This window comes from Oncorhynchus tshawytscha, linkage group LG14 (genome assembly GCF_018296145.1).
Source record: "Oncorhynchus tshawytscha isolate Ot180627B linkage group LG14, Otsh_v2.0, whole genome shotgun sequence".
Classification (NCBI taxonomy): Eukaryota; Metazoa; Chordata; class Actinopteri; order Salmoniformes; family Salmonidae; genus Oncorhynchus; species Oncorhynchus tshawytscha.
Window position 1 is genome coordinate 58,595,136 of NC_056442.1, and position 137,500 is coordinate 58,732,635.

At 45.3% G+C, this 137,500-nt stretch overlaps 6 protein-coding genes across 6 annotated transcripts in view; 3 read left to right on the plus strand and 3 right to left on the minus strand.

The window, feature by feature from the left end:
- The window catches only part of tmem91 (transmembrane protein 91), a 19,779-nt gene extending 10,211 nt beyond the window's left edge, over nucleotides 1–9,568 (plus strand). The window contains exons 2-3 of the mRNA XM_042296628.1: nucleotides 99–248; nucleotides 9,285–9,568. Coding sequence (XP_042152562.1) covers nucleotides 99–248; nucleotides 9,285–9,440 — 306 coding nt within the window. The 3' untranslated portion in view covers nucleotides 9,441–9,568. The remainder of the gene's footprint in view (nucleotides 1–98; nucleotides 249–9,284) is intronic.
- A 7,935-nt stretch (nucleotides 9,569–17,503) lies between these two features.
- On the minus strand, nucleotides 17,504–22,750 carry exosc5 (exosome component 5). The gene is made up of 6 exons (XM_042297757.1): nucleotides 22,590–22,750; nucleotides 22,249–22,362; nucleotides 21,420–21,541; nucleotides 20,789–20,929; nucleotides 19,444–19,533; nucleotides 17,504–17,709 (listed from the first exon to the last, which is right to left on the minus strand). The coding sequence occupies exons 1-6, from the start codon at nucleotides 22,684–22,686 to the stop codon at nucleotides 17,614–17,616; spliced, it is 660 nt and encodes a 219-aa protein (XP_042153691.1). The 5' UTR covers nucleotides 22,687–22,750; the 3' UTR covers nucleotides 17,504–17,613.
- Nucleotides 22,751–22,805: 55 nt separating this feature from the next.
- bckdha (branched chain keto acid dehydrogenase E1 subunit alpha) lies at nucleotides 22,806–56,233 on the plus strand. The gene is made up of 8 exons (XM_042296583.1): nucleotides 22,806–23,102; nucleotides 26,525–26,701; nucleotides 27,919–28,005; nucleotides 30,855–30,963; nucleotides 35,435–35,596; nucleotides 37,534–37,803; nucleotides 42,784–42,868; nucleotides 54,671–56,233. Exons 1-8 carry the CDS (start codon nucleotides 22,989–22,991, stop codon nucleotides 55,014–55,016), a joined length of 1,350 nt encoding a protein of 449 aa, XP_042152517.1. The 5' UTR covers nucleotides 22,806–22,988; the 3' UTR covers nucleotides 55,017–56,233.
- An 897-nt stretch (nucleotides 56,234–57,130) lies between these two features.
- b3gnt2l (UDP-GlcNAc:betaGal beta-1,3-N-acetylglucosaminyltransferase 2, like) lies at nucleotides 57,131–70,202 on the minus strand. The gene is made up of 2 exons (XM_024407495.2): nucleotides 69,982–70,202; nucleotides 57,131–59,922 (listed from the first exon to the last, which is right to left on the minus strand). Exon 2 carries the CDS (start codon nucleotides 59,754–59,756, stop codon nucleotides 58,443–58,445), a length of 1,314 nt encoding a protein of 437 aa, XP_024263263.2. The 5' UTR covers nucleotides 59,757–59,922; nucleotides 69,982–70,202; the 3' UTR covers nucleotides 57,131–58,442.
- Nucleotides 70,203–80,566: 10,364 nt separating this feature from the next.
- napab (N-ethylmaleimide-sensitive factor attachment protein, alpha b) lies at nucleotides 80,567–95,718 on the minus strand. The gene is made up of 11 exons (XM_042297758.1): nucleotides 95,519–95,718; nucleotides 93,507–93,586; nucleotides 88,959–89,075; nucleotides 88,518–88,564; nucleotides 87,563–87,640; nucleotides 86,061–86,116; nucleotides 85,260–85,344; nucleotides 84,887–84,991; nucleotides 84,720–84,788; nucleotides 84,530–84,580; nucleotides 80,567–83,089 (listed from the first exon to the last, which is right to left on the minus strand). Exons 1-11 carry the CDS (start codon nucleotides 95,614–95,616, stop codon nucleotides 82,988–82,990), a joined length of 888 nt encoding a protein of 295 aa, XP_042153692.1. The 5' UTR covers nucleotides 95,617–95,718; the 3' UTR covers nucleotides 80,567–82,987.
- Nucleotides 95,719–108,251: 12,533 nt separating this feature from the next.
- Nucleotides 108,252–137,500, plus strand: part of bicra (BRD4 interacting chromatin remodeling complex associated protein) — a 67,925-nt gene continuing 38,676 nt past the window's right edge. Inside the window, exons 1-7 of the mRNA XM_042296584.1 lie at nucleotides 108,252–108,355; nucleotides 110,925–110,970; nucleotides 121,429–121,474; nucleotides 122,601–122,666; nucleotides 123,831–125,732; nucleotides 132,364–132,507; nucleotides 136,173–136,707. Of these exons, the coding sequence (XP_042152518.1) occupies nucleotides 108,295–108,355; nucleotides 110,925–110,970; nucleotides 121,429–121,474; nucleotides 122,601–122,666; nucleotides 123,831–125,732; nucleotides 132,364–132,507; nucleotides 136,173–136,707 (2,800 nt within the window). The 5' untranslated portion in view covers nucleotides 108,252–108,294. The remainder of the gene's footprint in view (nucleotides 108,356–110,924; nucleotides 110,971–121,428; nucleotides 121,475–122,600; nucleotides 122,667–123,830; nucleotides 125,733–132,363; nucleotides 132,508–136,172; nucleotides 136,708–137,500) is intronic.

A 137,500-nucleotide genomic window follows, 5' to 3' on the forward strand; every position in this document is an offset into this window, starting at 1 on the left:
ACACACTAATCCCCACCCTACAGATGAATTGTAATATCCCCCTGTGTGTCTGTGTTGTATTTCATAATATAATTCCGTGTATCTTCCTGTGGCCCCAGGACTCGTCCAGCGATGAAGATTTCAGTGATACGGACAGTGACAGTAACTTCCCCCTGATGATTCCTCAGGATTACCTGGGTATTGCCTTCTTCTCCATGCTCTGTTGTTTCTGGCCTCTAGGCATCGCTGCCTTCTACCTGTCTCAGAAGGTACAGTACTAACTTCACTGTGTACTAGTATATCTATGTTAGTACATTATACAGTACATTATACTCCACTATACTGCCCTATCAAGCAAAAAGGCAGTAACTGCTCATAGTGTTGAACTGACAAAAATGGCATAGATGTTGGATCATTGCTGAGGGGACTTGTTTCCATTCAGACACAAGAGCATTAGTGAGATTGGGGTACTGATGTAGGGTGATTAGGCCTGGCTCGCAGGCGACGTTCCAATACATCCCAATGGTGTTCGATGTGGTTGAGGTCAGGGCTCTGTGCTGGCCAGTCAAGTTCTTCCATGCCAATCTCAACAAAACATTTCTGTATGGACCTCGCTTTGTGCCAGGGGGACATTGTCATGCTGAAACAGGAAAGGGCCTTCCCCAACCTGTTGGCATAAAGTTGGAAGCACAGAATAGTCTAGAATGTCTTGTATGCTGTAGCGTTTAGATTTCCCTTCACTGGAACTAAGGGGCCCGAACCATGAAAAACAGCCCCAGACCATTATTCCTCCTCCACCAAACTTTACAGTTGGCACTGTGCATTCAGGCAGTTAGCGTTCTCCTGGCATCCGCCAAAATCAGATTTGTCTGAGGCACAGATACAGACTCTCTCACGTAAATCTCTCCACACAAAAACCCTGATGGTTATTAAAAAATCAAATCAAATCAAATTTTATTTGTCACATACACATGGTTAGCAGATGTTAATGCGAGTGTAGCGAAATGCTTGTGCTTCTAGTTCCGACAATGCAGTAATAACGAGCAAGTAATCTAACTAACAATTCCAAAAAAACTACTGTCTTATACACAGTGTAAGGGGATAAAGAATATGTACATAAGGATATATGAATGAGTGATGGTACAGAGCAGCATAGGCAAGATACAGTAGATGATATCGAGTACAGTATATACATATGAGATAAGTATGTAAACCAAGTGGCATAGTTAAAGTGGCTAGTGATACATGTATTACATAAGGATTCAGTCGATGATATAGAGTACAGTATCAACGTATGCATATGAGATGAACAATGTAGGGTAAGTAACATTATATAAGGTAGCATTGTTTAAAGTGGCTAGTGATATATTTACATCATTTCCCATCAATTCCCATGATTAAAGTGGCTGGAGTAGAGTCAGTGTCATTGACAGTGTGTTGGCAGTAGCCACTCAATGTTAGTGGTGGCTGTTTAACAGTCTGATGGCCTTGAGATAGAAGCTGTTTTTCAGTCTCTCGGTCCCAGCTTTGATGCACCTGTACTGACCTCGCCTTCTGGATGACAGCGGGGTGAACAGGCAGTGGCTCGGGTGGTTGATGTCCTTGATGATCTTTATGGCCTTCCTGTAGCATCGGGTGGTGTAGGTGTCCTGGAGGGCAGGTAGTTTGCCCCGGTGATGCGTTGTGCAGACCTCACTACCCTCTGGAGAGCCTTACGGTTGAGGGCGGTGCAGTTGCCATACCAGGCGGTGATACAGCCCGCCAGGATGCTCTCGATTGTGCATCTGTAGAAGTTTGTGAGTGCTTTTGGTGACAAGCCGAATTTCTTCAGCCTCCTGAGGTTGAAGAGGCGCTGCTGCGCCTTCCTCACAATGCTGTCTGTGTGAGTGGACCAATTCAGTTTGTCTGTGATGTGTATGCCGAGGAACTTAAAACTTGCTACCCTCTCCACTACTGTTCCATCGATGTGGATGGGGGTGTTCCCTCTGCTGTTTCCTGAAGTCCACAATCATCTCCTTAGTTTTGTTGACGTTGAGTGTGAGGTTATTTTCCTGACACCACACTCCGAGGGCCCTCACCTCCTCCCTGTAGGCCGTCTCGTTGTTGTTGGTAATCAAGCCTACCACTGTTGTGTCGTCCACAAACTTGATGATTGAGTTGGAGGCGTGCATGGCCACGCAGTCGTGGGTGAACAGGGAGTACAGGAGAGGGCTCAGAACGCACCCTTGTGGGGCCCCAGTGTTGAGGATCAGCGGGGAGGAGATGTTGTTGCCTACCCTCACCACCTGGGGGCGGCCCGTCAGGAAGTCCAGTACCCAGTTGCACAGGGCGGGGTCGAGACCCAGGGTCTCGAGCTTGATGACGAGCTTGGAGGGTACTATGGTGTTGAATGCCGAGCTGTAGTCGATGAACAGCATTCTCACATAGGTATTCCTCTTGTCCAGATGGGTTAGGGCAGTGTGCAGTGTGGTTGAGATTGCATCGTCTGTGGACCTATTTGGGCGGTAAGCAAATTGGAGTGGGTCAAGGGTGTCAGGTAGGGTGGAGGTGATATGGTCCTTGACTAGTCTCTCAAAGCACTTCATGATGACGGATGTGAGTGCTACGGGCGGTAGTCGTTTAGCTCAGTTACCTTAGCTTTCTTGGGAACAGGAACAATGGTGGCCCTCTTGAAGCATGTGGGAACAGCAGACTGGTATAGGGATTGATTGAATATGTCCGTAAACACACCGGCCAGCTGGTCTGCGCATGCTCTGAGGGCGCGGCTGGGGATGCCGTCTGGGCCTGCAGCCTTGCGAGGGTTAACACGTTTAAATGTCTTACTCACTTCGGCTGCAGTGAAGGAGAGTCCGCATGTTTCCGTTGCAGGCCGTGTCAGTGGCACTGTATTGTCCTCAAAGCGGGCAAAAAGTTATTTAGTCTGCCTGGGAGCAAGACATCCTGGTCCGTGACTGGGCTGGGTTTCTTCCTGTAGTCCGTGATTGACTGTAGACCCTGCCACATGCCTCTTGTGTCTGAGCCGTTGAATTGAGATTCTACTTTGTCTCTGTACTGGCGCTTAGCTTGTTTGATAGCCTTGCGGAGGGAATAGCTGCACTGTTTGTATTCAGTCATGTTACCAGACACCTTGCTCTGATTAAAAGCAGTGGTTCGTGCCTTCAGTTTCACACGAATGCTGCCATCAATCCAAGGTTTCTGGTTAGGGAATGTTTTAATCGTTGCTATGGGAACGACATCTTCAACGCACGTTCTAATGAACTCGCACACCGTATCAGCGTATTCGTCAATGTTGTTGTCTGACGCAATACGAAACATCTCCCAGTCCACGTGATGGAAGCAGTCTTGGAGTGTGGAGTCAGCTTGGTCGGACCAGCGTTGGACAGACCTCAGCGTGGGAGCTTCTTGTTTTAGTTTCTGTCTGTAGGCAGGGATCAACAAAATGGAGTCGTGGTCAGCTTTTCCGAAAGGGGGGCGGGGCAGGGCCTTATATGCGTCGCGGAAGTTTGAGTAACAATGATCCAGGGTCTTTCCACCCCTGGTTGCGCAATCGATATGCTGATAAAATTTAGGTAGATAGTCCGTGTCACTGAAGGACACTAGAACATTCTGTGTGTTTTACTGTGAGCATTCTCTCTCTCTCTCCTCTAGTGTCACGCAGAGTTTAGGAAAAAGGCTGTTACATCTGCGAATACTGCATTCTGAAGCAGAGTAGAGGACATTACCATCCAGTCACTCAGAGACAGTGTTCAGAGTAGAGGACATTACCATCAAGTCACCCAGAGACAATGTTCAGAGTAGAGGACATTACCATCCAGTCACCCAGAGACAATGTTCAGACAGAGTAGAAGACATTACCATCCAGTCACCCAGAGACAATGTTCAGACAGAGTAGAAGACATTACCATCCAGTCACCCAGAGACAATGTTCAGAGTAGAGGACATTACCATCCAGTCACCCAGAGACAGTGTTCAGAGTAGAGGACATTACCATCCAGTCACCCAGAGACAATGTTCAGACAGACAGTGTTAGAAGACATTACCATCCAGTCACCCAGAGACAATGTTCAGACAGAGTAGAGACATTACCATCCAGTCACCCAGAGACAGTGTTCAGACAGAGTAGAAGACATTACCATCCAGTCACCCAGAGACAATGTTCAGACAGACAGTGTTAGAAGACATTACCATCCAGTCACCCAGAGACAATGTTCAGACAGAGTAGAAGACATTACCATCCAGTCACCCAGAGACAATGTTCAGAGTAGAGGACATTACCATCCAGTCACCCAGAGACAATGTTCAGACAGAGTAGAGGACATTACCATCCAATCACCCAGGTACAATGTTCAGAGTAGAGGACATTACCATCAGGTCACCCAGAGACAGTGTTCAGAGTAGAGGACATTACCATCCAGTCACCCAGAGACAATGTTCAGACAGAGTAGAGGACATTACCATCCAGTCACCCAGAGACAGTGTTCAGAGTAGAGGACATTACCATCCAGTCACCCAGAGACAATGTTCAGACAGAGTAGAAGACATTACCATCCAGTCACTCAGAGACAATGTTCAGAGTAGAGGACATTACCATCCAGTCACCCAGAGACAATGTTCAGAGTAGAGGACATTACCATCCAGTCACCCAGAGACAATGTTCAGACAGAGTAGAGGACATTACCATCCAGTCACCCAGAGACAGTGTTCAGAGTAGAGGACATTACCATCAGGTCACCCAGAGACAGTGTTCAGAGTAGAGGACATTACCATCCAGTCACCCTGAGTTCAGGCAGTTTTAACTAACCAATGAGCAGGGTGTTACACCCCACCTTGGCTTGGGCCTTTAACTTTGAAGTGTTATTCACCATTAACGTGTGTGTGTGTGTGTGTGTGTGTTAGAGCTAACCAGCAGCGAGGCTCAGGCAGTGCACCGATCAATGGCCTTCATTAGGCTTTCATTACACTCATAACAAGCAGCACATGGATTTCCAATAGTGTTGAGAGCATACCTGGAATGGAGGACCCCGGGAAGGGCTCTGGATGGGGAGGAGGGGGGCTCTGATGGGGGGAGGGAGGAGGAGGGGGGGAAGGGCTCTGGATGGGGGAGGAGGGGGCTCTGGATGGGGGAGGGGGGGGGGGGGGGGGCTCTGGATGGGGGAGGAGGCTCTGGAGGGGGGAAGGGCTCTGGATGGGGGAGGAGGGGGGAAGGGCTCTGGATGGGGGGGGGAGGGGGGCTCTGGATGGGGGGAGGAGGGGGGCTCTGGATGGGGGAGGAGGAGGGGGGGGAAGGGCTCTGGATGGGGGGAGGAGGGAGGAGGAGGGAGGGGGCTCTGGATGGGGGGGGAGGGGGAGGGGGAGGAGGAGGGGGAAGGGCTCTGGATGGGGAGGAGGGAGGAGGGAGGAGGAGGGGGAAGGGCTCTGGATGGGGGGGAGGAGGGAGGAGGAGGGAGGGGGCTCTGGATGGGGGAGGAGGGAGGAGGAGGGGGGGAAGGGCTCTGGATGGGGGGAGGAGGGAGGAGGGGGCTCTGGATGGGGGGAGGGGGGAGGAGGAGGAGGGGGGGGGGCTCTGGATGGGGGGGAGGAGGGAGGAGGAGGGGAGGGGGAAGGGCTCTGGATGGGGGAGGAGGGAGGAGGAGGAGGGGGCTCTGGATGGGGGAGGGGGGAGGAGGGAGGAGGAGGAGGGGAAGGGCTCTGGATGGGGGGGAGGAGGAGGAGGGGGGCTCTGGATGGGGGAGGAGGGAGGAGGAGGGGGGGGGCTCTGGATGGGGGGGGAGGAGGAGGGGGGGGCTCTGGAGGAGGAGAGGAAGGGCTCTGGATGGGGGAGGAAGGAGGAGGAGGAGGGGGGGCTCTGGATGGGGAGGAGGGAGGAGGAGGAAGGGCTCTGGATGGAGGAGGAGGGGGGCTCTGATGGGGAGGAGGGAGGAGGGGGAGGGGGCTCTGGATGGGGGATGAGGGAGGAAGAGGAGGGGGGCTCTGGATGGAGGGATGAGCAAGGAGGAGGAGGGTGGGCTCTGGATGGGGTGGGAGGGAGGAGGAGGAGGGGGGCTCTGGATGGAGGGGTGAGGGAGGAAGGGGAGGGGGGATGATGGGGGGAGGTGGAGGGGGAAGGGCTCTGGATGGGGGGGGGGATGGGGAGGAGGGAGGAGGGGGGGGGCTCTGGATGGGGAGGAGGGAGGGGGAGGATGGAGGGGAAGGGCTCTGGAGGGTGGGGGAGGAGGGAGGGAGGAGGAGGAGGGGGGGCTCTGGATGGGGAGGAGGAAGGGGAGGGGGAGGAGGAGGGGGCTCTGGATGGGGGAGGAGGGAGGAGGAGGAGGGGGCTCTGGATGGGGGAGGAAGGAGGAGGAGGAGGAGGGAGGGGGCGCTCTGGATGGGGGAGGAGGGAGGAGGAGGAAGGGCTCTGGATGGAGGAGGAGGAGGGGGCTCTGTATGGGGAGGAGGGAGGAGGGGGGGATGGGGGGCTCTGGATGGGGAGGAGGGAGGAGGGGGAGGGGGGCTCTGGATGGAGGGAGGGGGCTCTGGATGGAGGGATGGAGGGTGGGCTCTGGATGGGGTGGGAGGGAGGAGGAGGAGGGGGGCTCTGGATGGAGGGGTGAGGGAGGAAGGGGAGGGGGATGAGGGAGGTGGTGGGGATCTGGATGGAGGGATGAGGGAGGAGGGGGCTCTGGATGGGGAATGAGGGAGGAGGGGAGTTTCTGGATGGAGGGATGAGGAGGAGGGGGGCTCTGGATGGAGGGATGGGGGGGGGATGATGGGGGAGGAGGAGCAGGGGGCTCTGGATGGGGGATGAGGGAGGAGGAGGAGGGGGCTCTGGATGGGGAGGAGGGAGGAGGAGGGGGGAAGGGCTCTGGATGGGGGGGGGGAGGAGGGAGGAGGAGGGGGCTCTGGATGGGGGAGGAGGAGGAGGAGGGGGAAGGACTCTGGATGGGGAGGAGGGAGGAGGAGGATGGGGGAGGAGGGGGGAAGGGCTCTGGATGGGGGGGAGGAGGAGGAGGGGGCTCTGGATGGGGGGGAGGAGGGAGGAGGAGGAGGGGGGCTCTGGATGGGGAGGAGGGAGGAGGAGGGGGGTCTCTGGATGGGGAGGAGGGGAGGGAGGAGGGGGGGCTCTGGATGGGGGGGAGGGAGGGAGGAGGCTCTGGATGGAGGGAGGGGGAGGAGGAGGGGGGGCTCTGGATGGGGGGGAGGAGGACGGGGGGCTCTGGATGGAGGAGGAGGAGGCTCTGGATGGAGGGATGAGAGAGGAGGAGGAGGAGGGGGGCTCTGGAAAGAGGGATGGGGAGGAGGAGGAGGACGGGGGCTCTGGATGGAGGGATGGGGGAGGAGGAGGGGGGCTCTGGATGGGGGAGGAGGAGGACGGGGGGCTCTGGATGGAGGAGGAGGAGGCTCTGGATGGGGAATGAGGGAGGAGGGGAGTTTCTGGATGGAGGGATGAGGAGGAGGGGGGGCTCTGGATGGAGGGATGGGGGATGGGGAGGAGGAGCAGGGGGCTCTGGATGGGGGATGAGGGAGGAGGAGGAGGGGGGCTCTGGATGGAGGGATGAGGGAGGAGAAGGAGGTGGGCTCTGGATGGAGGGATGAGAGAGGAGGAGGAGGCGGGGCTCTGGAAAGAGGGATGGGGGAGGAGGAGGACGGGGGGCTCTGGATGGAGGAGGAGGAGGCTCTGGATGGAGGGATGGGGAGGAGGAGGGGGGCTCTGGATGGGGGGGAGGAGGACGGGGGGCTCTGGATGGAGGAGGAGGAGGCTCTGGATGGAGGGATGAGAGAGGAGGAGGAGGCGGGGCTCTGGAAAGAGGGATGGGGGAGGAGGAGGACGGGGGGCTCTGGATGGAGGAGGAGGAGGCTCTGGATGGAGGGATGGGGGAGGAGGAGGGGGCTCTGGATGGGGGGGAGGAGGACGGGGGGCTCTGGATGGAGGAGGAGGAGGCTCTGGATGGAGGGATGGGGGAGGAGGAGGAGGGGGCTCTGGATGGGGATGAGGAGGGGCTCTGGATGGAGGGATGGGGGAGGAGGAGGAGGGGGGGCTCTGGATGGAGGAGGAGGGGAAGGGGAAGAGAAGAAACAGAATGTGATGAATGAGCGATAAGCAGTGGGAGTGTCAGAGAAAAGAGATGAATTCAGCGAACAGTCATCCTCCGTCCTGTTATCAGTGTCAGCTTATGTTGGTTCATTACAGGATAGGACAAAATAAATGACCAAATATTATACATTTTTACATTTTGTAATTGTATAACAGTATGATTGAAAATTGAAAGACTGGAGGCAGGGAAAGAGGACAGAGAGACAGAGAGACAGACAGACAGAGAGACAGACAGACAGAGACACATTACTTGACACATTGGAAAGAATTAATAAAAAAACTGAGCAAACTAGAATGCTATTTGACCCTAAACAGAGAGCACACAGCGGCAGAATACCAGACCACTGTGACTGACCCAAAATTAAAGAAAGCTTTGCCTATGTACAGCCTCAGTGAGCATAGCCTTGCTATTGAGAAAGGCCGCCGTAGGCAGACATGGCTCTCAAGAGAAGACAGGCTATGTGCTCACTGCCCACAAAATGAGGTGGAAACTGAGCTGCACTTCCTAACCTCCTGCCCAATGTATGACCATATTAGAGAGACATATTTCCCTCAGATTACACAGATCCACAAAGAATTCGACAACAAATCCAATTTTGATAAACTCCCATATCTACTGGGTGAAATTCCACAGTGTGCCATCACAGCAGCAAGATTTGTGACCTGTTGCCACGAGAAAAGGGCAACCAGTGAAGAACAAACACCATTGTAAATACAACCCATATTTATGCTTATTTATTTTATCTTGTGTCCTTTAACCATTTGTACATTGTTAAAACACTGTATATATATATATAATATGACATTTGTAATGTCTTTATTGTTTTGAAACTTCTGTATGTGTAATGTTTACTGTTCATTTTTATTGTTTATTTCACTTTATACATTCACTTTATATATTATCTACCTCACTTGCTTTGGCAATGTTAACACGTTTCCCATGCCAATAAAGCCCTTGAATTGAATTGAGACAGACAGACAGACAGAGGGAGAGAGAGACAGACAGACAGAGGAGACAGACAGACAGACAGACAGACAGAGGGAGAGAGAGACAGAGAGGGAGAGAGAGACAGAGAGGAGAGAGACAGACAGACAGACAGAAGGAGGGAGAGCAAGAGGACAGAGAAAGTGGACAGTAAAAGGACAGACAGACAGGGATACTGTACATGTTTTTCTCTTTTCTATTCTGACCATCTCTCTGTTCTCTGTCCCACTCTTCTCTCTGTGTTTTCAGACCAACAAGGCATCGGCTCAGGGGGACATCCAGGGAGCGAGCACAGCGTCCCGCCAAGCCCTGTGGCTCTCTGTCCTCTCCATGGTGTTTGGGATCATCACGTACATCTGTGCTATCGCTGCTCTCATCTCCTATCTGTCTGGGAACCCACCGTAATCCCTGGCTGGAGACACACACACACAGTATACACACAGAATATACACACACACACACACAAATAGTATACACACAGTATATACACACACACACACACAGTATACACACACACACACACACAAATAGTATACACACAGTATATACACACACACACACAAATAGTATACACACAGTATATACACACAATATATACACACACACACAGTATACACACAGAATATACACACACAAATAGTATACACACACACACACAAATAGTATACACACACACACACAAATAGTATACACACACACAAACAAATAGAACACACACAGTATATACACATAAGTACAAACACCCACACACACAGTATATACATACTTTTATACAAGAGTGGCTCAAATCCTTGACGCTGATTGGTTAAAAGCGCAATCCAGCCGGTGTTTATTCCACAAGTTACCACCGGCTAAATCTTTGATATTAAAATGTCTATTTACTCTGTTCCATCTGACTGCGCAATTCACTGTCTCAGCAGCCCAGCCAGGCAATTTATAAACTTGATCTCATATATAAAATGCATTTAAACTCAGTGTTTTCACAATTCCTGACATTTAATCCTAGTAAAAATTCCCTGTCTCAGGTCAGTTAGGGTCACCACTTTATTTTAAGAACGTGAAATGTCAGAATAATAGTAGAGAGAATTCTTTATTTCAGCTTTTATTTCTTTCATCACATTCCCAGTGGGTCAGAAGTTTACATACACTCAATTAGTATTTGGTAGCATTGCCTTTAAATTGTTTAACTTGGGTCAAACTTTTCGGGTAGCCTTCCACAAGCTTCCCACAATACGTTGGGTGAATTTTGTCCCATTCCTCCTGACAGAGCTGGTGTAACAGAGTCAGGTTTGTTGGCCTCCTTGCTCGCACATGCTTTTTCAGTTCTGCCCACAAATGTTCTATAGGATTGAGGTCAGGGCTTTGCAATGGCAACTCCAATACCTTGACTTTGTTGTCCTTAAGCCATTTTGCCACAACTTTGGAAGTATGCTTGAGGTCATTGTCCATTTGGAAGACCCATTTGCGACCAAGCTTTAACTGATGTCTTGAGACGTTGCTTCAATATCCACATCATTTTCCTGCCTCATGATGCCATCTATTTTGTGAAGTGCACCAGTCCCTTCTGCAGCAAAGCACCCCCACAACATGATGCTGCCACCCCTGTGCTTCACGGTTGGGATGGTGTTCTTCGGCTTGCAAGCCTCCCCCTTTTTCTTCCAAACATAACGATGGCCATTATGGCCAAACAGTTCTATTTTTGTTTCATCAGACCAGAGGACATTTCTCCAAAAAATATGGTATTTGTCCCCATGTGCAGTTGCAAACCGTAGTCTGGCTTTTTTTTTTTTTGTCGTTTTACTGTGGATATAGATACTTTTGTACCTGTTTCCTCCAGCATCTTCACAAGGTCCTTTGCTGTTGTTCTGGGATTGAATTGCACTTTTCGCACCAAAGTACGTTCATCTCTAGGAGACAGAACGCGTCTCCTTCATGAGAGGTATGGAGGCTGCGTGGTCCCATGGTGTTTATACTTGCGTAATATTGTTTGTACAGATGAACGTGGTACCTTCAGGCGTTTGGAAATTGGTCCCAAGGATGAACTTGTGGAGGTCTACAATTTATTTTCTGAGGTCTTGGCTGATTCCTTTTGATTTTCCCGTGATGTCAAGCAAAGAGGCACTGAGTTTGAAGGTAGGCCTTGAAATACATCCACAAGTACACCTCCAATTGACTCAAATGATGTCAATTAGCCTATCAGAAGCTTCTAAAGCCATGATATAATTTTCTGGAATTTTCCAAGCGGTTTAAAGCCACAGTCAACTTAGTGCATGTAAACTTCTGACCCACTGGAATTATGATACATTGAGCTGTAAGTGAAATAATCTGTCTGTAAACAATTGTTGGAAAAATTACTTGTGTCATGGACAACCAACTTGCCAAAACTATAGTTTGTTAACAATAAATTTGTGAATTATAAGTGACATAATCTGTCGATAAACAATTGTTGGACTAGTAGATGTCCTAAACGACTCGCCAAAACTATAGTTTGTTATCAAGAAATGTGTGGAGTGGTTGAAAAACGAGTTTTAATGACTCCAACCTAAGTGTATGTAAACTTCCGACTTCAACTGTAGTTTTTAACAGTGGAGATTTGTATAAGCTGTCTGTCTCGCCGACATTTACATTGTTTCAAAATGTTAATTAGATCGCCAGCTGTCTCATGATAATGTGTTGGGACGAGACAGAGGCAGGCAGCCGGAACCAGCTGGTATCATTTTTATGGATATATACAAAAAAATTGTAAATTGAAAAAATGTTCAAATGAAACAGAGTGCAGCAAGTTTAGTCTTTCCATCTTCAGTTTGAAGTGATTGTGTTAGCTGTGTTGTTGGCTGTGTTGTTGGCTGTGTTGTTGGCTGTGTTGTTGGCTGTGTTGTTGGCTAGCTCCTCTGAACAACAGTGTCCTGAAGAGTGAGCACATTTTCTACACCAGGTAAAAAGCTACTTTGTTGTTATTCTGGCTGCACTTGGACACGACCCAGTTTGACGTGACTGTAAGTTCGTCGTAGTTGGCTAGTTAGCAAGCAACAAGTAAGCAAGGGATAAGAACATTACCAGCCATTCTGGCAATGGAACATTTATAACAAACAACTGGGTCGTGTCCATTGATACAGAACAAAAAGACTGAACGACTGGGTCGTGTCCATTGATACAGAACAAAAAGACTGAACGACTGGGTCGTGTCCATTGATACAGAACAAAAAGACTGAACGACTGGGTCGTGTCCATTGATACAGAACAAAAAGACTGAACGACTGGGTCGTGTCCATTGATACAGAACAAAAAGACTGACTGGGTTGCGTCTCGGCAACCGAACCGATAGAATGAACGACCAGCCGGCTTAGGGAGCAACCATAGATTTGTATCGGGACTATATCTTGTGGAAGGATGAAATAGTATGAATAAATTAATCAAAATAATATGTTTAATATAATATAAATATACAGTCAAAATGTTGGACACCTTCTCATTCAAGGGGTTTTCCTTATTTTTTACTATTTTCTACATTGTAGAATAATAGTGAAGACATCAAAACTATGAAATAACACATATGGAATCATGTAGTAACCAAAAAAGTGTTAAACAAATCCAAATTTATTTGAGATTATTCAAAGTATTCACCCTTTGCCTTGATGACAGCTTTGCACATTCTTGGCATTCTCTCAACCAGCTTCACCTGGAATGCTTTTCCAACAGTCTTGAAGGAGTTCCCACATATGCTGAGCACTTGTTGGCTGCTTTTCCTTCACTCTCCGGTCCAACTCATCCCAAACCATCTCAATTGGGTTGAGGTTGGGTGATTGTGGAGGCCAGGTCATCTGATGCAGCACTCCATCACTCTCCTTCTTGGTCAAATAGCCTTTATACAGCCTGGAGGTGTGTTGGGTCATTGTCTTGTTGAAAAACAAATGATAGTCCCACTAAGCCCAAACCAGATGGGATGGCATATCGCTGCAGAATGCTGTGGAAGCCATGCTGGTTAAGTGTGCCTTGAATTCAAAATAAATCAGACTGTGTCACTAGCAAAGCACCCCCACACCTCCTCCTCCATGCTTCATGGTAGGAACCACACATGCAGAGATCACCCATTCACCTACTCTGCTTCTCACAAAGACACAGGGGTTGGAACCAAAAATATCAAATTTGGACTCATCAGACTTAAGGACAGATTTACACCGGTCTAATGTCCATTGCTCGTGTTTCTTGGCCCAAGCAAGTCTCTTCTTCTTATTGGTGTCCTTTAGTAGTGGTTTCTTTGCAGCAATTTGACCATGAAGGCCTGATTTACACAGTCTCCTCTGAACAGTTGATGTTGAGATTTGTCTGTTACTAGCATTTATTTGGGCTGCAATCTGAGGCTGGTAACTCTAGTGAACTTATCCTCTGCAGCAGAGGTACCTCTGGGTCTTCCTTTCCTGTGTCGGTCCTCCTGAGAGACAGTTAACTCTAATGAACTTATCCTCTGCAGAAGAGGTAACTCTGGGTCTTCCTTTCCTGTGTCGGTCCTCCTGAGAGACAGTTAACGCTAATGAACTTATCCTCTGTAGAAGAGGTAACTCTGGGTCTTCCTTTCCTGTGTCGGTCCTCCTGAGAGACAGTTAACGCTAATGAACTTATCCTCTGTAGAAGAGGTAACTCTGGGTCTTCCTTTCCTGTGTCGGTCCTCATGAGAACCAGTTTCATCATAGCGCTTGACGTTTTTTGTGACTGCACTTGAAGAGACGTTCAAAGTTCTTGAACTTTTCCAGATTGACTGACCTTCATGTCTTAAAGTAACGATTGACTGTTTGACCTTTCTCTGTTCTTGCCATAGTTATGGACTTGGTCTTTAACCAAACATGGAGATCTTCTGTACACCACCCCTACCTTGTCACAACAGATTGGCTCAAATGCATTAAGGAATGAAATTGCACAAATGAACTTTTAACAAGGCACACCTGTTAATTGAAATACATTCCAGGTGACTACCTCATGAAGCTGGTTGAGAGAAAGCCAAGAGTATGCAGAGCTGTCATCAAGGCAAAGGATGGCTACTTTGAAGAATCTCAAATATAAAATATATTATATTAACACTCCTTTGGTTACGACATGATTCCATAGTTGACGTCTTCACTATAATTCTACAATGTAGAAAATAGAAAAAAATAAAAGGTAAAAATCCTGGAATGAGTAGGTGTGTCCAAACTGTTGACTGGTACTGTATATACTGAACACCCCCCACCTGGATTTATGTTGAAGATCAGTCACCCTCTGACCTTAGCATGAAGGAGCAATCATCGACATGATGACTGAGGAACCATCACATGATGTAAAGGATATTCATCACAGAAAGGTACAATACACTGTCTGTTCACGAGACATTACAAGGACATGGGGATATACTCTAGACTAGACTGTCAATGGACCTCTTCTGTGGTCCTCTTGAGTGGGACGGCCTGGGAGTGACCCCGACAGGGATGACGGAGTCCTGTGATGGCCTGGGAGTGACCCGACAGGGATGACGGAGTCCTGTGATGGCCTGGGAGTGACCCGACAGGGATGACTGAGTCCTGTGATGGCCTGGGAGTGACCCGACAGGGATGACTGAGTCCTGTGATGGCCTGGGAGTGACCCGACAGGGATGACTGAGTCCTGTGATGGCCTGGGAGTGACCCGACAGGGATGACGGAGTCCTGTGATGGCCTGGGAGTGACCCGACAGGGATGACGGAGTCCTGTGATGGCCTGGGAGTGACCCGACAGGGATGACTGAGTCCTGTGATGGCCTGGGAGTTACCCGACAGGGATGACTGAGTCCTGTGATGGCCTGGGAGTGACCCGACAGGGATGACTGAGTCCTGTGATGGCCTGGGAGTGACCCGACAGGGATGACTGAGTCCTGTGATGGCCTGGGAGTGACCCGACAGGGATGACTGAGTCCTGTGATGGCCTGGGAGTGACCCGACAGGGATGACTGAGTCCTGTGATGGCCTGGGAGTGACCCGACAGGGATGACGGAGTCCTGTGATGGCCTGGGAGTGACCCGACAGGGATGACGGAGTCCTGTGATGGCCTGGGAGTGACCCGACAGGGATGACTGAGTCCTGTGATGGCCTGGGAGTGACCCGACAGGGATGACTGAGTCCTGTGATGGCCTGGGAGTGACCCGACAGGAATGACTGAGTCCTGTGATGGCCTGGGAGTGACCCGACAGGGATGACGGAGTCCTGTGATGGCCTGGGAGTGACCCGACAGGGATGACGGAGTCCTGTGATGGCCTGGGAGTGACCCGACAGGGATGACGGAGTCCTGTGATGGCCTGCCTGGGAGTGACCCGACAGGGATGACTGAGTCCTGTGATGGCCTGGGAGTGACCCGACAGGGATGACGGAGTCCTGTGATGGCCTGGGAGTGACCCGACAGGGATGACGGAGTCCTGTGATGGCCTGGGAGTGACCCGACAGGGATGATGGAGTCCTGTGATGGCCTGGGAGTGACCCGACAGGGATGACGGGTCTGTGTGAAGGCCGTGAACATGAAGGGGAGGTAGTAGGAATTCTAATGGTCCTGACTGACTGTAGGGGACAAGACAGGAGCAGGATAGGTCCTGACTGACTGGGTGTAGATTGAGAGAGGGGTGTAGAGAGGGAGAGAGGGGTGTAGAGGGTGAGAGGGGTGTAGAGGGTGAGAGGGGTGTAGATTGAGAGAGGGGTGTAGAGGGTGAGAGGGGTGTAGAGGGTGAGAGGGGTGTAGAGAGGGAGAGAGGGGTGTAGAGGGTGAGAGGGGTGTAGAGAGGGTGAGAGGGGTGTAGAGGGTGAGAGGGGTGCAGAGAGGGTAAGAAAGGGCTAGACCCTGCTGCCTGCGTGGCAGCGATGACTCATTCCATTAAGAGAAGCTACTCCAGCAGGACACCGTCCTCTCCCCGCTCCCCAAATATAGACCGGCTATTCTCTCCTCCGTATGCAGCCACTTTGGGGGATTGCCATGCACCTACGAGACTCTCTCTCTCTGCTAGACAGGATGGGAATGTTTAAACAACCATCATAACATGAAGCAATTCTTCTATGACGGCCATATTCAGCCGATGTCACTATTTGTCCCTACAGAAAGCTGAAGGGTACATACAGTTTGTTACAAACCACAACACGATGTCACAGCAGCCTGGTATGTTCTCCGTGGACAATCTAATCTACACAGTGAGACGGGAGTGACTGGGCACAGCCTTCTTGTATACTAACTAACTCAATGCCAAGCACGCATCCTTTCCTTCTACACTTAAACAGGTAGACTCAGCGATATGACGTAGATGCAGAAAGTAAACAACGAGTCCAATTTCCACAACAACTAAGAACCTTGAAGTGCGAGTCTCAACTTCTCAGGACGTTTTGGTCCCGTGGCTAACACGTTGTTATAATGTATGAAGCAAACCATTGAACAGATTCTGTCTGACAAGTGTTTAGAGCGAATTGGAGCTTTGCAATTTTTTTGTTCAACTGCTGATCGTGACTACGTCATTTTGCGGAGTCAACCTTGAAAAGTCAACCTGCATGGTGAATTAGCACTTTGACATGTTTCCCTTGTTAGGTGCTTCAATGGCCCTTCTCTGTCTGGAATGATCCTAACAATGACAAGATGTCTAGCCACTTCAGTGCTCAGTTCTTCAGGAGCTCAGTGTGCCATAAAGACAGACTAAACACACTGACATTTTCTAATTACATATCTAGGTTTTAGAGATCAAGTGGGTCACCGGTTGTTTCTTTCGAATGAAAGGAATGTTTTTTTTTCCAGAGAATCAGTGTTTCATGAAAAACACTGGAATAATAAATGAGAAGAAAAAAAACGCTTTAGAAACCATAACTAAATGTGACTGGTGACATACTACTGAGGAGGTCTGTCGACGCGCTACTGACGAGGTCTGTCGACGCGCTACTGACGAGGTCTGTCGACGCGCTACTGACGAGGTCTGTCGACGCGCTACTGACGAGGTCTGTCGACGCGCTACTGACGAGGTCTGTCGACAATACTGATGAGGTCTGTCGACGCGCTACTGACGAGGTCTGACGACAATTCTGACGAGGTCTGTCGACACACTACTGGGGAGGTCTGTCACACTACTGGGGAAGTCTGTCGACACACTACTGAGGAGGTCTGTCAACACTGGCCGGGGTTAGACAGAGAAAACAACAAAGTACTTTTGAGATTCACCCCATGTGTTGATCATTCAGTCTAGTCAGAGGTCAGGTGTCAGGTGAACGAGCGTGAGCTGATCAGGTGTACCTGTACTGTTGCCGTTCACAACCCTTTGTGTTATGATGAAATGTACATAGAAAAAGACTACCAACGTAAATAAAAGACACTTGACTAAACTTGTAGCTTTGCTTTCCATGTTTGACAATATCATTCATATTTTGGTTCATTTTGTGGTGTTCGTTTCATTAAGGAAATATGAATTCTTTAAAAACGCAAGAAAAAGAAAAGTTTTTTTTCCAACCAATTCCAAATATTTTTATTTAAAAAACAACAATGGTTTGGTCTGTAAAATTAAAAAACAACAACAAAGCTGAAAAAAAGGAAGATATAGGCAGAATCCTGGATAATCAGAGTGTCTTGGAATATCTTCGTCTGACAGAATCTCTGTAGAACTGGAAAATCTTGTCCGATGCTTTCTGACTGACAGCTATACACTGTTGCAGCTGTGGGGAAGAAAGACAGGACACACTACTGGGGAGGTCTCGTACAGGGGAATATTCATTGGCTATTGATATTTGTCGTGTACTGTTGAGGGAGCTCGCAAAGTAAGCATTCCACTGCACTGTTTATACCTGCTGAAAAACTGTGTAGCCCACATTAAAAATAAATAAAAAATACTAGTTTACTAAAGGATATTATAGTATTCTGTAGTAAACTGCAGAATACTATACTGCACACGGTAGTATCCCTCGATCGTGTAGTGTTTACTATCCAATTTTGTAGTATACTGTAGAATACTATACACTAGTATCCCTCGATTGTGTATTTCTGACTATTGAATTTGTAGTATACTATACTATTCTTTGATAACGTAGTGCTTACTTTTGAATGTTCTAGTGTTCTAGTGTCCTGAATAATTATAATACACTCTGTAGTATCCCTCAATCATGTGTAGTATACTGTAGAATATTAAATACAGTATTATACCCCCTGTAGAAAAAAAACAGTATTGTCTGCAAAAACACTACAGTAATTAGTATATACTAGTTTTTACTACAGTATTTAGTTAGCATATACTCCACCCATTTCCATATCCCCAGGTTATAGAAAAGAGCAGAATCTCTGAATTTCCGTTCAGGGTCCAGTCCTACCTACTGGTTATGGAAAATCTGCTCTTAGTATTTGCCCAGTAGGCTTCCTCAAGGAGAAAGCCCCCACTTCTATGTCAAAGATGATAAAACACAATAGTAAATACTACAAAACACTACAGTAATTATATACTATAGTATATACTACCATATGTATACTATAGTAAACTTTACTACAGTAATTATATACTATAGTATATACTACCATATGTATACTATAGTAAACTTTACTACAGTAATTATATACTATAGTTATATAATCTCTATGTATACTATAGTAAACTTTACTACAGTAATTATATACTATATACTACCGTATGTATACTATAGTAAACTTTACTACAGTAATTATATACTATAGTATATACTACCATATGTATACTATAGTAAACTTTACTACAGTAATTATATACTGTAGTATATACTACCGTATGTATACTATAGTAAACTTTACTAAAGTAATTATATACTATATACTACCGTATGTATACTATAGTAAACTTTACTACAGTATACTAGTCATGTCCATACATATATTTTTTAATCTACAGTAAATACTAAAGTATACTACAGTCAAGTCCACAAAACCATTACAGTGAATACTATAGTATATAAATACTACAGTATTTAGAGCATAGTATACTACAGAATGTATTTCACACGGGAGGAGATGACTAAATTTTGATAAATAGAAGCTATGTGAAAAAGCTAGCTTTTTAATTGAAGCTATGTGACATCACCATAGGCAAATTAATTTATTATTAATTAAGCGGGTGCTTATAGAATATAGTTCTATTTCACACATGTATAAGTGTTAAAACGCGTGTGTGAATTGGAAATGCATTTTATTTTTATTTTTTAATATCCCCCTTCTCCCTGAGACACCCTCAGAGAGTGGGGTCACAGCCAGGGTCAACCATTATCAACTGGCCCAACGCTCCTAACGGCTTCCTGCCGGCTTCATGCAAAGTCAGTTTGTTTAGAGCCGTTAACGACACTGCTGGTGCTTCGGCGATCAATAAAATTATACCATTCTTCCAAACACCACTGAAAAGAAATGTGTGATTTAAGAGGTGGATATTTACTGACCTCATGAACTGTAAAAGACCCTCTGGTGGATGACATCATCACTCTGCGCTCGGTACTGTCAATAGCGAAGGTCATCAAAGCTCGACTTTCCTGAGAGAGGAAACACAAACCAGTAGGTTCAGGCTCAATTAGGGACTACTTACCCAATGTGCTGCAGTTCCTAGTACGTGACACACAGCTTTTCTCTTCAAACTTTTCTATTTACTATAATGTGGAGTAAAAGGAAATGAATGTAATGTCAAAAGCAAAAAACAAATTTCATTCTGTGGTGATGATGGTAGTAATGATGATGGTAGTAATGATGATGGTAGTAATGATGATGGTAGTAATGGTGGTAGTAATGGTGGTAGTAGTATGATGATGATGGTAGTAATGGTGGTAGTAGTAATGATGATGGTAGTAATGATGGTACTAATTATGGTAGTAATGGTGATAGTAGTAATGATGATGGTAGTAATGATGGTAGTAGTAATGATGGTGGTAGTAGTAGTAATGATGGTAGTAGTAGTAATGATGGTAGTAGTAGTAATGATGGTAGTAGTAGTAATGATGGTAGTAGTAGTAATAATGATGGTAGTAATGATGGTAGTAATGATGATGGTAGTAGTGATGGTAGTAGTGATGGTAGTAATGATGGTAGTAATGATGATGGTAGTAGTAATGATGGTGGTAGTAGTAATGATGGTGGTAGTAGTAGCAATGATGGTAGTAGTAGTAATGATGGTAGCAATGGTGGTAGTAATGGTGGTAGTAGTAATGGTGGTTGTAGTAATGATGGTGGTTGTAGTAATGATGGTGGTAGTAGTAATGATGATGGTAGTAATGATATGGTAGTAATGATGATGGTAGTAGTAATGATGATGGTAGTAATGATATGGTAGTAATGATGATGGTAGTAATGATGATGGTAGTAATGATGATGGTAGTAGTAATGATGATGGTAGTAATGATATGGTAGTAATGATGATGGTAGTAATGATGATGGTAGTAGTGATGATGGTAGTAGTGATGGTAGTAATGATGGTAGTAATGGTGGTAGTAGTATGATGATGGTAGTAATGATAGTAGTAATGGTGGTAGTAGTAGTAATGATAGTAGTAATGATGATGGTAGTAATGGTGGTTGTAATAATGGTGGTAGTAGTAATGATGGTTGTAGTGATGATGGTGGTAGTAATGATGGTAGTAGCAGTAATGATGGTAGTAGTAGTAATGATGGTAGTATCAAATCAAATTTTATTTGTCACATACACATGGTTAGCAGATGTTAATGCGAGTGTAGCGAAATGCTTGTCCAGTAGTAGTAATGATGGTAGTAATGATGGTAATAATGAACAATCATCTACCTTCTCCTGTGCTGCATTGGGGTCGGTAATGACCTGGCCATCTGTATCGATGGCACAGGTGACCCCAGCGAACAGGCAGCTCATAGGCAGGCCTGCATCCATCAGGGCCATACAGGCTGAATTCAGAAAGCAGGACAACAGCTGTGGGAGGGGGAGGGATAAGGAACAACACTACTGACACACATAATAATAATGATAAGACGCTATCTACTGTCCCGTCCTCTGCACCTTCTCCACAGACCTGAAGTCTACGGTCCCTGAATGAATTCTGTTCGCAGCCAAACTCCCTCAAAGTAGGACACCAAGATCCACACACATCCATCGTGCAAAGAAAAAACTAGAAGACTGTCGCGGGAACTTTGACGTAGCTTGTTTGTGTGTTTTAATTTTGGGTCTCTGAATGAGTGTGACTTCAGGGAGTGTAAGGTGCCCCAGGAGGTTGTGTGTGTGTTGAGGGGGACTGAGGGGGGACTGAGGGGGGGCACGGAAGCCCACTTCACAGGCGGAATAAACACCTGACTGCAGTCTTAGTGCAACATGAGGAAAAGCTCAGTCCTTAGAGAAAAGGCAATGGGACTGGTAGGCTAACACACACACACACACACACACACGTTATTTCACTAAAGGATACTGAACCGTCATCATGGACCACTTGTAGGACAAGAGTGAGGGAGGAGCGTGGATGAAGGGTGGAGAGAAGAGACGCCTCGCATGTTTCCCTCACACACTGTTCTCTGGCTCGCTCTCTGACACCTGAGGAAGAATGAAAATGAGGTTTGACACTGCCATCTTGTGGTGTTCTGTGGAAGTGTATTGTGTGTGTCTTTTAGGTGTAATGTAATAAGGCACTTCATCTCGGGCCTAACAGCAGTGGGATGCTAGTAGTAAGGAGAGTAGTAAGGAGAGTAGCGTGCATCGGTCAGTAAAGGAAAAGGAAGGAAGTGGGGAGGGGTTTATTTTAGTTTGACTACAGGTTTGAATGCCACGTTATGACACAGGTCAGTAAAGGAAAAGTTGAAGGAACTGAGGCAAGTCAGTTAAGAACAAATTCTTAGCTAGGAACACTAGGAACAGTGGGTTAACTGGTTTGACAGTGGGTTAACTGGTCTAGGGACAGGTCTGTGTGATGAGTGTTTAGTGGAGGAAATGGTAGACCACGTTGATATTTTGTGAACTGTATTTTATTTAACTAGGCAAGTCAGTTAAGAACAAATGAAAAAGAGAGATTGTGTGAAAGGGTTTTAGAGAGGCTGGACGGTGTTGGGGTGTAGTGGGGGGAGGAAAGGGAAGTGGTGTCTAGGGATCTATTTCACTTTCTTAGAGGAACGGGACTAATGAAGATCATTTAATGTAGGTAGGCTGTGACTGGCCTCACACTCCTGTACAGTAGGTGGCGATGTATGCCCCTTAAACGTTGCTATCTGCCAACCTAATCCCAAATAAGAAAATGTCTTACTCACCTGGTAGTCCCACTTTGGGCTGCATCACCACCTCCAGGGTAGCTCTGTCATAGATCTCCTTACTGACCTTCACCTCCGCCGGGCCATACACTCCAGCTAATACACTGGTGTCTCCTGCAGAAAGACAGACCCAATGACACATACATTAACATAATCCATATCTGAGACAAAGCGATGTAACGCAGCACAGCTCGGATGAGTATAGTTGGGTCACATCTGTCTTGTTGGTCAAGGAGGGGAGGGGAGGGGAGGGGAGGGGGGGGCAGCGTGAGAGCAGCTACGGTAATAGTTTGATACATTTCCTTTCAACAGTATCTTGTTCTGATATACTGCTAACATACCTTGGACGAAGGACGACGATCCATCAGGTCGTGATAGTAAATTCTGTTCGCAGCCAAACTCCCTCAAAGTAGGACTCGAAGATGCACACACATCCATCGTGCTTGTAAAAAGAAAACTAGAAGACTGTCGCGGGGATTTGACGTAGCTTATTTGTGTTGTCATTTGGACGCTCAATGATGACGGCATTTACCCCAGTCCCCTCTTTTGTCTGTATCGCAGATCTCACAAAAATGGTTAGGTAATAAGCAATAAGACCTAAACCCAGATAGCGGTTTCATGGAGCTGCTGAGACCAACACAATTATTTTAGATCTACAAAGGCTTCAGGGGATCGATTTAGTCGCTGTTAGCTACTGTAATTTGCAACGAGCAGAGGTAGCTAGCTAAACAGTGAAGAAGATGGCGACGCTAAACAGTATTAAGAACATGTATGGGATCTGTTCTCATGTCATCCGCCAAACGACTGGATTGAGAGCAGCAAAACTCATTCAGCAGAGGGCGTTCAGAGTCAATGTGAGTTAATAAGATATATATATATATATTTTTTTTTTATAGCTAACCCATTAGTTGATGTGAGGAATTGTTGCTTGACATTGCACAAGTTAGCTAACGTTATGGCTAGTTGTGGCTAGCGAGCTCAACGTCATTTAGCGCACATGAATTAGTTGGATATATTCAGTGCACATCCATCCAAATGATTTAAATGTTAAATAACATTCTTGTTTTGCATGTTTTCATTACTCTACATATAACTAGCAAGTAAGCTAGCCAACTTGGTAACACGTTTGTTTAGCACCCACTGGAACAAATAGTTAGCTAACATGCTAATGTGTCATTAATTTGCTAGTCTGGAAACCCTATTGTGTGTTGCTTTCATTTTGATATTAGTTACTTTGATATTAGTTGATCACTGCTAAATAGTGACGCTTCATTTTCCTGCATCCTGATTGGTCGATTGTGGGGAGTGGAGAACTGCAGACGTCATTTGTGATCGACGCAAAGTCGAACTTCTGCGTAACTATCAATACTTTCTGAGTGATGATGATGATCATACACCAATGTTTCAGAAGAGAAAGTGAGAGCCTTCTATTTGACCTGTCTAATCTTGCTAGCTATGTAAGAGCGCTGGTCTGATTTCAAACCTTCACAAGCATACACATCACCTCTAGGACCAGCTGGAAGGTCAGAGAATTAAAAACAAAAAAGCTACAGGGTAGACTGTTGTGTGTAGCTGCGGTTTGTGATTACTGCAGTAAACAGTGCCTACTAACTGCGTCACTAAACCATTCCTAAGGAACCCGTCAGACTGCAGGCTTGGTGTGTGTGTGTGTGTGTGTGTGTGTGTATGTCACTCTAAGTCGTTCGAACGTCTGCAAAATGACTCAAATGTAGTAAAACCCTCTCTCTGAAAATCAAAAAGCTTTATTGGCATCAATGCTTGTCAAGGCTCCCGAGTGGCTCAGCGGTCTAAGGTACTTAGCATCTCAGTGCTAGAGGCATCTCTACAAACCCCGGTTCGATTCCAGGCTGTATCACAACAGGCCTTGATTGAGAGTTCCGTAGGGCGGTGCAAAACATTTGGCCCAGCGTTGTCCGGGGCGGGGTTTGGCCGTCATTGTAAATAGGAATTTGTTCTTAACTAGCTTGCCTAGTTAAATAAAGTTTTAAAAAAAAAAGGTTTTTAAATTAAATATATATATTGCCAAAGCAACAATGTATACAATATAGATTGTAATAAAATAATGGAGAATAATATAAAATGGTAGTAAAAAATACAAACAAATAAATAACAATAATAATAATATGGTAACAGTCAATAGATGAAATATAATATAATACATACAACAGGCTTAACATAGAAAATGGAACTATATGTAACTAACTGTCATCCTGACCATTACATCAGTACTACAAATACCATCATCACTACTACCATCATCATTACTACTACCAGTACTACTACCATCATCATGACTACTACTACCATCATGACTACTATCATCATTACTACCATCATCATGACTACTACCACCACCATGACTACTACTACCATCATGACTACTATCATCATTACTACCATCATCATTACTACTACTACCATCATTACTATCATTATTACTACCATAATTTCTATCATCGTTACAACTACCATCATCACTACTACTACCATGATTACTACTACTACCATCATTACTACTACTACCATCACTACCATCACTACCACTATCACCATCACTACTACTACTACTACCATCATTACTACTACTACCATCATTACTACTACTACTACCATCATTACTACTACTACCATCATTACTACTACTACCACCATTACTACTACTACCATCATTACTACTACTACCATCATTACTACTACTACCACCACCATTACTACTACTACCATCATTACTACTACTACCACCATTACTACTACTACCACCACCATTACTACTACTACCATCATTACTACTACTACCACCATTACTACTACTACCACCACCATTACTACTACTACTACCATCATCATTACCACCATCATTACTACCATCATTACTATCATCATCATCATTACTATCATCATAAAAAATTTGTTATCTTTTCATGACCGCTGGAAAGTGGCCTAATTCTGCCCTATTTCTTTGGACTTGTAGAATTTCTGATATAACTCTGTAAGTAGGGCTTCAATTGGAGGCTTGTCCCACATATTAAAGTCCAATTTACTGATTGGCCCCTAAACCTCACTTCCGTAAAGCGCTATTGGAGGGATTACACTGTCAAATTACACTGGGGCGGCAGGGTAGCCTAGTGGTTAGAGCGTTGAACTAGTAACCAAAAGGTTGCAAGTTCAAACCCCCGAGCTGACAAGGTACAAATCTGTCATTCTGCCCCTGAACAGGCAGTTAACCCACTGTTCCTAGGCTGTCATTGAAAATAAGAATTTGTTCTTCACTGACTTGCCTAGTTAAATAAAGGTCAAATAAAAAATATATATATTTTGGTCCAAATTCTAATTGGGATGTTGATTTTGAATAATTAAATTTTTGTTGCAAAACAATGCTCTGCGGGTTTTGTCTTTGAGTGCATTAACTTCCACGTTAAAGTTTCCCGATGCAGATATGGTCAGACCAGGGTAGGAGTCATTTCTACTGTGTTCAATTATGGTGTTGTTCAATGGGAATTTATATTTGTGTTTCTGACATGTTTTCTCTCTCCTTCTGTCTTTCTCTGTCTCTCCTCTTTCTCTGTCTCTCCTCTCTCTCTCCTTCTGTCTTTCTCTGTCTCTCCTCTCTCTCTCCTTCTGTCTCTCTGTCTCTCTCCTTCTCTCTGTCTTTCTCTCTCTCTCCTTCTGTCTTTCTCTGTCTCTCTCTCTCTCTCTCCTTCTCTGTCTCTCTCTCCTTCTCTGTCTCTCTCCTTCTCTCCTTCTGTCTTTCTCTCTCTCTCTCTCTCTCTCTCTCCTTCTCTCTCTCTCTCTCTCTCTCTCTCTCTCCTTCTCTGTCTCTCTCTCTCTCCTTCTGTCTTTCTCTCTCTCTCTCCTTCTGTCTTTCTCTGTCTCTCTCTCTCTCTCCTTCTGTCTTTCTCTGTCTCTCCCTCTCTCTCCTTCTGTCTTTCTCTGTCTCTCCTCTCTCTCCTTCTGTCTTTCTCTGTCTCTCCTCTCTCTCCTTCTGTCTTTCTCTGTCTCTCCTCTCTCTCCTTCTGTCTTTCTCTGTCTCTCTCTCTCTCTCCTTCTCTCTTTCTCTGTCTTTCTCTCTCTCTCTCTCTCCTTCTGTCTTTCTCTCTCTCTTCTCTCTCTCTCTCCTTCTGTCTTTCTCTGTCTCTCTTCTCTCTCTCTCTCCTTCTGTCTTTCTCTGTCTCTCTTCTCTCTCTCTCTCCTTCTGTCTTTGTCTGTCTCTCCTCTCTCTCTCCTTCTGTCTTTCTCTGTCTCTCCTCTCTCTCAGGGAGCCCTCAGGCAGCAGCCGTTTGACTCCTCGGAAGAGAAGCCCCAGTTCCCAGGAGCATCGGCAGAGTTTATTGATCACCTGGAGTTCATCCAACCTAACGTGATCTCTGGGATCCCCGTCTACAGGGTCATGGACCGGGCCGGGAAAATCATTAACCCTTCAGAGGACCCACAGGTAACAATACACACTCTACTAGTTCATACTTTACAGGTTATTAACCCCTCAGAGGACCCACAGGTAACAATACACACTCTACTAGTTCATACTACACAGGTCATTAACCCCTCAGAGGACCCATAGTACTAGTTGATACTACACAGGTCATTAACCCCTCAGAGGACCCATAGTACTAGTTGATACTACACAGGTCATTAACCCCTCAGAGGACCCATAGTACTAGTTGATACTACACAGGTCATTAACCCCTCAGAGGACCCATAGTACTAGTTGATACTACACAGGTCATTAACCCCTCAGAGGACCCATAGTACTAGTTGATACTACACAGGTCATTAACCCCTCAGAGGACCCACAGAACTAGTTGATACTACACAGGTCATTAACCCCTCAGAGGACCCATAGTACTAGTTGATACTACACAGGTCATTAACCCCTCAGAGGACCCATAGAACTAGTTGATACTACACAGGTCATTAACCCCTCAGAGGACCCATAGTACTAGTTGATACTACACAGGTCATTAACCCCTCAGAGGACCCATAGTACTAGTTGATACTACACAGGTCAGTAACCCCTCAGAGGACCCATAGTACTAGTTGATACTACACAGGTCATTAACCCCTCAGAGGACCCATAGTACTAGTTGATACTACACAGGTCATTAACCCCTCAGAGGACCCACAGAACTAGTTGATACTACACAGGTCAGTAACCCCTCAGAGGACCCATCAGTACAGTATGATACTACACAGGTCATTAACCCCTCAGAGGACCCATAGTACTAGTTGACTACCACAGGTCATTAACCCCTCAGAGGACCCACAGAACTAGTTGATACTGATTGGCTGATTGTCATTGGCCCCCTCACAGGACCCATAGAACTAGTTGATACTACACAGGTCATTAACCCCTCAGAGGACCCATAGTACTAGTTGATACTACACAGGTCATTAACCCCTCAGAGGACCCACAGAACTAGTTGATACTACACAGGTCAGTAAACCGTAGGCTATTACTGCAGGTGTCAGTACAGTATACAACATAATACCCAAGGCGTACACAGTTTACAGCACCTTGCCAAGGGCCCAGAGAACCTCTATCTCTATGACTACCACAGTATTATACAGCACCTTGTCAATAGAATTAGATTCCCTATCTCTATGACTACGCTCCCTGTCTGATTGGCTGATTGTGTTGGCCCTCCCCCACAGCTCTCCAAGGAACAAGTGTTGAACTTCTACCAGAAGATGACCCTTCTGAACACCATGGACCGTATCCTGTATGAGTCTCAGAGACAGGTGACTGAGAGCTACCACCTGACAGGACTCTAATGATGAGGTCTTTTAACAAATGGCATCCCTAGACAGGACTCTAATGGGTGTGTGTTTTGGACCTGGGCTCTTAGACAGGACTCTAATGATGTGACATCTCTAGACAGGACTCTAATGATGTGACATCTCTAGACAGGACTCTAATGATGTGTGTGTTGTAGGGTGGTACATCTCTAGACAGGACTCTAATGATGTGACATCTCTAGACAGGACTCTAATGATGTGTGTGTTGTAGGGTGGTACATCTCTAGACAGGACTCTAATGATGTGACATCTCTAGACAGGACTCTAATGATGTGACATCTCTAGACAGGACTCTAATGAGGACTCTAATGATGTGACATCTCTAGACAGGACTCTAATGATGTGTGTGTTTTAGGGTGGTACATCTCTAGACAGGACTCTAATGATGTGTGTGTTGTAGGGTGGTACATCTCTAGACAGGACTCTAATGATGTGACATCTCTAGACAGGACTCTAATGATGTGTGTGTTTTAGGGTGGTACATCTCTAGACAGGACTCTAATGATGTGTGTGTTTTAGGGTGGTACATCTCTTGACAGGACTCTAATGATGTGTGTGTTTTAGGGTGGTACATCTCTAGACAGGACTCTAATGATGTGACATCTCTAGACAGGACTCTAATGGTGTGTGTGTTTTAGGGTGGTACAGCTCTAGACAGGACTCTAATGATGTGTGTGTTTTAGGGTGGTACATCTCTAGACAGGACTCTAAATCAAATCAAATCAAATGTATTTATATAGCCCTTCGTACATCAGCTGATATCTCAAAGTGCTGTACAGAAACCCAGCCTAAAACCCCAAACAGCAAGCAATGCAGGTGTAGAAGCACGGTGGCTAGGAAAAACTCCCTAGAAAGGCCAAAACCTAGGAAGAAACCTAGAGAGGAACCAGGCTATGTGGGGTGGCCAGTCCTCTTCTGGCTGTGCCGGGTGGAGATTATAACAGAACATGGCCAAGATGTTCAAATGTTCATAAATGACCAGCATGGTCGTATAATAATAAGGCAGAACAGTTGAAACTGGAGCAGCAGCACGGTCAGGTGGACTGGGGACAGCAAGGAGTCATCATGTCAGGTAGTCCTGGGGCATGGTCCTAGGGCTCAGGTCCTCCGAGAGAGAGAAAGAAAGAGAGAAGGAGAGAATTAGAGAACGCACACTTAGATTCACACAGGACACCGAATAGGACAGGAGAAGTACTCCAGATATAACAAACTGACCCTAGCCCCCCGACACATAAACTACTGCAGCATAAATACTGGAGGCTGAGACAGGAGGGGTCAGGAGACACTGTGGCCCCATCCGAGGACACCCCCGGACAGGGCCAAACAGGAAGGATATAACCCCACCCACTTTGCCAAAGCACAGCCCCCACACCACTAGAGGGATATCTTCAACCACCAACTTACCATCCTGAGACAAGGCTGAGTATAGCCCACAAGGATCTCCGCCATGGCACAACCCAAGGGGGGGCGCCAACCCAGACAGGATGACCACATCAGTGAATCAACCCACTCAGGTGACGCACCCCTTTCCAGGGACGGCATGAGAGAGCCCCAGTAAGCCAGTGACCCAGCCCCTGTAATAGGGTTAGAGGCAGAAAATCCCAGTGGAAAGAGGGGAACCGGCCAGGCAGAGACAGCAAGGGCGGTTCGTTGCTCCAGAGCCTTTCCGTTCACCTTCCCACTCCTGGACCAGACTACACTCAATCATATGACCCACTGAAGAGATGAGTCTTCAGTAAAGACTTAAAGGTTGAGACCAAGTTTGCGTCTCTGACATGGGTAGGCAGACCATTCCATAAAAATGGAGCTCTATAGGAGAAAGCCCTGCCTCCAGCTGTTTGCTTAGAAATTCTAGGGACAATTAGGAGGCCTGCGTCTTGTGACGGTAGCGTACGTGTAGGTATGTACGGCAGGACCAAATCAGAAAGATAGGTAGGAGCAAGCCCATGTAATGCTTTATAGGTTAGCAGTAAAACCTTGAAATCAGCCCTTGCTTTGACAGGAAGCCAGTGTAGGGAGGCTAGCACTGGAGTAATATGATCAAATTTTTTGGTTCTAGTCAGGATTCTAGCAGCCGTATTTAGCACTAACTGAAGTTTATTTAGTGCTTTATCCGGGTAGCCGGAAAATAGAGCATTGCAGTAGTCTAACCTAGAAGTGACAAAAGCATGGATTCATTTTTCTGCATCATTTTTGGACAGAAAGTTTCTGATTTTTGCAATGTTACGTAGATGGAAAAAAGCTGTCCTTGAAATGGTCTTGATATGTTCTTCAAAAGAGAGATCAGGGTCCAGAGTAACGCCGAGGTCCTTCACAGTTTTATTTGAGACGACTGTACAACCATTAAGATTAATTGTCAGAATCAACAGAAGATCTCTTTGTTTCTTGGGACCTAGAACAAGCATCTCTGTTTTGTCTGAGTTTAAAAGTAGAAAGTTTGCAGCCATCCACTTCCTTATGTCTGAAACACAGGCTTCTAGCGAGGGCAATTTTGGGGCTTCACCATGTTTCATTGAAATGTACAGCTGTGTGTCATCCGCATAGCAGTGAAAGTTAACATTATGTTTTCGAATAACATCCCCAAGAGGTAAAATATATAGTGAAAACAATATATTAGAGTTGAATCTTTACCTGCTCTAATGATGTGTGTGTGTTTTAGGGTGGTACATCTCTAGACAGGACTCTAATGATGTGACATCTCTAGACAGGACTCTAATGATGTGTGTGTGTTTTAGGGTGGTACATCTCTAGACAGGACTCTAATGATGCGTGTGTGTGTGTGTGTGTTGTAGGGTCGTATATCCTTCTACATGACTAACTATGGAGAGGAGGGGACACACATCGGCAGCGCTGCAGCTCTCGACCCAAGGGACTTGGTCTTCGGCCAGTACAGGGAAGCAGGTAAAGATTCAGCTCTCGACCCAAGGGACTTGGTCTTCGGCCAGTACAGGGAAGCGGGTAAAGATTCAGCTCTTGACCCAAGGGACTTGGTCTTCGGCCAGTACAGGGAAGCAGGTAAAGATTCAAGCTCTCGACCCAAGGGACTTGGTCTTCGGCCAGTACAGGGAAGCAGATAAAGATTCAAGCTCTCGACCCAAGGAACTTGGTCTTCGGCCATTACAGGGAAGCAGGTAAAGATTCAGCTCTCGACCCAAGGAACTTGGTCTTCGGCCAGTACAGGGAAGCAGGTAAAGATTCAGCTCTCGACCCAAGGAGGGACTTGGTCTTCGGCCAACAGGGAAGCAGGTAAAGATTCAGCTCGACCCAAGGAACTTGGTCTTCGGCCAGTACAGGGAAGCAGGTAAAGATTCAGCTCTCGACCCAAGGGACTTGGTCTTCGGCCAGTACAGGGAAGCAGGTAAAGATTCAGCTCTCGACCCAAGGAACTTGGTCTTCGGCCAGTATAGGGAAGCAGGTAAAGATTCAGCTCTTGACCCAAGGCCAGTACAGGGAAGCAGGTGAAGATTCAGCTCTTGACCCAAGGGACTTGGTCTTCGGCCAGTACAGGGAAGCAGGTAAAGATTCAGCTCTCGACCCAAGGCCAGTACAGGGAAGCAGGTAAAGATTCAGCTCTCGACCCAAGGGACTTGGTCTTCGGCCAGTACAGGGAAGCAGGTGAAGATTCAGCTCTCGACCCAAGGCCAGTACAGGGAAGCAGGTAAAGATTCAGCTCTTGACCCAAGGCCAGTACAGGGAAGCAGGTAAAGATTCAGCTCTCGACCCAAGGCCAGTACAGGGAAGCAGGTGAAGATTCAGCTCTCGACCCAAGGCCAGTACAGGGAAGCAGGTGAAGTTTCAGCTCTCGACCCAAGGCCAGTACAGGGAAGCAGGTAAAGATTCAGCTCTCGACCCAAGGCCAGTACAGGGAAGCAGGTAAAGATTCAGCTCTTGACCCAAGGCCAGTACAGGGAAGCAGGTGAAGATTCAGCTCTCGACCCAAGGGACTTGGTCTTCGGCCAGTACAGGGAAGCAGGTAAAGATTCAGCTCTCGACCCAAGGCCAGTACAGGGAAGCAGGTAAAGATTCAGCTCTCGACCCAAGGCCAGTACAGGGAAGCAGGTAAGGCTTCAATAGGGTTTAATGAGAGGAAGACCTGTTGACATCTCATCCACTGTTTAAGGATGCTCTGAGTCGATATTCATGTAATAAGGAGTTCCCCTCGACCCCTTGTGTAGAAAAGCCAACTCTTCTCAGAAATAACAAAACATAACAAAAAAAAGCTGTTGTGTGTAACTAGGTCAAAAATCTCAAGTTATGGTTCACAATGGCTCCACGCAGGGACATAGAGCCTGCGAGGAGAACCCTGTAGCTTCAGGCTGTACCACGTGACCCGGTATCCTTGTATGTTACATGTAACGAGAGCACCGTGTGTAGACGCTGACACAGGTTAGACGTTTCACTTGTTCAGTAATAGTCCGTTTTATAACTCTGTTCTCTACTTGTAGCTGTGTAGTTTGTTGTTGGTCTTGGCTAGCTTAATGCTCCTGTTGTTAGCTAGCTAGTGGCTGCTAGCTTCGTCATGAAAAGAGGCGCGAGGGAAGCCCTTACGATATTTTTATTTTATTTCACCTTTATTTAACCAGGTAGGCCAGTTGAGAACACCTTTATTTAACCAGGTAGGCTAGTTGAGAACACCTTTATTTAACCAGGTAGGCTAGTTGAGAACACCTTTATTTAACCAGATAGGCTAGTTGAGAACACCTTTATTTAACCAGGTAGGCCAGTTGAGAACACCTTTATTTAACCAGGTAGGCCAGTTGAGAACACCTTTATTTAACCAGGTAGGCTAGTTGAGAACACCTTTATTTAACCAGGTAGGCCAGTTGAGAACACCTTTATTTAACCAGGTAGGCCACTTGAGAACACCTTTATTTAACCAGGTAGGCTAGTTGAGAACACCTTTATTTAACCAGGTAGGCTAGTTGAGAACACCTTTATTTAACCAGGTAGGCTAGTTGAGAACACCTTTATTTAACCAGGTAGGCTAGTTGAGAACACCTTTATTTAACCAGGCTAGTTGGAACACCTTTATTTAACCAGGTAGGCACCTTTATTTAACCAGGTAGGCTAGTTGAGAACACCTTTATTTAACCAGGTAGGCTAGTTGAGAACACCTTTATTTAACCAGGTAGGCTAGTTGAGAACACCTTTATTTAACCAGGTAGGCCAGTTGAGAACAAGTTCTCATTTACAATTGCGATCTGGCCAAGATAAAGCAGAGCAGTTCGACCCATATAACAACAGAGTTACACATGGAGTAAAACAAACATACAGTCAATAATACAGTAGAAAAATAAGTCTATATACAATGTGAGCAAATGAGGTGAGAAGGGAGGTAAAGGCAAAAAAGGCCATGGTGGCAAAGTAAATACAATATAGCAAGTAAAACACTGGAATGGTAGTTTTGCAATGGAAGAATGTGCAAAGTAGAAATAAAAATAATGGGGTGCAAAGGAGCAAAATAAATAAATGAAATACAGTAGGGAAAGAGGTAGTTGTTTGGGCTAAATTATAGGTGGTCTATGTATATGGCATGTTTTCTAAGTAGCGAGAACGCTCTGGAGCAGGAAGTGTTGAAAAGTCATCTTCAAACATGTACTTCTCTTAAATCTAGTTTTGTAATTGACTAAAACAAGCAGACATCAAATATTTTTTTAAAGGTCAAGTTGTTTGCTGTGAGCCAATGTGGTAACCTAGGTAACCGCGTGTTGTTGTTTTTTTGGGTTGGGGCCGCGACGGTCTATCTAATAACGACTGGGACTATTCAACAGGGGGGTTTAGTGAGAGAACAAACTGTTTCACATCTCACCCCCCCCCGTTCCGCCTCATTGGTTGGACTGTAATTTGATACAGTTTTGCTTCAAAGCTAAGTGAAACGCTGATGAAACTAACATGATGCTTTAACTCGGGCCAATAACAAACCATTAATTAGAGGTGATCCCTCCCTGTTTTAATGGACGCGTGCGGTTGATCCTAGTGAATACGACCATATTATCAAACTATTCAAACTATTTAACAGACGGTGCTAATTCTGATTCTGAATAATACATTGACTCTCATTCAATGTTTAACAACCCTCTGTGTCCTCTAGGGTTTAACAGCCCTCTGTGTCCTCTAGGGTTTAACAGCCCTCTGTGTCCTGTAGGGTTTAACAGCCCTCTGTGTCCTCCTAGGGTTTAACAGCCCTCTGTGTCCTCTAGGGTTTAACAGCCCTCTGTGTCCTGTAGGGTTTAACAGCCCTCTGTGTCCTCTAGGGTTTAACAGCCCTCTGTGTCCTCTAGGGTTTAACAGCCCTCTGTGTCCTCTAGGGTTTAACAGCCCTCTGTGTCCTCTAGGTTTAACAGCCCTCTGTGTCCTCTAGGGTTTAACAGCCCTCTGTGTCCTCCTAGGGTTTAACAGCCCTCTGTGTCCTCCTAGGGTTTAACAGCCCTCTGTGTCCTGTAGGGTTTAACAGCCCTCTGTGTCCTCTAGGGTTTAACAGCCCTCTGTGTCCTGTAGGGTTTAACAGCCCTCTGTGTCCTGTAGGGTTTAACAGCCCTCTGTGTCCTGTAGGGTTTAACAGCCCTCTGTGTCCTGTAGGGTTTAACAGCCCTCTGTGTCCTGTAGGGTTTAACAGCCCTCTGTGTCCTCTAGGGTTTAACAGCCCTCTGTGTCCTCTAGGGTTTAACAGCCCTCTGTGTCCTCTAGGGTTTAACAGCCCTCTGTGTCCTGTAGGGTTTAACAGCCCTCTGTGTCCTGTAGGGTTTAACAGCCCTCTGTGTCCTGTAGGGTTTAACAGCCCTCTGTGTCCTCTAGGGTTTAACAGCCCTCTGTGTCCTCTAGGGTTTAACAGCCCTCTGTGTCCTCTAGGGTTTAACAGCCCTCTGTGTCCTCTAGGGTTTAACAGCCCTCTGTGTCCTGTAGGGTTTAACAGCCCTCTGTGTCCTGTAGGGTTTAACAGCCCTCTGTGTCCTCCTAGGGTTTAACAGCCCTCTGTGTCCTCCTAGGGTTTAACAGCCCTCTGTGTCCTCCTAGGGTTTAACAGCCCTCTGTGTCCTCCTAGGGTTTAACAGCCCTCTGTGTCCTCTAGGGTTTAACAGCCCTCTGTGTCCTCCTAGGGTTTAACAGCCCTCTGTGTCCTCCTAGGGTTTAACAGCCCTCTGTGTCCTCCTAGGGTTTAACAGCCCTCTGTGTCCTCCTAGGGTTTAACAGCCCTCTGTGTCCTCTAGGGTTTAACAGCCCTCTGTGTTTTGTCGCTAGGCGTGCTGATGTACCCTCTGTGTTTTGTCGCTAGGCGTGCTGATGTACCCTCTGTGTCGGTAGGCGTGCTGATGTACCCTCTGTGTTTTGTCTGGTAGGCGTGCTGATGTACCCTCTGTGTTTTGGTCGCTAGGTGTGCTGATGTACCGTGGTTTCCCTCTGGATCTGTTTATGGCTCAGTGCTATGCCAACGTTGACGACCTGGGCAAGGGACGCCAGATGCCCGTTCACTACGGAAGCAAAGACCTCAATTTCGTCACCATCTCCTCTCCTCTGGCCACTCAGATCCCACAAGGTGAGCCCCTGTTTCAGATCATGGTTGGGATTAACTCCATATCCAGATTCCAGTCAATTCAGAAAGTACTTTTCAAATGTTACAAATTTTAAAATGGTTTAGAGAATTGAAATTCCAATCTCGATCTTCCTGACCATGTGACCTAGCTAGGAAACACTCCAGGCCCTATTTAGCTACTGGCTATAACTGGGCCCAGAGTTTGTCCCTACGGTGGCTTGCGAAGGTATTCAACCCCCCTTGGCATTTTTACTATTTTGTTGCATTACAACCTGGGATTAAAATGGGTTTGTATCATTTGATTTACACAACAAGTCTACCACTTTGAAGATGCAAAATATGTTTTATTGTGAAACAAGAAGTAAGACACAAAAAAAACAGAACTTGAGCATGCATAACTATTCACCCCCCCAAAGTCAATACTTTGTAGAGACACCTTCTGCAGCAATTACAGCTGCAAGTCTCTTTGGGTATGTCTCTATAAGCTTGGCACATCTAGCCACTGGGATTTTTGCCATTCTTCAAGGCAAAACTGCTCCAGCTCCTTCAAGTTGGATGGATTCTGCTGGTGTACAGCAATCTTTAAGTCATACCACAGATTCTCAATAGGATTGAGGTCTGGGCTTTGACTAGGCCAGTCCAATACATTTAAATGTTTCCCCTTAAACCACTCGAGTGTTGCTTTAGCAGTATGCTTACGGTCATTGTCCTGCTGGAAGGTGAACCTCTGTCCCAGTCTCAAATCTCTGGAAGACTGAAACAGGTTTCCCTCCAGAATTTCCCTGTATTTAGCACCATCCATCATTTCTTCAATTCTGACCAGTTTCCCAGTCCCTGCCGATGGAAAAACATCCCCACAGCATGATGCTTCCACCACCATGCTTCACTGTGGGGATGGGGTTCTCGGGGTGATGAGAGGTGTTGGGTTTGCCCCAGAAATAGCGTTTCCTTGATGGGCAAAAACCTCAATTTTAGTCTTATCTGACCAGAGTACCTTCTTCCATATGTTTGGGGAGTCTCCCACATACCTTTTGACGAACACCAATCATGTTTGCTTATTTAAATACATATCTACGCACCACTTTTTTTCAGTTTTTGTATTTTTTGAAGTATTTTTTTTAAATTTCACTTCACCAATGTAGACCGATGTCCATTACATGAAATTCAAATAAAAATACCATTTAAATTACTGGTTGTAATGCAACAAAATAGGAAAAACTCCAAGGGGGGTGACTACTTTTGCAAGGCCCTGTATTTAGCTACTGGCTATAACTGGGCCCAGAGTTTCTTCCTATTTAGCTACTGGCCATAACTGGGCCCAGAGTTTCTTCCTATTTAGCTACTGGCCATAACTGGGCCCAGAGTTTCTTCCTATTTAGCTACTCGCCATAACTGGGCCCAGAGTTTCTTCCTATTTAGCTACTGGCTATAACTGGGCCCAGAGTTTCTTCCTATTTAGCTACTGGCTATAACTGGGCCCAGAGTTTCTTCCTATTTAGCTACTGGCTATAACTGGGCCCAGAGTTTCTTCCTATTTAGCTACTGGCTATAACTGGGCCCAGAGTTTCTTCCTATTTAGCTACTGGCTATAACTGGGCCCAGAGTTTCTTCCTATTTAGCTACTGGCCATAACTGGGCCCAGAGTTTCTTCCTATTTAGCTACTGGCTATAACTGGGCCCAGCATTTGTTCCTGGTCTAGTTCCTGAATTTTCAGGCCACTTAACTTTATTCTCCCTTATTCAGGAACTTGTCTCGAATCTTGAGTTAAGACTTATCAATATTTTATACCAGACTACACTGGTATAAATGATACATCTTGGACCTGGTAGTGCTTACTTCAGTATAGACAGACAGGGGTTAGTGTGTCTGCCTGCCTGTCTGTCTGTCTGTCTATACTAACGTCTGTCTCTGTCTGTCCTAACCCCCCTCTTGTTACCAGCGGCAGGGGCAGCGTACGCAGCGAAGAGAGAGAACACCAACCGTGCTGTGATCTGTTACTTCGGAGAGGGCGCGGCCAGCGAGGGCGACGCCCACGCCGGGTTCAACTTCTCTGCGACCCTGGAGTGCCCGCTCATCTTCTTCTGCCGTAACAACGGCTACGCCATCTCCACACCGACCAACGAGCAGTACCGAGGGGACGGCATCGGTAAGACGGGCAGCACGTTGTTCTGTTTGGGTTCCCGTCAGCTGGCGTTTAACTTGAACAACAGCTAGTCTTCCTGAGATGCAGTATAAAACAACAACAACAGAGAGACAACAACAGAGAGATAACAACAGAGAGACGACAAGAGACTCGATGTCTGAAGAAAGTTTTATTTGTAATATGTAATTGTAAGTGGTTCTGGATCAGAGTCTGTTAAATGACTCCCTACTGTAGTGGTTCTGGATCAGAGTCTGTTAAATGACTCCCTACTGTAGTGGTTCTGGATCAGAGAGTCTGCTAAATGACTCCCTACTGTAGTGGTTCTGGATCAGAGTCTGTTAAATGACTCCCTACTGTAGTGGTTCTGGATCAGAGTCTGTTAAATGACTCCCTACTGTAGTGGTTCTGGATCAGAGTCTGTTAAATGACTCCCTACTGTAGTGGTTCTGGATCAGAGTCTGTTAAATGACTCCCTACTGTAGTGGTTCTGGATCAGAGTCTGTTAAATGACTCCCTACTGTAGTGGTTCTGGATCAGAGTCTGTTAAATGACTCCCTACTGTAGTGGTTCTGGATCAGAGTCTGTTAAATGACTCCCTACTGTAGTGGTTCTGGATCAGAGTCTGTTAAATGACTCCCTACTGTAGTGGTTCTGGATCAGAGTCTGTTAAATGACTCCCTACTGTAGTGGTTCTGGATCAGAGTCTGTTAAATGACTCCCTACTGTAGTGGTTCTGGATCAGAGAGTCTGTTAAATGACTCCCTACTGTAGTGGTTCTGGATCAGAGTCTGTTAAATGACTCCCTACTGTAGTGGTTCTGGATCAGAGTCTGTTAAATGACTCCCTACTGTAGTGGTTCTGGATCAGAGTCTGTTAAATGACTCCCTACTGTAGTGGTTCTGGATCAGAGTCTGTTAAATGACTCCCTACTGTAGTGGTTCTGGATCAGAGTCTGTTAAATGACTCCCTACTGTAGTGGTTCTGGATCAGAGTCTGTTAAATGACTCCCTACTGTAGTGGTTCTGGATCAGAGTCTGTTAAATGACTCCCTACTGTAGTGGTTCTGGATCAGAGAGTCTGTTAAATGACTCCCTACTGTAGTGGTTCTGGATCAGAGAGTCTGTTAAATGACTCCCTACTGTAGTGGTTCTGGATCAGAGTCTGTTAAATGACTCCCTACTGTAGTGGTTCTGGATCAGAGAGTCTGCTAAATGACTCCCTACTGTAGTGGTTCTGGATCAGAGAGTCTGTTAAATGACTCCCTACTGTAGTGGTTCTGGATCAGAGTCTGTTAAATGACTCCCTACTGTAGTGGTTCTGGATCAGAGAGTCTGTTAAATGACTCCCTACTGTAGTGGTTCTGGATCAGAGTCTGTTAAATGACTCCCTACTGTAGTGGTTCTGGATCAGAGAGTCTGCTAAATGACTCCCTACTGTAGTGGTTCTGGATCAGAGAGTCTGTTAAATGACTCCCTACTGTAGTGGTTCTGGATCAGAGAGTCTGTTAAATGACTCCCTACTGTGGTGACTGGATAAGAGAGTCTGTTAAATGACTCCCTACTGTGGTGACTGGATAAGAGAGTCTGTTAAATGACTCCCTACTGTGGTGACTGGATAAGAGAGTCTGTTAAATGACTCACTACTGTGGTGACTGGATAAGAGAGTCTGTTAAATGACTCACTACTGTAGTGACTCTGGATAAGAGAGTCTGTTAAATGACTCCCTACTGTAGTGGTTCTGGATCAGAGAGTCTGTTAAATGACTCCGTACTGTAGTGGTTCTGGATCAGAGTCTGTTAAATGACTCCCTACTGTAGTGGTTCTGGATCAGAGTCTGTTAAATGACTCCCTACTGTAGTGGTTCTGGATCAGAGTCTGTTAAATGACTCCCTACTGTGGTGACTGGATAAGAGAGTCTGTTAAATGACTCCCTACTGTGGTGACTGGATAAGAGAGTCTGTTAAATGACTCACTACTGTAGTGACTCTGGATAAGAGAGTCTGTTAAATGACTCACTACTGTGGTGACTCTGGATAAGAGAGTCTGCTAAATCAAAATCAAATCAAATCAAATTTTATTTGTCACATACACATGGTTAGCAGATGTTAATGCGAGTGTAGCGAAATGCTTGTGCTTCTAGTTCCGACAATGCAGTAATAACCAACAAGTAATCTAACTAACAATTCCAAAACTACTGTCTTATACACAGTGTAAGGGGATAAAGAATATGTACATAAGGATATATGAATGAGTGATGGTACAGAGCAGCATAGGCAAGATACAGTAGATGATATCGAGTACAGTATATACATATGAGATGAGTATGTAAACCAAGTGGCATAGTTAAAGTGGCTAGTGATACATGTATTACATAAGGATGCAGTCGATGATATAGAGTACAGTATCTACGTATGCATATGAGATGAATAATGTAGGGTAAGTAACATTATATAAGGTAGCATTGTTTAAAGTGGCTAGTGATATATTTACATAATTTCCCATCAATTCCCATTATTAAAGTGGCTGGAGTAGAGTCAGTGTCATTGACATTGTGTTGGCAGTAGCCACTCAATGTTAGTGGTGGCTGTTTAACAGTCTGATGGCCTTGAGATAGAAGCTGTTTTTCAGTCTCTCGGTCCCAGCTTTGATGCACCTGTACTGACCTCACCTTCTGGATGACAGCGGGGTGAACAGGCAGTGGCTCGGGTGGTTGATGTCCTTGATGATCTTTATGGCCTTCCTGTAGCATCGGGTGGTGTAGGTGTCCTGGAGGGCAGGTAGTTTGCCCCCGGTGATGCGTTGTGCAGACCTCACTACCCTCTGGAGAGCCTTACGGTTGAGGGCGGTGCAGTTGCCATACCAGGCGGTGATACAGCCCGCCAGGATGCTATCGATTGTGCATCTGTAGAAGTTTGTGAGTGCTTTTGGTGACAAGCCGAATTTCTTCAGCCTCCTGAGGTTGAAGAGGCGCTGCTGCGCCTTCCTCACGATGCTGTCTGTGTGAGTGGACCAATTCAGTTTGTCTGTGATGTGTATGCCGAGGAACTTAACTTGCTACCCTCTCCACTACTGTTCCATCGATGTGGATGGGGGTGTTCCCTCTGCTGTTTCCTGAAGTCCACAATCATCTCCTTAGTTTTGTTGACGTTGAGTGTGAGGTTATTTTCCTGACACCACACTCCGAGGGCCCTCACCTCCTCCCTGTAGGCCGTCTCGTCGTTGTTTGTAATCAAGCCTACCACTGTTGTGTCGTCCGCAAACTTGATGATTGAGTTGGAGGCGTGCATGGCCACGCAGTCGTGGGTGAACAGGGAGTACAGGAGAGGGCTCAGAACGCACCCTTGTGGGGCCCCAGTGTTGAGGATCAGCGGGGAGGAGATGTTGTTGCCTACCCTCACCACCTGGGGGCGGCCCGTCAGGAAGTCCAGAACCCAGTTGCACAGGGCGGGGTCGAGACCCAGGGTCTCGAGCTTGATGACGAGCTTGGAGGGTACTATGGTGTTGAATGCCGAGCTGTAGTCGATGAACAGCATTCTCACATAGGTATTCCTCTTGTCCAGATGGGTTAGGGCAGTGTGCAGTGTGGTTGAGATTGCATCATCTGTGGACCTATTTGGGCGGTAAGCAAATTGGAGTGGGTCTAGGGTGTCAGGTAGGGTGGAGGTGATATGGTCCTTGACTAGTCTCTCAAAGCACTTCATGATGACGGATGTGAGTGCTACGGGGCGGTAGTCGTTTAGCTCAGTTACCTTAGCTTTCTTGGGAACAGGAACAATGGTGGCCCTCTTGAAGCATGTGGGAACAGCAGACTGGTATAGGGATTGATTGAATATGTCCGTAAACACACCGGCCAGCTGGTCTGCGCATGCTCTGAGGGCGCGGCTGGGGATGCCGTCTGGGCCTGCAGCCTTGCGAGGGTTAACACTTTTAAATGTCTTACTCACCTCGGCTGCAGTGAAGGAGAGAACACATGTTTTCGTTGCAGGCCGTGTCAGTGGCACTGTATTGTCCTCAAAGCTGGCAAAAAGTTATTTAGTCTGCCTGGGAGCAAGACATCCTGGTCCGTGACTGGGCTGGGTTTCTTCCTGTAGTCCGTGATTGACTGTAGACCCTGCCACATGCCTCTTGTGTCTGAGCCGTTGAATTGAGATTCTACTTTGTCTCTGTACTGGCGCTTAGCTTGTTTGATAGCCTTGCGGAGGAATAGCTGCACTGTTTGTATTCAGTCATGTCACCAGACACCTTGCCCTGATTAAAAGCAGTGGTTCGTGCCTTCAGTTTCACACGAATGCTGCCATCAATCCAAGGTTTCTGGTTAGGGAATGTTTTAATCGTTGCTATGGGAACGACATCTTCAACGCACGTTCTAATGAACTCGCACACCGAATCAGCGTATTCGTCAATGTTGTTGTCTGACGCAATACGAAACATCTCCCAGTCCACGTGATGGAAGCAGTCTTGGAGTGTAGAGTCAGCTTGGTCGGACCAGCGTTGGACAGACCTCAGCGTGGGAGCTTCTTGTTTTAGTTTCTGTCTGTAGGCAGGGATCAACAAAATGGAGTCGTGGTCAGCTTTTCCGAAAGGGGGGCGGGGCAGGGCCTTATATGCGTCGCGGAAGTTAGAGTAACAATGATCCAGGGTCTTTCCACCCCTGGTTGCGCAATCGATATGCTGATAAAATTTAGGGAGTCTTGTTTTCAGATTAGCCTTGTTAAAATCCCCAGCTACAATGAATGCAGCCTCCGGATAAATCGTTTCCAGTTTGCAGAGAGTTAAATAAAGTTCGTTCAGAGCCATCGATGTGTCTGCTTTGGGGGGAATATATACGGCTGTGATTATAATCGAAGAGAATTCTCTTGGTAGATAATGCGGTCTACATGACTCCCTACTGTAGTGACTGGATAAGAGAGTCTGCTAAATGACTCCCTACTGTAGTGACTGGATAAGAGAGTCTGCTAAAAGGAGAAAGGTTTACTGTTCTGAGGATCTGTAGTGACTGGATAAGAGAGTCTGCTAAAAGCTGAGTCCAGGTTTACTGATGTCTGAGGATCTGTGTGTGTTCGTTGTGAACCAAGGATCCTGTGTAGGGCTGTGGCCGAGAACCAGCCCTTCCTCATCGAGGCCATGACCCAGGCTACCCGGTCTGTTCCTGTCTGTACAGACCTGTCTGTACCTGTACACTACCCATCTGTTCCTGTCTGTACCTGTACACTACAACGTCCACCTGTACAAGTCTGTTCCTGTCTGTACCTGTACAGGGCTGTCTGTACCTGTAGACTACCCTGTACCTGTCTGTACCTGTCACTCGTCTGTTGCCTGTCTGTACCTGTACACTGCCTGTCTGTACAGGTACACTACCCGTCTGTACCTGTACACTGCCTGTCTGTACCTGTACACTACCTGTCTGTACCTGTCTGTTCCTGTCTGTACCTGTACACTACCTGTCTGTGTCTGTACACTGCCTGTCTGTACCTGTACACTGCCTGTCTGTACCTGTACACTGCCTGTCTGTACCTGTACACTGCCTGTCTGTACCTGTCTGTCTGTCTGTACCTGTACACTGCCACTGTACCTGTCTGTGTCTGTACACTACCTGTCTGTACCTGTCTGTGTCTGTACCTACCTGTCTGCCTGTCTGTACACTGCCTGTCTGTACCTGTACACTACCTGTCTGTACCTGTACACTACCTGTCTGTACCTGTACACTGCCTGTCTGTACCTGTACACTACCTGTCTGTGTCTGTACACACTACCTGTCTGTGTCTGTACACTACCTGTCTGTACCTGTCTGCCTGTCTGTACCTGTACACTGCCTGTCTGTACCTGTACACTGCCTGTCTGTACCTGTACACTACCTGTCTGTCTGTACACTACCTGTCTGTGTCTGTACACTACCTGTCTGTACCTGTCTGTGTCTGTACACTACCTGTCTGTACACACCTGTCTGTACCTGTCTGTACACTACCTGTCTGTACCTGTCTGTCTGTACACTACCTGTCTGTGTCTGTACACTACCTGTCTGTGTCTGTACACTACCTGTCTGTACCTGTCTGTGTCTGTACACTACCTGTCTGTACCTGTCTGTGTCTGTACACTACCTGTCTGTGTCTGTACACTACCTGTCTGTGTCTGTACACTACCTGTCTGTGTCTGTACACTACCTGTCTGTGTCTGTACACTACCTGTCTGTACCTGTACACTACCTGTCGACCTCTTCAGTCTAAACCAGTGGTTCCCAAACTTTTTATAGTCCCGTAACCCTTCAAACATTCAACCTCCAGCTGTACCCCCTCTAGCACCAGGGTCAGCTGTACCCCTTCTAGCACCAGGGTCAGCGAACTCTCAAATGTTGTTTTTTTTCCATCATTGTAAGCCTGCCACACACACACTATACAATACATTTATTAAACATCAGAATGAGTGTGAGTTTTTGTCACAACCCGACTTGTGGGAAGTGACAAAGAGCTCTTATAGGACCAGGGCACAAATAATAATATTATAATGATCAATCATTTTGCTCTTTATTTAACCACCTTACATATAAAACCTTATTTGTTCATCAAACATTGTGAATGACTCACCACAGGTTAATGAGAAGGGTGTGCTTGAAATGATGCACATAACTCTGCAATGTTGGGTTGTATTGGAGAGTCTGTCTTAAATCATTTTTCACACACAGTCTGTGCCTGTATTTAGTTTTCATGCTGGTGAGGGCTGAGAATCCACTCTCACAGAGGTACGTGGTTACAAAGGTCATAAGAGTCTTAACAGTGTGATTTGCCAAGGCAGGATACTCTGAGCGCAGCCCTATCCAGAAATCTGGCTGGGGCTTCTGATTAAATTCAATTTTCACAGAACCGCTTGTTGCAATTTGGATGAGTCTCTCTTGTTCAGATATGGGTAAGTGGACTGGAGGCAGGGCATGAAAGGGATAACAAGTCCAGTTGTTTGTGTCGCCCGTTTTGGGAAAGTACCTGTGTAATTGCGCACCCAACTCACTCAGGTGCTTCACTGTATCACATTTGACATTGTCCGTAAGCTTGAGTTCATTTACACACAAAACAAATCATACAATGATAGAAAGACCTGTGTGTTGTCCTCGTTAATGCAGACAGAGAAGAGCTCCAACTTCTTAATCATAGCCTCCATTTAGTCCCGCACATTGAATATAGTTACAGAAAGTCCCTGTCATCCTAGATTCAGATCATTCAGGTGAGAAAAAACACCACCCAGATTTGGCCAGTCGTGTGAGAAACGCGTCATCATCAAGCGGTCAGACAAGTGGAAATGATGGTCAGTAAAGAAAACTTTAATCTCGTCTCTTAATTAAAAATAAAAAAGTGTCAATACTTTGCCCCTTGATAACCAGCGCACTTCTGTATGTTGTAAAAGCGTTACATGGTCGCTGCCCATATCATTGCATGGTGCATAAAATACACAAGAGTTCAGGGGCCTTGCTTTAACAAAGTTAACCCTTTTCACTGTTGTGTCCAAAACGTCTTTCAAGCTGTCAGGCATTCCCTTGGCAGCAAGAGCCTCTCGGTGGATGCTGCAGTGTACCCAAGAGCCTCTCGGTGGATGCTGCAGTGTACCCAAGAGCCTCTCGGTGGAGGTGGATGCTGCAGTGTACCCAAGAGCTCGGTGGATGCTCTCAAGAGGTGGATGCTGCAGTGTACCCAAGAGCCTCTCGGTGGATGCTGCAGTGTACCCAAGAGCCTCTAGGTGGATGCTGCAGTGTACCCAAGAGCCTCTCGGTGGAGAGCCTCTAGGTGGATGCTGCAGTGTACCCAAGAGCCTCTCGGTGGATGCTGCAGTCTACCCAAGAGCCTCTCGGTGGATGCTGCAGTCTACCCAAGAGCCTCTCGGTGGATGCTGCAGTCTACCCAAGAGCCTCTCGGTGGATGCTGCAGTGTACCCAAGAGCCTCTAGGGGGATGCTGCAGTTTACCCAAGTGGCATCGGGAGCAACTGCTTCCACGCACGTTACCACTCCACTATGTCTCCCATCAGTACAGATACCAACACATCTTGACCACCAAAGTCCATCTGATGTCACAAAGCTGTCCAGTACTTAAAAAAGATCCTCTCCTGTTGTCCTGGTTTCCAGTGGTTTGCAGAAGAGGATGTCTTCCTTAATTGACCCCCCATAAACGTAGCGGACAAATACCAGGAGCTGTGCCTGGCCCGGCACGTCTGTTGACTCCTCCAGATGTAACAGACATATACCAGGAGCTGTTCCAGGCCTGTTGACTCCTCCAGATGTAACAGACATATACCAGGAGCTGTGCCTGGCTCCTCCAGATGTAACAGACATATACCAGGAGCTGTTCCATGTCTGTTGACTCATCCAGATGTAACAGACATATACCAGGAGCTATGCCTGGCCCGCCACGTCTGTTGACTCCTCCAGATGTAACAGACATATACCAGGAGCTGTGCCAGGCCTGTTGACTCCTCCAGATGTAACAGACATATACCAGGAGCTGTTCCAGGCCTGTTGACTCCTCCAGATGTAACAGACATATACCAGGAGCTGTGCCAGGCCTGTTGACTCCTCCAGATGTAACAGACATATACCAGGAGCTGTGCCAGGCCTGTTGACTCCTCCAGATGTAACGGACATATACCAGGAGCTGTGCCAGGCCTGTTGACTCCTCCAGATGTAACGGACATATACCAGGAGCTGTGCCAGGCCTGTTGACTCCTCCAGATGTAACGGACATATACCAGGAGCTGTGCCAGGCCTGTTGACTCCTCCAGATGTAACACATAGTGAGGCGAAGCAGTAATTGTTTCAAAACATCTCCTGCCATGTCACTGATGTGTCATGAAACACTGTTGTTTGATGAAGACATTGTCTGTACAGTTTATTATGGCCTTTTCCCCCAGCATTGTCCCAGTCATATCCGCGACATTAGGAAGAATTAAGTCCTCCACAATAGTATGGGGCTTGCCTGTCCTAGCTACTCCTCTACAATAGTATGGGGCTTGTCTGTCCTAGCCAGTCCTCCACAATAGTATGGGGCTTGCCTGTCCTAGCTACTCCTCTACAATAGTATGGGGCTTGCCTGTCCTAGCTACTCCTCTACAATAGTATGGGGCTTGTCTGTCCTAGCCAGTCCTCTACAATAGTATGGGGCTTGTCTGTCCTAGCCAGTCCTCCACAATAGTATGGGGCTTGTCTGTCCTAGCCAGTCCTCCACAATAGTATGGGGCTTGTCTGTCCTAGCCAGTCCTCTACAATAGTATGGGGCTTGTCTGTCCTAGCCACTCCTCCACAATAGTATGGGGCTTGTCTGTCCTAGCCAGTCCTCTAAAATAGTATGGGGCTTGACTGTCCTAGCCAGTCCTCCACAATAGTATGGGGCTTGTCTGTCCTAGCCACTCCTCTACAATAGTATGGGGCTTGTCTGTCCTAGCCAGTCCTCTACAATAGTATGGGGCTTGTCTGTCCTAGCCAGTCCTCTACAATAGTATGGGGCTTGTCTGTCCTAGCCAGTCCTCCACAATAGTATGGGGCTTGCCTGTCCTAGCCAGTCCTCCACAATAGTATGGGGCTTGTCTGTCCTAGCCACTCCTCCACAATAGTATGGGGCTTGTCTGTCCTAGCCACTCGGTAGCTCACCATATTTGACCCCTCCAGCCCATTTTATTTTTTTATTTTATTTCACCTTTATTTAACCAGGTAGGCTAGTTGAGAACAAGTTCTCATTTACAACTGCGACCTGGCCAAGATAAAGCATAGCAGTGTGAGCAGACAACACAGAGTTACACATGGAATAAACAATATACAAGTCAATAACACAGTAGAAAAAAAGAGAGTCTATATACATTGTGTGCAAAAGGCATGAGGAGGTAGACGAATAGTTACAATTTTGCAGATTAACACTGGAGTGATAAATGATCAGATGGTCATGTACAGGTAGAGATATTGGTGTGCAAAAGAGCAGAAAAGTAAATAAATAAAAACAGTATGGGGATGAGGTAGGTGAAAATGGGTGGGCTATTTACCAATAGACTATGTACAGCTGCAGCGATCGGTTAGCTGCTCAGATAGCTGATGTTTGAAGTTGGTGAGGGAGATAAAAGTCTCCAACTTCAGCAATTTTTGCAATTCGTTCCAGTCACAGGCAGCAGAGTACTGGAACAAAAGGTGGCCAAATGAGGTGTTGGCTTTAGGGATGATCAGTGAGATACACCTGCTGGAGCGCGTGCTACGGGTGGGTGTTGCCATCGTGACCAGTGAACTGAGATAAGGCGGAGCTTTACCTAGCATGGACTTGTAGATGACCTGGAGCCAGTGGGTCTGGCGACGAATATGTAGCGTGGGCCAGCCGACTAGAGCATACAAGTCGCAGTGGTGGGTGGTATAAGGTGCTTTAGTGACAAAACGGATGGCACTGTGATATACTGCATCCAGTTTGCTGAGTAGAGTGTTGGAAGCCATTTTGTAGATGACATCGCCGAAGTCGAGGATCGGTAGGATAGTCAGTTTTACTAGGGTAAGCTTGGCGGCGTGAGTGAAGGAGGCTTTGTTGCGGATTAGAAAGCCGACTCTTGATTTGATTTTTGATTGGAGATGTTTGATATGAGTCTGGAAGGAGAGTTTGCAGTCTAGCCAGACACCTAGGTACTTATAGATGTCCACATATTCAAGGTCGGAACCATCCAGGGTGGTGATGCTAGTCGGGCATGCGGGTGCAGGCAGCGATCGGTTGAAAAGCATGCATTTGGTTTTACTAGCGTTTAAGAGCAGTTGGAGGCCACGGAAGGAGTGTTGTATGGCATTGAAGCTTGTTTGGAGGTTAGATAGCACAGTGCCCAATGACGGGCCGAAAGTATATAGAATGGTGTCGTCTGCGTAGAGGTGGATCAGGGAATCGCCCGCAGCAAGAGCAACATCATTGATATACACAGAGAAAAGAGTCGGCCCGAGAATTGAACCCTGTGGCACCCCCATAGAGACTGCCAGAGGACCGGACAGCATGCCCTCCGATTTGACACACTGAACTCTGTCTGCAAAGTAATTGGTGAACCAGGCAAGGCAGTCATCTGAAAAACCGAGGCTACTGAGTCTGCCGATGAGAATATGGTGATTGACAGAGTCGAAAGCCTTGGCAAGGTCGATGAAGACGGCTGCACAGTACTGTCTTTTATCGATGGCGGTTATGATATCGTTTAGTACCTTGAGTGTGGCTGAGGTGCACCCGTGACCGGCTCGGAAGCCAGATTGCACAGCGGAGAAGGTATGGTGGGATTCGAGATGGTCAGTGACCTGTTTGTTGACTTGGCTTTCGAAGACCTTAGATAGGCAGGGCAGGATGGATATAGGTCTGTAACAGTTTGGGTCCAGGGTGTCTCCCCCTTTGAAGAGGGGGATGACTGCGGCAGCTTTCCAATCCTTGGGGATCTTAGACGATATGAAAGAGAGGTTGAACAGGCTGGTAATAGGGGTTGCGACAATGGTGGCGGATAGTTTCAGAAATAGGGGGTCCAGATTGTCAAGCCCAGCTGATTTGTACGGGTCCAAGTTTTGCAGCTCTTTCAGAACATCTGCTATCTGGATTTGGGTAAAGGAGAACTTGGAGAGGCTTGGGCGAGGAGCTGCCATTGCAATGCTGTAGACTGCCTATCAGCACCTGTAGACTGCCTATCAGCACCTGTAGACTGCCTATCAGCACCTGTAGACTGCCTGTCACTACCTGTAGACTGCCTGTCAGCGCCTGTAGACTGCCTGTCACTACCTGTAGACTGCCTGTCAGCGCCTGTAGACTGCCTGTCACTACCTGTAGACTGCCTGTTAGCACCTGTAGACTGCCTGTTAGCACCTGTAGACTGCCTGTTAGCACCTGTAGACTGCCTCTCAGCACCTGTAGAATAGACATGACTCCTTGTTCTACATGCATATAGAATAGACATGACTCATTGTTCTACATACATATAGAATAGACATGACTCCTTGTTCTACATACATATAGAATAGACATGACTCCTTGTTCTACATACATATAGAATAGACATGACTCCTTGTTCTACATACATATAGAATAGACATGACTCCTTGTTCTACATACATATAGAATAGACATGACTCCTTGTCCTACATACATATAGAATAGACATGACTCCTTGTTCTACATACATATAGAATAGACATGACTCCTTGTCCTACATACATATAGAATAGACATGACTCCTTGTCCTACATACATAGACATGACTCCTTGTTCTACATACATATAGAATAGACATGACTCCTTGTTCTACATACATATAGACATGACTCCTTGTCCTACATACATATAGAATAGACATGACTCCTTGTCCTACATACATATAGAATAGACATGACTCCTTGTCCTACATACATATAGAATAGACATGACTCCTTGTCCTACATACATATAGAATAGACATGACTCCTTGTCCTACATATATATAGAATAGACATGACTCCTTGTCCTACATACATATAGAATAGACATGACTCCTTGTCCTACATACATATAGACATGACTCCTTGTTCTACATACATATAGACATGTCCTACATGACTCCTTGTTCTACATACATATAGAATAGACATGACTCCTTGTTCTACATACATAGACATGACTCCTTGTTCTACATACATATAGAATAGACATGACTCCTTGTTCTACATACATATAGACATGACTCCTTGTTCTACATACATATAGAATAGACATGACTCCTTGTTCTACATACATATAGAATAGACATGACTCCTTGTCCTACATACATATAGACATGACTCCTTGTCCTACATACATATAGACATGACTCCTTGTCCTACATACATATAGAATAGACATGACTCCTTGTTCTACATACATATAGAATAGACATGACTCCTTGTTCTACATACATATAGAATAGACATGACTCCTTGTTCTACATACATATAGAATAGACATGACTCCTTGTCCTACATATATATAGAATAGACATGACTCCTTGTTCTACATACATATAGAATAGACATGACTCCTTGTTCTACATACATATAGAATAGACATGACTCCTTGTCCTACATACATATAAACATGACTCCTTGTCCTACATACATATAGAATAGACATGACTCCTTGTCCTACATACATATAGACATGACTCCTTGTCCTACATACATATAAACATGACTCCTTGTCCTACATACATATAGAATAGACATGACTCCTTGTTCTACATACATATAGACATGACTCCTTGTCCTACATACATATAGAATAGACATGACTCCTTGTTCTACATACATATAGACATGACTCCTTGTTCTACATACATAGACATGACTCCTTGTTCTACATATAGAATAGACATGACTCCTTGTCCTACATATATATAGAATAGACATGACTCCTTGTCCTACATACATAGACATGACTCCTTGTCCTACATACATATAAACATGACTCCTTGTCCTACATACATATAGAATAGACATGACTCCTTGTCCTACATACATAGACATGACTCCTTGTCCTACATACATATAGAATAGACATGACTCCTTGTTCTACATACATATAGAATAGACATGACTCCTTGTTCTACATACATATAAACATGACTCCTTGTTCTACATACATATAGAATAGACATGACTCCTTGTTCTACATACATATAGAATAGACATGACTCCTTGTCCTACATACATATAAACATGACTCCTTGTCCTACATACATATAGAATAGACATGACTCCTTGTCCTACATACATATAAACATGACTCCTTGTCCTACATACATATAGAATAGACATGACTCCTTGTTCTACATACATATAGAATAGACATGACTCCTTGTTCTACATACATATAGAATAGACATGACTCCTTGTTCTACATACATATAGACATGACTCCTTGTTCTACATACATATAGAATAGACATGACTCCTTGTTCTACATACATATAGAATAGACATGACTCCTTGTTCTACATACATATAGAATAGACATGACTCCTTGTCCTACATACATATAGACATGACTCCTTGTTCTACATACATATAGACATGACTCCTTGTCCTACATACATATAAACATGACTCCTTGTCCTACATACATATATAGACATGACTCCTTGTTCTACATACATATATAGACATGACTCCTTGTTCTACATACATATAGAGACATGACTCCTTGTTCTACATACATATAGAATAGACATGACTCCTTGTCCTACATACATATAGACATGACTCCTTGTCCTACATACATATAGAATAGACATGACTCCTTGTCCTACATACATATAGAATAGACATGACTCCTTGTTCTACATACATAGAATAGACATGACTCCTTGTCCTACATACATATAGACATGACTCCTTGTTCTACATACATATAGACATGACTCCTTGTCCTACATACATATAGAATAGACATGACTCCTTGTTCTACATACATATAAACATGACTCCTTGTCCTACATACATATAGAATAGACATGACTCCTTGTTCTACATACATATAGACATGACTCCTTGTCCTACATACATATAGAATAGACATGACTCCTTGTTCTACATACATATAGACATGACTCCTTGTTCTACATACATATAGAATAGACATGACTCCTTGTTCTACATACATATAGACATGACTCCTTGTTCTACATACATATAGAATAGACATGACTCCTTGTTCTACATACATATAGAATAGACATGACTCCTTGTTCTACATACATATAGAATAGACATGACTCCTTGTTCTACATACATATAGACATGACTCCTTGTCCTACATACATATAGACATGACTCCTTGTTCTACATACATATAGAATAGACATGACTCCTTGTTCTACATACATATAGAATAGACATGACTCCTTGTCCTACATACATATAGAATAGACATGACTCCTTGTTCTACATACATATAGAACATGACTCCTTGTTCTACATACATATAGACATGACTCCTTGTTCTACATACATATAGAATAGACATGACTCCTTGTTCTACATACATATAGACATGACTCCTTGTTCTACATACATATAGACATGACTCCTTGTCCTACATACATATAGAATAGACATGACTCCTTGTTCTACATACATATAGACATGACTCCTTGTTCTACATACATATAGAATAGACATGACTCCTTGTTCTACATACATATAGACATGACTCCTTGTTCATACATATAGAATAGACATGACTCCTTGTTCTACATACATATAGACATGACTCCTTGTTCTACATACATATAGACATGACTCCTTGTTCTACATACATATAGAATAGACATGACTCCTTGTTCTACATACATATAGACATGACTCCTTGTTCTACATACATAGAATAGACATGACTCCTTGTCCAACATACATATAGAATAGACATGACTCCTTGTTCTACATACATATAGACATGACTCCTTGTTCTACATACATATAGAATAGACATGACTCCTTGTTCTACATACATATAGACATGACTCCTTGTTCTACATACATATAGAATAGACATGACTCCTTGTTCTACATACATATAGAATAGACATGACTCCTTGTTCTACATACATATAGACATGACTCCTTGTCCTACATACATATAGAATAGACATGACTCCTTGTCCTACATACATATAGAATAGACATGACTCCTTGTTCTACATACATATAGACATGACTCCTTGTTCATACATACATATAGACATGACTCCTTGTCCTACATATATATAGAATAGACATGACTCCTTGTTCTACATACATATAGAATAGACATGACTCCTTGTTCTACATACATATAAACATGACTCCTTGTTCTACATACATATAGAATAGACATGACTCCTTGTTCTACATACATATAGACATGACTCCTTGTCCTACATACATATAAACATGACTCCTTGTCCTACATACATATAGAATAGACATGACTCCTTGTTCTACATACATATAGACATGACTCCTTGTTCTACATACATATAGAATAGACATGACTCCTTGTCCTACATACATATAGAATAGACATGACTCCTTGTTCTACATACATATAGAATAGACATGACTCCTTGTTCTACATACATAAACATGACTCCTTGTCCTACATACATATAGAATAGACATGACTCCTTGTCCTACATACATATAAACATGACTCCTTGTCCTACATACATATAGAATAGACATGACTCCTTGTTCTACATACATATAGAATAGACATGACTCCTTGTTCTACATATATATAGAATATACATGACTCCTTGTTCTACATACATATAGAATAGACATGACTCCTTGTCCTACATACATATAGAATAGACATGACTCCTTGTCCTACATACATATAGAATAGACATGACTCCTTGTTCTACGTGCGTATTTCTATCTGAACGTAACAAAACGTCGTCCTGCTGAAAGCAGTTCAGAGGATTCGTTTACATTGTCCTTCATGGTGACACCTTTTCCCGTTGTTCGTGTCATGGCGTTAATTATTTACGCGAGGTTGAATCAAAACCGTAGTGAAGAGCATTCGAGCATCAGTCGTGGGTTCGTTCCTTCATATGAGAATAGTACAGTCTGGACCCTACAAGTCCACAGCTAACCTGACACTGCTCTGATCCATTCCAACTCACAGCCATCCCACTGTTATCAAAGTAGATTTTCAGAGCTGATCTGATTGGTCAAAAGACCAATTTGGTGAGGGGGGGAAAAAAGATCAGAATTGTTCTGGGTGTGTAAACACAGCTGAAGCCTCTTGTGTCAGACCAGCGTGAGATTAATACAGTTTAAACTAGATCTGCCCTGACACTGTCCTCTCTTCCACGTGTTCTGATGAATACAATAGTAGATCAACAGCATTCGAGGACCAGAAGGCATGTTAGGGGAAACAGTTACCTCACCTTCCACTGACATTCTCCTTCCGTCCCATCCCTCAGGATTGGTCACCACAGCACCAGCGACGACAGCTCGGCCTACCGCTCCGTAGATGAGGTGAACTACTGGGACAAACAGGACCACCCCATCTCTCGGCTGCGCCACTACATGACGGCCCGCTCCTGGTGGTCCGAGGAGGACGAGAGGAGCTGGAGGAAACAGAGCCGTAAGATGGTGATGGAGGCGTTTGAGAAGGCCGAGAAGAGACACAAGCCCCACCCTGACTTGATGTTCTCTGACGTGTATGAAGAGATGACCCCTAACCTGGTCAAGCAGAAGGAGGCCATGTGGAGGCACGTCCAGCAGTATAAAGAGCATTATCCCCTGGATGCCTACGCCAAGTAAACACTACCACAGGAGTACACTACAAAAAGCAGGATCAATGAGTTAGCCGGCTAACTTTTGATAAGCAACCAGAAAAAGAAACGTTTTATTTGTTGAATCAGTTAGACCATGCCCAAGTTTATCTGTCTAAAAAAATATAATATTTAGGCTAGTTAGCTGGCTAACTCGTTGGTCCTGCTGATAGTATATCCTTCAGGTTCTGACAGCGTACCACATGGCACCCTACTCTAGATGGCATCCTACTCTAGATGGCACCCTACTCTAGATGGCACCCTATTCTAGATGGCATCCTAGTCTAGATGGCTCCCTATTCCCTACTCTAGATGGCGCCCTACTCTAGATGGCACTCTACTCTAGATGGCATCCTACTCTAGATGGCATCCTACTCTAGATGGCTCCCTATTCCCTACTCTAGATGGCATCCTACTCTAGATGGCTCCCTATTCCCTACTCTAGATGGAACCCTCTAGATGGCACCCTATTCTAGATGGCATCCTATTCCCTACTCTAGACAGAAGTAGTGCACTATATATGGAATAGGGTGCCATTTGGTAAACACTGTACAGCGTTGCAGGTAGAAATGTCACAAATAGAACTGACATGATTCCTTTTGCTTCCTTGTCAGAGAGGCATGTTTGTTCTATATAAAATATTTCTATCTGAACGTTCCACAACATTGTGTCATGTTGAATGTGGCCTAGGCTGGAGCAGGGTGTGGAGGCGAGGAGAGGCTGCTGGGTTAGATGGGACTGTTGTTGCACACTTTGTATTCTACTGTTCTGCATAGAGTTATAGTTCTGGTATTCTGACCAGGCTAGAATTCTTTTCTGGTATTCTGACCAGGCTAGAATTCTTAGCTTTCTGCCCAGTAGTGGGAGGGAGTGTCTAATGTTAAGGATGGTTTTGTTCTAATTGACCACTTTGGGCCTCTAGTTTTTTTTGTGTGCTTTGAATGAATGAGAGTCTGACCCAGTCAGTCCTGTGTTGTTGTTGTTGTTGTTAACCCCTCCTCGGCGACACCCAGCTTTTATCAGTCTATTCAAAGGATTTCAGAGCTAACACACGATTATCAGACGCCGTGAGCTAATTCAGGGTAAAAACATCTGTGAGTTCCAGGGGAGAGGTTTGAGTTAGTCGGTTGATTCTAGTAGGCAGACCGTATTTAAAAAAAAAAAAACACCTGTGTTAAAACAGGATTTTCCTGCTGGCTCAACAAATGAGTAGTTGAATGGTCTTCATTAGTCATTTATCAGTGCATGAGTCTACCCAATGAGCAAAAGGCATATAAAACCAGTTTTTCCTCACTGGTTATTCATACCTGAGTGATGCAGGCTGGGGGAAATAGGACTGAACATGACTTAATCTACCCACACCAGTGGTGTTGTCATGCATACCTAGAACTCTTTGCCTATTTCCTCTTTTACAGAGCAAGTTTATTAGGCAATACTGTAGACTCCCACTCGTTTCGTATGCACAGTTTTCTAGCTGTTTGGTATCGGGGTCTATGGCTGAGGTGTTTTTGAGTTTAATAAAGTTTGACTATACTCCCAAAAATGTGTCCAGGTTACTGAATAAACATCTAAAAAGCAGCTGACTGATCAGTTGGGACGGGGACAGATGGCACACAAAGCCATAATGAACTGTTGAGACTACTTGTTGGTGTTATAATATACACCACAGTGCAAAACCAACCATGACCCTCCATCTGGCGTTGTGATTTAATTTGAAACGGTCTTGTGAATTTTAACCACCCTTTTTCTCCTCCCCAATTGGTAGTTTACGATCCTGTTTTAAAAATCGCTACATCTTTTTCATATGGGACCTACAAGTCCACATCTAACATCCATCCCACTGTTATCAAATGAGCTTTTCAGAGCTGATCTCATACGTACATGCTCTGTTGCTTAACACAGTGCTCAGTTTATTACATTCTAGCTTCTCCGTAACACGCGAAAAGTTTCAAATTAAATGACAGCAAGATTATTATTTTTCACGCTCCAAGTCAGATTTCCAAGACCACTGGGGAAAAAATATTTTTGGACAGTCGTTTCACTTGAAAAAAAATAATAATTCTAGATCACCGACATTTGACCTAGTTGTTTTGAAAGGAACAATGAGTTTCACAGTATTTTATTACATTTTCTGCACAATGAAAAGTACAGTCCTTAGTCCCCCGAGGAGAATATCAAAACGATCTGTTACCTAGAACTACATCTTTACGTAATTTTATCCACCTCCCCACTCAAAAAAATAAAACATTTTAATAATTTGCAACATTTTGACCTCAGGCAGTAAAACATCCTGGAATCAATTTAGAACAGTGTCCCCCCCCAACAGCATATTTATGTTGACGTCCCAGACGAACTCCCCAATTGAGGGCTTGATGATTAGTTGAATCAGGTGTGCTGGTGAAGTTACTCGAGGACTTGAGTTGGGGTGGGGATAAACGATCTAGAACAGTATGCAGACACAAAACTCACCAATAAGAGGTCAACTGGTACTTAAAATGTAAAACCTTTTAATCTTGTGAGTTCAGTTTAAAAATACAAAAAAAAACACCTGAAGCATTGCCCAACATATTGACATATAAACCTTTAACTGGTAATCCAGTAGAAACAGTTCCAGTACATCGTTGATCGGACAGTGTCGTGCCTCGGGTTGCAAAAATCACCTGGCTTTCAAGAAGAAAAAAAAACACACTTCCTAAAAACAAGGAGTGAATAAAGAGGAGTCCTCCAACCAGGATTTCTGGGAAAGTTACTGGATTTTTTTGACACCGTCGTCGTGGAAACTGGAAACCATCCCTGAGTGAGTGAAACTAAAAAGGTAGAGGTGGCCCTCAGATCAGATCTTAACCATTAGGGGGGTGGAAAGAGGTGGCCCTCCAGATCAGATCTTAACCATTAGGGGGTGGAAAGAGGTGGCCCTCAGATCAGATCTTAACCATTAGGGGGTGGAAAGAGGTGGCCCTCAGATCAGATCTTAACCATTAGGGGGTGGAAAGAGGTGGCCCTCAGATCAGATCTTAACCATTAGGGGGTGGACAGATATGTCTCAATCAGGCCATTCAGCATATGAACAGGGCTTGTGGGGTTTTCCCAAATCCCGGTTGGCAGATTCCCGCAATCAGGAAGGAATATGCAGGCAATCCAGGGACCCTCCAACCAGGATTTCTGGAAAACTTGGGAATTTATTGAGCGCTACCATAGTTAAGCATATGAATTGAGGAAATTGGTTATTTAATATCTGATCCTGTGTCAGTGGTGAGGGGTCAACATCTACCACCGAGGCTCAGTGAGACCCTAGCCCTCAACATATGGGGTGGGGTGGGGTGGGGATCAACATCTATCACCGAGGCTCAGTGAGACCCTAGCCCTCAACATATGGAGGGGGTCAACATCTACCACCGAGGCTCAGTGAGGGGGGTCAACATATGAGCACGGGGTTGTGTATGCTCCGCCACAGTCTAATGATCTGCTGCGGGCTCCGCCGGTGCACCAGCAGCAGTTCCTTATGGACGCACGGGTTCTCCCGGTCCTGCTCGCGAATGTCAAACGTCTGGAAGCCATCGTGTGCCTCTGGAAGTATTCCCAGTGCGTTGAAGCACATCCCAGAGTAGACATCGTCAATGGGGTAGAAAGGGAGGAACTTGGAGACGCCGTAAAGCGGTCTGATCAACGACCCCGAGAAGAGGTAACCTCCTCCCCCGGCGTACGCAGGGTAAGGGCCGTCGTAGAAGGTCGGGGGGATGTAGTACTTGCTCTTAGAGTCGCGGAGGGGACTAGCAGTGGAGATGATCTGGCCCAGGTAGAGCGTTGAGTTCTTGTTAGGCTCCAGGGACTGCAGGTAGCCCAGTATGGCCTCAGTGTTGGCGAAGACGTCGTCGTCCCCTTTAAAGACAAAGGAGACTTTAGGACAGCGGCTCAGGACCCACCTGTAGAACACCTGCTCCTTTAGCGTGAGGTTGAAGAACGAGTCGTGGAAGTCCCATTGGAGGAGGTCGCCGTGGTGATGTGCCTCAAGCACCAGTAGCTGGCTCAGGTCGGGCTCGTCCAATGACGAGGATCCCAGCAGAAACACTATACGAACTCTGACCCCTCCTCCATAAAGCGCTTCTCGCCCCCACGTCTCCCGTACCGCCTGTCTCTGCTCAAAGTTCCTCGGGGTCGACTTGATGGCGAAGAGGAGGAAGGTTTCTCCGTCTTCCGAGGTGCACTTCTCTGGTTGGTCAATCAGGATAGGAGGGTTTCTACACTCCATCCCAAGCAGGAAGTCCTGGTGGAGTTCTGGATAGGAAGTAAAGTCATGAATGTTTGTCCGCAGCTGCTCGGAGTCGTGTCGGCAATGGGACCAGTCCAGTGCCTCCGGTCTTGTTGAGTTCCCCCCCCTGTCCAGTCGTCTGATGCCAGAGTAAAAAACACGGTTCCAATAGGCTGTGTTCTGAGGTATAGCCTTCTTGAGGGCGGCAAAGACAGCAGCTTGGTGGAGATCAGGAGTAGGTGTAACAGTGACCTGAATAGGGACACTTTTTGTACTGTCCTTGGTAAGGGTCAGTCTGAGGTATGTTGGGACCGGCTTGGTGGACAGTGTTTCAAAGCTGATCTCGGACCTGGGGTTGGCTGAGACTTCCAGTAGAGCTCTGTGTCTGTGGGCCAGATGGAGGTTGAGTGAGGAGTACAAGAAGATGAGGCAGAGGCTGCACAGGAAGGCCATGACGACGAGGGCCTTGATACGTCTCATCCTCTGGGTCCTGGATGGGGTTCACCTGCAGTACAGCATGGGAGTGGGAGGGTTCTAGAATGGAGGCAGGATTCTAGAATGGAGGCAGGATTCTAGGAATAGAAGCATCCAGATATTCCAGACAATCCTGTTAGTGATCCTTCAGTGCCTGTTGTCTTGTGTTTGCCTGGTGATGAGAAAGAAAACAAAATCTTAACAAGTCAGTGTTCATTTTGTCTAGTTGTAAAGGCACTTCTCTTTCACAGCTTTAGTAAAGAATCCAAACTATCTGCCATCAGATTGTCTTTTAAGTCTTCTTTCCCTCAGTTTGGCTATAGGCTAGTCTCAGTACTATGTTCCAAAGCCTTAGCTTGCTACAATGACTTCTGTCAAAGGGCAAGCAGTGGACACAAAAGGAAAACTAAACAAGTTGGCTGATTTGCAGAAACTAAAAGTCGAGCAGGAAGACAGTCAAATGGAGAGTGTAGAGGTTTTCCTGTGGTTTATACTGTGGTCTAAATGTGTCACGAGAGAAAGAACAACTGCTGTGTGCTGATAAAGACTAAAAACAAATCCAACATAACCCAGAAACAGTGTTGAACATGAGGATAATAGATGAGGTTTAAGATGGGGCTTGTCAATTCCGGAGTAATACTTTAACTGGAATAGGTGGGAGCTCAAACTGGACAGGTAAGTAGAATTGTACCAATACAATGTTATTTGTGTAGGAGATTCCAATTCCATTTCAAAATGTAACCAGCAAGCTACACTGGAGAGAGGGCAACATGTACAGTGTATTCAGGCTACACTGGACAGGCCACACTGGAGAGAAGGCAACATGTAGAGTGTATTCAGGCCACACTGGAGAGAAGGCAACATGTAGAGTGTATTCAGGCCACACTGGAGAGAAGGCAACATGTAGAGTGTATTCAGGCCACACTGAGAGAGAGGGCAACATGTACAGTGTATTCAGGCCACACTGGGCAGGCCACTCGAGAGAGGGCAACATTTACAGTGTATTCAGGCCACACTGGAGAGAGGGCAACATGTACAGTGTATTCAGGCCACACTGGACAGGCCACTGGAGAGAGGGCATCATGTACAGTGTATTCAGGCCACACTGGAGAGAAGGCAACATGTAGAGTGTATTCAGGCCACACTGGAGAGAAGGCAACATGTAGAGTGTATTCAGGCCACACTGGAGAGGCCACTGGAGAGAGGGCATCATGTACAGTGTATTCAGGCCACACTGGAGAGAAGGCAACATGTAGAGTGTATTCAGGCCACACTGGACAGGCCACTGGAGAAGGGCATCATGTACAGTGTATTCAGGCCACACTGGAGAGAAGGCAACATGTAGAGTGTATTCAGGCCACACTGGAGAGAAGGCAACATGTAGAGTGTATTCAGGCCACACTGGAGAGGCCACTGGAGAGAGGGCAACATGTACAGTGTATTCAGGCCACACTGGACAGGCCACTGGAGAGAGGGCAACATGTACAGTGTATTCAGGCCACACTGGAGAGGCCACTCGAGAGAGGGCAACATGTACAGTGTATTCAGGCCACTGGAGAGAGGGCAACATGTACAGTGTATTCAGGCCACACTGGAGAGAGGGCAACATGTACAGTGTATTCAGGCCACACTGGAGAGAAGGCATCATGTACAGTGTATTCAGGCCACACTGGAGAGAAGGCATCATGTACAGTGTATTCAGGCCACACTGGACAGGCCACTGGAGAGAGGGAAACATGTACAGTGTATTCAGACCACACTGGAGAGCGGGCAACATGTACAGTGCCTTGCGAAAGTATTCGGCCCCCTTGAACTTTGCGACCTTTTGCCACATTTCAGGCTTCAAACATAAAGATATAAAACTGTATTTTTTTGTGAAGAATCAACAACAAGTGGGACACAATCATGAAGTGGAACGACATTTATTGGATATTTCAAACTTTTTTAACAAATCAAAAACTGAAAAATTGGGCGTGCAAAATTATTCAGCCCCCTTAAGTTAATACTTTGTAGCGCCACCTTTTGCTGCGATTACAACTGTAAGTCGCTTGGGGTATGTCTCTATCAGTTTTGCACATCGAGAGACTGACATTTTTTCCCATTCCTCCTTGCAAAACAGCTCGAGCTCAGTGAGGTTGGATGGAGAGCATTTGTGAACAGCAGTTTTCAGTTCTTTCCACAGATTCTCGATTGGATTCAGGTCTGGACTTTGACTTGGCCATTCTAACACCTGGATGTGTTTATTTTTTAACCATTCCATTGTAGATTTTGCTTTATGTTTTGGATCATTGTCTTGTTGGAAGACAAATCTCCGTCCCAGTCTCAGGTCTTTTGCAGACTCCATCAGGTTTTCTTCCAGAATGGTCCTGTATTTGGCTCCATCCATCTTCCCATCAATTTAAACCATCTTCCCTGTCCCTGCTGAAGAAAAGCAGGCCCAAACCATGATGCTGCCACCACCATGTTTGACAGTGGGGATGGTGTGTTCAGGGTGATGAGCTGTGTTGCTTTTACGCCAAACATAACATTTTGCATTGTTGCCAAAAAGTTCAATTTTGGTTTCATCTGACCAGAGCACCTTCTTCCACATGTTTGGTGTGTCTCCCATGTGGCTTGTGGCAAACTTTAAACTACACTTTTTATGGATATCTTTAAGAAATGGCTTTCTTCTTGCCACTCTTCCATTAAGGCCAGATTTGTGCAATATACGACTGATTGTTGTCCTATGGACAGAGTCTCCCACCTCAGCTGTAGATCTCTGCAGTTCATCCAGAGTGATCATGGGCCTCTTGGCTGCATCTCTGATCAGTCTTCTCCTTGTATGAGCTGAAAGTTTAGCGGGACGGCCAGGTCTTGGTAGATTTGCAGTGGTCTGATACTCCTTCCATTTCAATATTATCGCTTGCACAGTGCTCCTTGGGATGTTTAAAGCTTGGGAAATCTTTTTGTATCCAAATCCGGCTTTAAACTTCTTCACAACAGTATCTCAGACCTGCCTGGTGTGTTCCTTGTTCTTCATGATGCTCTCTGCGCTTTTAACGGACCTCTGAGACTATCACAGTGCAGGTGCATTTATACGGAGACTTGATTACACACAGGTGGATTGTATTTATCATCATTAGTCATTTAGGTCAACATTGGATCATTCAGAGATCCTCACTGAACTTCTGGAGAGAGTTTGCTGCACTGAGAGTAAAGGGGCTGAATAATTTTGCACGCCCAATTTTTCTGTTTTTGATTTGTTAAAAAAGTTTGAAATATCCAATAAATGTCGTTCCACTTCATGATTGTGTCCCACTTGTTGATTCTTCACAAAAAAAAACAGTTTTTTATCTTTATGTTTGAAGCCTGAAATGTGGCAAAAGTTCGCAAAGTTCAAGGGGGCCGAATACTTTCGCAAGGCACTGTACAGTGTATTCAGGCCACACTGGAGAGAGGGCAACATGTACAGTGTATTCAGGCCACACTGGAGAGAGGGCAACATGTACAGTGTATTCAGGCCACACTGGAGAGAGGGCAACATGTACAGTGTATTCAGGCCACACTGGAGAGAGGGCAACATGTACAGTGTAATCAGACCACACTGGAGAGAGGGCAACATGTACAGTGTATTCAGGCCCCACTGGAGAGAGGGCAACATGTACAGTGTTTTCAGGCCCCTTCCCTTTGCCACATTACAGCCTTATTTTCTAAAATGTATACATTTTTATTAATTTGTCAAATTTGACACAAAATACCCTGTTGGGTTCTGAGAATGTAATATACTGTAAGGACCCTGGATATAATACGTTACATGCATATTCACTGAGGGAGAGAGAGTAATGTACAGGTGAAGGCGGAAGTTTAAATACACCTTAGCCAAATACATTTAAACTCAGACATTTAGTCCTAGTTAAAATTCCTTGTCTTAAGTCAGTTAGGATCACCACTTGATTGTAAAAATGTGAAATGTCAGAATAATATTAGAGTGAATGATTTCTTTCAGCTTTTATTTCTTTCGTCACATTCCCAGTGGGTTAGAAGTTTAAATACACTCAATTAGTATTTGGTAGCATTGCCTTTAAATTGTTTAACTTTGGTGAAACATTTCAGGTATTCTTCCACAAGCTTCCCACAATAAGTTGGGTGAATTTTGGCCCATTCCTCCTGACAGAGCTGGTGTAACTGAGTCAGGTTTGTAGGCCTCCTTGCTCCCACACACTTTTTCAGTTCTGCCCACAAATGTTCTATAGGATTGAGGTCGTGAAGTGCACCAGTCCCTTCTGCAGCAAAGCACCCCCACAACATGATGCTGCCTCCCCCGTGCTTCACGGTTGGGATGGTGTTCTTCGGCTTGCAAGTCTCCCCCTTTTTCCTCCAAACATAACGATGGTCATTATGGCCAAACAGTTCTATTTTTGTTTCATCAGACCAGAGGACATTTCTCCAAAAAGTAAGATCTTTGTCCCCATGTGCAGTTGCAAACCGTAGTCTGGCTTTTTAATGGCGGTTTTGGAGCAGAGGCTTCTTCCTTGCTGAGCGGCCTTTCAGGTTATGTCGATATAGGACTCGTTTTACTGTGGATATAGATACTTTTGTATCGGTTTCCTCCAGCATCTTCACAAGGTCCTTTGCTGTTGTTCTGGGATTGATTTGCACTTTTCGCAACAAAGTACGTTCATCTCTAGGAGACAGAACGCATCTCCTTCCTGAGCGGTATGATGGCTACATGATCCCATGGTGTTTATACTTGCATACTATTGTTTGTACAGATGAATGTGGTACCTTCAGGCATTTGGAAATTGCTCCCAAGGATGAACCAGACTTGTGGAGGTCTACAATTTATTTTCTGAGGTGTTGGCTGATTCCCAATGATGTCAAGCAAAGAGGCACTGAGTTTGAAGGTAGGCCTTGAAATACATCCACAGATAGGCTAATTGACATAATTTGAGTCAATTGGAAGTGTTCTCAAATTTTGTAAGCTTTTAAAAATAAAAAAAAGACGGTACAGTCAACTTAGTGAATTTAAACTTCTGGAATTGTGACACAGTGAATTATAAGTGAAATAATCTGTCTGTAAACAATTGTTGGAGAAATTACTTGTGTCATGCACAAAGTAGATGTCCTAACCGACTTGTTTGTTTGTGGAATGGTTGAAAAAATAGTTTTAATGACTCCAACCTGAGTGTTTGTAAACTAGTTTTAATGACTCCAACCTGAGTGTTTGTAAACTAGTTGTAATGACTCCAACCTGAGTGTTTGTAAACTAGTTGTAATGACTCCAACCTGAGTGTTTGTAAACTAGTTGTAATGACTCCAACCTAAGTGTATGTAAACTAGTTGTAATGACTCCAACCTAAGTGTATGTAAACTAGTTTTAATGACTCCAACCTAAGTGTTTGTAAACTAGTTGTAATGACTCCAACCTAAGTGTTTGTAAACTAGTTTTAATGACTCCAACCTAAGTGTTTGTAAACTAGTTTTAATGACTCCAACCTAAGTGTTTGTAAACTAGTTTTAATGACTCCAACCTGAGTGTTTGTAAACTAGTTTTAATGACTCCAACCTAAGTGTTTGTAAACTAGTTTTAATGACTCCAACCTAAGTGTTTGTAAACTAGTTGTAATGACTCCAACCTGAGTGTTTGTAAACTAGTTGTAATGACTCCAACCTAAGTGTATGTAAACTAGTTGTAATGACTCCAACCTAAGTGGATGTAAACTAGTTTTAATGCACAATACATTTATGTCAGGATATTTTACTGTTAACCATCAGGGATCCTCTGGGAGGAGAAGAGACACAGTCTGGTACCAGTCACCATGACAGCCGTGAGATGGGGAGTGAGCACTTTGGGGTAAGAGGTCAGGTCATTTGAAGCGAGGAAGAACAGATATCACTAAGGTTATGTCTAGCAACAGAGATGCATTGGCTGTTCAGATGTGTAGGAGGAGACTCAGCATAGGAGGAATGGTTAAATATCTGCGTGTGTGAATATGGTCTTTTTCGATTCAGCTGCTCGATCCTTCGGTAATAATAAACATTTAAGCGTTGAGTTCTTACTCTAATAATTAAAACCTATCAAGCCCATAATGACAAAAGCAAAAACAGGTTCAGAAATGTATTCAGACCCTTTGCTATGAGAATCAAGATTGAGCTCAGGTTCATCCTGTTTCCATTGATCATCTTTGAGATGTTTCTACAACTTTGATTGGAGTCCACCTGTGGTAAATTCAATTGATTGGAAAGGCACAGACCATATAAAAAGGTTCCACAGTTGACATGTCAGAGAAGAAAAACAACCCATGAGGTGGAAGGAATTGTCCGTAGAGTTCCGAGACAGGATTGTGTCGAGGCACAGATCTGGGGAATGGGACCAAAACATTTCTGCAGCATTGAAGGTCCCCAAGATCTGACACTCGTGGGAGGGCTTGCAAACCATTACAGACTACAAATGGAAGCACAGCTGAAAGCTGCTCAGTGACCTGAGACTACCAGACGAGCTAAACTACTTCTATGCTTGCTTCGAGGCAAATAACACTGAAACATGCATGAGAGCACCAGCTGTTCTGGAAGACTGATCACGCTCTCCGCGGCAGATGTGAGTACGACCTTTAAACAGGTCAACATTCACAAGGCCGCAGGGCCAGACGGATTACCAGGACGTGTACTGCGAGCATGCGCTGACCAACTGGCAAGTGTCTTCACTGACATTTTCCTCTGAGTCTGTAATACCAACATGTTTTAAGCAGACCACCATAGTGCCTGTGACCAAGAACACTAAGGTAACCTGCCTAATTGACTACCGACCCGTAGCACTCACGTCCGTAGCTATGAAGCGCTTCGAAAAGCTATTCATGGCTCACATCAACACTATCATCCCAGAAATCCTAGACCCACTCCAATTTGCATACCGCCCAAACAGATCCACAGATGATGCAATCTCTATTGCACTTCACACTGCCCTTTCCCAGCTGGACAAAAGGAACACCTATGTGAGAATGCTATTCATCGACTACAGCTCAGCGTTCAACACCATAGTGCCCTCAAAGCGCATCAATAAGCTAAGGACCCTGGGACTAAACACCTCCCTCTGAAACTGGATCCTGGACTTTGATGGGCCGCCCTCAGGTGGTAAGGGTAGGCAACACCACATCCGCCACGCTGATCCCCAACACAGGGGCCCCTCAAGGGTGCATGCTCAGTCCCCTCCTGTGCTCTCTGTTCACTCATGACTGCACAGCCAGGCACGACTCCAATGCCATCATTAAGTTTGCCGGTGACAACAATGGAAGGCCTGATCACCGACAATGACGAGACAGCCTACATGGAGGTCAGAGACCTGGTCGTGTGGTGCCAGGACAACAACCTCAATGTGATCAAGACAAAGGAGCTGATCGTGGACTACAGAAAAAGGAGGGACGAACACGCCCCTGTTCTCGTCGATGGGGCTGCAGTAGAGTAGGTTGAGAGCTTAAAAGTTCCTTGGTGTCCACATCACCAACAAACTAACATGGTCCAAACACACCAAGACAGTCGTGGAGAGGGCATGACAAAACCTATTCGCCCTCAGGAGACTGGAAAGATAACTCTACCTTCATGTACATATTACCTCAACTAATCGGTGCCCTCTATAGAGAGGGGTACCGGTACATAGTCTCGCAATTGTTCTCTCTGCTGCTCTTTAATTACTTGTTACTTTTATTTCTTATTCATATTTTTTCAAACTGCATTGTTGGTTAGGGGCTCGTAAGTAAGCATTAAACTTAAAGGTCTACTACACCTGTTGTATTCGGCACATGTGATGAATACAATTTGAACACAGTGGCCTCCATCATTTTTAAATGGAAGAAGTATGGAACCACCAAGACTCCTCCCAGAGCTGGCCACCCGGCCAAACTGAGCAATCAGAGGAGAAGGGACTTGGTCAGGGAGGTGACCAAGAACCTGATGGTCACTAACAGAGAGGCATAGTTCCTCTGTGGAGATGGGAGAACGTTCCAGAAGGACAGCCATCTCTGCAGCACTCCACCAAATCAGGCCCTTCTAGTGGAGGGGCCAGATGGGAAGCCACTCCTCAGTAAAAGGCACATAACAGCCCGCTTGGAGTTTCCCGAAGCCAATTGTGAAGCATGGTGGTGGCACCATCCCAATTGTGAAGCATGGTGGTGGCAGCATCCCAATTGTGAAGCATGGAGGTGGCACCATCCCAATTGTGAAGCATGGAGGTGGCAGCATCCCAATTGTGAAGCATGGAGGTGGCAGCATCATACTGTGGGGATGTTTTTCAGTGATAGGGACTGGGAGACTAGTCAGGATCGAGGGAAAGATGAACGGAGCAAAGAACAGAGAGATCCTTGATGGAAATCTGCTCCAGAGCGCTCAGGACCTCAGACTGAGGTGAAGGTTCACCTTCCAACAGGACAATGACCCTAAGCACACAGCCAAGACAACGCAGGAGTGGCTTCGGGACAAGTCTCTAAATGTCTTGATTGGCCCAGCCAGAACCCGGACTTGAATCCAATCAAACATCTCTAGAGACACCTAAAAATAGGTGTGCAGCGTCGCTCCCCATCCAACCTGACAGAGCTTGAGAGGATCTGCAGAGAAGAATGGGAGAAACTCCCCAAATACAGGTGTGCCAAGCTTGTAGCGTCATACCCAAGAAGACTCAAGGCTGTAATCACTGCCTAAGGTGCTTCAACAAAGTACTGAGTAAAGGGTCTGAATACTTATGCAAATATGATTTATTTTTTTTAAATGCTTTGTCATTATGGGGTATTGTGTGTAGATTGAGGGGAGAAAAACAATTTAATCCATTTTAGATTAAGACTAACATAAAATGTGGAAAAGGTAAAGGGGTCTGAATACTTTTCAAATACACTGTAAACATCAAGAACGTATTCATGTAAAGAAAAAGGTGGTTGAACAGTTAGAATATCTAGAGAGGACTGCACCTTGTGTACTCTACACTCACCTCACCTGTGATTCATTAGGAACTCCTACCGGCAGAGTAATCAACAGTTCTCATTCCTGAGGGGCCAGCTAGAGTCAACACCTAGAGAACAGAGGCTTTTGCATCCTACTTGGCACCCTATTCCCTACATGAATGCACTACATGGCACCCTATTCCCTACATGGCACCCTATTTAATACACTACTTTTGACCAGGGTTTGGGACACAACCAGGACCTTGTGTTTGCTATTGTGAGAGAGGAGAAGGAGGGAGAGGAGAAAGAGAAGGAGGGAGGGGGGGTAGTGTTTGTTATTGTGAGAGAGAGGAGGGAGGGGTAATACCTCGACTGTCCTTAAGGAAAAGGCACCATCCACTTGCCCAGATTAAAAAGATTGAAATGGAAAATGTGGATTATAATAGTTGTACAGCATCCATATAACACAGATTAAAAATAACTAACCCACTGCCAGGCAGATATATAACGACACAGATCAAACTAACCCACCGCCAGGCAGATATAACGACACAGATACAACAGGTGCCACTGCCAACACAGATACAACAGGTGCCACTGCCAACACAAATACAACAGGTGCCACTGCCAGGCACGACACGGATCAAACTAACTCAATGCCAACACAGATACAACAGGTACCACTGCCAGGCAGAGTGAGACGTGGGAAAGGTCGCCTGACCAACGAATCAATTTGTAGGTAAAGCAGTTACTAGGTAAGAGTCTTATGGGCGAGGGGACGGTCTAAAGTTATACTGTTACACTTAAGTCATGTGGTGAGGGTTAATCAGTTAACAACAAATATTATTTCCAAGGGGAGTCCCGAAATAAAATAACTGTATTGCACCAATCAAAGCCCTACCGACAATAACCTCGTTTAAATTGGTCAAAAGTTGGCTAATGACCTAACAGGGAAACAATTGTTCATGTCTACATCTCTGTACATGTAGCTATGTAAAGTAGGGACCGTGCACTGAAATAAGTGACTATCGTGCAATCTCGGTGACGTTTTTAAAAGATAAGTATATTGGACTTTGAATAATATGTCAGTCTGCCCGAGCGACCAATCGTTGACGAATCCGTCTTTGGAACCTCGAATTAAATATGTTAGAATTAAAATAATTATATGGGGTAGATGGATTGAAATGGTTTAGTAGCTCCAACTTTATTATAATGATGTTTCTGGCGATAAATGTCTTAAGGCATAGTTCAAATGCAATATTTTATAACATAATTAGTATACAACGGTTACAATTCACAGAAAGGTAGGGGGAAACGTTACTTACGGTACGGGAACTTTTCCTCCAGTTCCTTCCTTTTCAGTGTCGGCTGATGAATCAGACGATCATGTCCCTACGGTGTCAAAAACGTTTTGTAGGCTGCATTTGATCAACCGCAGGACTGACAAGCAAAAAGACTTCCCATAATTATCTCAAGGAGTGGCAACAACATATTTCCCGGCAAGCTCACACAGGCACAGGAGCTGCGACCAGCCCATAGAGAATGATAGAGGCCTCTAGTGGCCTAACAGCTATTTTGCCATGGGCACTGCCATTGAAGGGCTTTCACCATGCTGCAGCCATTTTAAAGTAGTCAAGTTGGTGGGAATTCCTATGTGTTGTAGTCTCAATGGCGCTGCCCATGCTGTCACAGATGCTATAGTAGCACAGATGTAAAGATGAGTCCTCTATCTACCTCTATGGCGCTGCCTTCTGCGCGTGTGGGATCCTACTGGGCAGGGTGGCAACATTAATTAACATGTCCAAACAACTGCCTATCACACTGAAAGAATCTCAATTGCATACTCCTCTGGTCCTCTCTCCTCCCCACCTCCTCAAAAACCATTTGAGGAACAGGTCAGAGGGGCAGACCTCTGTCTTTCTCATCCAATTGGTTGAGGAGAGAGGACTCCAGGAGTATGCAATTGAAATTCCCATATTGAATAACCAGCAATGGAGGCTGGTGGGATGAGCTATAGGAGGACAGGTGTAACAGTTTAGCTTCCCGTCGCTCGCCCCTACCCGGGCTCGAACCAGGGACCCTCTGCACACATCGACAACAGCCACCCTCGAAGCATCGTTACCCATCGCTCCACAAAAGCCACGGCCCTTGCAGAGCAAAGGGGGAACCACTACTTCAAGGTCTCAGAGCGAGTGACGTCACCGATTGAAACGCTATTAGCGCACACCACCGCTAACTAAGCTAGCCGTTTCACATCCGTTACACCAGCACCACCGCTAACTAAGCTAGCCGTTTCACATCCGTTACACCAGCACCACCGCTAACTAAGCTAGCCATTTCACACCATTTACACAGGATCGTTGTAATGGCTAAAATGTAATAAATGGAACGGGATGGAACGCGTGGTTTCCATGTGTTTGATACGTTTCACTTAAATCCATTTCAACCATTACAATGAGGCCGTCCTCCTATAGCTCCTCCCACCAGCCCCCTCTGATATGCAGGCAGCCTACGGATACAGACAGTCCTCGACTTCCTCGATCTGCCGCTCTTGCTCTCTCACTCTCGTACATCTAAGTAGCCTATGGAATACCATTGGTGTGAGTCTTAATACCCATAAAACCTAGCGGTCAAACGAGGGAAATGATTCCATCCCTTTTTCCCATAGTTTTTTAGAAACACTTAAAATAAGTGTTTGTGTTTTGTCACGTAACCTGGAATGTTGTTTTGATAACCTTGTACATTTCTCTCGGAAATGGGGATTGGAAATCATTTCCGTTTGACCGCTAGGTGTTATGGGTATTATGACACCTCCACTGTGGGTCTCTATTACATTTGCACAAATAAATTGCAGAAGAGGACGTTTTTTATTATTGTTTGTATTTATTTCTCCTTTATTTAACCAGGTAGGCCAGTTGAGAACACCTTTATTTAACCAGGTAGGCCAGTTGAGAACACCTTTATTCAACCAGGTAGGCTAGTTGAGAACACCTTTATTTAACCAGGTAGGCCAGTTGAGAACACCTTTATTTAACCAGGTAGGCCAGTTGAGAACACCTTTATTTAACCAGGTAGGCTAGTTGAGAACACCTTTATTTAACCAGGTAGGCTAGTTGAGAACACCTTTATTTAACCAGGTAGGCCAGTTGAGAACACCTTTATTCAACCAGGCAGGCCAGTTGAGAACACCTTTATTTAACCAGGTAGGCTAGTTGAGAACACCTTTATTTAACCAGGTAGGCCAGTTGAGAACACCTTTATTCAACCAGGTAGGCTAGTTGAGAACACCTTTATTTAACCAGGTAGGCTAGTTGAGAACACCTTTATTTAACCAGGTAGGCTAGTTGAGAACACCTTTATTTAACCAGGTAGGCTAGTTGAGAACACCTTTATTTAACCAGGTAGGCTAGTTGAGAACACCTTTATTTAACCAGGTAGGCTAGTTGAGAACACCTTTATTTAACCAGGTAGGCTAGTTGAGAACACCTTTATTTAACCAGGTAGGCTAGTTGAGAACACCTTTATTCAACAAGGTAGGCTAGTTGAGAACACCTTTATTTAACCAGGTAGGCTAGTTGAGAACACCTTTATTTAACCAGGCAGGCCAGTTGAGAACACCTTTATTTAACCAGGCAGGCCAGTTGAGAACACCTTTATTTAACCAGGCAGGCCAGTTGAGAACACCTTTATTTAACCAGGTAGGCTAGTTGAGAACACCTTTATTTAACCAGGTAGGCTAGTTGCTAAGAACACCTTTATTCAACCAGGTAGGCTAGTTGAGAACACCTTTATTTAACCAGGCAGGCTAGTTGAGAACACCTTTATTCAACCAGGTAGGCTAGTTGAGAACACCTTTATTCAACAAGGTAGGCTAGTTGAGAACACCTTTATTTAACCAGGTAGGCTAGTTGAGAACACCTTTATTTAACCAGGCAGGCCAGTTGAGAACACCTTTATTTAACCAGGCAGGCCAGTTGAGAACACCTTTATTTAACCAGGCAGGCTAGTTGAGAACACCTTTATTCAACCAGGTAGGCTAGTTGAGAACACCTTTATTTAACCAGGTAGGCTAGTTGAGAACACCTTTATTTAACCAGGCAGGCTAGTTGAGAACACCTTTATTTAACCAGGCAGGCCAGTTGAGAACACCTTTATTTAACCAGGCAGGCCAGTTGAGAACACCTTTATTTAACCAGGTAGGCCAGTTGAGAACACCTTTATTTAACCAGGCAGGCCAGTTGAGAACACCTTTATTCAACCAGGTAGGCTAGTTGCTAACACCTTTATTCAACCAGGTAGGCTAGTTGAGAACACCTTTATTCAACCAGGTAGGCTAGTTGAGAACACCTTTATTCAACCAGGTAGGCTAGTTGAGAACACCTTTATTTAACCAGGCAGGTCAGTTGAGAACACCTTTATTTAACCAGGCAGGCCAGTTGAGAACACCTTTATTTAACCAGGCAGGCCAGTTGAGAACACCTTTATTTAACCAGGCAGGCCAGTTGAGAACACCTTTATTTAACCAGGCAGGCCAGTTGAGAACACCTTTATTTAACCAGGCAGGCCAGTTGAGAACACCTTTATTTAACCAGGCAGGCCAGTTGAGAACACCTTTATTTAACCAGGCAGGCCAGTTGAGAACACCTTTATTTAACCAGGCAGGCCAGTTGAGAACACCTTTATTTAACCAGGCAGGCCAGTTGAGAACACCTTTATTTAACCAGGCAGGCCAGTTGAGAACACCTTTATTTAACCAGGCAGGCCAGTTGAGAACACCTTTATTTAACCAGGCAGGCCAGTTGAGAACACCTTTATTTAACCAGGCAGGCCAGTTGAAAACACCTTTATTTAACCAGGCAGGCCAGTTGAGAACACCTTTATTTAACCAGGCAAGCCAGTTGAAAACACCTTTATTTAACCAGGTAGGCCAGTTGAGAACACCTTTATTTAACCAGGTAGGGCCAGTTGAGAACACCTTTATTTAACCAGGTAGGCCAGTTGAGAACACCTTTATTTAACCAGGCAGGCCAGTTGAGAACAAGTTCTCATTTGCAATTGAGACCTGGCCAAGATAAAGCAAAGCAGTGTGACACATACAACAACACAGAGTTACACATGGAGTAAAACAAACATACAGTCAATAAATACAGTAGGAAATGGTGGCAAAGTAATTACAATATAGCAATTAAAAACTGGAATGGTAGATGTGCAGAGGATGAATGTGCAAGTTGAGATACTGGGGTGCAAAGGAGCAAGATAAGTAAATAAATACAGTATGGGGATGAGCTATGTACAGGTGCAGTGATCTGTGAGCTGCTCTGACAGCTGGTGCTTAAAGCCAGTGAGCCACAGACCCGTAGCACTCATGTCCGTAGCCATGAAGTGCTTTGAAAGGCTAGTCATGGCTCACATCAACACCATCATCCCAGACACCCTGGACCCACTCCAATTTGCATACCGCCCCAACAGATCCACAGATGACGCAATCTCTATTGCACTTCACACTGGCCTTTCCCACCTGGACAAAGGGAACACCTATGTGAGAATGCTATTCATTGACTACAGCTCAGCGTTCAACACCATTGTGCCCTCAAAAGCTCATCACTAAGCTAAGGACTCTGGGACTAAACACCTCCCTCTGCAACTGGATCCTGGACTTCCTGACGAGCCAACCTCCAGGTGGTGAGAGTAGGTAGCAACACATCTGCCACGCTGATCCTCAACACGGGTGGGGGCTCCTCAGGGGTGCGTGCTCAGTCCCCTCCTGTATTCCCTGTTCACCCACGACTGCATGGCCAGGCACGACTCCAACACCATCATTAAGTTTGCAGACGACACAACAGTGGTAGGCCTGATCACCGACAACAACGAGACAGCCTATAGGGAGGAGGTCAGAGACCTCGCCGTGTGGTGCCAGGACAACAACAGTGGTAGGCCTGATCACCGACAACAACGAGACAGCCTATAGGGAGGTCAGAGACCTGGCCGGGTGGTGCCAGGACAACAACCTATCCCTCAACTTAACCAAGACTACGGAGATGATTATGGACTACAGGAAAAGGAGGACCGAGCACGCCCCCATTCTCATCGATGGGGCTGTAGTGGAGCAGGTTGAGAGCTTCAAGTTCCTTGGTGTCCACATCACCAACAAACTAGAATGGTCCAAACACACCAAGACAGTTGTGAAGAGGGCACGACAAAGCCTATTCCCCCTCAGGAAACTAAAACGATTCGGCATGGGTCCTCAGATCCTCAAAAGGTTCTACAGCTGCAAAATCGAGAGCATCCTGGTTGCATCACTGCCTGGTACGGCAATTGCTCGCAAGGCACTACAGAGGGTAGTGTGTACGGCCCAGTACATCATTGGGGCAAAGCTGCCTGCCATCCAGGACCTCTACACCAGGCGGTGTCAGAGGAAGGCCCTAAAAATTGTCAAAGACCCCAGCCACAGACTGTTCTCTCTACTACCGCATGGCAAGCGGTACCGGAGGACCAAGTCTAGGACAAAAAGGCTTCTCAACAGTTTTTACCCCCAAGTCATAAGACTCCTGAACAGGTAATCAAATGGCTACCCGGACTATTTGCATTGTGTGCCCCCCCAACCCCTCTTTTACGCTGCTGCTACTCTCTGTTCATTATATATGTATAGTCACTTTAACTGTACCTACATGTACATACTACCTCAATCAGCCTGACGAACCAGTGTCTGTATGTAGCCTCTCTACTGTATATAGCCTCTACTGTATATAGCCTCTCTACTGTATATAGCCTCGCTACTGTATATAGCCTCGCTACTGTATATAGCCTCTCTACTGTATATAGCCTCTCTACTGTATATAGCCTCTCTACTGTATATAGCCTCTCTACTGTTATAGCCCCTCTACTGTATATAGCCTCTACTGTTTATAGCCTCTACTGTATATAGCCCTCTACTGTATATAGCCCCTCTACTGTATATAGCCTCTACTGTTATATAGCCTCTCTACTGTATATAGCCTCTACTGTATATAGCCTCTCTACTGTATATAGCCTCTACTGTATATAGCCTCTCTACTGTATATAGCCTCTCTACTGTTATAGCCTGCCTACTGTATATAGCCTCTCTACTGTATATAGCCTCTCTACTGTATATAGCCTCTACTGTATATAGCCTCTCTACTGTATATAGCCTCTCTACTGTTATAGCCTGCCTACTGTATATAGCCTCACTACTGTATATAGCCTCGCTACTGTATATAGCCTCGCTACTGTATATAGCCTCTCTACTGTATATAGCCTCTCTACTGTATATAGCCCCTCTACTGTATATAGCCCATCTACTGTATATAGCCCATCTACTGTATATAGCCCCTCTACTGTATATAGCCCCTCTACTGTATGTAGCCTCTACTGTTTATAGCCTCTCTACTGTATATAGCCTCTACTGTATATAGCCTCTCTACTGTATATAGCCTCTCTACTGTATATAGCCTCTCTACTGTTATAGCCTCTCTACTGTTATAGCCTCCCTACTGTATATAGCCTCCCTACTGTACATAGCCTCTCTACTGTATATTGCCTCTACTGTATATAGCCTCTACTGTATAGAGCCTCTCTACTGTATATACTGTATATAGCCTCACTACTGTATATAGCCTCTCTACTGTATATACTGTATATAGCCTCTCTACTGTATATAGCCCATCTACTGTATATAGCCCATCTACTGTATATAGCCCCTCTACTGTATATAGCCCCTCTACTGTATGTAGCCTCTACTGTATATAACTTCACTACTGTATAGAGCCTCTACTGTATATAACTTCACTACTGTATAGAGCCTCTACTGTATGTAGCCTCTCTACTGTATGTAGCCTCTACTGTATATAGCCTCTACTGTATGTAGCCTCTCTACTGTATATACTGTATATAGCCTCACTACTGTATATAGCCTCACTACTGTATATAGCCTCTACTGTATATAGCCTCTACTGTATGTAGCCTCTACTGTATGTAGCCTCTCTACTGTATATAGCCTCTACTGTATGTAGCCTCTCTACTGTATATACTGTATATAGCCTCACTACTGTATATAGCCTGTCTACTGAATATAGCCCATCTACTGTATATATCCCCTCTACTGTATATAGCCTCTCTACTGTTTATAGCCTCTACTGTATGTAGCCTGTCTACTGTATATATCCTCTCTACTGTATATAGCCTCTCTACTGTATATAGCCTCCCTACTGTATATAGCCTCTACTGTATATAACTTCACTACTTTATAGAGCCTCTCTACTGTATATAGCCTCTACTGTATAGAGCCCCTCTACTGTATATAGCCTCCCTACTGTATATAGCCTCCCTACTGTATATAGCCTCTCTACTGTATGTAGCCTCCACTGCATATAGCCTCTCTACTGTATATAGCCTCTACTGTTTATACTGTATAGAGCCTCTACTGTATATACTGTATATAGCCTCACTACTGTATATAGCCTCACTACTGTATATAGCCTGTCTACTGAATATAGCCCCTCTACTGTATATAGCCTCTACTGTATGTAGCCTCTACTGTATATATCCTCTACTGTATATAGCCTCTACTGTATATAGCCTCTACTGTATATAGCCTCTCTACTATATGTAGTCTCTCTATTGTATATAGCCTCTACTGTTTATACTGTATATAGCCTCTACTGTATATACTGTATATAGCCTCTACTGTATATAGCCTCCCTACTGTATATAGCCTCCCTACTGTATATAGCCTCTACTGTATGTAGCCTCTACTGTATATAGCCTCACTACTGTATATACTGTATATAGCCTCACTACTGTATATAGCCTCACTACTGTATATAGCCTGTCTACTGAATATAGCCCCTCTACTGTATATAGCCTCTCTGTTTATAGCCTCTACTGTATGTAGCCTGTCTACTGTATATAGCCTCTCTACTGTATATAGCCTCTACTGTATATAGCCTCTACTGTATATATCCTCTCTACTGTATATAGCCTCCCTACTGTATATAGCCTCCCTACTGTATGTAGCCTCTACTGTATGTAGCCTCTACTGTATATAGCCTCACTACTGTATATACTGTATATAGCCTCACTACTGTATATAGCCTGTCTACTGAATATAGCCCATCTACTGTATATATCCCCTCTACTGTATATAGCCTCTCTGTTTATAGCCTCTACTGTATGTAGCCTGTCTACTGTATGTAGCCTGTCTACTGTATAGAGCCCCTCTACTGTATGTAGCCTCACTACTGTATATAGCCTGTCTACTGAATATAGCCCCTCTACTGTATTTAACCTCCCTACTGTATATAGCCTCTACTGTATAGAGCCTCTACTGTATAGAGCCTCTCTACTGTATCTACTGTATAGAGCCTCACTACTGTATATAGCCTCACTACTGTATATAGCCTGTCTACTGAATATAGCCCCTCTACTGTATATAGCCCCTCTACTGTATATAGCCCCTCTACTGTATAGAGCCTCTACTGTATATAGCCTCTCTACTGTTATAGCCTCTACTGTATATAGCCTCTACTGTATATAGCCTCTACTGTATGTAGCCTCTCTACTGTATATAGCCCCTCTACTGTATAGAGCCTCTACTGTATATAGCCTCTCTACTGTATATAGCCTCTACTGTATATAGCCTCTACTGTATATAGCCTCTACTGTATGTAGCCTCTCTACTGTATATAGCCTCTACTGTATGTAGCCTCTACTGTATGTAGCCTCCCTACTGTATATATCCTCTACTGTATGTAGCCTCCCTACTGTATATAGCCTCTCCTGTATATAGCCTCTCCTGTATATAGCCTCTCCTGTATGTAGCCCATCTACTGTATGTAGCCTCTCTACTGATATAGCCTCTACTGTTTATACTGTATTCAGCATTTCACTGTGAGGTCTCCTACACCTGTTGTATTCAGCATTTCACTGTAAGGTCTACTACACCTGTTGTATTCAGCATTTCACTGTAAGGTCTACTACACCTGTTGTATTCAGCATTTCACTGTGAGGTCTACTACACCTGTTGTATTCAGCATTTCACTGTGAGGTCTACTACACCTGTTGTATTCAGCATTTCACTGTGAGGTCTACTACACCTGTTGTATTCAGCATTTCACTGTGAGGTCTACTACACCTGTTGTATTCAGCATTTCACTGTGAGGTCTACTACACCTGTTGTATTCAGCATTTCACTGTGAGGTCTACTACACCTGTTGTATTCAGCATTTCACTGTGAGGTCTACTACACCTGTTGTATTCATCATTTCACTGTAAGGTCTACTACACCTGTTGTATTCAGCATTTCACTGTAAGGTCTACTACACCTGTTGTATTCAGCATTTCACTGTAAGGTCTACTACACCTGTTATATTCAGCATTTCACTGTAAGGTCTACTACACCTGTTGTATTCAGCATTTCACTGTAAGGTCTACTACACCTGTTGTATTCAGCATTTCACTGTAAGGTCTACTACACCTGTTGTATTCAGCATTTCACTGTAAGGTCTACTACACTTGTTATATTCAGCATTTCACTGTAAGGTCTACTACACCTGTTATATTCAGCATTTCACTGTAAGGTCTACTATACCTGTTATATTCGGCGCACGTGACAAATAAAGTTAAGAATTGATCTGCTTATTAGCCCCACCCCACAGAGGTTCCTTTGCCAACCAGAGGAGGATGTTACATGTTGTCTTGGCAACGGAACCACCTTAGGCAGGGCGAGGGCAATAAACAGACCAGATCGCAGCCCCACCTCACCATCGCTCAACCTGCTCCACTGCAGCCCCCACCTCAAGTAGAGACACCCTCCCCCCCAATTGCTAAAGGCCTGTATGAACTATGCATCGAGAATGATAGAGGCCTCTAGTGGCCAAAAAGCATGGGCAGTACCATTGAGGGCTTCCACCATTTTTAATGTAGTCAACTGGGTGAGACTTCCAACTTAATTGGCTGATCCCTCCTGGTGACCCTGTTGGACATGACCCTACGATCAGCCAATCGTAGAGAAGAACATGTACAACTTCAAAATGGAGATGAGAGAGAGCCTCAATGGCACTGCCCATTCTGTCACAGACTCGATAATGGCACCATAGAGATAGGGTGACAGAACAATTCTGTATTTACCTGATCTATTTGTTATTAAATGGCTAACAATTAATACTTAACTAATAGTAAGACATTTCTGTCCTGCTTCTGTGTTTATAATGGTCTCCAATCTAGTTCCCTGCAGCTTATCTGGGCGTATGGTCACCAGATATGACTTGAGCCGACAAAATGAGTTAGACTGCATTACATAGACAATAATGTGTTTTATTAGCGTATGGGGGGGGGGGTAGAACAATCCCTCATGGTCTCTAAATTGCCCTTGCATCTGGGAAACTAAGCCAGAGTGGGGTTAAGACAACCCAGGACAATGATAGGATGAACCCAGAGTGACTTATGATGCTCCTTGGTCTGCATGGGGGGGGGGCAGAATTATTGAACCAAACATTCCTGAGCATTCTTAGTGTCAGCTATATAAAGAACTCTGCATTTGTGTAAAGGTTTGGTTACTCGGTCCAACACTCAAGGATGGGGGTCGACCAGCCTCATTATTGCAATAATTTATCGATTTGAAATAAAGATGATTGTTTTGAAGAAATGACAGTCTCTCTCAGTATGAACTCACCCTCGTTATCCACCATCTTTATAAGCTGCATATGTTGCCTGGCTGCCCATACCCCTTGCTCCAGGCAAACACGCTACACCACAGACAGCGTTGACCAGTAAGAAACTATCTAAACCCTACTGCTTACCGACCTAACTTCAAAATGGGGGTAGATACAAGCCAAGGATGCGATACAGCAACTCCGATAGATCAGCTGGAGAATTCAGTTTGAGTCGTCAAAACAACGTGATCATAGGTTTTATTTTCCACAACAATTCTTTATTTAATGTTTTAATTACAGAGTCACAACCGTCTCTCTCTTTATAGGTTTAATTCATCTGTGCTCGTCTGTATTGAAGAGAAAGAGACCAATATTTATACACGGACTAAAACAACGTCCTTTAATCAAAAGCTTGTCTATCTTTACATGCCAAAAATAAGTTGAAATCAATAAATCCCAATAAAAAAAAAGAAGCTTTTTAAAGTATAGTAAGCTAGTATAGTCGGTAACACAAAGTAGAGATGAGGTGAATGGACATACAACACAAGTAGCATTGAAGGAAAATAAAGAAATAAGAGAATTGGAATAGAAATGGGAAAACTGCAAAAAAATAAATTGTAAAACCATAACTAGGTTATTTTCTGTATGGGTAATTTATTCATTTATATCTGTAACCTTGTTTAAAAATACTTTGTAAATTACATTTTATTATCAATATTAAAGGTCTTTCAAGGCCACTGTGTGAATACAGCAGTCCAGCATTCCTGAGGTGTCCCAAAGCAGAAAGAGTACAGGGTTTAATCAGGGACATTCCCCTTCCGATTAGCTCTGCACTTTGTCGTGTGCAGTCCACAGCACATCATGATTGTCTGGTTTCATTCTGAAAGGCACTCTGCAGTAACAGTCCACAAGTTAGTGTTCTGATTAGCGTCTGATGGCCACAGCCATCACTGTCGGTGGTACAGTTTTGCACCATGTTCAGCAGAACAGGAGAGGCACTAGGACTAGTGTTGATGACCTGATCAACACCGGGGTACACTGCAAAGGCAAGATGAGCTACACTGCAAAGGCAAGATGAGCTACACTGTAAAGGCAAGATGAGCTACACTGTAAAGGCAAGATGAGCTACACTGCAAAGGCAAGATGAGCTACACTGTAAAGGCAAGATGAGCTACACTGCAAAGGCAAGATGAGCTACACTGCAAAGGCAAGATGAGCTACACTGCAAAGGCAAGATGAGCTACACTGCAAAGGCAAGATGAGCTACACTGCAAAGGCAAGATGAGCTACACTGCAAAGGCAAGATGAGCTACACTGCAAAGGCAAGATGAGCTACACTGCAAAGGCAAGATGAGCTACACTGCAAAGGCAAGATGAGCTACACTGCAAAGGCAAGATGAGCTAGACTGCTGTAAAAAAAGGCACAAGAGTAGAAGCCAGGGTGTAGGGCCTGAGGCAACGGGGAGGGGGAAGGGGGCCGTTTCCCTAACTCGGTCCTCGGGACCCCCTAGCACTACACAACACATTCAAAATGATTAAAGCTGGATATTTTAAAAAATCAGCTGTGTAGTGCAAAAACTCAAAACATGCCCCCCCTTGTGGTCCGGAGGACCGAGTTTAGGAAACCCTTGGGTAGGGCTGTGACGGTCATTATATTTTGTCAACTGGTAAGTGTCATGCTATTAACTGAGGGTCTCACACTAAATTGACCGTTAATGAAGATAAACACATTAAGCATCTCTCCGGGTCGACCACTGACGTGGACCATCGTTGTCGTGCTTCTATTGGAACGTCAACATTTTGATTTGTAAGAAGTCTAATTCATTCAATATAGCCGACTATCACCATAAATTCATTAATGAATCATTTTTTATATAATAATAATAATTTGGGCATCATTCCCAGGTGATTAATATTTTCACCCATCAGACTATTTTCCATTGAATTTTATCTTTACAAATACTAAATAATGTGTGAAACGAGTTCTGATTTAGAATGGCCCATTAACATGCACCGGTCTGAACGGGCAATTTTTAAAAATAAAAAGTCATCTGTATGCACTTGAATGGCAAATGGAGGACGCTTTTCCCATGGTTCAATTTCATGACAGCCAGGTAGACAGACGACTCTGGTTGTAACGTGCTTAATAATATTAAGAAAGTTGAGAAATAAATATAGTCGGCCTAGCCTATAGAAAGCTGATAGGATTCTCCTCTTTTTAACAGAGGCCATCAAAACTGTTTTCCTCACGCAATTGCATAACATAGGCTGTAGAAATGTTGCCCCAACAGAGCACATATTTAACTCCATGCATCAACCAGCTATGAGGAGCTGGCTCTCGCTGCCCAACAGGTGATCCTATTCCACTCAACTCTTGACTGCTCTCGGGAAGTGTTTGATTTGCTTCTCCACTGTATTTGCATTAAGTGATTACAGGGACAATAGAGCGCCGAGTACCAATTACCAACAGCGACATCACAGCTCAGTTTTAGAGAAGCCTAGTTTTACCTTGACTCATGGGGAATTTGACTGCAATCATGACTGGTGACTGCTGGGGAGGTGGTAATACCTTAACAGCCCTAGGTATGGATGAGGTTTTGGTCAGAGAAATGGGTATAGGGGTTTAGGGGGGGGGGTTAGGTGTCTAGTGACATTAAGGCCATTAACGCAGGTCACTCTCGTCTTCCTCTATGGTCTTCTTGATGCGGAGGAGCATAGTGGTCAGCCACTGGTCCAACCTAGAGATAGTGTCATATTCCTTCACCTGAGAGAGAGGAGAGGAGACAGACAGACAGAGAGATGGGGAGGGAGAGAGGAGACAGACAGACAGAGCGATGGGGAGAGGAGACAGACAGACAGAGCGATGGGAGAGAGGAGACAGACAGACAGAGCGATGGGGGGAGACAGACAGACAGAGCGATGGGAGAGAGGAGACAGACAGACAGAGCGATGGGGAGGGAGAGAGGAGACAGACAGACAGAGCGATGGGGAGGGAGAGAGGAGACAGACAGACAGAGATGGGGAGGGAGAGAGGAGACAGACAGACAGAGCGATGGGGAGGGAGAGAGGAGACAGACAGACAGAGCGATGGGGAGGGAGAGAGGAGACAGACAGAGCGATGGGGAGGGAGAGAGGAGACAGACAGACAGAGCGATGGGGAGGGAGAGAGGAGACAGACAGAGCGATGGGGAGGGAGAGAGGAGACAGACAGAGCGATGGGGAGGGAGAGAGGAGACAGACAGAGCGATGGGGAGGGAGAGAGGAGACAGACAGAGCGATGGGGAGGGGAGAGAGGAGACAGACAGAGCGATGGGGAGGGAGAGAGGAGACAGACAGAGCGATGGGGAGGGAGAGAGGAGACAGACAGAGCGATGGGGAGGGAGAGAGGAGACAGACAGACAGAGCGATGGGGAGGGAGAGAGGAGACAGACAGACAGAGCGATGGGGAGGGAGAGAGGAGACAGACAGACAGAGCGATGGGGAGGGAGAGAGGAGACAGACAGACAGAGCGATGGGGAGGGAGAGAGGAGACAGACAGACAGAGCGATGGGGAGGGAGAGAGGAGACAGACAGACAGAGCGATGGGGAGGGAGAGAGGAGACAGACAGACAGAGCGATGGGGAGGGAGAGAGGAGACAGACAGACAGAGCGATGGGGAGGGGGAGAGGAGACAGACAGACAGAGCGAGGGGGAGAGGAGACAGACAGACAGAGCGATGGGGAGGGAGAGAGGAGACAGACAGACAGAGCGATGGGGAGGGAGAGAGGAGACAGACAGACAGAGCGATGGGGAGGGAGAGAGGAGACAGACAGACAGAGCGATGGGGAGGGAGAGAGGAGACAGACAGACAGAGCGATGGGGAGGGAGAGAGGAGACAGACAGACAGAGCGATGGGGAGGGAGAGAGGAGACAGACAGACAGAGCGATGGGGAGGGAGAGAGGAGACAGAGAGATGGGGAGGGAGAGACAGACAGAGAGATGGGGAGGGAGAGAGGAGACAGAGAGATGGGGAGGGAGAGAGGAGACAGAGAGGAGACAGACAGACAGAGCGATGGGGAGGGAGAGAGGAGACAGAGAGTTCATGTCAGACTTCCTCAGTGACGGTCCAGCGTTTGCGGTCTTTTCATGTATTTGCATGACTTCAGTAATGACTTCCTCATTCACAAATAAAGACACAGAACAACACTTTGAGAGTACTACTCACGGCATCAGTATATACATCCACATTCTGTTCTTCACACGCATCTAGAAGTTTCTACAGAGAAATAAAGACATTTATTCTATTAGAAAACATATAGTTTGGAGTTGAAAGACCTTAAGAGAAAAGACAACAAAAAAAGTGGAAGAGCTTGGTAAAGATGAGGGGTTAGATAAGACTAAACAGACTTCCTTACCTTCAGCAGTTTACATTCCCGAGAATCTGAGAAGGCAGGGAACATTTCTTCGTACTTCTGCAAGGCCAGCTAGATGGCAGGAGATAGGGTTGTTTAGTCAAGAGAAGAAACCTAGAAACCTCATGGAGGATTTGAAACAGACGTCAGAAGTCAGTTTTAGGGCGTACTTTGGCATTGAGCATGTCCACACAGAAGTGGCAGAGAGCTGCCTTGAAGAAGTAGTCCTTAGCGCTGTACTTTAGCAACGTGCTGTCCATTGCATTGGTCCCAACCTTTAATACAACACACACACACACACACACACACAATTACATAAAACATATTTACAAGGAAGTGCCTCCTCCGCATCACTGTCATTGACAGATCTCACCTGTTCGCAGATCTCACCTGTTCGCAGATCTCACCTGTTCGCAGATCTCACCTGTTCGCAGATCTCACCTGTTCGCAGATCTCACCTGTTCGCAGATCTCACCTGTTCGCAGATCTCACCTGTTCATAGATCTCACCTGTTCATAGATCTCACCTGTTCATAGATCTCACCTGTTCATAGATCTCTATGGCCTTCTGGTACTGTTCCAGTTGAGCTGCATAGACAGCCACCTTCAGAAGGCACTTGTTAGCAGAGCTGAGAGGACATGGAGAAAGGTAGAGGTAGAGGGAGAGTAATTATGACAACCAGTCACAAAACAGGCAAATATAACAGGGTCTGATTGAGTAGGACAGAACATCCCAAATATAACAGGGTCTGATTCAGTAGGACAGAACAGCCCAAATATAACAGGGTCTCAATAAGATCACAGTAAGGGGTCACGTGGGCTCACAGTAAGGGGTCACGTGGACTCACAGTAAGGGGTCACGTGGGCTCACAGTAAGGGGTCACGTGGGCTCACAGTAAGGGGTCACGTGGGCTCACAGTAAGGGGTCACGTGGGCTCACAGTAAGGGGTCACGTGGGCTCACAGTAAGGGGTCACGTGGGCTCACAGTAAGGGGTCACGTGGGCTCACAGTAAGGGGTCACGTGGGCTCACAGTAAGGGGTCACGTGGGCTCACAGTAAGGGGTCACGTGGGCTCTATTCATTACATTTCTGTCTCTCTGTAGCTCCCACCATAGATATATACCCCTACAGAGATGATGTGTGGTCCAGCGGTAGAAGCTGCTGACCCCGGCACATGTATGCCAGAGTCGGAGTGGGTTGGAATCCAGACCACTGCCCTTCGACCCCCCCTCCCCAACACTGTTCAAGCTCTTTAATTAAGCTACACATTAAGGATTGGGAATACCATCCTCCTTAAAAAGACCTTTCCCCCAAAAACGATGAATATAGTGTCTGCGGTTCTACCTTGTGGACTCTTCTCCTTTGTAGTAGTCTGCTGCCTGTTCATAGTGAGCTATAGCCTGCAGACAGAGACAACATTTAGACATGCCTGACCCACACAGTCCCCCCCTCACACCTGACCCGCACAGTCCCCCCCTCACACCTGACCCGCACAGTCCCCCTCACACCTGACCCGCACAGTCCCCCTCACACCTGACCCGCAGTCCCCCTCACACCTGACCCACAGCCCCCCCCCTCACACCTGACCCCACAGCCCCCCCCCCTCACACCTGACCCCACAGTCCCCCCTCACACCTGACCCCACAGTCCCCCCTCACACCTGACCCACAGCCCCCCTCCCTCACACCTGACCCACAGCCCCCCTCCCTCACACCTGACCCACAGCCCCCCTCCCTCACACCTGACCCACAGCCCCCCCCCCTCACCTGACCCACAGCCCCCCTCACCTGACCCACAGCCCCCCCCCCCCTCACACCTGACCCACACAGTCCCCCCTCACACCTGACCCACAGCCCCCCCCCTCACACCTGACCCACAGCCCCCCTCACCTGACCCACAGCCCCCCCTCCCTCACACCTGACCCACAGTAAATAATCCATTTGAATTCAATCACTTTTTGACAGCATCCCTTTTGATTTAAAACAAAACTTTGCCCATTGCAGAAGTGGTCAGAAACTTTTATGAACCTGAGACATGCAGGTCTTCATCACTGGAAAAGATAAAATGGTTGAGTTTGATATCATTTAAAAGAATACAAACAGGGTTCTTTTTTTAAACTTCAAATATGTAAAAACGCTTATACTCTTAGATTTTTTTTCTCTCCAGATTCACAGGTCGTATCTTAGCCCCTACTTTACAGCTGAGGTTTTTGTGTTGAGTCGCCATTGGTTGAAACACAACATGCTCTTGAGTACAGAGTGGGTATCATTTCATTAATAACAACTACCCCTTGTATCATTAGCAAACTTCCTGGTGTCGGAGCAGTCCATGCAGTCATGGACCAACAAGGAGTATAGGAGGGGACTAAGCACGCACCCCTGAGGGGCCCCCCACGTGTTGAGGACCAGCGTGACGGAGGTGTTGTTGCCTAACCTTACCACCTGGGGTTGCGGCCCGTCAGGAAGTCCAGGATCCAATGGAAGATTTAATTCAAATCAAAAAAGGGGTAATGTAAAAAAAAAAAAAAAAGAGATTTAAATACCCTTCAGACAAGCATCTGGAAAGATCCATCTGGCCCAGACAAGTACATCCTGGTTCACCGGACTACGGATGCAAATGTGTTATTATATCTGACTTTGCATCTTTACTCGTAGGGGGCTGATTCTCCCAGTCCAGAGCTATACGGGACAGTAGTGACTGTCCCAGGCTAGCTGGAGGACAGATACAGGCTGTGTGCCCCCCCCCCAATCCCTATATAAAAGGCTAGCTGGAGGACAGATACAGGCTGTGTGTCCCCCCCCAATCCCTATATAAATGCACTACTTTTGGGGGCCCATAGATCTGACCGTATCAATGTCCACCAGCTCCGTCTCGTAGATCTCTGCGATGGAGATGTGATGTTTGGCTGCGATGGTGAACCGTCCCTAACGAGTCCAAATAGACAGGGGGAAAACAGAGGAAGCAGAAAGGGGAGGAGGAAAAACAGAGGAAGCAGAAAGGGAGGAGGAAAACAGAGGAGGAAAACAGAGGAAGCAGAAAGGGAGGAGGAAAACAGAGGAAGCAGAATGGGAGGAGGAATACAGAGGAAGCAGAAAGGGAGGAGGAATACAGAGGAAGCAGAAAGGGGGAGGAAAACAGAGGAAGCAGAAAGGGAGGAGGAAAACAGAGGAAGCAGAAAGGGAGGAGGAAAACAGAGGAAGCAGAAAGGGAGGAGGAAAACAGAGGAAGCAGAAAGGGAGGAGGAAAACAGAGGAAGCAGAAAGGGAGGAGGAATACAGAGGAAGCAGAAAGGGAGGAGGGAAACAGGAGGGAAACAGAGGAAGCAGAAAGGGAGGAGGAATACAGAGGAAGCAGAAAGGGAGGAGGAATACAGAGGAAGCAGAAAGGGAGGAGGAAAACAGAGGAAGCAGAAAGGGAGGAGGAAAACAGAGGAAGCAGAAAGGGAGGAGGAAAACAGAGGAAGCAGAAAGGGAGGAGGAAAACAGAGGAAGCAGGAAAACAGAGGAAGCAGAAAGGGAGGAGGAAAACAGAGGAAGCAGAAAGGGAGGAGGAAAACAGAGGAAGCAGAAAGGGAGGAGGAAAACAGGAAGCAGAAAGGGAGGAGGAAAACAGAGGAAGCAGAAAGGGGAAACAAAAAGAAGGATGAGAGAAGCAAACAGAACACCAGACCTAGGCTCATATCAGCTCTCTATGTTACTGTGCTTCAGATACACGCTGCCCATTGTTTTACTGTGTTGAACCAATAGGTACAGTCAAAGAGGAGGATATCGTCGGGCCTCTATCCATACTAACACTTCTCACCATGTCTGTGTAGATCTCGATGGCTCGGTTCAGACAGTTGATTGCCTCTGTAGGGAGGAAACATCAGATGCATTATCAACTCACAGAGATACCCCCTTTTATTCACTCTGATCTGCAGGAAAATACCAAGATAATGTTTCATTTCTTTGGAGAAATATTAACTGCTCTCTTAGCGTTTGGTTGAGTGTCTACAGTGGTAGGAGGGGGGGGGGTAATGTTTCTCAGAAGAAATGAAACATTAACCAAATGCTGAAAGAACAGTTGAGTGTCTACAGTGGTAGGAGGGGGGTAATGTTTCTCAGAAGAAATGAAACATTAACCAAATGCTGAAAGAACAGTTGAGTGTCTACAGTGGTAGGGTAAAGACAGCCCTAACATGGGAGGTAATGGTTGTAAAGTCCATGGTGAGATACACAGGGAGAGGGAGAGACAGTGGAATACCTTGTGGGTCCGCTTTTTTGAAGGCGTTTCCAGCGTCTATGAAGTTAGTTGCAGCATCGTGTTTACTCTGCATCTGCAGGTGGAGCCGGGCCGCCTGGGAGAACGCATTACCTGCAGCTGGAAACACAGACACATTATCCAACTATCACAACCAACTATCACAATACAGACATATTATCCTACTATCACAATACAGACACATTATCCAACTATCACAATACAGACATATTATCCTACTATCACAATACAGACATATTATCCAACTATCACAATACAGACACATTTTCCAACTATCACAATACAGACACATTATCCTACTATCACAATACAGACACATTTTCCAACTATCACAATACAGACATATTATCCAACTATCACAATACAGACATATTATCCAACTATCACAATACAGACATATTATCCAACTATCACAATACAGACATATTATCCAACTATCACAATACAGACATATTATCCAACTATCACAATACAGACATATTATCCAACTATCACAACCAACTATCACAATACAGACATATTATCCAACTATCACAATACAGACATATTATCCAACTATCACAATACAGACATATTATCCTACTATCACAATACAGACATATTATCCAACTATCACAATACAGACATATTATCCAACTATCACAATACAGACATATTATCCAACTATATCATATTATCCTAATCACAGACATATTATCCAATTCAGACCCCCTATTCAGACCCTTGACCCCCCACATTTTGTTACATTACAGCCTTATAAAATTAATTACAACAAAATTACTAATCTACACACAATAATGACAAAGTGAAAACAGGTTTAGAAATGTATTACAAATAATTAACAGAAATACCTTATTTACATAATTATTCAGACCCTTTGCTATGAGACTAGAAATTGAGCTCAGGTGCTTCCTGTTTCCATTGATCATCCTTGAGATGTTTTTACAACTTGATTGGGGTCCACCTGTGGTAAATTCAATTGATTGGACATGATTTGGAAAGGCACACACTTGTCTATATAAGGATCCACAGTTGACAGTGCATGTCAGAGCAAAAACCAAGCCATGAGGTTGAAGGAATTGACCATAGAGCTCCGAGACAGGATTGAGACGAGGTACAGATCTGGGGAAGGGTACCAAAACATTTCTGCAGCATTTAAGGTCCTCAAGAACACAGTGGCCTCCATCATTCTGAAATGGAAGAAGTTTGGAACCACCAAGACTCTTCCTAGAGCTGGCAGACCGGCCAAACTGAGCAATTGGGGGAGAAGGGCCTTCGTCAGGGAGGTGACCAAGAACCCGATGGTCACTCTGACAGAGTTCCTCTGTGGAGTTGGGAGAACCTTCCAGAAGGTTCGCCCATCTCTGCAGCACTGCACCAATCAGGCCTTTATGGTAGAGCGGCCAGATGGAAGCCACTCCTCAGTAAAAGGCACATGACAGACAACTTGGAGTTTTCCAAAAAGGCACCTAAAGACTCTCAGACCATGAGAAACAAGATTCTCTGCTCTGATGAAACCAAGATTGAACTCTTTGGCCTGAATGCCAAGCGTCACGTCTGGATGAAACCTGGCACCATCCCTACGGAGAAGCATGGTGAAGCACGGTGAAGCATGGTGGTGTCAGCATCATGTTGTGGGGATGTTTTTCAAGGGAGGGACTGGGAGACTGTTCATCTTTGCTTCAATGCTGACTAGAGTACACAGCCAAGACAACGCAAGCGTGGCTTTGGGACAAGTCTCTGAATGTCCTTGAGTGGCCCAGCCAGAGCCCGGACCTGAACCCGATCGAACATCTCTGGAGAGACCTGAAAATAGCTGTGCAGCGACGCTCCCAATCCAACCTGACAGAGCTTGAGAGGATCTGCAGAGAAGAATGGGAGAAACTCCCCAAATACAGGTGTGCTAAGCTTGTAGCGTCATACCCAAGAAGACTTGAGGCTGTAATCTCTGCCAAAGGTGCTTCAACAAAGTACTGAGTAAAGGGTCTGAATACTTAAGTAAAAATTATGGGGTATTGTGTGTAGATTGAGGGAAAAAAATAATAAATCAGTTTTAGAATAAGGGTGTAACGTAACAAATATTTGGGAAATGTCAAAGGGTCTGAATACTTTGAATGCACAAAGCAGCCGTCTCCACAGTGACAACGCAGCCGTCTCCACAGTGACAACGCAGCCGTCTCCACAGTGACAACGCAGCCGTCTCCACAGTGACAACGCAGCCGTATCCACTGTGACAACGCAGCCGTATCCACTGTGACAACGCAGCCGTATCCACTGTGACAACGCAGCCGTATCCACTGTGACAACGCAGCCGTATCCACTGTGACAACGCAGCCGTATCCACTGTGACAACGCAGCCGTATCCACTGTGACAACGCAGCCGTATCCACTGTGACAACGCAGCCGTATCCACTGTGACAACGCAGCCGTATCCACTGTGACAACGCAGCCGTATCCACTGTGACAACGCTGCCGTATCCACTGTGACAACGCAGCCGTATCCACTATGACAACGCAGCCGTATCCACTATGACAACGCAGCCGTATCCACTATGACAACGCAGCCGTATCCACTATGACAACGCAGCCGTATCCACTATGACAGCGCAGCCGTATCCACTAACACAACCGTATCCACTAACACAACGCAGCCGTATCCACAAACACAACGCAGCCGTATCCACAATGACAACGCAGCCGTATCCACAATGTCAACGCAGCCGTATCCACTAACACAAGGCAGCCGTATCCACTATGACAACGCAGCCGTATCCACTATGACAACGCAGCCGTATCCACTATGACAACGCAGCCGTATCCACTATGACAACGCAGCCGTATCCACTATGACAACGCAGCCGTATCCACTATGACAACGCAGCCGTATCCACTATCACAACGCAGCCGTATCCACTATGACAAAGCAGCCGTATCCACTATGACAACGCAGCCACTATCCACTATGACAATGCAGCCACTATCCACTATGACAATGCAGCCACTATCACAATGCAGCCGTATCCACTAACACAACCGTATCCACTTTGACAACACAACCGTATCCACTATGACAACCGTATCCACCATGACAACGCAGCCGTATCCACTATGACAACGCAGCCACTATCACAACGCAGCCGTATCCACTAACACAACCGTATCCACTATGACAACGCAGCCGTATCCACTATGACAACGCAGCCGTATCCACTATGACAACGCAGCCGTATCCACTATGACAACGCAGCCGTATCCACTAACACAAGGCAGCCGTATCCACTATGACAACGCAGCCGTATCCACTATGACAACGCAGCCGTATCCACTATGACAACGCAGCCGTATCCACTATGACAACGCAGCCGTATCCACTATGACAACGCAGCCGTATCCACTATGACAAAGCAGCCGTATCCACTATGACAACGCAGCCACTATCCACTATGACAATGCAGCCACTATCCACTATGACAATGCAGCCACTATCACAATGCAGCCGTATCCACTAACACAACCGTATCCACTTTGACAACACAACCGTATCCACTATGACAACCGTATCCACCATGACAACGCAGCCGTATCCACTATGACAACGCAGCCACTATCACAACGCAGCCGTATCCACTAACACAACCGTATCCACTATGACAACGCAGCCGTATCCACTATGACAACCGTATCCACCATGACAGCCGTATCCACTATGACAACGCAGCCGTATCCACTATGACAACGCAGCCGTATCCACTAGAAGATCCTTCTTCTTTGGCACCAAAATCGACGTTGTCGTTAAAACTAGCGTCGCTCGTGTTTCTCCGACGCTCATTCTGCCTACGATGGAGCTACGGCGAGGTGGGGCCTTTTCTCTCCTCACCGGCTCGCTTCATACTCATCGCCAGAACCCACTGGCTCCAGGTCATCTACAAGTCTTTGCTAGGTAAAGCTCCGCCTTATCTCAGCTCACTGGTCACCATAACAACACACACCCGTAGCACGCGCTCCAGCAGGTATATCTCACTGGTCATCCCCACACCAGTTCTATATGACTACAAGACAGTGTCCCCCCCCACCACACCAGTTCTATATGACTACAAGACAGTGTGTGTCCCCCCACCACACCAGTTCTATATGACTACAAGACAGTGTGTCCCCCCACCACACCTGTTCTATATGACTAGAAGACAGTGTCCCCCCCCCACACCAGTTCTATATGACTACAAGACAGTGTCCCCCCACACCAGTTCTATATGACTACAAGACAGTGTCCCCCCACACCAGTTCTATATGACTACAAGACAGTGTCCCCCCACCAGTTCTATATGACACCCCCACACCAGTTCTATATGACTACAAGACAGTGTCCCCCCCCACCACACCAGTTCTATATGACTACAAGACAGTGTCCCCCCACCACACCAGTTCTATGACTACAAGACAGTGTCCCCCCACCACACCAGTTCTATATGACTACAAGACAGTGCCCCCCACCACACCAGTTCTATATGACTACAAGACAGTGTTCCTCACCACACCAGTTCTTCGCCATCTTGTACATGTTGGCAGCCCTGGCGTACATATCACAGGCCTCCTCCATCTTGGATGAACCTCTGCATCAACAGAAGAAGAGTAAAGCAGTGAGCCAGAGGCACTAAACAGGTGGTATCAGGACTAGTAACACAGTGTACGAACAGCCATAAGGTATAGGCTTCGTTTAAAACATTGTCAAGTATAATCACTGAGTGTATTGGTTAAAAAAAACTACTGTCAGAATAGCAGTTCAAATGTGTGCATGAGATGACAACAACAATTATCATTAATTAGACCTATTAACTAACCAACCCAAGGCAGTCGTATGATTGAGAAACATTATGAGTAAGAAATCATTGTTGATGTTTACAATAAAGTGTGAAGACAAAAAAGGTCTTCAGTAGTGGAATGGGGAACAGAATGTAACAGCCAGACGCTAACGTAGACGTCATCATTTCCAAAGCAGCTGATGAAGTCATTTCACAATAGCAGCATATTATGCTGGCTGTGTAGTCGCAGAATATTTTATTATTATTATTTTTCAAAATAAGTGTCCACCTGCAGAGACTTCCTAACTTTGGGAATATCATATTTTTTTACATTCTAGCACCGAAGGGGATCATTTAATACATTCTCTTTTGAATATTTTATTATTCATACCAGTATTTCTTTGAAAGTTTACACAAATAGGGGGCGGCAGGGTAGCCTGGTGGTTAGAGCGTTGGACTAGTAACCGGAAGGTTGCAAGTTCAAACCCCCGAGCTGACAAGGTACAAATCTGTCGTTCTGCCCCTGAACAGGCAGTTAACCCACTGTTCCTAGGTCGTCATTGAAAATAAGAATTTGTTCTTAACTGACTTGCCTAGTTAAATAAAGGCAAAAATAAATAAATAAAATACTGGTATGCTGAAAACTAATTGTGTAGGACAGGCTATATTGAAAATATACTATAAATTTTTTTTTTTTTAAATTACTCAATAGAGTCTGCAGAACTTAAATGGGTCTCTTGTGCTGGGCAACGGGTTTAATACAGAGTACTGAGGATTCCTTACTCCACCCACTGCAATACAGGGTATATGGGATACTTATTGGCTTGTAGAGAGAACATTTATACCCGTCTTTTTAAGGCCAATAAAAAAAGACAGTGATACTGGTGTGTTGAGAATATTGGACGTTTCTGCCTGGCTCAGCTGAAGTGGGTAGGAAATAATCAGCAGGGTCTCTAACCAAATAGGGTCAGTCCCCCTCCAAAACTAACCCGATTTGGTTAGTAGAGACCCTGCTGATTATTTCCTACACACTTCAGCTGAGCCAGGCAGAAACGTCCAATATTCTCAACACACCAGTATCACTGTCTTTTTTAATTGGCCTTAAAAAGAAATGTTGGCATCTTTCCTATTTCTTTTCATAAAATACTTACTAGATTTTTTATTTTTTTTTGCACTATAAAAAGTAGATATTGATTAAAATCCCAATATCTTTTGAACGAGTTATCCACAAGACAATGTTTTTGAAATGCAGACTTCTATTTGAAAGATGTCGTCATGACCCTACCAACGTGACGTCATCCGTCTGTCCTGCTGGCAGAAAACCAGGAGCCATAAAATAAAATAAAATATCAAAATAGGTTTCCTTTTACTTTACTCTCATGTGTTACCAGCCAATATAGAAATACAACTTAATCCACGTAAAAAAAATTTAAAAAGCTTTTAAAAAAAACCTCACCTAATTTCAACTGTTATTAGGTAACTTTGTGTTGTTGTCCAACAGGCTAAAGTTAGCTAGCTAAATTACCTTGTTGACTTGTTTGCTAGCTAAGCTAACTGCTGTTAGCTGGATGAGGAAATTGCACTAACGTTAGTAGACCAATACTATATAACTTTTTTTCCATCGACAATAAACGTTAAATTGTAGTTGGTAACTAATAGCGAACAGTACCTAACTTTGTTCACTGTACTATTTGCGATTTTTTTTAGCAAAACTACCAGAGACTGGCTAGCTGGAATGCTCACCCAAACAACGCCCCGAAAAACGACTGAGACGATTTCAGTTTCTTTTCAGCCTCAGCGATCAGAGCCGAGGCTTCCTTCTCTTTTCCAGAGTTGTCCATGTTTGTAACAACTAGGTATACTTTAGAAATGTAGTAAAGCAGCAGTTGATGTCTTGTTCTTGGTCTTCTTCTTCTTCTGTGGATTTTTTCTTTTTTAATGTCAGTTGGCAACCAACTTTAAGGTGCTTTACCGCCACCAACTGGACTGGAGTGTAGACCAGAGACAGGAAAGGTCTTAACTCAACCAATATTCTTTTCTCGCTAAGGAAACGAAATAGATCATTAAATACTACATCCCCTGGTGATTTCCCCAGCAGTTCACTTAATCCTGGCTGTTAAACCCCATTACTCCACAAATCTAATAACAATCGCTCCCCTTTCCCTCACATATTTCTGGCACTGAAGTAGAACTTGTTCCACTGATTCCATCTCCTCCTGACAATGATCACACCTCGCAGTGGGATGTTTCACCACCAATTTAACTGTACTATTGAGCTTTGTGTGTCCCAGTTTCAGCCTTGTGATTACACTTTCCTTCCTTCTCTCTCGGCTTGATGACCTCTCCCGGCCCCCACCTTTTCCTGAATCTTAGAAAGGTGTCTTCCTTTTGCCTCTCTGTTCCACAACTCTTTGCCGTTTGTTTTTAACCACTGTAACCTAATGAGGATGATCCATACCTGTTAACAGTCTAGATGAACCTAATGATGGCCCATACCATGGCCATGGCTGACAAGGTATAAAAAAAAACTGTCATTCTACCCTTGAACAAGTCCGTTAACCCACTGTTCCTAGGCCATCATTGAAAATAAGAACTTGCCTAAGTTAAATAAAGTTTTATCTTTATTTTTTAAATACCTGCTAACAACCTAGAGGAACCTAGGGAGTTTTCCCTACAGAGTTTTTCCTAGCCACCGTGCTTCTACACTTGCATTGCTTGCTGTTTGGGGTTTTAGGCTGGGTTTCTGTACAGCACTTTGAGATATCAGCTGATGTACGAAGGGCTATATGAATACATTTGATTTGATTTGATGAACCTAATCGTCATGGTGATGGAGAACCTCTACACATTGAAATCAGCACCAAGGCCAGCCTTGATATGGGCCCAAAAAAATGCATCAGGTCAATCGCTTGGCCTGACAAAAACACATATCGAAAACAAATCATGTTGCTATAGGTTTATATCACCGCAATCATGCATAGCCTTCCAGCAATTTTCTTAAACCCACCCTTAGTCACAATTAATCCAAAGGTTGGCCTCTTGGACTTGTGTTGGATTCATGGATAATAGCCCATCTCTACAAAATTGTAACTTGTGAGAAAATACAAGTGATTATCACTTGTCCTTTTAGCAACGTCAATGTGTAGCGTTCCACTTCCAAACATAAAAGGCTTGACGTTCTTTTAAAGCAAGGTGTTACAAAAGTGCCATACAGTGAATGTACAGCATTGATCAGTAGACCAGCCGTTTGGACCAGCACTCCAGATATTCTTGAACTTTCTGTTCCTCTCGTGGAAGATCAAAAGTCACCATTGTAATGTGAAACGCTGTATCCCCATCTCACTTTAATGACCTTCCAGCAGTTGGCGATGACAGGTTGACCTACCGATAGAGCTCAGGAATCTGTCATTCGGGGATAAACAAAAGGACACCAGTGGGGCCCGTCTTTATATTTGACTCTCTTAATTATTACGGCTGATAATCATCATCTCTATAGATTCTACAAACATTGAGGACCCAGCAGGAATTCTAGAGTTTTATGAATAATCTAATGAGTTCCGGAATTGACGTTATTCCATTATGTAACTATTTCCTCCAGCCTCTTGAGGGTAAAGCCTTTCCTGTTTTGACATTTCTGAAGAAAATATCCACTTTCAAAGAATGTCACAAAAGGATGACTTAATTAAAGCAAACCGTGTGAGTCCAAATCAGCAATTGAGCAAAGTCATTTCACAGTTGGATGCAGGGAAAACAGGACAGACTACACAGACATTTCTTCAACACAGCGATATGTGTCTCATTATAAATTATTTCGTGAAGGAAATGCTAAATGCTACCTGCATATTTATTAGCTAATGTTCTCCTCCACATGTACAGTTTATGCTCCCCAAATTGCAGTCAGCGCAAGAAACCCATGTATTGCCAGGGTAAAAATAAAATAAAAAAACAGTTGAAACAAGTCATATTTGAGAAATAGGCGTCAAAGAATTAATTTCACTGCAAGCATCACAAGAAAACTAGATTTGTAAACAACTTTCAGTTGTCAAGCTTTAATGCAATCCTTGTTTCATATATTACTTGTGAAGGTACAGTAGACAGGCCAGCAGAGAGCTGTTTAAAGAAGAGCTTGAATTTGTTTTTTATTTTTTATTTCACCTTTATTTAACCAGGTAGGCTAGTTGAGAACAAGTTCTCATTTACAACTATGACCTGGCCAAGATCAAGCAAAGCAGTGTGACACAAACAACAACACAGAGTTACACGTGGAATAAACAAACATACAGTCAATAACACAATAGAAAAAAATAAAGTATATATACAGTGTGTGCAAATGGCGTGAGGAGGTAAGGCAATAAATAGGCCATAGTAGCGAGGTAATGAAAGTTTAGCAAATGAACACTGGAGTGATAGATGTGCAGATGATGATGTGCAAGGAGAAATGCTGGTGTGCAAAAGAGCAGAAAAGTACATTTAATTTAAGCAATATGGGGATGAGGTAGATAGATTGGGTGGGCTGTTTAGAGATGGACTATGTACAGCTGCAGTGATCGGTTAGCTGCTCAGATAGCTGATGTTTAAAGTTAGTGAGGGAGATTTGAGTCTTAAGCTTCAGTGATTTTTGCAGTTCGTTCCAGTCACTGGCAGCAGAGAACTGGAAGGAAAGGCGACCAAAGGAAGTGTTGGCTTTGGGGAGGATCAGTGAGATATACCTGCTTGAGTACATGATACGGGTGGGTGTTGTTATGGTGACCAGTGAGCTGAGATAAGGCGGAGCTTTACCTAGGATAGACTTATAGATGACCTGGAGCCAGTGGGTCTGGCGATGAATATGTAGCGAGGGCCATCCGACTAGAGTGTTCAGGTCGCAGTGGTGGGTAGTAGAAGGTGATTTGGTAACAAATCGGATGCCACTGTGACTGCATCCAGTTTGCTGAGTAGAGTATTGTAAACTATTTTGTAAATGGCATCGCCGAAGTCGAGGATCGGTAGGATAGTCAGTTTTATGAGGTTATGTTTAGTGGCGTGAGTGAAGGAGGCTTTGTTGCGAAATAGGAAGCCAATTCTAGATTTAATTTGGGATTGGAGATGTTTAATATGAGTCTGGAAGGAGAGTTTACAGTCTAACCAGACCAGACACCTAGGTATTTGTAGTTGTCCACATATTCTAAATCAGAACCGTCCAGAGTAGTGATGCTGGGCGGGCAGGTGCGGGCAGCGAACGGTTGAAAAGCATGCATTTGGTTTTACTAGCGTTTAAGAGTAGTTGGAGGGCACGGAAGGAGTGTTGTATGGCATTGAAGCTCATATGGAGATTAGTTAACACAGTGTCCAAAGAAGGGCCAGAAGTATACAGAATGGTGTCGTCTGCGTAGAGGTGGATCAGGGAATCACCAGCAGCAAGAGCGACATCATTGATATATACAGAGTCGGCCCGAGAATTGAACCCTGTGGCACCCCCATAGAGACTGCCAGAGGTCCGGACAACAGGCCCTCCGATTTGACACTCTGTCTGAGAAGTAGTTGGTGAACCAGGTGATGCAGTCATTTGAGAAACCAAGGCTGTTGCGTCTGCCGATAAGAATGCAGTGATTGACAGAGTTGAAAGCCTTGGCCAGGTCGATGAAGACGGCTGCACAGGACTGTCTTTTATCGATGGCGGTTATGATATCGTTTAGTACCTTGAGCGTGGCTGAGGTGCACCCGTGACCAGCTCGGAAACTGGATTGCACAGCGGAGAAGGTCAAGTGTGATTCAAAATGGTCAGTGATCTGTTTATTAACTTGGCTTTCGAAGACTTTCGGAAGGCAGGGCAGGATGGATATATGTCTATAACAGTCTGGGTCTAGTGTCCCCCCCTTTGAAGAGGGGGATGACCGCGGCAGCTTTCCAATCTTTAGGGATCTCGGACGATACGAAAGGGAGGTTGAACAGACTGGTAATAGGGGTTGCAACAATGGCATCGGATAATTTTAGAAAGAGAGGGTCCAGATTGTCTAGCCCAGCTGATTTGTATGGGTCCAGGTTTTGCAGCTCTTTCAGAACATCTGCTGTTTGGATTTGGGTGAAGGAGAAGCTGGAGAGGCTTGGGCAAGTAGTTGCGGCGGGTTCGGAGCTGTTGGCCGAGGTTGGAGTAGCCAGAAGGAAGGCTTATTGAAATTCTAGATTATCGTGGATTTATCGGTGGTGACAGTGTTACCTAGCCTAGGTGCAGTGCGCAGCTGGGAGGAGGTGCTCTTGTTCTCCATGGAAATTAACAGTGTCCCAGAACTTTTTTGGAGTTAAAGCTACAGGATGCAAATTTCTGTTTGAAAAAGCTAGACTTTGCTTTCCTGGCTGACTGCGTGTATTGGTTTCCTGACTTCCCTGAAAAGTTGCATATCGCGGGTACTATTTGATGCTAGTGCAGTCCGCCACAGGATCTTTCCTGCATATATAACATACAGTACATGTCTTAGAATTCTGTAGCATTATAGCATTTTATAGCATTTTCATATAATTACATTTGTGATGTCACTACATGACACGTTCTGCTATATCGACTCAAGTATCAACATTATTATTTACCCTTATTTCAACAGGGAAGTCATATTGAGACTAAAGTCTTTCTTACAAATGAGCCCTGCACAATACAAAAACAAGTCCACACAACAGGCAAGTACAGATCAACATAAACATAGACAATATACACATTAAGATACAAAACAGTCAATTAAAACAAACACATTCTTCATGATTGAAAATCCTCTTTCAGCTGTATGTATGTATTGCCCTAGGGACTTCAAAGCATCCAATTAAAACATATTTTGTAGATTAGCCAATCACGACTCAGGATATGACCCAGGTGCAGACATGGGAGGCGGTTAGTACGGTTCTCAGATTATTCATTAGAAACACGGGGCAGGCAAAGGGCAGGTCGAGGGCAGGCAAGGGTTCGTACTCGGGTCAGAGTCAGGCAGGTACAGGACGGCGGGCAGGCTCGGGGTCAGGATCAGGGTCAGGGTAGGCAGAATGGTCAGAACCCGGGAAAAACTAGGAAACAGAACTAGAGAAACAGGAAGGCGAGAAAGAACGCTGATAAGACCTGACAAGACAAGACGAACTGGCAGCAGACAAACAGAGAACACAGGTATAAATACACAGGGGATAATGGGGAAGATGGGTGACACCTGGAGGGGGGTGGAGACAAGCCCAAAGACAAGTGAAACAGATCAGGGTGTGTTCCAAACATTCCAAACATAGGGTGCAAGGGAGTTGCAGTAGACGCCGAAGGAGTTTTCAACGTTAACCAACCCTGTGAACAGGTTTGATAACTTGTTAAATCTTAACAATGATGTTAGGGAAGTCCATAAGCCATAAGTCCATAAACAAACATAATGTAATGATGTGATTGGTCTGCACGACTTTAAAGAGGTCCAGACAACTTTTTGGTAAAGAATGCAGTAATAAAACTGTCTCCTGTGATAAAACGAAGGGAGCTCATAAACGACATCCAGAGGTTTAAGACTAGTATTACCATAATCAAGAACAGCTAGAAAGGTTGACTGCACAATGTGCTTCCTGCTGACTAGAGAGAGGCAAGATATATATTTTTTTTAAAGACTACTTTAAATCTTAGCTTCTTAACAAGCTCATTCTTATGCTTTTTAACCGTTAAATCATTGTCAAGGTTACAGTCCACTTCACACTAAAAATGTGTCTGACAGCAGTATCCAGGAATTTCACAGGATCAAGGTCAATGTGTAATTAAATTGTTAAAATGCTTTGTATGTGACATAACAATAAACAACAGGATCATCAACGCAAGGAAAGAAAGACAGTGTTTTGTGTCACACGATATTTGCCAAACCCGTGACAACTCCAAGCACGAGAAAGGCTTTAAACACAGGTTTTTGATTCAACTCGTGAATTATATTGAATGTATCTATGTTTCCCCTTTATATCTTACTCAGATTTTTCTATTGTGTTATTTGACTATATGTTTGTTTACGTGTAACTCTGTGTTGTTGTTTTGTGTTGAACTGCTTTGCTTTATCTTGGCCAGGTCTCAGTTGTAAATAAGAACTTTTTCTCAACTGGCCTCCCTGGTTAAATAAAGGTGAAATATATATTTTTATTAAATAATAAAAATTATGAGCATGCTGTTACTGTAATTGTTTAGCTGACAGATATAGCCTAGCTACCTAGCTAACCATTGGTCATTTTATTAAATGATGCTACACAGCAAAAACCAACAGTATCTATTGCTAGATTAGAGATATGCCCTAGTTATAGAGTACGACAGTACGAGTCATAATACCCATAAAACCTAGCAGTCAAACAAGGAAATGGTTCCAATTGTTTTTCGACCATTAATTTTTCCCATAGGGGATTTTGGAAGTGCTTAAAATAATGGCTGTGTTGTGTGTAGGCTTACCCTGGCATGACGTTCTAATAACCTAGACAAGGTGACTTTTATCAATATATTTGGATGTATTTACCCCCCCAAATGAAATGCTTATTAGCTGCTAATGTGGCTAACATAAAGAACTACAAATGCCATGATGTTCTGGACGAAACTGACGAATTGAGGCAAAGGTAGTCATCTCTGGATTAACTATCTAATGTTAGCTCAATTTAGTAATTAATAAATTGGCTACATTTCTTTAAATGTACAATTCTGTGAACTGTCTTTTGCAAGTTTGTGTCAGCTCGAGATGAGCTGCAGGAGCTTGCTAGGATTTGTAGTTTTACATGATGTCTATTTTGGTTCTAATTAGCATTTTCTATTCTGAAAGTAAATCGAGCTGAATATATTGATAAAAGTCCCCTTGTCCTTGAGAGATTTACCTGGTTATCAAAACATCAGACCAACACGAAACACAGCCCTTATTTTAAGCGTTTCTAAAATTCACTATGGGAAAAATTCATGGTGGAAAAATGATTGGAACCATTTCCCTGTTTTAGACCACTAGGTTTTATGGGTATTATGACACCTCCACTGTGGGGCTCTATGGTTAGTCAGTGGTTGCACATCTAACTAGCTGGAATGAAGCAACGGTGTGAATAATAGACTAAATATAAGTCATTCACTGTTTACAGCATGTCTCCAGCTACCCAGACCTGTCTGATCAGCCTGATAGGGTGCAGTAGGTGTGTCCAGTTTACACCTGTGAAAATATGTGTGTGTGTGTACAGCAATGGAATGAAGGGTTTTGGGGTCCTGTCCAGAAACAACCCTGAAATCCTACCCCTAGACACCTGTGGAGATCTGAGAGAATTAGACAGGTGTATAGCAATACCAACAACCTTCCACCAAACCTTTCAGAGGGTAAGGTGGAGCTCTCACCATGTCACCACCCATCAATTCCTCTCAGATCTCCACACGTGTCTAGACTCTGGACAGTAGGGGCTAGGGGTTGTTTCTGGACAGGCCATGGGTATTATAGAAGCTTAATCTGTTATAGTAGCTGTCAAATACTTGCTTCGTCTGTCCTTGGGAGAATCTCAATTGCATTTCCTTGATTTGTTGGGTCCTCTTGTCTCCTTCTCAAAACCCATTGAATGAGAAGGTCAAAGGTCCCCCCCCTCTCACTTTCTTATCCAATGAGTTTTGGGAAGGAGGTGAGGAGAGAGGACCTGAGGAATCAAGGAAATGCAATTGAGATTCTCCCCTGGTTTCCTCCATTCCTCCTTCTCAAAAGCTCATTGGGGGAGAGGAGGGATGGTTCCTCCCCTCAGGCTTCTCTGCACTTTCAAGGAGAGGCAAGGAGTGGAGGAAACAAGGACAGAGGAAGCAAGAATGTGATGTCTAGATTTCAGACACACAATGCTTGGAAGTGTTTGCATATTATAACAGTTTCATTATTATATATTATATTATACATTCATGGTTATTATTATTGTCATTGATTTGTTGACAGAACCCATTGTATTATATTACTGTATTATATTATTTTATATCAACGATTAAAATATATAGAAATGCTGTTGTTTATCTTTTTCATTCTTCTGAAAGGTTTAGCGTGGCTATGGATGATAGAGAAGTTGACTAAAGCACAAGCAGACCTGGTTACTAGGCAGGACAAAGAAACATGCATGTTTCATGTCACATTTTTGAATGACATGTAGATGTTTTGTTGTTGCTAGGAGTTATGGTCTCATTGTGCCTATCTAGACTCTTATTCCTGTAACTACACATGTGAAGCTGCAAATTTAATTTAAGTTAAGCTATTTAAGTTAAATGTATATCAAACTATTTTGAAATGTTGACTCTGATGTCACACATTGGCCCCTTTTATTTATAGAAAGACCCATAACCACAAACTCACTTCGTTAACAACTTTCTTCACAACAACTCTGGTCTGCTCAGGGAAACGCAAGAAGTATGAATGCCCTGCCTTCTGCAGAGGCCACATCGCAGTAAACACTGTACGGCCAACGCAGATCGCCAGAACGACCATAAACCGTTTTTTAGGGTAGGGGTAAGGTTTGGTTAAGGGTAGGGACATCCCAAGGATACCAGATAGCACTAAACATACTTTGATGCAAGCTGAATTTCTCTAAATTATGGAAAATGATGATTACCATTTTTATTTTATTGATTATTAGCTACACAATTATCCAGTTGCTGCGTATTGCTTCCAGAAGCAGATTGTGGGCAGGACCACATAATGCAATTGATATGTGATACACTTATTTCACGCTAATTCGATACGAAGTGATTTTCGTAGCAGGTAAGGAGAGCATTATCGCTAAACCTAAACTGTTTTTCCTAACCTCTGCTACGTAAGTTCTCCTTAACCTGCTACGAAAAGTAACAAAAGTGGCATGAAAAGAGTGTTTCTCAAATTGATATAACTGCTGTAGCACGGAGCTGCTGATAACAGGCATGAAGGCTCTGATCTGGATAATATGATTTACTACCCGTCCTTGAAAATGCTGCTGAAATCAATCGGTTTGTGCCCTCTAGTGGAGAATGTATGTAAAATAGAGGTGCAGAAGAGCTGAGGACATCATCTGTGTATGTTAAATTCATAACCGTACATTTCTAAATGCTTGGTTAATTAACAGTGCCGATTTTAGCAAGTACATCTTGCTAAAATCGGCACAAACAAAAATTGGGGGATGCATGCCAGCAAAGTCACTACACAACACAACACTAAACAATACATTAATTGCACTATATCGGTGACAAACTGTGACCACAAACTGTTAGGTCCTACATAAAGCTGTCCCAACAGCAGAGTCCCAACACCTTACCACTGCTACACCTGGCTATCAGTGGAGCCTTGTCTGGAAGCGAAACAGTTAATTCAGCCTCATTTACTGACATGTAAAAAAACATAGCTGATATGGCTGACGTGCTTAAATAAATGTGTTTTCTACTGACAATTGAGATGTACAAACTATGGCATAAGGGGACGCCAAACGGATAAGAGGCAATCCGTAATTTCAATTAAGACACAAATGAGCGAGCTAAGATGGACATAGTCAATATAACTATTTATTCAGCACTTTTGAAATGTACAGCGACAAAATGTAAAACATGGGCCGTTCTTACAGTGTTCTCCCTGTACACCAAGTCAGAACTGTAAGATAAATAAAGGGGACATATAAGCAGACAATTAAAGCTCTTACAATATTCGATGATTACATTTCTCTAAAACAGGTTATAGGCTACAGGTGAAAATAAGAGCGGAACTAGACCAAATTATTAGGGTGAGGCACATGGGCTACTATCAGCGTACTACACGACATACACTTAGTATTATTTTCTTAGCTACAGTATACATATCTCCCTGGCATATTACATCATTCATGCAGCAGCATAGAATACATGTTTGGATTCACCTTGTTGTGCTGTGCTCACCTGAACAGGACGGTGGAGTGGCGGTCCTTTGTGGGAAAATTTTGCCGTCATAATTTGTCATCAAAGTCTGGCATTCTCTGGATTGATTGTGCTTTCAAGACAACTGGGAACTCTGGAAAAAAAACAAGGTTGAATCATGATGATGTCATTGATCTTCATGCCGTAGCTCTAGAAAGAGACCCGAGTTCCCAATTTACAATTCCGAGTTGGATGACCAATCAAAACGTATTTTACCAGTCGGAGCTCAGTTTTTTCCAGAGTTCCCAGTTGTCTTGAACTCACTGAAGTCAGATTTCTCAGTTCCAAGTTAACAGTTGTTTTGAGCACGGCAGAAATCATGCTGGATTGACAGCATGGCCAATGTTGAATGTTTATAATTTTAAGCTTGGAAAAGAGACCCTTAAACACAGAATTGGTACCACACACCCACTCCATTGAATAGCAGGCTAGTGATTGCCTTGCAATGCTTGCAGTTAACCACTGATTACTTCCAAACCACTCATTGTTGAATTTGCGATTTCCAACTTGTTGTGTAATGTATATGTCCAATGGCCGATGAGCACCGATACATTTTATCTATAATTTCTCTTCATTATTTCTCTTCATATGACAACGATTTGCCAATAGATTGTCGACTTGATTCATTATGATGACTGCTAGCTTGCTAGCTAAGATTTTGAAAGTATGATGTTGACATAATCAGTCTAATCAAAGCTACGTAGATATAATGCGATTTGACGTCCTTTTATCTGTGGCCAATGACCTTGAGCCTTCTTGGATGGGCACTTCTAATGTAACTCTATGGCAGCACTCAAGGAGCTTGAATTTTCAAGCTCTACCCTTAGATTGTGCGGTGACGTAGTGTCCGCATGAGTGAAAAGAACACAGAGCCAATCACGGCGCAACTAGAGAACATGACCAACCCCTACGCTCTGTATTCTCCGCTGACTGCCCCTCCACCACAGAAAGCACTGAGCTGGGCTGAAACACCTGCATTTTGGAGCTGCCTTACTCAAGAAAGCAAAAAAGAGACCATGTTTGTATGCGGCTTTATTAACTCAGTGAATTATATATATTTTTTTGCATTGTTTGCAAACTGATATGTAACACGTATTAATGCCAAAATAACATACAAAACAGGCAACCCCCTAAAGGACGGCTCACCACTGATGGTTAAACATGCATAGATATCAAGGAAGTAGCTCGGAAAATACCTTTGCTCGTAATCGTATGCTGAGTGATATGACCTTTCTCAGAGTTGGCCACATGCCAGTAGTCGGATATTCTAAATGTCCTCTAAATGCATGCTGCATTCACAAATGACATGTTTCATTCAACACCATGGGTGTATGATTTTTATGAGAAGGCCAATGTGTGTAAATGTTCATAATATATGATTAGAATGTAGTGTCAAAATCAGCTAGAAGAACAATCTGTAACCACACCCAAATGGACAAACGATCTCGAGTCCTCATTCAAATTCAACCAATCACTGAGTGTAAACAACAACCCAAACCACGCCCCTAGGAAAAATAGCTCTTTAAAACTGCCAATCACTTTCCCTGTACGCTGGAGGGAAATGACCTAACACACATCTTTTTGTAGTTATCATTTGAACTGATCATGCCCTCTTTTTTATTTATTTTTTATTTAAAAACATTTTTTTGTTGTTGATATTGGCCAATCACATAAGATATATTTAATCACAAATAAAATAGCTTTGTCACTAATGCAGCTCTGAGGCAGAGGTGGATAGCCTGTGTATTTACTTCAGGACACATACCTACTGGTATTTTAATGCTATGGACAAAACATTAAAAACATCTGCTCTTTCCATGACATGGGCTGACCAGGTGAAAGCTATGATCACTTGTTAAGTCCACTTCAGTGTAGGTCAGTGTTCTCCAACTGGAGCAAAAAAAAACATTTATTTATTTTCATGTTTGAACATAAAACACGGTACAAACTTAAGGAAATCCACTCCCAAGTTATTTTCATATTTACAAATCTGTTCCCTAGTATTCTCACGCATAATAGAGACACGTGATTGTATGCAAATGTGAACAAGGCTTGAAATGATTAGGTTTTAGTCAAATATTATATATGTTTGGGCTTCTTGCATTCAATTTGCAGTCTACAAATGATTTGTAGTTATGTTCGGGACCCTGACCATCCGCTGAAGAAAAAAACTCAAGTCCTACAGCTGAAGATGAAGGGGAGAAGACAGGTTAAAGAAGGACGTTTAAGCCTTGAGACGTGGATTGGTTATTACCACAATCTCAGACATAAAATGCTAATAGCATAACCGTAACCCAATTGAATTATGATGGAAAATACAAGTGATAATGTCTCTATTAGTTTCTAACAGTGAATATACACTTAAAGCTATTACAAAACTGCACACTTTAAATGTTTTGTTTATTGACAGCAAAATAAAGGTTTGCAACCATATACTCATCTGTATGACAGAGAAATCATTTTAAACCTAAACTAACATTTTTAACTTGCCTAAACTGGATCATTGGCTGTTTTACTATGGTCGATAAACTGGCGCTCAGGGTTCATGAAAGGTTGAGGGATTTTTTCCTATTGAATGAATGCACACAAAACAATGATTTCTGAGCAGGCGAACTCAACGGTCCTCTGTTTCCTGCCTGTATCCGGGTCCTGTATGGAAGCCCGTGCGAGGCTGTCCCGGAGACCCCGCGCTGCCTGCACCTCTATCGTCTCGGGTGAGTTTGTTACAATGTAGCAATTTCTCTATTAATCTGAATAACTATATTAAAGCTGCAACATTTGCGTACTGCAAGCGGATTGCAAACCTCGCATCTGCCTTGATCTAAATGCCGTAGTCCTGTACGGCGAGACAAACCGTTTCATTTTCCAACGAATTCCCAAGCAAATACCCCCTGGTCCAAGAGTATTCCAACATTAACTCATATTTTGCTTGCAAGGAGAGCTGGCTTACGCAATTGCATTTTATTAAGGCAAACAAAAATAATGCATCGGGAAAGCTAGGATGCAACGCTACCGTGCATTACAAGTGTTTCGATAGTAAAACCCTCTTGTGACGTTTTTACTTGTCAAATGTCTGAATCTGTTAACACCAGAATGTTGATAGAATGTTAGCTACTTAGCAGCTAATGCTAACGAAATGAAAGCTATGCATCAAAAGGTTCAAAAATAGCCAGCAGATTCAGACAAATAGACATCAAACGAACACGCGAATTGTTTTAGAGGAAACCCAGTAGCAACAGGGCAAAAACAATTATATGATCGTGTCACTACATTGGAGGCATACAACGTTAAGTGAAAGCACCTAAACTAGCCAGCCGCTCGCAGTGTCCCTCCCATTCATATGCTGCGCACCGCTCTTCCTCTCTGCCCTGCTGGCTGTGCAATGGCTACGACCGCTTTAGCTACCAACCAACATTATGGAGAGCGGCAAATGGAGATTTGTCCTCTATATATATATATATCTAAGTGGTTTTTTTTTTTTTTTCTCTCGGCGCAAGTCCGCTGCTGCTCGTCTCCGCCTCTCTGATCTCAGAATCTACTAGTTTATGTCGAGACGAGCAGAGAGATTTAAAACATAGCTGGTTTCAGCAACATCTCCGTACTGTTTACTGGTAACATGAATAATCGGCCTCTCTGACTATAGCTATTATTCTTCTCTCTACGTGTGTGTGTGTGTGTATACACAAACACACATATATATATATATATATTAATTTAAATAAATAATTTAAATAAATCTGAACATTGAATGATAACCGAGTGACTGAAAAACGCGCGTTTTTAACCCAGAAGGTGGTTTGCTCAAGGAAAGGGTATCACATTTTATTGTGATCAGATCGTGGTGATATTCAAGCAGAGGTGTTATGTTGTATTCATGCTTAACTTGACCTACAAAAATAACTTTTTTATTGTAATGCTCAAATTTTTTTTATTTTTTTTGGGGGGGGATTTAATAGCAAGATAACTAATTCAAGAGCATCAATTACGATTTCAGATCACTGATCATCAATAGGCAATGTATGTCATTAGTCCTGACCTTCTGGGCGAGACAAGTTAAATACATCTGGAAAGTTTTGTAAAAAAAAATCCTGTCCTATCTATATTTCAACCTGGTTGTTCTCTGGTGGTTTTAGTGTGGCGAAAACAACATAGCTCTGTTCTGCTCAGATCTGTGACGAATCGTAAGTAGCTCGTTTGATCTTGTTCTTGATACCACGAGGTGTTTTGACTGATGTCACGTTTATGCTAATATTTGTTAGTAAGCAAACGTCAACCAACTGTTACGATGTATTTGAGAGACAAGTGCACATTGTGCCACTTTAATTATGTTTTCAATAAACATTGGAGACAAAATATAGTTTCCATGTTAACAACCTAAGCCAACCCCATCTGTTTTGCCCCAACCTCTGTGCAACTGTGGGGCAAAACAGACAACACTTAAACTCAATTTAGTCTCGAAATGTTTATAAAAATATAAATACATTTGCGCTTGTATCTCAAATACATTGTTAGTTGTTGGTTAGCTTGCTAGCGAATTTGAGCCATATTAGCATAGACATGACATCAGTCAAAACATCTCAAAACAAGACGTGGTATCAAGATGCAACTAGCTGAAAGAACCACCTACAACTCGCCACTTGACAGCTTCTTGTCATTGTTCTAGATATCTGACCATTCAGAATCACAACCATGAAAGTCTTCCGGACACATCAATGCGCTGGCATCATATTGGTGACGTTTTTTTTTTTTGGGGGAAATGGAAGTATCGTGGTATCGCAATGCTTTGTTTAGATTTTTGAACCTTGTGACTAACATATACTGTATTCTAGGACCTCGGTGGAAGTATTTTTATTTTTTATATCGAACAGAAAATGTAGAAAAATAAAACAACTACCCCCTAAAAAACGGTTATCAGACTGTCACCGTAGCCAAGTTGGAAGGACAATTACACAGAGAACCTCCTCACAGCACTTCCTGGATGGTTGGATTCTGGGAACTTATAAAGCCCCTTTAAAGAGATGCACGTTAGAAATGAATATTCATGCAATAATGATGCAGTTAGTCTTTGTTTGCATCGTTGCTAGTATCTTTGTATCCCAAATATAGGCTACACCTTGTTGATAGTATGTTGGTTTACCAAAAGGATTGCACAAGCTTTGTTTGATATAGCCTACCACTATAGCCTACCCCCCCCACACCCCCTTATTTATACTGGAGTGGTGAATGCAATGATTGATGTATTGAACTAAATATTGTGGGGGGGGATGTTTAATGTGTTTTCAGTTGACATGGACGATGAAGATGGCAGGTGCCTGCTAGATGTCATTTGGTGAGTTCATATATCCAAGCTATTCATCCTTGTCAAACGATTGATTTATATTCTACTATCCACTGTACACAACATCTAGTATACCTGACCTGAGAAATTGGTTTCGTCTATGTTGTAGGCTTGGGCAGGTATACTACCCCTATACCTAAGGGGGGGTGTATTTCTAAAATAGCCACAGGATGTTGTTGTTTTCAATACCGTCACAGGGTTTGACATTAATGCTTGTCAAGTAAAACAGATGACCATATCCATTACTCAGATCATAGAGACTAACAGTGGAAATTATATTTCAATCTATGGACAACTTGTTACAGCTGTTGATAAATCATTGATAATAATCTGCCAGTTATTTTCCTGTAATTACATTAAGATATATGGGGGAACATGGGTATATTCTAGAGGTCGACTGATTATGATTTTTCAACGCTGATACCGATACCGATTATTGGAGGACCAAAAAAAGCCGATTTTTTTTTTTTTTAAACAAATTTATTTGTAATAATGACAATTACAACAATACTGAATGAACACGTATTTTAACTTCATATAATACATCAATAAAATAAATTTAGCCTCAAATAAATAATGAAACATGTTCAATTTGGTTTAAATAATGCAAAAACAAAGTGTTGGAGAAGTCAGTAAAAGTGCAATATATGCCTTGTAAGAAAGCTACCGTTTCAGTTCCTTGCTCAGAACATGAGAACATATGAAAGCTGGTGGTTCCTTTTAACATGAGTCTTCAATATTCCCAGGTAAGAAGTTTTAGGTTGTAGTTATTATAGGAATTATAGGACTATTTCTCTCTATACCATTTGTATTTCATTAACCTTTGACTATTGGGTGTTCTAATAGGCACTTTAGTATTGCCAGTGTAACAGTATAGCTTCCATCCCTCTCGCTCCTCCTTGGGCTCGAACCAGGAACACATCGACAACAGCCACCCTCAAAGCAGCATTACCCATGCAGAGTAAGGGGAACAACCACTCCAAGTCTCAGAGCGAGTGACGTTTGAAACGCTATTAGCGTGCACCCCGCTAACTAGGTAGCCATTTCACATCGGTTACACCAGCCTAATCTCGGGAGTTAATAGGCTTGAAGTCATAAACAGCTGCTGGCAAAACGCACGACAATGCTGTTTGAATGAAAGCTCACGAGCCTGCTGGTGCCTACCACTGCTCAGTCAGACTGCTCTATCAAATCATAGACTTAGTTATAACATAATAACACACAGAAATACGAGCCTTAGGTCATTAATATGGTCGAATCCGGAAACTATCATCTCGAAAACAAAACGTTAATTCTTTCAGTGAAATACGGAACTGTTCTGTATTTTATCTAACGGGTGGCATCCATCAGTCTAAATATTGTACAACCTTCAATGTTATGTCATAATTATGTAAAATTCTGGCAAATTAGGCGGCCCAAACTGTTGCACATACACTGACTCTGCGTGCAATGAACGCAAGACAAGTGACACAATTTCACCTGGTTAATATTGCCTGCTAACCTGAATTTCTTTTAGCTAAATATGCAGGTTTAAAAATACATACTTCTGTGCATTGATTTTAAGAAAGGCATTGATGTTTATGGTTAGGTACACGTTGGAGCAACGATACTACTACCATTAACAGGCACCGCATTGATTATATGCAGCGCAGGACACGCTAGATAAACTAGTTATATCATCAACCATGTGTCATAAAATCATAACTAGGGATTATGATTGATTGTTTTTTATAAGATAAGTTTAATGCTAGCTAGCAACTTACCTTGGCTTACTGCATTCGCGTAACAGGCAGGCTCCTCGTGGAGTGCAATGTAATCAGGTGGTTAGAGCGTTGGACTAGTTAACTGTAAGGTTGCAAGATTGGATCCCCCGAGCTGACAAGGTGAAAATCTGTCATTCTGCACCCTGAACAAGGAAGTTAACCCACTGTTCCTAGGCCGTCATTGAAAGTAAGAATGTGTTCTTAACTGACGTATAGTTAAATAAAGGCGTAAAAAAAAATATATATATATTTTTTTTATCGGCCAAATCGGTGTCTAAAAATACCAATTTCCGATTGTTCTGAAAACTTGAAATCGACCCTAATTAATCGGCCATTCCGATTAATCGGTCGACCTCTAGTATATTAAATACAATTCACGAGTTGATTTCAAAATCTATGCTTAACCCTTTATCGTGGTTTCTTGACAGATCCAAAATGGTGTGAGGTAGAACATCTACTTTTCTGTCCTTTATCATTTATGGCAGTGAAAGTTGTCCTTATATCATAGATGAATCAGTTAAATTAGACATCGAATCCTGGATCGTCGGACATCATAACATTCAGTGTTTCCTTTTGTTACGCGGTTGAAAACAACAGCTCGCAAATCCCCCAAAATGTACGGAATTGCAAAATCGAATGCTTCACGCCGAAAGAGTCACCTTACCTTGATATTTAAAACCCAAATCGTGTCATTAACGTGGCAGAATACCTATGCACGGACCAACTGGCAATTTCAACCTCTGGTCATGGTTCGCATTAACACAATCATCCCAGAAACCCTGGACCCACTCCAATTTGCATACCACCCCAACAGATCCACAGATGATGCAATCTCTATTGCACTCCACACTGCCCTTTCTCACCTGGACAAAAGGAACACCTATGTGAGAATGCTATTCATTCACTACAGCTCAGCGTTCAACACCATAGTGCCCTCAAAGCTCATCACTAAGCTAAGGATCCTGGGACTAAACACCTCCCTCTGCAACTGGATCCTGGACTTCCTGATGGGCCGCCCCCAGGTGGTGAGGGTAGGCAACAACACTTCTGCCATGCGGATCCTTAACATGGAGGCCCCTCAGGGGTGCGTGCGCAGTCCACTCCTATACTCCCTGTTCACCCACGACTCCAACACCATTAAGTTTGCTGATGACACAACAGGGGTACGTACGCCTGATCACCAACAACGATGAGCCGGCCTATAGGGAGGAGTGGTGCCAGGACATCAACCTCCCTCAACGTGAGCAAGACAAAGGAGCTGATCGTGGACTACATCGATGGGGCTGTAGTGGAGCAGGTTGAGAGTTTCAAGTTAATTGGTGTCCATATCCCCAACAAACTAGAATGGTCCAAACACACCAAGACAGTCGTGAAGAGGGCACGACAACGCCTATTCCCCCTCAGGAGACTGAAAAGATTCGGCATGGGTCCCCGATCCTCAATAAGTTCTACAGCTGCACCAACGAGAGCATCCTGACTGGTTGCATCACCACCTGGTATGGTAACTGCTCGGCATCTGACCGTAAGGTTCAACAGAGGGTAGTGCGTACGGCCCAGTACATCACTGGGGCCAAGCTTCCTGTCATCCAGGACCTCTATACCAGGAGGTGTCAGAGGAAGGCCCTAAACATCGTCAAAGACTTCGGTCACCCAAGTCAGACTGTTTTCTCTGCTACCGCACGGCAAGCGGTACCGGAATGCCAAGGCTAGGACCAAAAGACTCCTTAACAGCTTCTATTCCAAATCCATAAGACAAATTAATCAAATGCCACCCAGACTATTTACATTGACACCCTCTGAGACTGAAGAGAGAAGAGACAACCAATTTACTCATTACAGCATCAAAAAGACAACAGTTTGTAATTTAATTTACAGCAGCGCGTCCCCTGAACGATAACGAAAAAGGTAGGCGAGAAGCCTGACCGGGGTAAGAAGGTGATGAAGCCTACTTCATGAGCTGTAACCGGGAAAAACAACTGGCTTTTTGGAAAGTTTGAGGTGAGGGAGAAAGTGTGGTGGAACAAGTATTTGTTAGCATTGTTAAGTAATCTTGCTATAGTAGCTGGATCGAATTCTCCCGTTAGCTAACCAGAGACATTCGCCAATTTAACTGATCAAATCATTGAGTTTGTTTGACAATTAGCTGGTTAATAAAGTCAGACAGCCAGCTAGTTAATGTTACAACATCAGGTAAGCTAACGGTGGTAACCAGCTAACGGTGGTAACCAGCTAACGGTGGCAACCAGCTAACGGTGGCAACCAGCTAACGGTGGCAACCAGCTAACGGTGGCAACCAGCTAACGGTGGCAACCAGCTAACGGTGGCAACCAGCTAACGGCGGCAACCGATGGGCTAACGGCGGCAACCGATGGGCTAACGGCGGCAACCGATGGGCTAACGGCGGCAACCGATGGGCTAGCGGCGGCAACCGATGGGCTAGCGGCGGCAACCGATGGGCTAGCGGCGGCGGCAACCGATGGGCTAGCGGCTGCGGCAACCGATGGGCTAAATCGGCGGCGGTAACCGATGGGCTAAATCGGCGGCGGTAACCGATGGGCTAACGGCGGCGGTAACCGATGCTAACGGCGGTAACGATGGGCTAACGGCGGTAACCGATGGGCTAACGGCGGCGGTAACCGATGGGCTAACGGCGGCGGTAACCGATGGGCTAACGGCGGCGGTAACCGATGGGCTAACGGCGGCGGTAACTGGTACTGTATAAGACTCCTTGCCTTGTGCCGACCCCCCCCCCATCGCGTGAACGCGCACACACTCAATTCTTCATTGCTGCAACTTGCTTGCTCGTTGTTTCTGCTCAGTTTAACATACATATCACTGATCTTAGTAGCAGAATTGTTATTTATTTGTGTCCTTCAAGGCAGCTGTCTATGATCACGTTAGGCTGCGTTTAATTCCTTTTCTTTATGGCGGTTTTATCATGGGGTAGGCGCTAGTAATGTTTGCAGTTTTAGGGTTTGGCTATTTGTTTCAAGTTTATTAGTCTATAAATAGATCTCTTTGCCAAAATTCATAATCTCTCCCATGTCTCATTCAACTAGTAGTTGTTGTGAAATGTTTATTGCTTGCCTGCATTTCACTCACTTTAATATAACACACATTAATTACCCCCCACCCCCCTTCTATTTTGGGACTGCAAGGCCTGGCACACCTCAGAATAATGTTAGTAGCTCATGTTGACCAGTAGCGTGTGCCACAGAAAGTATTTGACTCTAGCCACAAAATTAAGGGAGTTAGAAGGGGGGGATTTTCCCCCTCTAATTTTCTTCCATTTTGTGGCTAGAGTCAAATGGCTATGCCAAATTTTGGCAGGGGGGGAAGAATTTAGGGACAACACAGTTCCTGAAGTTATAACGCATTAGTTGCTTACTGGACCCTGGCAATCTGTGGGAAATGTTAACTAGCTAACGAACTTTCTGTGAACTCATGTTTTCACTCTACAGTATGTGGTTAATTTTCAGAATGAGATAATTAGGTGAAAAAATGAGGCGTTGCTTGTTAAACAAGTGGATTCAGGGATCAAGTGTAGCTGGAGCTGGGCCTGACTTAAACTGGATGCCACTATAGAGGTGAAAGAAATACCACTTTCCCTCTTTCAATACAGTGGATAAGAAGGGGTGTGCCAGGTGTGTTCTCTGCCTGAAAGACAAAGAGATCAATTATACCAACGAAGGGTCTCCTGCTCTGCTGGCACTTTGTAGAACAGATGTCCCCATGGCAGAAAGTGTGCAGTGTGTTAGTGTGCAGTGTGTTAGTGTGCAGTGTGTTAGTGTGCAGTGTGTTAGTGTGCAGTGTGTTAGTGTGCAGTGTGTTAGTGTGCAGTGTGTTAGTGTGCAGTGTGTTAGTGTGCAGTATGTTAGTGTGCAGTATGTTAGTGTGCAGTATGTTAGTGTGCAGTATGTTAGTGTGCAGTATGTTAGTGTGCAGTGTGTTAGTGTGCAGTGTGTTCAGTGTATTAGTGTGTTAGTGTGTTAATGTGCAGTGTGTTAGTGTGCAGTATGTTACTGTGCAGTGTGTGTGCAGTGTATTGTGTAGTGTGCACTGTATGTTACTGTGTGCTAGTGTGTGTGCAGTGTGTTAGTGTGCAGTGTGCTACTGTGCAGTGTGCTACTGTGCAGTGTGCTACTGTGCAGTGTGCTACTGTGCAGTGTGCAGTGTATTAGTGTGCAGTGTGCACTGTGCAGTGTGCTACTGTGCAGTGTGCTACTGTGCAGTGTGCACTGTGCAGTGTGCTACTGTGCAGTGTGCTGCTGTGCAGTGTGCTACTGTGCAGTGTGCTACTGTGCAGTGTGCAGTTTGTGCAGTGTGCAGTGCAGTGTGTTAGTGCAGTGTGCAGTGTGCAGTGTGTTAGTGTGCAGTGTAGCCCAAAGAGAGGTGTTTTTGTTGTGTTGAACTTGACAGTAACACGTGTGTGTGTGGGGGGGGCAGGGTTATTATATGGTGTTGCGCAACACAACACCATATGTGAAGTCCTATATGTACAACTATTATATAAATTATACAATTATATAACATTGAGGTCTTTCGAAATTACAATTTAAGTGCTTAAAAAGTTGCTGAAAGTCATTGAATTTTACTTGCCAATATCTGTATGAGCCCTGCTTAACATGTTATAGTCCTGTGTTTTTGTGTTTGTGTAGTTATGGATATATATACCTCTAAGTACACACAAGGAACTGCATAAATATCCTTTGTATTTTTCTGTTTCAATCCATTTTGACATTTTGATTTCGATGTCAAACATTGGCCCCGTTACCGAGTTCCAAACTGCCTCTTGAAGCAACGTCGGCACCAGAACTGTTCGTCGGGAGCTTTGTGAAAATGAGTTTCCATGGTCGAGCAGCCGCACACAAGCCTAAGATCACCATGCGCAACGCCAAACTTCAGCCGGAGTGGTGTAAAGCTCCCCGCCATTGGCAGTGCCTTCAGGATGTATTCATACCCTTTGACCTCTTCCACTTTTTGTCGTGTTAAATTGGCTAAATTCAAAATGGATTTCTCACCCTATACACATATACACTATACATCCCATAATGACACAGTGAAATGTTTTTAGAAATGACTGCTAATTTATTTAAATTATTATTGTTTCTTTTTTTTTTTTTTGATAAACTCTCCCGTCCTTAACAATTACAAGCATACCCATAACATGATGCAGCCACCACTATGCTTGAAAACATGGAGAGTGGTACTTTTGTAATATGTTTGGGGGAAATCCAATAAAACACAACGTTTTGTATTCAGGACAAAAACGTTAATTGCTTTCCAGTATTGCTTCAGTGCCTTGTTGCAAACCGGATGCACGTTTAGGAATAGTGTTGTTCTGTACAGGCTTCCTTCTTTTCACTCTGTCGTTTAGGTTAGTATTATGGAGTAACTACAATGTTGAAAACTATCATAGCCGTTACACTGTTTTCAAGTCAGTTAAGAACTGGGGAGTTTTTCCAGAACAAAAGAGGGTATGAAATGACTGCGTTTAATGAGTTAAGCACAGGCAAAATCCTAGAGAGAAACCTGCTTTCCACCAGACGCTGGAAGAGGAATTAACCTTCCGGCACCTTCCAGCAGGACAACATTAAAACACAAGGCCAAATTTACGCTGGTGTTGCTTATCAAGAAGACGGGGAATGTTCTCCGAGTTGCAGAGTTACAGTTTGGACTTAAAATCTACTTGAAAATCTGGCAAAACCTGAAAATTGTTGTCTAGCAATGATCAACAACCAATGTGAAGAATTGTTTTAAAGAATAATGAGCAAATGTTGCGCAATCCTCATGTGGAAAGCTCTTAGAGACTTTACTCAGACTCTCAGCTGTAATCTCTGCCAAAGCTTCTACAAAGTATTGACTCTGGTATGAATACTGATGTACAAGAGATTTCTGTATTTCATTTCCAATAAATTTGCAAAAAATGACAACTTGTTTTCACTTGGTCATTATGGGGTATTGTGTGTAGGGGGGGGGGGACTATTTTATATATTTTAATTTGGGCTGTAACACAACAAAATGTGGTATAAGTCAGGCTAAACTCCAGTCATGTTTGACTAATATATAATAATGACAAATAATGACCATGTAACATCTACAGACTTGATTATGTGGACAGAGGCTCTGGTTCTGATCAAATGGTCACAAGACCCAAGAGTAAAGGGCCGTGCCTACTTCACGCCACTCATCACCCACCTTGAATCAGAGCAGAGGCCGTCAGTATTTGGAAGCAATTTAACCATAAAGTTAATTGTTTAAAACCTGGGATGTTTTATGTAATTTTATGAAGCATGTCTGTCTTAGTTTCAAACTATCCTCGCTAAAATACGGCCATAGAAACGTTGAGGGAATTATTTAATAAAAACATAACATAACGTTGAAACCAGCATTTTCTCTCATGTTCTATTTTCAAATCTACTTTCATTTATTGTCCAGCAGCCAAAGGCATAATCCTGGTTTTATTAATCCTGGTCTGATTGATGCCTCTTTCAGATCTCCTCGCTTCATTTCTAATATTTTCATCTCCTTTCATCTCACATGAAACAGCTTGTGGTGGTCTTTTGTGTTTATCTGCTAATTTCGTTATTTAGTTAGGCTACCAAGTGTGTTATTTAGTTAGGCTACCAAGTGTGTTATTTAGTTAGGCTACCAAGTGTGTTATTTTAGTTAGGCTACCAAGTGTGTTATTTTAGTTAGGCTACCAAGTGTGTTATTTTAGTTAGGCTACCAAGTGTGTTATTTTAGTTAGGCTACCAAGTGTGTTATTTTAGTTAGGCTACCAAGTGTGTTATTTTAGTTAGGCTACCAAGTGTGTTATTTTAGTTAGGCTACCAAGTGTGTTATTTTAGTTAGGCTACCAAGTGTGTTATTTTAGTTAGGCTACCAAGTGTGTTAAGTTAGGCTACCAAGTGTGTTATTTTAGTTAGGCTACCAAGTGTGTTATTTTAGTTAGGCTACCAAGTGTGTTATTTTAGTTAGGCTACCAAGTGTGTTATTTTAGTTAGGCTACCAAGTGTGTTATTTTAGTTAGGCTACCAAGTGTGTTATTTTAGTTAGGCTACCAAGTGTGTTATTTTAGTTAGGCTACCAAGTGTGTTATTTTAGTTAGGCTACCAAGTGTGTTATTTAGTTAGGCTACCAAGTGTGTTATTTAGTTGTAATATTTTGTTAGGCTATGCGGTATTGTGTAAAAGAGATTTTTGTATTTCAGTTGATAGGCTACCAAGGGTGTTATTTAGTTGTAATTGTAATGTTTTGATAGGCTACCAAGGGTGGCCAACCATCCTCCAGGATAAACTTAAAGGGGCAGTGTTGTATTTTGAGACGGGCTTGAATATGGAGAGAAGCCAATGGGCAGAGTGTGGCCTCCATTTTGTTTTATTCTCTATGTTAAAAAGTATGGTAATGGATTTTTATTTTTGGGGGGTGACAAGTGACGAGCTTTCGTAAAAAACAATCTTGCCTACTTAATGTTAAAACAATTTCTTTGAAGTTTTTCAATAAATTTGAATATACAGTGCCTTGTGAAAGTATTCGGCCCCCTTGAACTTTGCGACCTTTTGCCACATTTCAGGCTTCAAACATAAAGACATAAAACTGTATTTTTTTGTGAAGAATCAACAACAAGTGGGACACAATCATGAAGTGGAACGACATTTATTGGATATTTAAAACTTTTTTTGACACATTTGACATTATGGAGCTCACCGTAGTTCCCCAGAACAGTCGGGCCAGTCACGTGTTTTTTTGTTTTTGTTTCGTAAATGGCTCAACGGGAGAGTGTGTGTGTGTGTGTGTGTGAATCCAGGTGTGTAACTTGCTAGTTATCTCAGTAAGTAGCTGAATTAATAAGGAGACGGGGGGCATCGTATCACAGGAGGTTGGTGGCACCTTAATTAGGGAGGATGGGCTCGTGGTAATGGCTGGAGCAGAACGGTATCAAACATGGTTTCCATGCCGCTCCATTCGCGCCGTTCCAGACATTATGATGAGCCGTCCTCCGGTGCATCATACATAAAGTGATAGATTTCTGTTGTGTTTTGAGAAGTCCTAGGGCTTTGGATGAATTATCTGTACAGCAGCCACTGCGATCTTGCTTTCCTTGCGTATTTTCTCCTCTTCGTTCTCTGCCCGAGCAGAGCAGACAGGCCCGTTGCCCTTGCGACTCCAGACACAGCAGGTACACATGCTGTTCCAGATCCACTACTGTTCTTCCTTCAGACGTGCAGGCCATTTGTACAATCCATCTCATTCATATTCTTTTGGAAATGGCTAAACTCACCAATTTGTCTTTGTCCATTTTGTTAGCGACTACCTAATATAGGCAATCCAGCTCAAGTTATAGATGTCTTTTTGTAATTCGTTTATTTTCATTTTAGCGCTCATTAGCAAATTTTGCTAGCAGCCTCTGTGGAAATTTCGTTAGTACTTGTGCCAATTTTGTCCCTCTCACCTTTTTTTAAAATTTTGGTTAGCGTTCTGATAATAAATGTGGGTGGTTGTTTTAGCGCCCCCTTGTGAATTTCGTCAGTAATAGCGTAAATCCCAGGATGAGAGAAGGATGGTAATGACGATATGAACATCTGGATAACGGCTCAACTCTACTAGGTAGTAAGTGTGGATACTGGGACAGAGAAATAGACCTCAATGACTACCTGTCTGACCGATGTTCCTCTCTCCACAGTGACCCAGAAGCACTCAACGATTTTCTTCATGGATCAGAGATACATGTACGTGGCTGCTAATTAACCTGCATGGATGGTTATGATGCTTCTATTGTACTTACCAAAGCTAAGGAGGTAGCTGGATTGTGTTTCATAGCATTTGACTTGACAATGAGGATGGGTGTGGTTGACTTCCAAGCACCAGATATCAGCTAACAGAACAGGCTACTTCTCTTGGGCCGTAGCGTCAGTGACACATTGAGGTCAACACGTACACTGGCTACCACACACGCACACACATACACACACACACACACACACACCTCCCCGTCCCTCCAACGGGGTTTCTGCGTCCATGGCTCTGCTACTGCTTATGGTTTCTTGCTTTGTGTCTGGTCTGTATGGTGGATCTGTGTGTCTGGTCTGTGTGGTCGGTCTGTGTGTCTGGTCTGCGTGGTCGGTCTGTGTGTCTGGTCTGCGTGGTCGGTCTGTGTGTCTGGTCTGCGTGGTCGGTCTGTGTGTCTGGTCTGCGTGGTCTGTGGTCTGTGTGTCTGGTCTGCGTGGTCGGTCTGTGTGTCTGGTCTGCGTGGTCGGTCTGTGTGTCTGGTCTGCGTGGTCGGTCTGTGTGTCTGGTCTGCGTGGTCGGTCTGTGTGTCTGGTCTGCGTGGTCGGTCTGCGTGGTGGATCTGTGTGTCTGGTCTGCGTGGTCGGTCTGTGTGTCTGGTCTGCGTGGTCGGTCTGTGTGTCTGGTCTGCGGTCTGTGTGTCTGGTCGTGGTGGATCCGTGTGTCTGGTCTGCGTGGTCGGTCTGTGTGGTGGATCCGTGTGTCTGGTCTGTGTGGTCGGTCTGTGTGATTTCAACCCTGCCTTGTCACCTGATTAATCCACGATGACCAGTACTCGTCTAACACTAGCCCTCTTCTGCTTCGCTTCCCTCCCTCCCTCCCTCCCTCCCTCCCTCCCTCCCTCCCTCCCTCCCTCCCTCCCACCTTTAAACCACTTTGCTGCCCCTCCTCAATTCTGGGTCATTGGTGGGTTTGTCTGTCTGTCTCGCTCTCCCTGTCTGTCTCGCTCTCCCTGTCTGTCTCGCTCTCCCTGCATTTTTTGGCTGTCCATGTGGTGTGACCTCCCTCCGGCCTATTCTGTCTGTCGTTCTGTCCTATCCTGGCTGCGTCTGTCGTGTCTGTCTGTAGCTGGACACTGACGACCTTTTGGATGGCTCTAACGACCCCTCCAGCTCGTTCTTCTCTTCTGTTGGGGTGAGTAACGGCTCTTACCCACTCTGACCTCTGACCCTCCTGTCTCCATTCATATATGTAGCATGCATCTCTCCCCCACCCTGCCAGTAACACACATCCACACACACCAAGCTCTGATGGCCCTGGGCTGCGTGGTAGGAGCCATGACACTGTGGGGGTCTAAGGGTCCTGTCTGGGGGGCCTCTCTGGTCAACATCTCCACGTGTGAGGCCTGTCCAGGCTGATCTCAGGCCTGCTCAGTTCAACCCATTCCTTCCCATCTCTCCTCAGCTCTCCTCTCCTCAGCTCTCCTCTCCTCAGCTCTCCTCTCCTCAGCTCTCCTCTCCTCAGCTCTCCTCTCCTCAGCTCTCCTCTCCTCAGCTCTCCTCTCCTCAGCTCTTCTCTCCTCAGCTCTTCTCTCCTCAGCTCTCCTCTCCTCAGCTCTCCTCTCCTCAGCTCTTCTCTCCTCAGCTCTCCTCTCCTCAGCTCTCCTCAGCTCTCCTCTCCTCAGCTCTCCTCTCCTCAGCTCTCCTCTCCTCAGCTCTCCTCAGCTCTCCTCTCCTCAGCTCAGCTCTCCTCTCCTCAGCTCTCCTCTCCTCAGCTCTCCTCTCCTCAGCTCTCCTCAGCTCTCCTCAGCTCCTCTCCTCAGCTCTCCTCAGCTCTCCTCAGCTCTCCTCCTCAGCTCTCCTCTCCTCAGCTCTCCTCTCCTCAGCTCTCCTCTCCTCAGCTCTCTCCTCAGCTCTCCTCAGCTCTCCTCTCCTCAGCTCTCCTCAGCTCAGCTCTCCTCTCCTCAGCTCTCCTCTCTCTCTCTCAGCTCAGCTCTCCTCTCCTCAGCTCTCCTCTCCTCAGCTCTCCTCTCCTCAGCTCAGCTCTCCTCTCCTCAGCTCTCCTCTCCTCAGCTCTCCTCAGCTCTCCTCAGCTCTCCTCAGCTCTCCTCTCCTCAGCTCTCCTCAGCTCTCCTCAGCTCTCCTCTCCTCAGCTCAGCTCTCCTCTCCTCAGCTCTCCTCAGCTCCTCAGCTCAGCTCTCCTCTCCTCAGCTCTCTCCTCAGCTCTCCTCTCTCTCTCAGCTCTCCTCAGCTCTCCTCTCCTCAGCTCTCCTCTCCTCAGCTCAGCTCTCCTCTCCTCAGCTCTCCTCTCGTCCTCCATCACAACGCTTCACTGTTCTTCCTTCTCTCTCCTTCATAGTGCCACGTTCCAGAGGTCCCACCCCCAGTCCAGCTGTCGTCCAATGAGCAGCAAGGCCTGCCCCGGGTCAGCGTGGACCTGGACTTCCTGGAAGATGATGTCATCCTGGGCGGGTCGCCGGGCGACGACGGTAGCAACGCCATGGAGCCATGCGACATCCTGCAGCAGAGCCTGGCGGAGGCTAACATTACAGAGCAGAGCCTGCAGGAGGCCGAGGCAGAGCTGGACCTGGGCTCCTTCGACCTCACCATGCCAGGTCTGACTCAGGTGGTCCAGACCCTGCCCTGTACAGACAGCCTGACGGGGTCTGGAGGGACCGCTGTGGGGGTGGGGCTCCCCATCTTCCCTGGAGCTCCAGGCTCCACCCCTCCCCAGGCCACAGCTGACATGCTGGGCTCGGTGCTGGCCCAACAGGGCCTGGAGTTTGGGCCACAGGTCATGAACAAGGCCCAGGCCATCAGTATGCAGCCTTTCATGCAGCAGGTGGCAGGCCTGGGTAACGTCACCCTTCAGCCAATCGCCTCCCTCCAGGCCCTACCTAACGGCTGTCAGTCAGGACACCTGGGGCTGGGACTGGGGCAGATACAGGTGATGGGCCAGCCCACTGTGATGACTATGAACCAATCAGGACAGTCCATCCTGGCCAAGGGTATGGGAGGATTCCAGCTGCACCAGCCTGGCCCCGAGGCACAGGGGGCAGGTGGGCAGGGTGGACTTGGAGGAGGACTTCTGATCCAAGGGGGAAAAGCCACTCTGGGACCTCCTGCTTTAAACGGACCAGCGGTGTGCGGTACCACAGGAACCTTGGTTGGGTTCAGTAGCCCCGGACTGGCACAACATGGGCAGAACCATCCCCAAGGACAGATCATGCAGAACTTGATCGTCCAGCGAACTCCGACCCCCATCCAACCCAAACCCCCTCAGGGGGGCGCAGCCATCCAGCCCAAACTGTTTAAGCAGCAGCAGCAGGCCCAGCCACACGCCTTCCAGAATGAAGCCAACAAGGCTCTAGGGGTGCAGCATGTCCCTGTCTCCACTGCCCAGAATGTAGCCTTCCTGACAGGCAAGCCTGGCGCCAACGTGGTCCTGACCTCCCAGGCAGGGCTTCCCCAACAGGCTCTGTTCAAACAGCAGACGGCCCACCACCCCTCTGGGAAAGCACTCAGTGTCCACCTGCTCAACCAGCCCGGCAGCATTATGCTGGGGGGCCAGAACCACCAGTTCCTCCTTCCACAGCAGCTAGCCGGGGGTCAGATCCTCACGCAGCACCCTGGGGGCCACATCATCACCTCCCAGGGGCCTGGGGGCCAACTGATAGCCAATCAGATCCTGGCTCAGCACCAGAACATCAACCTGGGCCAGGTGCTGATGTCTCAGGGCCACATCCAGCTGCAGCCGGGTCAGATGGGTGTGGGACATCAGCTTTTCCAGATGCCTGTTACCCTCTCCCAGAGCCAGACCCACCCGGTCACGGGCCACCAGGCCCACACGGTGATCCAGGGCATGCCCCTGCAGAACTCCCTGGCCATGCTGAGCCAGGTGGAGGGGGTGAGTCCTGCTGTCAGCCTGCAGCCCGCTCTGCAACCGCAGCCGGGGGGCGTTCCCAGCAGCGGGATGGGCGGGGCAGCTGCCATGGCACAGGGCCAGCCTGGGGAGAGTGGGAGCTGTACAGACCAGGCAGCCCATCCTGGACAACCCCCCCAGCACTCCTCCATCCTTTCTATGCAGACTGGGCCCTCTGTCTCTGTGGCTGTCTCTGTCCCCTCCTCTTCTCCATCCTTATCTGTGTCCTCCACGTCAGCCCAGCAACAACACAGCCCTGGGAGCAGGGTGCTCTTCACAGGGCCACAGGGCTCCAGCATGATCCTCAGCCAGGAACACCTCCAGATGTTTCTCCAGCAGGTCAGTATGGCCCAGCGTCTACCTCACCTCACTGTCTACCTCACCTCACTGTCTACCTCACCATCTCTCTACCTCACCATCTCTCTACCTCACCATCTCTCTACCTCACCATCTCTCTACCTCACCACCTCTCTACCTCACCACCTCTCTACCTCACAATTCTACCTTTCTACCCCTCTACCTCACCACCCCTCTACCTTCCTACCTCTCCCCCTCTACATTTCTCTTTCCCCCCTACCTCTACTTGGGCGGTGGCGGTCATGACATGTTGTCAGCCAGTTATTGTCATGAAAAGTCGACTCGACTGTTAATGAACAAACCAGTTGAGCATACTTATTATACTATAGACTACTGTAGGTTATCTGGCTATAGACTGTATGTTGTCTGGCTATAGACTGTATGTTATCTGGCTATAGACTACTGTAGGTTATCTGACTATAGACTGTAGGTTATCTGACTATAGACTGTAGGTTATCTGGCTATAGACTGTATGTTATCTGGCTATAGACTGTATGTTATCTGGCTATAGACTGTAGGTTATCTGACTATAGACTGTAGGTTATCTGACTATAGACTGTAGGTTATCTGGCTATAGACTGTAGGTTATCTGGCTATAGACTGTAGGTTATCTGGCTATAGACTGTAGGTTATCTGGCTATAGACTGTAGGTTATCTGGCTATAGACTGTAGGTTATCTGGCTATAGACTACTGTAGGTTATCTGGCTATAGACTACTGTATGTTATCTGGCTATAGACTACTGTATGTTATCTGGCTATAGACTACTGTAGGTTATCTGGCTATAGACTACTGTAGGTTATCTGGCTATAGACTACTGTAGGTTATCTGGCTATAGACTGTAGGTTATCTGGCTATAGACTGTAGGTTATCTGGCTATAGACTGTAGGTTATCTGGCTATAGACTGTAGGTTATCTGGCTATAGACTGTAGGTTATCTGGCTATAGACTGTAGGCCTGTTCATTTATCTGGCTATAGACTGGAGGCCTGTTCATTTATCTGACTATAGACTGTATGTTATCTGGCTATAGACTGTAGGCCTGTTCATTTATCAGACTAGATACTGTACGTTATCTGACTATAGACTGTATGTTATCTCAGACTAGATACTGTATGTTATCTGACTAGATACTGTAGGCCTGTTCATTTATCAGACTAGAGACTGTATGTTATCAGACTATAGACTGTATGTTATCTGACTATAGACTCTAGACTTGTTCATTTATCAGACTAGATACTGTATGTTATCAGACTATAGACTGTAGGCCTGTTCATTTATCTGACTAGATACTGTATGTTATCAGACTATAGACTGTAGGCCTGTTCATTTATCTGACTATAGACTGTATGTTATATTTAATATTATATGCTTTTATAGTAAGAAGAATATAATTGAACTTAGCTTAATAAAATATAAAGGATATTTTTCCCATTCAGTAGTGTGCACATATGAAGTGTCTGTGTTGAGCATAAGTGATCATTTGAAACAGGTCTTATATCTAGATTTAGAGATATTAAACAACTTTAGTTGTAAATTATACAAACCTTTAGAATGTGATAGAAATCAAAATATATATCGGCTGCATGCTGGGACTATCGACTATTGATGATTTCAGTAAGTTTGCTGTCTGTTCCTTGCCTCAGGCTGCACAAGCTGTTCTCTCATCAAGTGATCACATTTTCACCCATCAGACTATTCTCAGTTGAATATTGTCTTTGTTAATATGTACAATTTAGTTGTGGTTTCAAATGGAAAATTTATCAAATGGGCAAGAACAGGGGCAAGACAAAAAATACATTATGCGACTGGAGGCCACTTTCCCTCCGGTATGTTTTTCATTCATGTCAGGCTGGCTACTCCAGTGGTTTTGCTGTGGGACAGGTGACATCCCAAACCGTGATGTTGCTGTGGGACAGGTGCCATCCCAAACCGTGTATACAGTGGTGTTGCTGCGGGACAGTTGTAATCCCAAACTGTGATGTTGAATTTACCACAGGTGGACTCCAAGCAAGTTGCAGAAACATCTCAAGGATAATTAATGGAAACTGGATGAACCTGAGCTCTATTTTGAGTCTCATAGCAAAGGGTCTGAATACTTAGATTTTTTTCCAAAATGTCTAAAACCTGTTTTCTCTTTGTCATTATGGGGCATTGTGTGTCTTGCTGTTTAATAAAAAATAGTTTCAGTTTTAGAATAAGGTTGTTTTAGAGCCCTGAGTACCAGGCCATTAGGACTTGATGGTCAGTAGAGCCCTGAGTACCAGGCCATTAGGACCTGATGGTCTTTAGAGCCCTGAGTACCAGGCCATTAGGACCTGATGGTCAGTAGAGCTCTGAGTACCAGGCCATTAGGACCTGATGGCCGTTAGAACCCTGAGTACCAGTCCATTAGGACCTGGTGATACCAGGCCATTTGGACCTGATGGTAGTTGAAGCCCTGAGTACCAGGCCATTAGGACCTGGTGATCTATAAAGCCCTGAGTACCAGGCCATTAGGACCTGATGGTAGTTGAAGCCCTGAGTACCAGGCCATTAGGACCTGGTGATCTATAAAGCCCTGAGTACCAGGCCATTAGGACCTGATGGTCAGTAGAGCTCTGAGTACCAGGCCATTAGGACCTGATGGCCGTTAGAACCCTGAGTACCAGTCCATTAGGACCTGGTGATCTATAGAGCCCTGAGTACCAGGCCATTTGGACCTGATGGTCATTAGAGCCCTGAGTACCAGGCCATTAGGACCTGATGGTCATTAGAGCCCTGAGTACCAGGCCATTAGGACCTGATGGTAGTTGAAGCCCTGAGTACCAGGTCATTAGGACCTGATGGTCTTTAGAGCCCTGAGTACCAGGCCATTAGGGCCTGATGGTAGTTAGAGCCCTGAGTACCAGGCCATTAGGACCAGATGGTCGTTAGAGCCCTGAGTACCAGGCCATTAGGACCAGATGGTCGTTAGAGCCCTGAGTACCAGGCCATTAGGACCAGATGGTCGTTAGAACCCTGAGTACCAGACCATTAGGACCAGATGGCCGTTAGAACCCTGAGTACCAGGCCATTAGGACCTGATGGTCTATAGAGCCCTGAGTACCAGGTCATTAGGACCTGATGGAGGGACAGTAGAGCTCTGAGTACCAGGTCATTAGGACCTGATGGTCTTTAGAGCCCTGAGTACCAGGCCATTAGGACCTGGTGGTCTTTGGAGCCCTGAGTACCAGGCCATTAGGACCTGATGGTCTTTAGAGCCCTGAGTACCAGGCCATTAGGACCTGATGGTCGTTAGAGCCCTGAGTACCAGGCCATTAGGACCTGATGGTCAGTAGAGCCGTGAGTACCAGGCCATTAGGACCTGGTGGTAGTTAGAGCCCTGAGTACCAGGTCATTAGGACCTGATGGTCTTTAGAGCCCTGAGTACCAGGCCATTAGGACCTGATGGTCGTTAGAACCCTGAGTACCAGGCCATTAGGACCTGATGGTAGTTAGAGCCCTGAGTACCAGGTCATTAGGACCTGATGGTCTTTAGAGCCCTGAGTACCAGGCCATTAGGACCTGGTGGTCTTTGGAGCCCTGAGTACCAGGCCATTAGGGCCTGATGGTAGTTAGAGCCCTGAGTACCAGGCCATTAGGATCTGATGGAGGGACAGTAGAGCCCTGAGTACCAGGCCATGAGGACCCGCTGGTCGTTAGAGCCCTGAGTACCAGGTCGTTAGTACTACCAATGTCTGTCCAGAGTGCATAAGAGGAGATTACAGTGGTTCAATGGTCACATATAATTTGAATATGGTCAGGACCCATGACTGCCACTATGGCAGGAATACTGTCACCGCAACAGCCCTCCTCTCTACCTCTCCTCTTTACCTCTACCTCCACCCCTCCTCTCTACCACTCCTCTTTACCTCTCCTCTTTACCTCTCCTCTCTACCACTCCTCTCTACCTCTCCTCTCTACCACTCCTCTTTACCTCTCCTCTCTGCCTCTCCTCTCTACCACTCCTCCTCTCCTCACTATCTCTACCACTCCTCCTCACTATCTCTACCACTCCTCCTGACTATCTCTACCACTCCTCCTGACTATCTCTACCACTCCTCCTCACTATCTCTACCACTCCTCCTCACTATCTCTACCACTCCTCCTCACTATCTCTACCACTCCTCCTCTCCTCTCCTCACTATCTCTACCACTCCTCCTCTACCTCTCCTCTCCTCACGATCTCTACCACTCCTCCTCTACCTCTCCTCTCCTCACTCTCTGCCTCTCCTCTCTACCACTCATCCTCTACCTCTCCTCACTATCTCTACCACTCCTCACTATCTCTACCACTCCTCCTCTACCTCTCCTCACTATCTCTACCACTCCTCCTCTACCTCTCCTCTCTACCACTCCTCTTCTACCTCTCCTCACTATCTCTACCACTCCTCCTCTACCTCTCCTCACTATCTCTACCACTCCTCCTCTACCTCTCCTCACTATCTCTACCACTCCTCTTCTACCTCTCCTCACTATCTCTACCTCTCCTCACTATCTCTACCACTCCTCCTCTACCTCTCCTCACTATCTCTACCACTCCTCACTATCTCTACCACTCCTCCTCTACCTCTCCTCACTATCTCTACCACTCCTCACTATCTCTACCACTCCTCCTCTACCTCTCCTCACTATCTCTACCACTCCTCCTCTACCTCTCCTCTCTACCACTCCTCTTCTACCTCTCCTCACTATCTCTACCACTCCTCTTCTACCTCTCCTCACTATCTCTACCACTCCTCTTCTACCTCTCCTCACTATCTCTACCACTCCTCTTCTACCTCTCCTCACTATCTCTACCACTCCTCTTCTACCTCTCTTCACTATCTCTACCACTCCTCCTCTACCTCTCCTCACTATCTCTACCACTCCTCTTCTACCTCTCCTCACTATCTCTACCACTCCTCCTCTACCTCTCCTCACTATCTCTACCACTCCTCCTCTACCTCTCCTCTCTACCACTCCTCTTCTACCTCTCCTCACTATCTCTACCACTCCTCCTCTACCTCTCCTCACTATCTCTACCACTCCTCTTCTACCTCTCTTCACTATCTCTACCTCTCCTCTTCTACTCTCTTCACTATCTCTACCTCTCCTCACTATCTCTACCACTCCTCCTCTACCTCTCCTCACTATCTCTACCACTCCTCCTCTACCTCTCCTCACTATCTCTACCACTCCTCCTCTACCTCTCCTCTCTACCACTCCTCTTCTACCTCTCCTCACTATCTCTACCACTCCTCCTCTACCTCTCCTCACTATCTCTACCACTCCTCCTCTACCTCTCCTCTCTACCACTCCTCCTCTACCTCTCCTCTCTACCACTCCTCCTCTACTCTCCTCTTCTACCACTCCTCTTCTACCTCTCTTCACTATCTCTACCACTCCTCCTCTACCTCTCCTCACTATCTCTACCACTCCTCCTCTACCTCTCCTCTCTACCACTCCTCTTCTACCTCTCCTCACTATCTCTACCACTCCTCTTCTACCTCTCCTCACTATCTCTACCACTCCTCTTCTACCTCTCCTCTCTACCACTCCTCTTCTACCTCTCCTCACTATCTCTACCACTCCTCCTCTACCTCTCCTCACTATCTCTACCACTCCTCCTCTACCTCTCCTCTCTACCACTCCTCACTATCTCTACCACTCCTCTTCTACCTCTCCTCACTATCTCTACCACTCCTCCTCTACCTCTCCTCACTATCTCTACCACTCCAGTCTCTGTTGACATTGTTGTTGATCTGAAGTGAACAGTTAATATTGGCCAACGAGATAACAGAGTGATGCATCATGGATGATAGACTGATTCCAATGGTACCTGACCTACCTACCTCTGGTTTCCTATTTTACTCATCTTCTCCATTTCTCTCTGCCCTCCCTCCCTTCCTCTCTCTCTCTCTCTCTCTCTATCCCCCTCCCTGCCTGCCTCCCTCTCTGCCCCTCTCTCCATCTCTCCCTCCCTGCCCCTCTCTCCATCTCTCCCTCCCTGCCCCTCTCTCCATCTCTCCCTCTCTGCCCCTCTCTCCATATCTCCCTCCCTGCCCCTCTCTCCATATCTCCCTCCCTGCCCCCTCTCTCCATATCTCCTCTCCTGCCCCTCTCTCCATATCTCCTCCCTGCCCCTCTCTCCATATCTCCCTCCTGCCCCTCTCTCCATCTCTCCCTCCCTGCCCCTCTCTCCATCTCTCCCTCCCTGCCCCTCTCTCCCTCCCTGCCCCTGCTCTCCCTCCCTGCCCCGCTCTCCCTCCCTGCCCCTCTCTCCCTCCCTGCCCCTCTCTCCCTCCTGCCTGCCCCTCTCTCCCTCCCTGCCCCTCTCTCCCTCCCTGCCCCTCTCTCCCTCCCTGCCCCTCTCTCCCTCCCTGCCCCTCTCTCCCTGCCTGCCCCTCTCTCCCTCCCTGCCTGCCCCTCTCTCCCTCCCTGCCTGCCCCTCTCTCCCTCCCTGCCCCTCTCTCCCTCCCTGCCCCTCTCTCCCTCCCTGCCCCTCTCTCCATCTCTCCCTCCCTGCCTCTCTCTCCATCTCTCTCTCTCTCCTCCCTCTCTCTCTCTCTCTCTCCTCCCTCTCTTCTTGAATCGTTAATGTGCCCATGTCAGGACCAGCGACAGACAGAGAATGACCCCGCCCCCTCTGTCTCAGTGGGCGTGCCAGCGTCCGTTATCGTCAGCAGCAACAGCAGCTCTGGCAACACACCCTCGGGCCTTGACAGCCAATTAGCTGAGGCAGCAGTGGTAAACCAGGTAGACAATACGCCCCTTAATGCTAAGCCCCACCCCCTGTTGCTGCCACTCTGTTAGGACATTGTCTGCCTCTCTCACTCCCCCTCACTCCCCCTCTCTCTCTCTCTCTCTCTCTCTCTCTCTCTCTCTCTCTCACTCCCTCTGCACAATTTGTTTCCTCTAAATCACCAGTCCGTTGTCATAACTCTCACTTTGTTTCACATGCATGTGTTCCTGAATGTGACATCACTACTCATGTATAATACTAGACCTGTCATATCTCGTCATACTAGACCTGTCATATCTCATTGTATAATACTAGACCTGTCATATCTCATCATACTAGACCTGTCATATCTCATCGTATAATACTAGACCTGTCATATCTCATCGTATCATACTAGACCTGTCATATCTCATCGTATCATACTAGACCTGTCATATCTCATCGTATAATACTAGACCTGTCATATCTCATCATACTAGACCTGTCATATCTCATTGTATAATACTAGACCTGTCATATCTCATCGTATCATACTAGACCTGTCATATCTCATTGTATAATACTAGACCTGTCATATCTCATCATACTAGACCTGTCATATCTCATTGTATAATACTAGACCTGTCATATCTCATCGTATAATACTAGACCTGTCATATCTCATCATACTAGACCTGTCATATCTCATTGTATAATACTAGACCTGTCATATCTCATCGTATCATACTAGGCCTGTCATATCTCATCGTATCATACTAGGCCTGTCACATCTCATCATACTAGACCTGTCATATCTCATCGTATAATACTAGACCTGTCATATCTCATCATACTAGACCTGTCATATCTCATCGTATAATACTAGACCTGTCATATCTCATTGTATAATACTAGACCTGTCGTATCTCATCATACTAGACCTGTCATATCTCATTGTATAATACTAGACCTGTCATATCTCATCATACTAGACCTGTCATATCTCATCATACTAGACCTGTCATATCTCATCATACTAGACCTGTCATATCTCATCATACTAGACCTGTCATATCTCATCATACTAGACCTGTCATATCTCATCGTACTAGACCTGTCATATCTCATCGTACTAGACCTGTCATATCTCATCATACTAGACCTGTCATATCTCATCGTATAATACTAGACCTGTCATATCTCATCGTATAATACTAGACCTGTCATATCTCATCGTATAATACTAGACCTGTCATATCTCATCGTATAATACTAGACCTGTCATATCTCATCGTATAATACTAGACCTGTCATATCTCATTGTATAATACTAGACCTGTCATATCTCATCGTATAATACTAGACCTGTCATATCTCATCATACTAGACCTGTCATATCTCATCATACTAGACCTGTCATATCTCATCGTACTAGACCTGTCATATCTCATCGTATAATACTAGACCTGTCATATCTCATCATACTAGACCTGTCATATCTCATCGTACTAGACCTGTCATATCTCATCATACTAGACCTGTCATATCTCATCATACTAGACCTGTCATATCTCATCGTACTAGACCTGTCATATCTCATCATACTAGACCTGTCATATCTCATAGACCTGTCATATCTCATCTACTAGACCTGTCATATCTCATCGTACTAGACCTGTCATATCTCATCGTACTAGACCTGTCATATCTCATCGTACTAGACCTGTCATATCTCATCGTATCTGTCATATCTCAGACCTGTCATATCTCATCGTACTAGACCTGTCATATCTCATCGTACTAGACCTGTCATATCTCATCGTACTAGACCTGTCATATCTCATCGTACTAGACCTGTCATATCTCATCATACTAGACCTGTCATATCTCATCATACTAGACCTGTCATATCTCATCATACTAGACCTGTCATATCTCATCATACTAGACCTGTCATATCTCATCATACTAGACCTGCTCCTTGCTCCTCTCCCCTCCTACGGCTCCTTGCTCCTCTCCCCTCCTACGGCTCCTTGCCCCTCTCCCCTTCTACGGCTCCTTGCCCCTCTCCCCTCCTGCTCCTCTCCCCTCCTGCTCCTCTCCCCTCCTCTCCCTCCCCTCCTGCTCCTCTCCCTTCCTGCTCCTCTCCCTCCCTGCTCCTCTCCCTCTCCCTTCCTGCTCCTCTCCCTTCCTGCTCCTCTCCCCTCCTGCGGCTCCTTGCTCCTCTGTTGACTACAGTGACTGTGATACCCCCCCTTTGCTCCAGTCTCTCTACCCCTCTCATGCAACAACTGGGTTTTACCCCAAACCTAGATGCCCACCCCCTTCTATTCCCAGAAACCCCTTGGCTTAAACCTTCCCAGAACCCGCGTCCACCGGTTCCCCTCAGCATAATAACACAAGATCATCTCTCCTCCTTTCAACTGTCTCTCGCAGGCCAGGCAGAATGCTACACCTTTTTGTCTTTGTCATCGTGTTGTGTGTCAGGTTGGAGGATGGACTTGTTCTTTTCCACGGGCAGTAGTGTAACACTAGCCCTAGTTTTCCTGTAGAAACTGACCAGCAGGGTGCTTGTGTCTCTGTGTGGTCCTCACAACCTGTTCTCTCTGAAAGTTGATCATGTGTGTCATGATGCTGTCCCCTGTATATAGCCTCCACATTGACTGCTGTTTTCTGCCTGATGTCCTGTATCTGCTTGTCCTCTCCTCCTCCCTGCTCCTCTCCGCTCCTCCTCTGCTCCGCTCCTCTCTGCTCCTCCTCTGCTCCTCCTCTGCGCCTCCCTGCTCCTCTCCGCTCCTCTCCGCTCCTCCTCTGCTCCTCCTCTGCTCCTCCTCTGCTCCTCCTCTGCTCCTCCTCTGCTCCTCCCTGCTCCTCCTCTGCTCCTCCTCTGCTCCTCCCTGCTCCTCCCCTCCTCCCTGCTCCTCCTCTGCTCCTCCTCCCTCCTTCCTGCTCCTCCTCCGCTGCTCCTCTGCTCCTCCCCCCTCCTCCTCTGCTCCTCTCCGCTCCTCCTCTGCTCCTCTCCCTCCTCCTCTGCTCCTCTCCCCTCCTCCTCTGCTCCTCCTCTGCTCCTCTCCCCTCCTCCCTGCTCCTCCTCTGCTCCTCCTCTCCTCCTCTGCTCCTCCCTCCTCCCTCCCTGCTCCTCCTCTGCTCCTCCCTGCTCCTCCTCTGCTCCTCCCTCCTCTCCGCTCCTCCTCTGCTCCTCTCCCTCCTCCTCCCCTCCTCCCTCCTCCTGCTCCTCTGCTCCTCCTCTCCCCTCCTCCTCTGCTCCTCCTCTGCTCCCTCCCTCCTCTCCTCTCCTCCCTCCCTCCCTCCTCCTCTGCTCCTCCCTCCTCCCTCCCCTGCTCCTCCTCTGCTCCTCCTCTCCTCCCTCCCTCCCTCCCTCCTCCTCTGCTCCTCCTCTGCTCCTCCTCTGCTCCTCCTCTGCTCCTCTCCTCCTCCCTCCTCCTCCCTCCTCCCTCCTCCTGCTCCTCTGCTCCTCTCCCCTCCTCCCTGCTCCTCCTCTGCTCCTCCCTCCTCCTCCCTCCTCCCTGCTCCTCCTCTGCTCCTCCTCTGCTCCTCCTTGATGATGTCATAATGCTGTTTTCACATGTTTTGTTTTCTTAAAGTCTGGTATTATTTGGAGCCTCTGTCTGATGTGTTTCCTGTCTGTTTCCTGTCTGTTTCCTGTCTGTTTCCTGTCTGTTTTGACCTCTAACCCTAGATGCCCCAGGCGGCTGGACAGCAGTTGAAGCTCCAGAGCCTGTCCCCCTCCCAGCCCCTGGCCTCCCACACTGCTCCCCCTCTGTCGGACAGCCCTCAGCCCTCACCCTTCCCTCTGCAGTCCCCCCACCACCATGGCCAGTCCCGCACCCCCTCCCAGCCACAGACCCCTGTCCGCTCCTGCACCCCCTCATCTCTTACCCCAATGTTCATTATCCATAACCAGATCCCTGGCTCCCCCAGCCTGCACAACAACAGCAACAGATGCACATCCAGTCCCGGCCCCCCTCCCAGCCTGCTCCCTACCAACCTGACGTCCCCCTCCCACCTGCTCTCCCAAACCCTCCCAGACTCTCCAGGGCCCTCCTGCAGGGTTCCAATTTACAGTGCCCGAGGTGGGGGTCCCCGGGGGTGGAGTGGTGAAGACCCAGGCTCAGCCCATCGCTCAGCCCATCGCTCAGCCCATCGCTCAGCCCATCGCTCAGCCCATCGCTCAGCCCATCGCTCAGCCCTCTCCACAACAGAAACTACAGCAGGTCTGAAGTGACACACCCTAACACTTATCTTGCTGCTCAGATGTTTTGATTGGATGTTAAGTTATCACATCTTATCAAATCACAGTTTATTTGTCACATGCGCCAAATACAACAGTGAAATGCTGAATACAACAGGTGTAGGTAGACCTCACAGTGAAATGCTGAATACAACAGGTGTATGTAGACCTCACAGTGAAATGCTGAATACAACAGGTGTAGGTAGACCTCACAGTGAAATGCTGAATACAACAGGTGTAGGTAGACCTCACAGTGAAATGCTGAATACAACAGGTGTAGGTAGACCTCACAGTGAAATGATGAATACAACAGGTGTAGTAGACCTCACAGTGAAATGCTGAATACAACAGGTGTAGTAGACCTCACAGTGAAATGCTGAATACAACAGGTGTAGTAGACCTCACAGTGAAATGCTGAATACAACAGGTGTAGTAGACCTTACAGTGAAATGCTGAATACAACAGGTGTAGGTAGACCTCACAGTGAAATGCTGAATACAACTAGGTGTAGGTAGACCTCACAGTGAAATGCTGAATACAACAGGTGTAGTAGACCTAACAGTGAAATGCTGAATACAACAGGTGTAGTAGACCTCACAGTGAAATGCTGAATACAACAGGTGTAGACAGTGAAATAACAATTTATACAGTCAATGTGGGGGCTTATATACAGGGGTACCAGTACAAAGTCAATGTGGAGGCTATATACAGGGGGTACCGGTACAGAGTCAATGTGGAGGCTATATTCAGGGGTACCAGTACAATGTGGAGGCTAT

Excerpts from the sequence above, each read along its gene's own strand:
- exosc5 (XM_042297757.1), bottom strand. The coding sequence starts at position 22,686 with ATGGATGTGTGTGCATCTTCGAGTCCTACTTTGAGGGAGTTTGGCTGC. Across the intron at positions 19,534-20,788 it reads CCAATGCAGCACAGGAGAAG|GAAAGTCGAGCTTTGATGAC; the intron begins GTAGATGATTGT and ends TTCCTCTCTCAG. Across the intron at positions 17,710-19,443 it reads GGTCTTTTACAGTTCATGAG|CTGCAACAGTGTATAGCTGT; the intron begins GTCAGTAAATAT and ends TCTTCCCCACAG.
- bckdha (XM_042296583.1), top strand. The coding sequence starts at position 22,989 with ATGGCGACGCTAAACAGTATTAAGAACATGTATGGGATCTGTTCTCAT. Across the intron at positions 37,804-42,783 it reads GGCGTTTAACTTGAACAACA|GATCTGTGTGTGTTCGTTGT; the intron begins GCTAGTCTTCCT and ends CTGATGTCTGAG. Across the intron at positions 42,869-54,670 it reads CTCATCGAGGCCATGACCCA|CAGGATTGGTCACCACAGCA; the intron begins GGCTACCCGGTC and ends CGTCCCATCCCT.
- b3gnt2l (XM_024407495.2), bottom strand. The coding sequence starts at position 59,756 with ATGAGACGTATCAAGGCCCTCGTCGTCATGGCCTTCCTGTGCAGCCTC.
- napab (XM_042297758.1), bottom strand. The coding sequence starts at position 95,616 with ATGGACAACTCTGGAAAAGAGAAGGAAGCCTCGGCTCTGATCGCTGAG. Across the intron at positions 87,641-88,517 it reads TCGAGATCTACACAGACATG|GGACGGTTCACCATCGCAGC; the intron begins GTGAGAAGTGTT and ends TGGACTCGTTAG. Across the intron at positions 84,789-84,886 it reads TGGACATGCTCAATGCCAAA|CTGGCCTTGCAGAAGTACGA; the intron begins GTACGCCCTAAA and ends CCTGCCATCTAG.